Genomic DNA, 144,179 nt, shown 5'->3' with positions numbered 1-144,179 from the left:
TACTTGTACATTGAGCGGAGAGGTACTGGTACATGGAGCGGAGATGTACTTGTACATTGAGCGGAGAGGTACTTGTACATGGAGTGGAGATGTACTTGTACATTGAGCGGAGAGGTACTGGTACATGGAGCGGAGATGTACTTGTACATTGAGCGGAGAGGTACTTGTACATGGAGTGGAGATGTACTTGTACATGGAGCGGAGATGTACTTGTACATTGAGCGGAGAGGTACTTGTACATGGAGCGGAGATGTACTTGTACATGGAGCGGAGAGGTACTTGTACATGGAGCGGAGATGTACTTGTACATTGAGCGGAGAGGTACTTGTACATGGAGCGGAGAGGTACTTGTACATGGAGCGGAGATGTACTTGTACATGGAGCGGAGAGGTACTTGTACATGGAGCGGAGATGTACTTGTACATTGAGCGGAGAGGTACTTGTACATGGAGCAGAGATGTACTTGTACATGGAGCGGAGAGGTACTTGTACATGGAGCGGAGAGGTACTTGTACATGGAGCGGAGAGGTACTGGTACATGGAGCGGAGATGTACTTGTACATTGAGCGGAGAGGTACTTGTACATGGAGTGGAGATGTACTTGTACATTGAGCGGAGAGGTACTGGTACATGGAGCGGAGATGTACTTGTACATTGAGCGGAGAGGTACTTGTACATGGAGTGGAGATGTACTTGTACATTGAGCGGAGAGGTACTGGTACATGGAGCGGAGATGTACTTGTACATTGAGCGGAGAGGTACTTGTACATGGAGTGGAGATGTACTTGTACATGGAGCGGAGATGTACTTGTACATTGAGCGGAGAGGTACTTGTACATGGAGCGGAGATGTACTTGTACATGGAGCGGAGAGGTACTTGTACATGGAGCGGAGATGTACTTGTACATTGAGCGGAGAGGTACTTGTACATGGAGCGGAGAGGTACTTGTACATGGAGCGGAGATGTACTTGTACATGGAGCGGAGAGGTACTTGTACATGGAGCGGAGATGTACTTGTACATTGAGCGGAGAGGTACTTGTACATGGAGCAGAGATGTACTTGTACATGGAGCGGAGAGGTACTTGTACATGGAGCGGAGAGGTACTTGTACATGGAGCGGAGAGGTACTTGTACATGGAGCGGAGAGGTACTTGTACATTGAGCGGAGAGGTACTTGTACATTGAGCGGAGAGGTACTTGTACATGGAGCTAGGGCTGGGTATCGAGTTTCGATACTTACTTGGCACCGAAATGGAAACATCGATACTAAGGGGTATCGAAGCCTCCCTTGTCAATCGATACCAATTTTCGATACCAAAACAAAACAGCGTCATTGAGCCTATAAGCATGCGACATGCTTGCACGCCGCGCTCTAATACGGCTGGTGATTGGCTGTCATGTAGAGGCATGCAGGAAACGTTACGCCCACTTTAGCCGGTGTGTTTGTTGTGACTGTGAGCCAGGCGTGCGGTGCGGATAGTATACAAGAAGTTAGCCACTCAAGCTACTCCTATCCTGGATTACCATATGGCGAAGATGATGAAAAGCAGGAAAAGAAACAGAAACAACACGGACTGGTTTCCACAGACAAGAGAAATAATTGAGAGGTGGGTCAGCTCAGCTTACCGCAAGTTAGCGGTTATCAGATCCCTCAGTCTGACAAATCCATGCATCTGGCTGTGAGTTGTAGCATTAGATCGTTTAATTAATTGCCGCCGTAACGTTATGCGCAAGCGGGCATTGTGTATTTTTAGCAACTCGTTAACAAACGCTGATGTCATGATAGTTTGTTGAATGTAAATGCGATTCATTTATATTGATTGGCTAGTCAGTGAAGTTGAGCTGTCTCGTCAGATTTGACAAGAATGACGTTCTGTTGCAGCAGTGAGCACACTGATCTGCAACGCTAGCGTTAATGTTTAATTAATTAGCGTTATGTGCAAGCGGGCAGTTATCGCCCATGTATTTTTAGCAACTCGTTAACAAACGCTGATGTCATGATAGTTTGTTGAATATAAATGCGATTCACTTTGTGGCATATAAGGCTATATTGATAGGCTAGTCAATGCTCAACTAGTCTTCCATGCATGAAGTGGAGCCATCTCATCAGTTTGTACAAGAATAGAGTTCTGTTGCATCAGTGAGCATTAAACCCTGATTTGCAACTCTCTGTTTTGCACTGAAAACTATTCCACTGATTTATTTGTTTTAGCTACATTTCTTTCCTTTGTAGTACTCCAATATTTTTTGTAGGGACGGCAATACGTTTAGAGAACTTAAAGTTATGTTAAATACAGTAGGTTTTATTTTTTTCTGCTGTAAAACTTAAGATGGGGGGAAACTAAAGATTTGTAAAATAATTTCAATGTGTAATGCAGTTTTATTTTTGTTAAAATGGATTTTTCTAAAAATTGGTATCGAAAAAAGTATCGTTCAGGAACCGGTATCGAAATCCAAGTATCAAAACGGTATCGATATCGAAAAATTTTGAACGATACCCAGCCCTACATGGAGCGCAGATGTACTTGTACATTGAGCGGAGAGGTACTGGTACATGGAGCGGAGATGTACTTGTACATTGAGCGGAGAGGTACTTGTACATTGAACGGAGAGGTACTTGTACATGGAGCGGAGATGTACTTGTACATTGAGCGGAGAGGTACTGGTACATGGAGCGGAGATGTACTTGTACATTGAGCGGAGAGGTACTTGTACATGGAGTGGAGATGTACTTGTACATTGAGCGGAGAGGTACTGGTACATGGAGCGGAGATGTACTTGTACATTGAGCGGAGAGGTACTTGTACATGGAGTGGAGATGTACTTGTACATTGAGCGGAGAGGTACTGGTACATGGAGCGGAGATGTACTTGTACATTGAGCGGAGAGGTACTTGTACATGGAGTGGAGATGTACTTGTACATGGAGCGGAGATGTACTTGTACATTGAGCGGAGAGGTACTTGTACATGGAGCGGAGATGTACTTGTACATGGAGCGGAGAGGTACTTGTACATGGAGCGGAGATGTACTTGTACATTGAGCGGAGAGGTACTTGTACATGGAGCGGAGAGGTACTTGTACATGGAGCGGAGATGTACTTGTACATGGAGCAGAGAGGTACTTGTACATGGAGCGGAGATGTACTTGTACATTGAGCGGAGAGGTACTTGTACATGGAGCAGAGATGTACTTGTACATGGAGCGGAGAGGTACTTGTACATGGAGCGGAGAGGTACTTGTACATGGAGCGGAGAGGTACTTGTACATGGAGCGGAGAGGTACTTGTACATTGAGCGGAGAGGTACTTGTACATTGAGCGGAGAGGTACTTGTACATGGAGCTAGGGCTGGGTATCGAGTTTCGATACTTACTTGGCACCGAAATGGAAACATCGATACTAAGGGGTATCGAAGCCTCCCTTGTCAATCGATACCAATTTTCGATACCAAAACAAAACAGCGTCATTGAGCCTATAAGCATGCGACATGCTTGCACGCCGCGCTCTAATACGGCTGGTGATTGGCTGTCATGTAGAGGCATGCAGGAAACGTTACGCCCACTTTAGCCGGTGTGTTTGTTGTGACTGTGAGCCAGGCGTGCGGTGCGGATAGTATACAAGAAGTTAGCCACTCAAGCTACTCCTATCCTGGATTACCATATGGCGAAGATGATGAAAAGCAGGAAAAGAAACAGAAACAACACGGACTGGTTTCCACAGACAAGAGAAATAATTGAGAGGTGGGTCAGCTCAGCTTACCGCAAGTTAGCGGTTATCAGATCCCTCAGTCTGACAAATCCATGCATCTGGCTGTGAGTTGTAGCATTAGATCGTTTAATTAATTGCCGCCGTAACGTTATGCGCAAGCGGGCATTGTGTATTTTTAGCAACTCGTTAACAAACGCTGATGTCATGATAGTTTGTTGAATGTAAATGCGATTCATTTATATTGATTGGCTAGTCAGTGAAGTTGAGCTGTCTCGTCAGATTTGACAAGAATGACGTTCTGTTGCAGCAGTGAGCACACTGATCTGCAACGCTAGCGTTAATGTTTAATTAATTAGCGTTATGTGCAAGCGGGCAGTTATCGCCCATGTATTTTTAGCAACTCGTTAACAAACGCTGATGTCATGATAGTTTGTTGAATATAAATGCGATTCACTTTGTGGCATATAAGGCTATATTGATAGGCTAGTCAATGCTCAACTAGTCTTCCATGCATGAAGTGGAGCCATCTCATCAGTTTGTACAAGAATAGAGTTCTGTTGCATCAGTGAGCATTAAACCCTGATTTGCAACTCTCTGTTTTGCACTGAAAACTATTCCACTGATTTATTTGTTTTAGCTACATTTCTTTCCTTTGTAGTACTCCAATATTTTTTGTAGGGACGGCAATACGTTTAGAGAACTTAAAGTTATGTTAAATACAGTAGGTTTTATTTTTTTCTGCTGTAAAACTTAAGATGGGGGGAAACTAAAGATTTGTAAAATAATTTCAATGTGTAATGCAGTTTTATTTTTGTTAAAATGGATTTTTCTAAAAATTGGTATCGAAAAAAGTATCGTTCAGGAACCGGTATCGAAATCCAAGTATCGAAACGGTATCGATATCGAAAAATTTTGAACGATACCCAGCCCTACATGGAGCGCAGATGTACTTGTACATTGAGCGGAGAGGTACTGGTACATGGAGCGGAGATGTACTTGTACATTGAGCGGAGAGGTACTTGTACATTGAGCGGAGAGGTACTTGTACATGGAGCGGAGATGTACTTGTACATTGAGCGGAGAGGTACTGGTACATGGAGCGGAGATGTACTTGTACATTGAGCGGAGAGGTACTTGTACATGGAGTGGAGATGTACTTGTACATTGAGCGGAGAGGTACTGGTACATGGAGCGGAGATGTACTTGTACATTGAGCGGAGAGGTACTTGTACATGGAGTGGAGATGTACTTGTACATTGAGCGGAGAGGTACTGGTACATGGAGCGGAGATGTACTTGTACATTGAGCGGAGAGGTACTTGTACATGGAGTGGAGATGTACTTGTACATGGAGCGGAGATGTACTTGTACATTGAGCGGAGAGGTACTTGTACATGGAGCGGAGATGTACTTGTACATGGAGCGGAGAGGTACTTGTACATGGAGCGGAGAGGTACTTGTACATGGAGCGGAGATGTACTTGTACATGGAGCGGAGATGTACTTGTACATGGAGCGGAGAGGTACTTGTACATGGAGCGGAGAGGTACTTATACATTGAGCGGAGACGTACTTGTACATGGAGCGGAGATGTACTTGTACATTGAGCGGAGAGGTACTTGTACATTGAGCGGAGAGGTACTGGTACATGGAGCGGAGATGTACTTGTACATTGAGCGGAGAGGTACTTGTACATGGAGCGGAGAGGTACTTGTACATTGAGCGGAGAGGTACTTGTACATTGAGCGGAGACGTACTTGTACATTGAGCGGAGATGTACTTGTACATTGAGCGGAGATGTACTTGTACATTGAGCGGAGAGGTACTGGTACATGGAGCGGAGAGGTACTTGTACATGGAGCGGAGAGGTATTTGTACATGGAGCGGAGAGGTATTTGTACATGGAGCGGAGAGGTACTTGTACATTGAGCGGAGAGGTACTTGTACATGGAGCGGAGAGGTACTTGTACATGGAGCGGAGAGGTACTTGTACATGTAGCGGAGAGGTGCTTGTACATGGAGCGGAGAGGTACTTGTACATGGAGCGGAGAGGTATTTGTACATGGAGCGGAGAGGTACTTGTACATGGAGCGGAGAGGTACTTGTACATTCAGCGGAGAGGTACTTGTACATTGAGCGGAGAGGTACTTGTAGATGGAGCGGAGAGGTACTGTCGACACTTGTACATTGAGCGGAGAGGTACTTGTACATGGAGCGGAGAGGTACTTGTACATGGAGCGGAGAGGTACTGTCGACACTTGTACATTGAGCGGAGAGGTACTTGTACATGGAGCGGAGAGGTACTTGTACATGGAGCGGAGATGTACTTGTACAGGGAGCGGAGAGGTACTTGTACATTGAGCGGAGAGGTACTTGTACATGGAGCGGAGAGGTACTTGTACATGGAGCGGAGAGGTACTTGTACATGGAGCGGAGAGGTACTTGTACATTGAGCGGAGAGGTACTTGTACATGGAGCGGAGAGGTACTTGTACATGGAGCGGAGAGGTACTTGTACAAGGAGCGGAGAGGTACTTGTACATTGAGCGGAGAGGTACTTGTACATGGAGCGGAGAGGTACTTGTACATGGAGCGGAGAGGTACTTGTACATGGAGCGGAGAGGTACTTGTACATGGAGCGGAGAGGTACTTGTACATTGAGCGGAGATGTACTTGTACATGGAGCGGAGATGTACTTGTACATGGATCGGAGAGGTACTTGTACATGAGAGCGGAGAGGTACTGTCGACACTTGTACATTGAGCGTAGAGGTACTGTCGACACTTGTACATTGAGCGGAGAGGTACTTGTACATGGAGCGGAGAGGTACTGTCGACACTTGTACATTGAGCGGAGAGGTACTTGTACATTGAGCGGAGAGGTACTTGTACATGGAGCGCAGAGGTACTTGTACATTGAGCGGAGAGGTACTTGTACATGGAGCGGAGAGGTACTTGTACATGAGAGCGGAGAGGTACTTGTACATGGAGCGGAGAGGTACTTGTACATTGAGCGGAGAGGTACTGTCGACACTTGTACATTCAGCGGAGAGGTACTTGTACATGGAGCGGAGAGGTACTGTCGATACTTGACATTGAGCGGAGAGGTACTTGTACATGGAGCGGAGAGGTACTTGTACATGGAGCGGAGAGGTACTTGTACATGGAGCGGAGAGGTACTTGTACATTGAGCGGAGAGGTACTTGTACATGGAGCGGAGAGGTACTTGTACATTGAGCGGAGAGGTACTTGTACATGGAGCGGAGAGGTACTTGTACATGGAGCGGAGAGGTACTTGTACATGGAGTGGAGAGGTACTTGTACATGGAGCGGAGAGGTACTTGTACATTGAGCGGAGATGTACTTGTACATGGAGCGGAGATGTACTTGTACATGGATCGGAGAGGTACTTGTACATGAGAGCGGAGAGGTACTGTCGACACTTGTACATTGAGCGTAGAGGTACTGTCGACACTTGTACATTGAGCGGAGAGGTACTGGTACATGGAGCGGAGAGGTACTGTCGACACTTGTACATTGAGCGGAGAGGTACTTGTACATTGAGCGGAGAGGTACTTGTACATGGAGCGCAGAGGTACTTGTACATTGAGCGGAGAGGTACTTGTACATGGAGCGGAGAGGTACTTGTACATGAGAGCGGAGAGGTACTTGTACATGGAGCGGAGAGGTACTTGTACATTGAGCGGAGAGGTACTGTCGACACTTGTACATTCAGCGGAGAGGTACTTGTACATGGAGCGGAGATGTACTGTCGATACTTGACATTGAGCGGAGAGGTACTTGTACATGGAGCGGAGAGGTATTTGTACATTGAGCGGAGAGGTACTTGTACATTGAGCGGAGAGGTACTGTCGACACTTGTACATTCAGCGGAGAGCTACTTGTACATGGAGCGGAGAGGTATTTGTACATTGAGCGGAGAGGTACTTGTACATGGAGCGGAGAGGTACTTGTACATAGAGCGGAGAGGTACTTATACATGGAGCGGAGAGGTATTTGTACATTGAGCGGAGAGGTACTTGTACATGGAGCGGAGAGGTACTTGTACATGAGAGCGGAGAGGTATTTGTACATGGAGCGGAAAGGTACTGTCGACACTTGTACATTGAGCGGAGAGCTACTTGTACATGGAGCGGAGAGGTACTTGTACATGAGAGCGGAGAGGTACTTGTACATGGAGCGGAGAGGTATTTGTACATGGAGCGGAGAGGTACTGTCGACACTTGACATTGAGCGGAGAGGTACTTGTACATGGAGCGGAGAGGTACTTGTACATGAGAGCGGAGAGGTATTTGTACATGGAGCGGAGAGGTACTGTCGACACTTGACATTGAGCGGAGAGGTACTTGTACATGGAGCGGAGAGGTACTTGTACATGGAGAGGAGAGGTACTTGTACATGGACCGGAGAGGTACTTGTACATGGAGCGGAGAGGTACTTGTACATGGAGCGGAGATGTACTTGTACATTGAGCGGAGAGGTACTTGTACATGGAGCAGAGATGTACTTGTACATGGAGCGGAGATGTACTTGTACATTGAGCGGAGAGGTACTTGTACATGGAGCGGAGAGGTACTTGTACATGGAGCGGAGATGTACTTGTACATGGAGCGGAGAGGTACTTGTACATGGAGCGGAGATGTACTTGTACATTGAGCGGAGAGGTACTTGTACATGGAGCAGATATGTACTTGTACATGGAGCGGAGAGGTACTTGTACATGGAGCGGAGAGGTACTTGTACATGGAGCGGAGAGGTACTTGTACATGGAGCGGAGAGGTACTTGTACATTGAGCGGAGAGGTACTTGTACATTGAGCGGAGAGGTACTTGTACATGGAGCTAGGGCTGGGTATCGAGTTTCGATACTTACTTGGCACCGAAATGGAAACATCGATACTAAGGGGTATCGAAGCCTCCCTTGTCAATCGATACCAATTTTCGATACCAAAACAAAACAGCGTCATTGAGCCTATAAGCATGCGACATGCTTGCACGCCGCGCTCTAATACGGCTGGTGATTGGCTGTCATGTAGAGGCATGCAGGAAACGTTACGCCCACTTTAGCCGGTGTGTTTGTTGTGACTGTGAGCCAGGCGTGCGGTGCGGATAGTATACAAGAAGTTAGCCACTCAAGCTACTCCTATGCTGGATTACCATATGGCGAAGATGATGAAAAGCAGGAAAAGAAACAGAAACAACACGGACTGGTTTCCACAGACAAGAGAAATAATTGAGAGGTGGGTCAGCTCAGCTTACCGCAAGTTAGCGGTTATCAGATCCCTCAGTCTGACAAATCCATGCATCTGGCTGTGAGTTGTAGCATTAGATCGTTTAATTAATTGCCGCCGTAACGTTATGCGCAAGCGGGCATTGTGTATTTTTAGCAACTCGTTAACAAACGCTGATGTCATGATAGTTTGTTGAATGTAAATGCGATTCATTTATATTGATTGGCTAGTCAGTGAAGTTGAGCTGTCTCGTCAGATTTGACAAGAATGACGTTCTGTTGCAGCAGTGAGCACACTGATCTGCAACGCTAGCGTTAATGTTTAATTAATTAGCGTTATGTGCAAGCGGGCAGTTATCGCCCATGTATTTTTAGCAACTCGTTAACAAACGCTGATGTCATGATAGTTTGTTGAATATAAATGCGATTCACTTTGTGGCATATAAGGCTATATTGATAGGCTAGTCAATGCTCAACTAGTCTTCCATGCATGAAGTGGAGCCATCTCATCAGTTTGTACAAGAATAGAGTTCTGTTGCATCAGTGAGCATTAAACCCTGATTTGCAACTCTCTGTTTTGCACTGAAAACTATTCCACTGATTTATTTGTTTTAGCTACATTTCTTTCCTTTGTAGTACTCCAATATTTTTTGTAGGGACGGCAATACGTTTAGAGAACTTAAAGTTATGTTAAATACAGTAGGTTTTATTTTTTTCTGCTGTAAAACTTAAGATGGGGGGAAACTAAAGATTTGTAAAATAATTTCAATGTGTAATGCAGTTTTATTTTTGTTAAAATGGATTTTTCTAAAAATTGGTATCGAAAAAAGTATCGTTCAGGAACCGGTATCGAAATCCAAGTATCGAAACGGTATCGATATCGAAAAATTTTGAACTTTACCCAGCCCTACATGGAGCGCAGATGTACTTGTACATTGAGCGGAGAGGTACTGGTACATGGAGCGGAGATGTACTTGTACATTGAGCGGAGAGGTACTTGTACATTGAGCGGAGAGGTACTTGTACATGGAGCGGAGATGTACTTGTACATTGAGCGGAGAGGTACTGGTACATGGAGCGGAGATGTACTTGTACATTGAGCGGAGATGTACTTGTACATTGAGCGGAGAGGTACTGGTACATGGAGCGGAGAGGTACTTGTACATGGAGCGGAGAGGTATTTGTACATGGAGCGGAGAGGTATTTGTACATGGAGCGGAGAGGTACTTGTACATTGAGCGGAGAGGTACTTGTACATGGAGCGGAGAGGTACTTGTACATGGAGCGGAGAGGTACTTGTACATGTAGCGGAGAGGTGCTTGTACATGGAGCGGAGAGGTACTTGTACATGGAGCGGAGAGGTATTTGTACATGGAGCGGAGAGGTACTTGTACATGGAGCGGAGAGGTACTTGTACATTCAGCGGAGAGGTACTTGTACATTGAGCGGAGAGGTACTTGTAGATGGAGCGGAGAGGTACTGTCGACACTTGTACATTGAGCGGAGAGGTACTTGTACATGGAGCGGAGAGGTACTTGTACATGGAGCGGAGAGGTACTGTCGACACTTGTACATTGAGCGGAGAGGTACTTGTACATGGAGCAGAGAGGTACTTGTACATGGAGCGGAGATGTACTTGTACAGGGAGCGGAGAGGTACTTGTACATTGAGCGGAGAGGTACTTGTACATGGAGCGGAGAGGTACTTGTACATGGAGCGGAGAGGTACTTGTACATGGAGCGGAGAGGTACTTGTACATTGAGCGGAGAGGTACTTGTACATGGAGCGGAGAGGTACTTGTACATGGAGCGGAGAGGTACTTGTACATGGAGCGGAGAGGTACTTGTACATTGAGCGGAGAGGTACTTGTACATGGAGCGGAGAGGTACTTGTACATGGAGCGGAGAGGTACTTGTACATGGAGCGGAGAGGTACTTGTACATTGAGCGGAGAGGTACTTGTACATTGAGCGGAGAGGTACTTGTACATGGAGCTAGGGCTGGGTATCGAGTTTCGATACTTACTTGGCACCGAAATGGAAACATCGATACTAAGGGGTATCGAAGCCTCCCTTGTCAATCGATACCAATTTTCGATACCAAAACAAAACAGCGTCATTGAGCCTATAAGCATGCGACATGCTTGCACGCCGCGCTCTAATACGGCTGGTGATTGGCTGTCATGTAGAGGCATGCAGGAAACGTTACGCCCACTTTAGCCGGTGTGTTTGTTGTGACTGTGAGCCAGGCGTGCGGTGCGGATAGTATACAAGAAGTTAGCCACTCAAGCTACTCCTATGCTGGATTACCATATGGCGAAGATGATGAAAAGCAGGAAAAGAAACAGAAACAACACGGACTGGTTTCCACAGACAAGAGAAATAATTGAGAGGTGGGTCAGCTCAGCTTACCGCAAGTTAGCGGTTATCAGATCCCTCAGTCTGACAAATCCATGCATCTGGCTGTGAGTTGTAGCATTAGATCGTTTAATTAATTGCCGCCGTAACGTTATGCGCAAGCGGGCATTGTGTATTTTTAGCAACTCGTTAACAAACGCTGATGTCATGATAGTTTGTTGAATGTAAATGCGATTCATTTATATTGATTGGCTAGTCAGTGAAGTTGAGCTGTCTCGTCAGATTTGACAAGAATGACGTTCTGTTGCAGCAGTGAGCACACTGATCTGCAACGCTAGCGTTAATGTTTAATTAATTAGCGTTATGTGCAAGCGGGCAGTTATCGCCCATGTATTTTTAGCAACTCGTTAACAAACGCTGATGTCATGATAGTTTGTTGAATATAAATGCGATTCACTTTGTGGCATATAAGGCTATATTGATAGGCTAGTCAATGCTCAACTAGTCTTCCATGCATGAAGTGGAGCCATCTCATCAGTTTGTACAAGAATAGAGTTCTGTTGCATCAGTGAGCATTAAACCCTGATTTGCAACTCTCTGTTTTGCACTGAAAACTATTCCACTGATTTATTTGTTTTAGCTACATTTCTTTCCTTTGTAGTACTCCAATATTTTTTGTAGGGACGGCAATACGTTTAGAGAACTTAAAGTTATGTTAAATACAGTAGGTTTTATTTTTTTCTGCTGTAAAACTTAAGATGGGGGGAAACTAAAGATTTGTAAAATAATTTCAATGTGTAATGCAGTTTTATTTTTGTTAAAATGGATTTTTCTAAAAATTGGTATCGAAAAAAGTATCGTTCAGGAACCGGTATCGAAATCCAAGTATCGAAACGGTATCGATATCGAAAAATTTTGAACTTTACCCAGCCCTACATGGAGCGCAGATGTACTTGTACATTGAGCGGAGAGGTACTGGTACATGGAGCGGAGATGTACTTGTACATTGAGCGGAGAGGTACTTGTACATTGAGCGGAGAGGTACTTGTACATGGAGCGGAGATGTACTTGTACATTGAGCGGAGAGGTACTGGTACATGGAGCGGAGATGTACTTGTACATTGAGCGGAGATGTACTTGTACATTGAGCGGAGAGGTACTGGTACATGGAGCGGAGAGGTACTTGTACATGGAGCGGAGAGGTATTTGTACATGGAGCGGAGAGGTATTTGTACATGGAGCGGAGAGGTACTTGTACATTGAGCGGAGAGGTACTTGTACATGGAGCGGAGAGGTACTTGTACATGGAGCGGAGAGGTACTTGTACATGTAGCGGAGAGGTGCTTGTACATGGAGCGGAGAGGTACTTGTACATGGAGCGGAGAGGTATTTGTACATGGAGCGGAGAGGTACTTGTACATGGAGCGGAGAGGTACTTGTACATTCAGCGGAGAGGTACTTGTACATTGAGCGGAGAGGTACTTGTAGATGGAGCGGAGAGGTACTGTCGACACTTGTACATTGAGCGGAGAGGTACTTGTACATGGAGCGGAGAGGTACTTGTACATGGAGCGGAGAGGTACTGTCGACACTTGTACATTGAGCGGAGAGGTACTTGTACATGGAGCGGAGAGGTACTTGTACATGGAGCGGAGATGTACTTGTACAGGGAGCGGAGAGGTACTTGTACATTGAGCGGAGAGGTACTTGTACATGGAGCGGAGAGGTACTTGTACATGGAGCGGAGAGGTACTTGTACATGGAGCGGAGAGGTACTTGTACATTGAGCGGAGAGGTACTTGTACATGGAGCGGAGAGGTACTTGTACATGGAGCGGAGAGGTACTTGTACATGGAGCGGAGAGGTACTTGTACATTGAGCGGAGAGGTACTTGTACATGGAGCGGAGAGGTACTTGTACATGGAGCGGAGAGGTACTTGTACATGGAGCGGAGAGGTACTTGTACATTGAGCGGAGAGGTACTTGTACATTGAGCGGAGAGGTACTTGTACATGGAGCTAGGGCTGGGTATCGAGTTTCGATACTTACTTGGCACCGAAATGGAAACATCGATACTAAGGGGTATCGAAGCCTCCCTTGTCAATCGATACCAATTTTCGATACCAAAACAAAACAGCGTCATTGAGCCTATAAGCATGCGACATGCTTGCACGCCGCGCTCTAATACGGCTGGTGATTGGCTGTCATGTAGAGGCATGCAGGAAACGTTACGCCCACTTTAGCCGGTGTGTTTGTTGTGACTGTGAGCCAGGCGTGCGGTGCGGATAGTATACAAGAAGTTAGCCACTCAAGCTACTCCTATGCTGGATTACCATATGGCGAAGATGATGAAAAGCAGGAAAAGAAACAGAAACAACACGGACTGGTTTCCACAGACAAGAGAAATAATTGAGAGGTGGGTCAGCTCAGCTTACCGCAAGTTAGCGGTTATCAGATCCCTCAGTCTGACAAATCCATGCATCTGGCTGTGAGTTGTAGCATTAGATCGTTTAATTAATTGCCGCCGTAACGTTATGCGCAAGCGGGCATTGTGTATTTTTAGCAACTCGTTAACAAACGCTGATGTCATGATAGTTTGTTGAATGTAAATGCGATTCATTTATATTGATTGGCTAGTCAGTGAAGTTGAGCTGTCTCGTCAGATTTGACAAGAATGACGTTCTGTTGCAGCAGTGAGCACACTGATCTGCAACGCTAGCGTTAATGTTTAATTAATTAGCGTTATGTGCAAGCGGGCAGTTATCGCCCATGTATTTTTAGCAACTCGTTAACAAACGCTGATGTCATGATAGTTTGTTGAATATAAATGCGATTCACTTTGTGGCATATAAGGCTATATTGATAGGCTAGTCAATGCTCAACTAGTCTTCCATGCATGAAGTGGAGCCATCTCATCAGTTTGTACAAGAATAGAGTTCTGTTGCATCAGTGAGCATTAAACCCTGATTTGCAACTCTCTGTTTTGCACTGAAAACTATTCCACTGATTTATTTGTTTTAGCTACATTTCTTTCCTTTGTAGTACTCCAATATTTTTTGTAGGGACGGCAATACGTTTAGAGAACTTAAAGTTATGTTAAATACAGTAGGTTTTATTTTTTTCTGCTGTAAAACTTAAGATGGGGGGAAACTAAAGATTTGTAAAATAATTTCAATGTGTAATGCAGTTTTATTTTTGTTAAAATGGATTTTTCTAAAAATTGGTATCGAAAAAAGTATCGTTCAGGAACCGGTATCGAAATCCAAGTATCGAAACGGTATCGATATCGAAAAATTTTGAACTTTACCCAGCCCTACATGGAGCGCAGATGTACTTGTACATTGAGCGGAGAGGTACTGGTACATGGAGCGGAGATGTACTTGTACATTGAGCGGAGAGGTACTTGTACATTGAGCGGAGAGGTACTTGTACATGGAGCGGAGATGTACTTGTACATTGAGCGGAGAGGTACTGGTACATGGAGCGGAGATGTACTTGTACATTGAGCGGAGATGTACTTGTACATTGAGCGGAGAGGTACTGGTACATGGAGCGGAGAGGTACTTGTACATGGAGCGGAGAGGTATTTGTACATGGAGCGGAGAGGTATTTGTACATGGAGCGGAGAGGTACTTGTACATTGAGCGGAGAGGTACTTGTACATGGAGCGGAGAGGTACTTGTACATGGAGCGGAGAGGTACTTGTACATGTAGCGGAGAGGTGCTTGTACATGGAGCGGAGAGGTACTTGTACATGGAGCGGAGAGGTATTTGTACATGGAGCGGAGAGGTACTTGTACATGGAGCGGAGAGGTACTTGTACATTCAGCGGAGAGGTACTTGTACATTGAGCGGAGAGGTACTTGTAGATGGAGCGGAGAGGTACTGTCGACACTTGTACATTGAGCGGAGAGGTACTTGTACATGGAGCGGAGAGGTACTTGTACATGGAGCGGAGAGGTACTGTCGACACTTGTACATTGAGCGGAGAGGTACTTGTACATGGAGCGGAGAGGTACTTGTACATGGAGCGGAGATGTACTTGTACAGGGAGCGGAGAGGTACTTGTACATTGAGCGGAGAGGTACTTGTACATGGAGCGGAGAGGTACTTGTACATGGAGCGGAGAGGTACTTGTACATGGAGCGGAGAGGTACTTGTACATTGAGCGGAGAGGTACTTGTACATGGAGCGGAGAGGTACTTGTACATGGAGCGGAGAGGTACTTGTACATGGAGCGGAGAGGTACTTGTACATTGAGCGGAGAGGTACTTGTACATGGAGCGGAGAGGTACTTGTACATGGAGCGGAGAGGTACTTGTACATGGAGCGGAGAGGTACTTGTACATTGAGCGGAGAGGTACTTGTACATTGAGCGGAGAGGTACTTGTACATGGAGCTAGGGCTGGGTATCGAGTTTCGATACTTACTTGGCACCGAAATGGAAACATCGATACTAAGGGGTATCGAAGCCTCCCTTGTCAATCGATACCAATTTTCGATACCAAAACAAAACAGCGTCATTGAGCCTATAAGCATGCGACATGCTTGCACGCCGCGCTCTAATACGGCTGGTGATTGGCTGTCATGTAGAGGCATGCAGGAAACGTTACGCCCACTTTAGCCGGTGTGTTTGTTGTGACTGTGAGCCAGGCGTGCGGTGCGGATAGTATACAAGAAGTTAGCCACTCAAGCTACTCCTATGCTGGATTACCATATGGCGAAGATGATGAAAAGCAGGAAAAGAAACAGAAACAACACGGACTGGTTTCCACAGACAAGAGAAATAATTGAGAGGTGGGTCAGCTCAGCTTACCGCAAGTTAGCGGTTATCAGATCCCTCAGTCTGACAAATCCATGCATCTGGCTGTGAGTTGTAGCATTAGATCGTTTAATTAATTGCCGCCGTAACGTTATGCGCAAGCGGGCATTGTGTATTTTTAGCAACTCGTTAACAAACGCTGATGTCATGATAGTTTGTTGAATGTAAATGCGATTCATTTATATTGATTGGCTAGTCAGTGAAGTTGAGCTGTCTCGTCAGATTTGACAAGAATGACGTTCTGTTGCAGCAGTGAGCACACTGATCTGCAACGCTAGCGTTAATGTTTAATTAATTAGCGTTATGTGCAAGCGGGCAGTTATCGCCCATGTATTTTTAGCAACTCGTTAACAAACGCTGATGTCATGATAGTTTGTTGAATATAAATGCGATTCACTTTGTGGCATATAAGGCTATATTGATAGGCTAGTCAATGCTCAACTAGTCTTCCATGCATGAAGTGGAGCCATCTCATCAGTTTGTACAAGAATAGAGTTCTGTTGCATCAGTGAGCATTAAACCCTGATTTGCAACTCTCTGTTTTGCACTGAAAACTATTCCACTGATTTATTTGTTTTAGCTACATTTCTTTCCTTTGTAGTACTCCAATATTTTTTGTAGGGACGGCAATACGTTTAGAGAACTTAAAGTTATGTTAAATACAGTAGGTTTTATTTTTTTCTGCTGTAAAACTTAAGATGGGGGGAAACTAAAGATTTGTAAAATAATTTCAATGTGTAATGCAGTTTTATTTTTGTTAAAATGGATTTTTCTAAAAATTGGTATCGAAAAAAGTATCGTTCAGGAACCGGTATCGAAATCCAAGTATCGAAACGGTATCGATATCGAAAAATTTTGAACTTTACCCAGCCCTACATGGAGCGCAGATGTACTTGTACATTGAGCGGAGAGGTACTGGTACATGGAGCGGAGATGTACTTGTACATTGAGCGGAGAGGTACTTGTACATTGAGCGGAGAGGTACTTGTACATGGAGCGGAGATGTACTTGTACATTGAGCGGAGAGGTACTGGTACATGGAGCGGAGATGTACTTGTACATTGAGCGGAGATGTACTTGTACATTGAGCGGAGAGGTACTGGTACATGGAGCGGAGAGGTACTTGTACATGGAGCGGAGAGGTATTTGTACATGGAGCGGAGAGGTATTTGTACATGGAGCGGAGAGGTACTTGTACATTGAGCGGAGAGGTACTTGTACATGGAGCGGAGAGGTACTTGTACATGGAGCGGAGAGGTACTTGTACATGTAGCGGAGAGGTGCTTGTACATGGAGCGGAGAGGTACTTGTACATGGAGCGGAGAGGTATTTGTACATGGAGCGGAGAGGTACTTGTACATGGAGCGGAGAGGTACTTGTACATTCAGCGGAGAGGTACTTGTACATTGAGCGGAGAGGTACTTGTAGATGGAGCGGAGAGGTACTGTCGACACTTGTACATTGAGCGGAGAGGTACTTGTACATGGAGCGGAGAGGTACTTGTACATGGAGCGGAGAGGTACTGTCGACACTTGTACATTGAGCGGAGAGGTACTTGTACATGGAGCGGAGAGGTACTTGTACATGGAGCGGAGATGTACTTGTACAGGGAGCGGAGAGGTACTTGTACATTGAGCGGAGAGGTACTTGTACATGGAGCGGAGAGGTACTTGTACATGGAGCGGAGAGGTACTTGTACATGGAGCGGAGAGGTACTTGTACATTGAGCGGAGAGGTACTTGTACATGGAGCGGAGAGGTACTTGTACATGGAGCGGAGAGGTACTTGTACATGGAGCGGAGAGGTACTTGTACATTGAGCGGAGAGGTACTTGTACATGGAGCGGAGAGGTACTTGTACATGGAGCGGAGAGGTACTTGTACATGGAGCGGAGAGGTACTTGTACATTGAGCGGAGAGGTACTTGTACATTGAGCGGAGAGGTACTTGTACATGGAGCTAGGGCTGGGTATCGAGTTTCGATACTTACTTGGCACCGAAATGGAAACATCGATACTAAGGGGTATCGAAGCCTCCCTTGTCAATCGATACCAATTTTCGATACCAAAACAAAACAGCGTCATTGAGCCTATAAGCATGCGACATGCTTGCACGCCGCGCTCTAATACGGCTGGTGATTGGCTGTCATGTAGAGGCATGCAGGAAACGTTACGCCCACTTTAGCCGGTGTGTTTGTTGTGACTGTGAGCCAGGCGTGCGGTGCGGATAGTATACAAGAAGTTAGCCACTCAAGCTACTCCTATGCTGGATTACCATATGGCGAAGATGATGAAAAGCAGGAAAAGAAACAGAAACAACACGGACTGGTTTCCACAGACAAGAGAAATAATTGAGAGGTGGGTCAGCTCAGCTTACCGCAAGTTAGCGGTTATCAGATCCCTCAGTCTGACAAATCCATGCATCTGGCTGTGAGTTGTAGCATTAGATCGTTTAATTAATTGCCGCCGTAACGTTATGCGCAAGCGGGCATTGTGTATTTTTAGCAACTCGTTAACAAACGCTGATGTCATGATAGTTTGTTGAATGTAAATGCGATTCATTTATATTGATTGGCTAGTCAGTGAAGTTGAGCTGTCTCGTCAGATTTGACAAGAATGACGTTCTGTTGCAGCAGTGAGCACACTGATCTGCAACGCTAGCGTTAATGTTTAATTAATTAGCGTTATGTGCAAGCGGGCAGTTATCGCCCATGTATTTTTAGCAACTCGTTAACAAACGCTGATGTCATGATAGTTTGTTGAATATAAATGCGATTCACTTTGTGGCATATAAGGCTATATTGATAGGCTAGTCAATGCTCAACTAGTCTTCCATGCATGAAGTGGAGCCATCTCATCAGTTTGTACAAGAATAGAGTTCTGTTGCATCAGTGAGCATTAAACCCTGATTTGCAACTCTCTGTTTTGCACTGAAAACTATTCCACTGATTTATTTGTTTTAGCTACATTTCTTTCCTTTGTAGTACTCCAATATTTTTTGTAGGGACGGCAATACGTTTAGAGAACTTAAAGTTATGTTAAATACAGTAGGTTTTATTTTTTTCTGCTGTAAAACTTAAGATGGGGGGAAACTAAAGATTTGTAAAATAATTTCAATGTGTAATGCAGTTTTATTTTTGTTAAAATGGATTTTTCTAAAAATTGGTATCGAAAAAAGTATCGTTCAGGAACCGGTATCGAAATCCAAGTATCGAAACGGTATCGATATCGAAAAATTTTGAACTTTACCCAGCCCTACATGGAGCGCAGATGTACTTGTACATTGAGCGGAGAGGTACTGGTACATGGAGCGGAGATGTACTTGTACATTGAGCGGAGAGGTACTTGTACATTGAGCGGAGAGGTACTTGTACATGGAGCGGAGATGTACTTGTACATTGAGCGGAGAGGTACTGGTACATGGAGCGGAGATGTACTTGTACATTGAGCGGAGATGTACTTGTACATTGAGCGGAGAGGTACTGGTACATGGAGCGGAGAGGTACTTGTACATGGAGCGGAGAGGTATTTGTACATGGAGCGGAGAGGTATTTGTACATGGAGCGGAGAGGTACTTGTACATTGAGCGGAGAGGTACTTGTACATGGAGCGGAGAGGTACTTGTACATGGAGCGGAGAGGTACTTGTACATGTAGCGGAGAGGTGCTTGTACATGGAGCGGAGAGGTACTTGTACATGGAGCGGAGAGGTATTTGTACATGGAGCGGAGAGGTACTTGTACATGGAGCGGAGAGGTACTTGTACATTCAGCGGAGAGGTACTTGTACATTGAGCGGAGAGGTACTTGTAGATGGAGCGGAGAGGTACTGTCGACACTTGTACATTGAGCGGAGAGGTACTTGTACATGGAGCGGAGAGGTACTTGTACATGGAGCGGAGAGGTACTGTCGACACTTGTACATTGAGCGGAGAGGTACTTGTACATGGAGCGGAGAGGTACTTGTACATGGAGCGGAGATGTACTTGTACAGGGAGCGGAGAGGTACTTGTACATTGAGCGGAGAGGTACTTGTACATGGAGCGGAGAGGTACTTGTACATGGAGCGGAGAGGTACTTGTACATGGAGCGGAGAGGTACTTGTACATTGAGCGGAGAGGTACTTGTACATGGAGCGGAGAGGTACTTGTACATGGAGCGGAGAGGTACTTGTACATGGAGCGGAGAGGTACTTGTACATTGAGCGGAGAGGTACTTGTACATGGAGCGGAGAGGTACTTGTACATGGAGCGGAGAGGTACTTGTACATGGAGCGGAGAGGTACTTGTACATTGAGCGGAGAGGTACTTGTACATTGAGCGGAGAGGTACTTGTACATGGAGCTAGGGCTGGGTATCGAGTTTCGATACTTACTTGGCACCGAAATGGAAACATCGATACTAAGGGGTATCGAAGCCTCCCTTGTCAATCGATACCAATTTTCGATACCAAAACAAAACAGCGTCATTGAGCCTATAAGCATGCGACATGCTTGCACGCCGCGCTCTAATACGGCTGGTGATTGGCTGTCATGTAGAGGCATGCAGGAAACGTTACGCCCACTTTAGCCGGTGTGTTTGTTGTGACTGTGAGCCAGGCGTGCGGTGCGGATAGTATACAAGAAGTTAGCCACTCAAGCTACTCCTATGCTGGATTACCATATGGCGAAGATGATGAAAAGCAGGAAAAGAAACAGAAACAACACGGACTGGTTTCCACAGACAAGAGAAATAATTGAGAGGTGGGTCAGCTCAGCTTACCGCAAGTTAGCGGTTATCAGATCCCTCAGTCTGACAAATCCATGCATCTGGCTGTGAGTTGTAGCATTAGATCGTTTAATTAATTGCCGCCGTAACGTTATGCGCAAGCGGGCATTGTGTATTTTTAGCAACTCGTTAACAAACGCTGATGTCATGATAGTTTGTTGAATGTAAATGCGATTCATTTATATTGATTGGCTAGTCAGTGAAGTTGAGCTGTCTCGTCAGATTTGACAAGAATGACGTTCTGTTGCAGCAGTGAGCACACTGATCTGCAACGCTAGCGTTAATGTTTAATTAATTAGCGTTATGTGCAAGCGGGCAGTTATCGCCCATGTATTTTTAGCAACTCGTTAACAAACGCTGATGTCATGATAGTTTGTTGAATATAAATGCGATTCACTTTGTGGCATATAAGGCTATATTGATAGGCTAGTCAATGCTCAACTAGTCTTCCATGCATGAAGTGGAGCCATCTCATCAGTTTGTACAAGAATAGAGTTCTGTTGCATCAGTGAGCATTAAACCCTGATTTGCAACTCTCTGTTTTGCACTGAAAACTATTCCACTGATTTATTTGTTTTAGCTACATTTCTTTCCTTTGTAGTACTCCAATATTTTTTGTAGGGACGGCAATACGTTTAGAGAACTTAAAGTTATGTTAAATACAGTAGGTTTTATTTTTTTCTGCTGTAAAACTTAAGATGGGGGGAAACTAAAGATTTGTAAAATAATTTCAATGTGTAATGCAGTTTTATTTTTGTTAAAATGGATTTTTCTAAAAATTGGTATCGAAAAAAGTATCGTTCAGGAACCGGTATCGAAATCCAAGTATCGAAACGGTATCGATATCGAAAAATTTTGAACTTTACCCAGCCCTACATGGAGCGCAGATGTACTTGTACATTGAGCGGAGAGGTACTGGTACATGGAGCGGAGATGTACTTGTACATTGAGCGGAGAGGTACTTGTACATTGAGCGGAGAGGTACTTGTACATGGAGCGGAGATGTACTTGTACATTGAGCGGAGAGGTACTGGTACATGGAGCGGAGATGTACTTGTACATTGAGCGGAGATGTACTTGTACATTGAGCGGAGAGGTACTGGTACATGGAGCGGAGAGGTACTTGTACATGGAGCGGAGAGGTATTTGTACATGGAGCGGAGAGGTATTTGTACATGGAGCGGAGAGGTACTTGTACATTGAGCGGAGAGGTACTTGTACATGGAGCGGAGAGGTACTTGTACATGGAGCGGAGAGGTACTTGTACATGTAGCGGAGAGGTGCTTGTACATGGAGCGGAGAGGTACTTGTACATGGAGCGGAGAGGTATTTGTACATGGAGCGGAGAGGTACTTGTACATGGAGCGGAGAGGTACTTGTACATTCAGCGGAGAGGTACTTGTACATTGAGCGGAGAGGTACTTGTAGATGGAGCGGAGAGGTACTGTCGACACTTGTACATTGAGCGGAGAGGTACTTGTACATGGAGCGGAGAGGTACTTGTACATGGAGCGGAGAGGTACTGTCGACACTTGTACATTGAGCGGAGAGGTACTTGTACATGGAGCGGAGAGGTACTTGTACATGGAGCGGAGATGTACTTGTACAGGGAGCGGAGAGGTACTTGTACATTGAGCGGAGAGGTACTTGTACATGGAGCGGAGAGGTACTTGTACATGGAGCGGAGAGGTACTTGTACATGGAGCGGAGAGGTACTTGTACATTGAGCGGAGAGGTACTTGTACATGGAGCGGAGAGGTACTTGTACATGGAGCGGAGAGGTACTTGTACATGGAGCGGAGAGGTACTTGTACATTGAGCGGAGAGGTACTTGTACATGGAGCGGAGAGGTACTTGTACATGGAGCGGAGAGGTACTTGTACATGGAGCGGAGAGGTACTTGTACATTGAGCGGAGAGGTACTTGTACATTGAGCGGAGAGGTACTTGTACATGGAGCTAGGGCTGGGTATCGAGTTTCGATACTTACTTGGCACCGAAATGGAAACATCGATACTAAGGGGTATCGAAGCCTCCCTTGTCAATCGATACCAATTTTCGATACCAAAACAAAACAGCGTCATTGAGCCTATAAGCATGCGACATGCTTGCACGCCGCGCTCTAATACGGCTGGTGATTGGCTGTCATGTAGAGGCATGCAGGAAACGTTACGCCCACTTTAGCCGGTGTGTTTGTTGTGACTGTGAGCCAGGCGTGCGGTGCGGATAGTATACAAGAAGTTAGCCACTCAAGCTACTCCTATGCTGGATTACCATATGGCGAAGATGATGAAAAGCAGGAAAAGAAACAGAAACAACACGGACTGGTTTCCACAGACAAGAGAAATAATTGAGAGGTGGGTCAGCTCAGCTTACCGCAAGTTAGCGGTTATCAGATCCCTCAGTCTGACAAATCCATGCATCTGGCTGTGAGTTGTAGCATTAGATCGTTTAATTAATTGCCGCCGTAACGTTATGCGCAAGCGGGCATTGTGTATTTTTAGCAACTCGTTAACAAACGCTGATGTCATGATAGTTTGTTGAATGTAAATGCGATTCATTTATATTGATTGGCTAGTCAGTGAAGTTGAGCTGTCTCGTCAGATTTGACAAGAATGACGTTCTGTTGCAGCAGTGAGCACACTGATCTGCAACGCTAGCGTTAATGTTTAATTAATTAGCGTTATGTGCAAGCGGGCAGTTATCGCCCATGTATTTTTAGCAACTCGTTAACAAACGCTGATGTCATGATAGTTTGTTGAATATAAATGCGATTCACTTTGTGGCATATAAGGCTATATTGATAGGCTAGTCAATGCTCAACTAGTCTTCCATGCATGAAGTGGAGCCATCTCATCAGTTTGTACAAGAATAGAGTTCTGTTGCATCAGTGAGCATTAAACCCTGATTTGCAACTCTCTGTTTTGCACTGAAAACTATTCCACTGATTTATTTGTTTTAGCTACATTTCTTTCCTTTGTAGTACTCCAATATTTTTTGTAGGGACGGCAATACGTTTAGAGAACTTAAAGTTATGTTAAATACAGTAGGTTTTATTTTTTTCTGCTGTAAAACTTAAGATGGGGGGAAACTAAAGATTTGTAAAATAATTTCAATGTGTAATGCAGTTTTATTTTTGTTAAAATGGATTTTTCTAAAAATTGGTATCGAAAAAAGTATCGTTCAGGAACCGGTATCGAAATCCAAGTATCGAAACGGTATCGATATCGAAAAATTTTGAACTTTACCCAGCCCTACATGGAGCGCAGATGTACTTGTACATTGAGCGGAGAGGTACTGGTACATGGAGCGGAGATGTACTTGTACATTGAGCGGAGAGGTACTTGTACATTGAGCGGAGAGGTACTTGTACATGGAGCGGAGATGTACTTGTACATTGAGCGGAGAGGTACTGGTACATGGAGCGGAGATGTACTTGTACATTGAGCGGAGATGTACTTGTACATTGAGCGGAGAGGTACTGGTACATGGAGCGGAGAGGTACTTGTACATGGAGCGGAGAGGTATTTGTACATGGAGCGGAGAGGTATTTGTACATGGAGCGGAGAGGTACTTGTACATTGAGCGGAGAGGTACTTGTACATGGAGCGGAGAGGTACTTGTACATGGAGCGGAGAGGTACTTGTACATGTAGCGGAGAGGTGCTTGTACATGGAGCGGAGAGGTACTTGTACATGGAGCGGAGAGGTATTTGTACATGGAGCGGAGAGGTACTTGTACATGGAGCGGAGAGGTACTTGTACATTCAGCGGAGAGGTACTTGTACATTGAGCGGAGAGGTACTTGTAGATGGAGCGGAGAGGTACTGTCGACACTTGTACATTGAGCGGAGAGGTACTTGTACATGGAGCGGAGAGGTACTTGTACATGGAGCGGAGAGGTACTGTCGACACTTGTACATTGAGCGGAGAGGTACTTGTACATGGAGCGGAGAGGTACTTGTACATGGAGCGGAGATGTACTTGTACAGGGAGCGGAGAGGTACTTGTACATTGAGCGGAGAGGTACTTGTACATGGAGCGGAGAGGTACTTGTACATGGAGCGGAGAGGTACTTGTACATGGAGCGGAGAGGTACTTGTACATTGAGCGGAGAGGTACTTGTACATGGAGCGGAGAGGTACTTGTACATGGAGCGGAGAGGTACTTGTACATGGAGCGGAGAGGTACTTGTACATTGAGCGGAGAGGTACTTGTACATGGAGCGGAGAGGTACTTGTACATGGAGCGGAGAGGTACTTGTACATGGAGCGGAGAGGTACTTGTACATTGAGCGGAGAGGTACTTGTACATTGAGCGGAGAGGTACTTGTACATGGAGCTAGGGCTGGGTATCGAGTTTCGATACTTACTTGGCACCGAAATGGAAACATCGATACTAAGGGGTATCGAAGCCTCCCTTGTCAATCGATACCAATTTTCGATACCAAAACAAAACAGCGTCATTGAGCCTATAAGCATGCGACATGCTTGCACGCCGCGCTCTAATACGGCTGGTGATTGGCTGTCATGTAGAGGCATGCAGGAAACGTTACGCCCACTTTAGCCGGTGTGTTTGTTGTGACTGTGAGCCAGGCGTGCGGTGCGGATAGTATACAAGAAGTTAGCCACTCAAGCTACTCCTATGCTGGATTACCATATGGCGAAGATGATGAAAAGCAGGAAAAGAAACAGAAACAACACGGACTGGTTTCCACAGACAAGAGAAATAATTGAGAGGTGGGACAGCTCAGCTTACCGCAAGTTAGCGGTTATCAGATCCCTCAGTCTGACAAATCCATGCATCTGGCTGTGAGTTGTAGCATTAGATCGTTTAATTAATTGCCGCCGTAACGTTATGTGCAAGCGGGCATTGTGTATTTTTAGCAACTCGTTAACAAACGCTGATGTCATGATAGTTTGTTGAATGTAAATGCGATTCATTTATATTGATTGGCTAGTCAGTGAAGTTGAGCTGTCTCGTCAGATTTGACAAGAATGACGTTCTGTTGCAGCAGTGAGCACACTGATCTGCAACGCTAGCGTTAATGTTTAATTAATTAGCGTTATGTGCAAGCGGGCAGTTATCGCCCATGTATTTTTAGCAACTCGTTAACAAACGCTGATGTCATGATAGTTTGTTGAATATAAATGCGATTCACTTTGTGGCATATAAGGCTATATTGATAGGCTAGTCAATGCTCAACTAGTCTTCCATGCATGAAGTGGAGCCATCTCATCAGTTTGTACAAGAATAGAGTTCTGTTGCATCAGTGAGCATTAAACCCTGATTTGCAACTCTCTGTTTTGCACTGAAAACTATTCCACTGATTTATTTGTTTTAGCTACATTTCTTTCCTTTGTAGTACTCCAATATTTTTTGTAGGGACGGCAATACGTTTAGAGAACTTAAAGTTATGTTAAATACAGTAGGTTTTATTTTTTTCTGCTGTAAAACTTAAGATGGGGGGAAACTAAAGATTTGTAAAATAATTTCAATGTGTAATGCAGTTTTATTTTTGTTAAAATGGATTTTTCTAAAAATTGGTATCGAAAAAAGTATCGTTCAGGAACCGGTATCGAAATCCAAGTATCGAAACGGTATCGATATCGAAAATTTTTGAACGATACCCAGCCCTACATGGAGCGCAGATGTACTTGTACATTGAGCGGAGAGGTACTTGTACATGGAGTGGAGATGTACTTGTACATTGAGCGGAGAGGTACTGGTACATGGAGCGGAGATGTACTTGTACATTGAGCGGAGAGGTACTTGTACATGGAGTGGAGATGTACTTGTACATTGAGCGGAGAGGTACTGGTACATGGAGCAGAGATGTACTTGTACATTGAGTGGAGAGGTACTTGTACATGGAGTGGAGATGTACTTGTACATGGAGCGGAGATGTACTTGTACATTGAGCGGAGAGGTACTTGTACATGGAGCGGAGATGTACTTGTACATGGAGCGGAGAGGTACTTGTACATGGAGCGGAGATGTACTTGTACATTGAGCGGAGAGGTACTTGTACATGGAGCGGAGAGGTACTTGTACATGGAGCGGAGATGTACTTGTACATGGAGCGGAGAGGTACTTGTACATGGAGCGGAGATGTACTTGTACATTGAGCGGAGAGGTACTTGTACATGGAGCAGAGATGTACTTGTACATGGAGCGGAGAGGTACTTGTACATGGAGCGGAGAGGTACTTGTACATGGAGCGGAGAGGTACTGGTACATGGAGCGGAGATGTACTTGTACATTGAGCGGAGAGGTACTTGTACATGGAGTGGAGATGTACTTGTACATTGAGCGGAGAGGTACTGGTACATGGAGCGGAGATGTACTTGTACATTGAGCGGAGAGGTACTTGTACATGGAGTGGAGATGTACTTGTACATTGAGCGGAGAGGTACTGGTACATGGAGCGGAGATGTACTTGTACATTGAGCGGAGAGGTACTTGTACATGGAGTGGAGATGTACTTGTACATGGAGCGGAGAGGTACTTGTACATGTAGCGGAGAGGTGCTTGTACATGGAGCGGAGAGGTACTTGTACATGGAGCGGAGAGGTATTTGTACATGGAGCGGAGAGGTACTTGTACATGGAGCGGAGAGGTACTTGTACATTCAGCGGAGAGGTACTTGTACATTGAGCGGAGAGGTACTTGTAGATGGAGCGGAGAGGTACTGTCGACACTTGTACATTGAGCGGAGAGGTACTTGTACATGGAGCGGAGAGGTACTTGTACATGGAGCGGAGAGGTACTGTCGACACTTGTACATTGAGCGGAGAGGTACTTGTACATGGAGCGGAGAGGTACTTGTACATGGAGCGGAGATGTACTTGTACAGGGAGCGGAGAGGTACTTGTACATTGAGCGGAGAGGTACTTGTACATGGAGCGGAGAGGTACTTGTACATGGAGCGGAGAGGTACTTGTACATGGAGCGGAGAGGTACTTGTACATTGAGCGGAGAGGTACTTGTACATGGAGCGGAGAGGTACTTGTACATGGAGCGGAGAGGTACTTGTACATGGAGCGGAGAGGTACTTGTACATTGAGCGGAGAGGTACTTGTACATGGAGCGGAGAGGTACTTGTACATGGAGCGGAGAGGTACTTGTACATGGAGCGGAGAGGTACTTGTACATTGAGCGGAGAGGTACTTGTACATTGAGCGGAGAGGTACTTGTACATGGAGCTAGGGCTGGGTATCGAGTTTCGATACTTACTTGGCACCGAAATGGAAACATCGATACTAAGGGGTATCGAAGCCTCCCTTGTCAATCGATACCAATTTTCGATACCAAAACAAAACAGCGTCATTGAGCCTATAAGCATGCGACATGCTTGCACGCCGCGCTCTAATACGGCTGGTGATTGGCTGTCATGTAGAGGCATGCAGGAAACGTTACGCCCACTTTAGCCGGTGTGTTTGTTGTGACTGTGAGCCAGGCGTGCGGTGCGGATAGTATACAAGAAGTTAGCCACTCAAGCTACTCCTATGCTGGATTACCATATGGCGAAGATGATGAAAAGCAGGAAAAGAAACAGAAACAACACGGACTGGTTTCCACAGACAAGAGAAATAATTGAGAGGTGGGTCAGCTCAGCTTACCGCAAGTTAGCGGTTATCAGATCCCTCAGTCTGACAAATCCATGCATCTGGCTGTGAGTTGTAGCATTAGATCGTTTAATTAATTGCCGCCGTAACGTTATGCGCAAGCGGGCATTGTGTATTTTTAGCAACTCGTTAACAAACGCTGATGTCATGATAGTTTGTTGAATGTAAATGCGATTCATTTATATTGATTGGCTAGTCAGTGAAGTTGAGCTGTCTCGTCAGATTTGACAAGAATGACGTTCTGTTGCAGCAGTGAGCACACTGATATGCAACGCTAGCGTTAATGTTTAATTAATTAGCGTTATGTGCAAGCGGGCAGTTATCGCCCATGTATTTTTAGCAACTCGTTAACAAACGCTGATGTCATGATAGTTTGTTGAATATAAATGCGATTCACTTTGTGGCATATAAGGCTATATTGATAGGCTAGTCAATGCTCAACTAGTCTTCCATGCATGAAGTGGAGCCATCTCATCAGTTTGTACAAGAATAGAGTTCTGTTGCATCAGTGAGCATTAAACCCTGATTTGCAACTCTCTGTTTTGCACTGAAAACTATTCCACTGATTTATTTGTTTTAGCTACATTTCTTTCCTTTGTAGTACTCCAATATTTTTTGTAGGGACGGCAATACGTTTAGAGAACTTAAAGTTATGTTAAATACAGTAGGTTTTATTTTTTTCTGCTGTAAAACTTAAGATGGGGGGAAACTAAAGATTTGTAAAATAATTTCAATGTGTAATGCAGTTTTATTTTTGTTAAAATGGATTTTTCTAAAAATTGGTATCGAAAAAAGTATCGTTCAGGAACCGGTATCGAAATCCAAGTATCGAAACGGTATCGATATCGAAAAATTTTGAACTTTACCCAGCCCTACATGGAGCGCAGATGTACTTGTACATTGAGCGGAGAGGTACTGGTACATGGAGCGGAGATGTACTTGTACATTGAGCGGAGAGGTACTTGTACATTGAGCGGATAGGTACTTGTACATGGAGCGGAGATGTACTTGTACATTGAGCGGAGAGGTACTGGTACATGGAGCGGAGATGTACTTGTACATTGAGCGGAGATGTACTTGTACATTGAGCGGAGAGGTACTGGTACATGGAGCGGAGAGGTACTTGTACATGGAGCGGAGAGGTATTTGTACATGGAGCGGAGAGGTATTTGTACATGGAGCGGAGAGGTACTTGTACATTGAGCGGAGAGGTACTTGTACATGGAGCGGAGAGGTACTTGTACATGGAGCGGAGAGGTACTTGTACATGTAGCGGAGAGGTGCTTGTACATGGAGCGGAGAGGTACTTGTACATGGAGCGGAGAGGTATTTGTAGATGGAGCGGAGAGGTACTTGTACATGGAGCGGAGAGGTACTTGTACATTCAGCGGAGAGGTACTTGTACATTGAGCGGAGAGGTACTTGTAGATGGAGCGGAGAGGTACTGTCGACACTTGTACATTGAGCGGAGAGGTACTTGTACATGGAGCGGAGAGGTACTTGTACATGGAGCGGAGAGGTACTGTCGACACTTGTACATTGAGCGGAGAGGTACTTGTACATGGAGCGGAGAGGTACTTGTAAATGGAGCGGAGATGTACTTGTACAGGGAGCGGAGAGGTACTTGTACATTGAGCGGAGAGGTACTTGTACATGGAGCGGAGAGGTACTTGTACATGGAGCGGAGAGGTACTTGTACATGGAGCGGAGAGGTACTTGTACATTGAGCGGAGAGGTACTTGTACATGGAGCGGAGAGGTACTTGTACATGGAGCGGAGAGGTACTTGTACATGGAGCGGAGAGGTACTTGTACATTGAGCGGAGAGGTACTTGTACATGGAGCGGAGAGGTACTTGTACATGGAGCGGAGAGGTACTTGTACATGGAGCGGAGAGGTACTTGTACATTGAGCGGAGAGGTACTTGTACATTGAGCGGAGAGGTACTTGTACATGGAGCTAGGGCTGGGTATCGAGTTTCGATACTTACTTGGCACCGAAATGGAAACATCGATACTAAGGGGTATCGAAGCCTCCCTTGTCAATCGATACCAATTTTCGATACCAAAACAAAACAGCGTCATTGAGCCTATAAGCATGCGACATGCTTGCACGCCGCGCTCTAATACGGCTGGTGATTGGCTGTCATGTAGAGGCATGCAGGAAACGTTACGGCCACTTTAGCCGGTGTGTTTGTTGTGACTGTGAGCCAGGCGTGCGGTGCGGATAGTATACAAGAAGTTAGCCACTCAAGCTACTCCTATGCTGGATTACCATATGGCGAAGATGATGAAAAGCAGGAAAAGAAACAGAAACAACACGGACTGGTTTCCACAGACAAGAGAAATAATTGAGAGGTGGGTCAGCTCAGCTTACCGCAAGTTAGCGGTTATCAGATCCCTCAGTCTGACAAATCCATGCATCTGGCTGTGAGTTGTAGCATTAGATCGTTTAATTAATTGCCGCCGTAACGTTATGCGCAAGCGGGCATTGTGTATTTTTAGCAACTCGTTAACAAACGCTGATGTCATGATAGTTTGTTGAATGTAAATGCGATTCATTTATATTGATTGGCTAGTCAGTGAAGTTGAGCTGTCTCGTCAGATTTGACAAGAATGACGTTCTGTTGCAGCAGTGAGCACACTGATCTGCAACGCTAGCGTTAATGTTTAATTAATTAGCGTTATGTGCAAGCGGGCAGTTATCGCCCATGTATTTTTAGCAACTCGTTAACAAACGCTGATGTCATGATAGTTTGTTGAATATAAATGCGATTCACTTTGTGGCATATAAGGCTATATTGATAGGCTAGTCAATGCTCAACTAGTCTTCCATGCATGAAGTGGAGCCATCTCATCAGTTTGTACAAGAATAGAGTTCTGTTGCATCAGTGAGCATTAAACCCTGATTTGCAACTCTCTGTTTTGCACTGAAAACTATTCCACTGATTTATTTGTTTTAGCTACATTTCTTTCCTTTGTAGTACTCCAATATTTTTTGTAGGGACGGCAATACGTTTAGAGAACTTAAAGTTATGTTAAATACAGTAGGTTTTATTTTTTTCTGCTGTAAAACTTAAGATGGGGGGAAACTAAAGATTTGTAAAATAATTTCAATGTGTAATGCAGTTTTATTTTTGTTAAAATGGATTTTTCTAAAAATTGGTATCGAAAAAAGTATCGTTCAGGAACCGGTATCGAAATCCAAGTATCGAAACGGTATCGATATCGAAAAATTTTGAACTTTACCCAGCCCTACATGGAGCGCAGATGTACTTGTACATTGAGCGGAGAGGTACTGGTACATGGAGCGGAGATGTACTTGTACATTGAGCGGAGAGGTACTTGTACATTGAGCGGAGAGGTACTTGTACATGGAGCGGAGATGTACTTGTACATTGAGCGGAGAGGTACTGGTACATGGAGCGGAGATGTACTTGTACATTGAGCGGAGATGTACTTGTACATTGAGCGGAGAGGTACTGGTACATGGAGCGGAGAGGTACTTGTACATGGAGCGGAGAGGTATTTGTACATGGAGCGGAGAGGTATTTGTACATGGAGCGGAGAGGTACTTGTACATTGAGCGGAGAGGTACTTGTACATGGAGCGGAGAGGTACTTGTACATGGAGCGGAGAGGTACTTGTACATGTAGCGGAGAGGTGCTTGTACATGGAGCGGAGAGGTACTTGTACATGGAGCGGAGAGGTATTTGTACATGGAGCGGAGAGGTACTTGTACATGGAGCGGAGAGGTACTTGTACATTCAGCGGAGAGGTACTTGTACATTGAGCGGAGAGGTACTTGTAGATGGAGCGGAGAGGTACTGTCGACACTTGTACATTGAGCGGAGAGGTACTTGTACATGGAGCGGAGAGGTACTTGTACATGGAGCGGAGAGGTACTGTCGACACTTGTACATTGAGCGGAGAGGTACTTGTACATGGAGCGGAGAGGTACTTGTACATGGAGCGGAGATGTACTTGTACAGGGAGCGGAGAGGTACTTGTACATTGAGCGGAGAGGTACTTGTACATGGAGCGGAGAGGTACTTGTACATGGAGCGGAGAGGTACTTGTACATGGAGCGGAGAGGTACTTGTACATTGAGCGGAGAGGTACTTGTACATGGAGCGGAGAGGTACTTGTACATGGAGCGGAGAGGTACTTGTACATGGAGCGGAGAGGTACTTGTACATTGAGCGGAGAGGTACTTGTACATGGAGCGGAGAGGTACTTGTACATGGAGCGGAGAGGTACTTGTACATGGAGCGGAGAGGTACTTGTACATTGAGCGGAGAGGTACTTGTACATTGAGCGGAGAGGTACTTGTACATGGAGCTAGGGCTGGGTATCGAGTTTCGATACTTACTTGGCACCGAAATGGAAACATCGATACTAAGGGGTATCGAAGCCTCCCTTGTCAATCGATACCAATTTTCGATACCAAAACAAAACAGCGTCATTGAGCCTATAAGCATGCGACATGCTTGCACGCCGCGCTCTAATACGGCTGGTGATTGGCTGTCATGTAGAGGCATGCAGGAAACGTTACGCCCACTTTAGCCGGTGTGTTTGTTGTGACTGTGAGCCAGGCGTGCGGTGCGGATAGTATACAAGAAGTTAGCCACTCAAGCTACTCCTATGCTGGATTACCATATGGCGAAGATGATGAAAAGCAGGAAAAGAAACAGAAACAACACGGACTGGTTTCCACAGACAAGAGAAATAATTGAGAGGTGGGACAGCTCAGCTTACCGCAAGTTAGCGGTTATCAGATCCCTCAGTCTGACAAATCCATGCATCTGGCTGTGAGTTGTAGCATTAGATCGTTTAATTAATTGCCGCCGTAACGTTATGCGCAAGCGGGCATTGTGTATTTTTAGCAACTCGTTAACAAACGCTGATGTCATGATAGTTTGTTGAATGTAAATGCGATTCATTTATATTGATTGGCTAGTCAGTGAAGTTGAGCTGTCTCGTCAGATTTGACAAGAATGACGTTCTGTTGCAGCAGTGAGCACACTGATCTGCAACGCTAGCGTTAATGTTTAATTAATTAGCGTTATGTGCAAGCGGGCAGTTATCGCCCATGTATTTTTAGCAACTCGTTAACAAACGCTGATGTCATGATAGTTTGTTGAATATAAATGCGATTCACTTTGTGGCATATAAGGCTATATTGATAGGCTAGTCAATGCTCAACTAGTCTTCCATGCATGAAGTGGAGCCATCTCATCAGTTTGTACAAGAATAGAGTTCTGTTGCATCAGTGAGCATTAAACCCTGATTTGCAACTCTCTGTTTTGCACTGAAAACTATTCCACTGATTTATTTGTTTTAGCTACATTTCTTTCCTTTGTAGTACTCCAATATTTTTTGTAGGGACGGCAATACGTTTAGAGAACTTAAAGTTATGTTAAATACAGTAGGTTTTATTTTTTTCTGCTGTAAAACTTAAGATGGGGGGAAACTAAAGATTTGTAAAATAATTTCAATGTGTAATGCAGTTTTATTTTTGTTAAAATGGATTTTTCTAAAAATTGGTATCGAAAAAAGTATCGTTCAGGAACCGGTATCGAAATCCAAGTATCGAAACGGTATCGATATCGAAAAATTTTGAACGATACCCAGCCCTACATGGAGCGCAGATGTACTTGTACATTGAGCGGAGAGGTACTTGTACATGGAGTGGAGATGTACTTGTACATTGAGCGGAGAGGTACTGGTACATGGAGCGGAGATGTACTTGTACATTGAGCGGAGAGGTACTTGTACATGGAGTGGAGATGTACTTGTACATTGAGCGGAGAGGTACTGGTACATGGAGCGGAGATGTACTTGTACATTGAGCGGAGAGGTACTTGTACATGGAGTGGAGATGTACTTGTACATGGAGCGGAGATGTACTTGTACATTGAGCGGAGAGGTACTTGTACATGGAGCGGAGATGTACTTGTACATGGAGCGGAGAGGTACTTGTACATGGAGCGGAGATGTACTTGTACATTGAGCGGAGAGGTACTTGTACATGGAGCGGAGAGGTACTTGTACATGGAGCGGAGATGTACTTGTACATGGAGCGGAGAGGTACTTGTACATGGAGCGGAGATGTACTTGTACATTGAGCGGAGAGGTACTTGTACATGGAGCAGAGATGTACTTGTACATGGAGCGGAGAGGTACTTGTACATGGAGCGGAGAGGTACTTGTACATGGAGCGGAGAGGTACTGGTACATGGAGCGGAGATGTACTTGTACATTGAGCGGAGAGGTACTTGTACATGGAGTGGAGATGTACTTGTACATTGAGCGGAGAGGTACTGGTACATGGAGCGGAGATGTACTTGTACATTGAGCGGAGAGGTACTTGTACATGGAGTGGAGATGTACTTGTACATTGAGCGGAGAGGTACTGGTACATGGAGCGGAGATGTACTTGTACATTGAGCGGAGAGGTACTTGTACATGGAGTGGAGATGTACTTGTACATGGAGCGGAGATGTACTTGTACATTGAGCGGAGAGGTACTTGTACATGGAGCGGAGATGTACTTGTACATGGAGCGGAGAGGTACTTGTACATGGAGCGGAGATGTACTTGTACATTGAGCGGAGAGGTACTTGTACATGGAGCGGAGAGGTACTTGTACATGGAGCGGAGATGTACTTGTACATGGAGCGGAGAGGTACTTGTACATGGAGCGGAGATGTACTTGTACATTGAGCGGAGAGGTACTTGTACATGGAGCAGAGATGTACTTGTACATGGAGCGGAGAGGTACTTGTACATGGAGCGGAGAGGTACTTGTACATGGAGCGGAGAGGTACTTGTACATGGAGCGGAGAGGTACTTGTACATTGAGCGGAGAGGTACTTGTACATTGAGCGGAGAGGTACTTGTACATGGAGCTAGGGCTGGGTATCGAGTTTCGATACTTACTTGGCACCGAAATGGAAACATCGATACTAAGGGGTATCGAAGCCTCCCTTGTCAATCGATACCAATTTTCGATACCAAAACAAAACAGCGTCATTGAGCCTATAAGCATGCGACATGCTTGCACGCCGCGCTCTAATACGGCTGGTGATTGGCTGTCATGTAGAGGCATGCAGGAAACGTTACGCCCACTTTAGCCGGTGTGTTTGTTGTGACTGTGAGCCAGGCGTGCGGTGCGGATAGTATACAAGAAGTTAGCCACTCAAGCTACTCCTATCCTGGATTACCATATGGCGAAGATGATGAAAAGCAGGAAAAGAAACAGAAACAACACGGACTGGTTTCCACAGACAAGAGAAATAATTGAGAGGTGGGTCAGCTCAGCTTACCGCAAGTTAGCGGTTATCAGATCCCTCAGTCTGACAAATCCATGCATCTGGCTGTGAGTTGTAGCATTAGATCGTTTAATTAATTGCCGCCGTAACGTTATGCGCAAGCGGGCATTGTGTATTTTTAGCAACTCGTTAACAAACGCTGATGTCATGATAGTTTGTTGAATGTAAATGCGATTCATTTATATTGATTGGCTAGTCAGTGAAGTTGAGCTGTCTCGTCAGATTTGACAAGAATGACGTTCTGTTGCAGCAGTGAGCACACTGATCTGCAACGCTAGCGTTAATGTTTAATTAATTAGCGTTATGTGCAAGCGGGCAGTTATCGCCCATGTATTTTTAGCAACTCGTTAACAAACGCTGATGTCATGATAGTTTGTTGAATATAAATGCGATTCACTTTGTGGCATATAAGGCTATATTGATAGGCTAGTCAATGCTCAACTAGTCTTCCATGCATGAAGTGGAGCCATCTCATCAGTTTGTACAAGAATAGAGTTCTGTTGCATCAGTGAGCATTAAACCCTGATTTGCAACTCTCTGTTTTGCACTGAAAACTATTCCACTGATTTATTTGTTTTAGCTACATTTCTTTCCTTTGTAGTACTCCAATATTTTTTGTAGGGACGGCAATACGTTTAGAGAACTTAAAGTTATGTTAAATACAGTAGGTTTTATTTTTTTCTGCTGTAAAACTTAAGATGGGGGGAAACTAAAGATTTGTAAAATAATTTCAATGTGTAATGCAGTTTTATTTTTGTTAAAATGGATTTTTCTAAAAATTGGTATCGAAAAAAGTATCGTTCAGGAACCGGTATCGAAATCCAAGTATCGAAACGGTATCGATATCGAAAAATTTTGAACGATACCCAGCCCTACATGGAGCGCAGATGTACTTGTACATTGAGCGGAGAGGTACTGGTACATGGAGCGGAGATGTACTTGTACATTGAGCGGAGAGGTACTTGTACATTGAGCGGAGAGGTACTTGTACATGGAGCGGAGATGTACTTGTACATTGAGCGGAGAGGTTCTGGTACATGGAGCGGAGATGTACTTGTACATTGAGCGGAGAGGTACTTGTACATGGAGTGGAGATGTACTTGTACATTGAGCGGAGAGGTACTGGTACATGGAGCGGAGATGTACTTGTACATTGAGCGGAGAGGTACTTGTACATGGAGTGGAGATGTACTTGTACATTGAGCGGAGAGGTACTGGTACATGGAGCGGAGATGTACTTGTACATTGAGCGGAGAGGTACTTGTACATGGAGTGGAGATGTACTTGTACATGGAGCGGAGATGTACTTGTACATTGAGCGGAGAGGTACTTGTACATGGAGCGGAGATGTACTTGTACATGGAGCGGAGAGGTACTTGTACATGGAGCGGAGATGTACTTGTACATTGAGCGGAGAGGTACTTGTACATGGAGCGGAGAGGTACTTGTACATGGAGCGGAGATGTACTTGTACATGGAGCAGAGAGGTACTTGTACATGGAGCGGAGATGTACTTGTACATTGAGCGGAGAGGTACTTGTACATGGAGCAGAGATGTACTTGTACATGGAGCGGAGAGGTACTTGTACATGGAGCGGAGAGGTACTTGTACATGGAGCGGAGAGGTACTTGTACATGGAGCGGAGAGGTACTTGTACATTGAGCGGAGAGGTACTTGTACATTGAGCGGAGAGGTACTTGTACATGGAGCTAGGGCTGGGTATCGAGTTTCGATACTTACTTGGCACCGAAATGGAAACATCGATACTAAGGGGTATCGAAGCCTCCCTTGTCAATCGATACCAATTTTCGATACCAAAACAAAACAGCGTCATTGAGCCTATAAGCATGCGACATGCTTGCACGCCGCGCTCTAATACGGCTGGTGATTGGCTGTCATGTAGAGGCATGCAGGAAACGTTACGCCCACTTTAGCCGGTGTGTTTGTTGTGACTGTGAGCCAGGCGTGCGGTGCGGATAGTATACAAGAAGTTAGCCACTCAAGCTACTCCTATCCTGGATTACCATATGGCGAAGATGATGAAAAGCAGGAAAAGAAACAGAAACAACACGGACTGGTTTCCACAGACAAGAGAAATAATTGAGAGGTGGGTCAGCTCAGCTTACCGCAAGTTAGCGGTTATCAGATCCCTCAGTCTGACAAATCCATGCATCTGGCTGTGAGTTGTAGCATTAGATCGTTTAATTAATTGCTGCCGTAACGTTATGCGCAAGCGGGCATTGTGTATTTTTAGCAACTCGTTAACAAACGCTGATGTCATGATAGTTTGTTGAATGTAAATGCGATTCATTTATATTGATTGGCTAGTCAGTGAAGTTGAGCTGTCTCGTCAGATTTGACAAGAATGACGTTCTGTTGCAGCAGTGAGCACACTGATCTGCAACGCTAGCGTTAATGTTTAATTAATTAGCGTTATGTGCAAGCGGGCAGTTATCGCCCATGTATTTTTAGCAACTCGTTAACAAACGCTGATGTCATGATAGTTTGTTGAATATAAATGCGATTCACTTTGTGGCATATAAGGCTATATTGATAGGCTAGTCAATGCTCAACTAGTCTTCCATGCATGAAGTGGAGCCATCTCATCAGTTTGTACAAGAATAGAGTTCTGTTGCATCAGTGAGCATTAAACCCTGATTTGCAACTCTCTGTTTTGCACTGAAAACTATTCCACTGATTTATTTGTTTTAGCTACATTTCTTTCCTTTGTAGTACTCCAATATTTTTTGTAGGGACGGCAATACGTTTAGAGAACTTAAAGTTATGTTAAATACAGTAGGTTTTATTTTTTTCTGCTGTAAAACTTAAGATGGGGGGAAACTAAAGATTTGTAAAATAATTTCAATGTGTAATGCAGTTTTATTTTTGTTAAAATGGATTTTTCTAAAAATTGGTATCGAAAAAAGTATCGTTCAGGAACCGGTATCGAAATCCAAGTATCGAAACGGTATCGATATCGAAAAATTTTGAACGATACCCAGCCCTACATGGAGCGCAGATGTACTTGTACATTGAGCGGAGAGGTACTGGTACATGGAGCGGAGATGTACTTGTACATTGAGCGGAGAGGTACTTGTACATTGAGCGGAGAGGTACTTGTACATGGAGCGGAGATGTACTTGTACATTGAGCGGAGAGGTACTGGTACATGGAGCGGAGATGTACTTGTACATTGAGCGGAGAGGTACTTGTACATGGAGTGGAGATGTACTTGTACATTGAGCGGAGAGGTACTGGTACATGGAGCGGAGATGTACTTGTACATTGAGCGGAGAGGTACTTGTACATGGAGTGGAGATGTACTTGTACATTGAGCGGAGAGGTACTGGTACATGGAGCGGAGATGTACTTGTACATTGAGCGGAGAGGTACTTGTACATGGAGTGGAGATGTACTTGTACATGGAGCGGAGATGTACTTGTACATTGAGCGGAGAGGTACTTGTACATGGAGCGGAGATGTACTTGTACATGGAGCGGAGAGGTACTTGTACATGGAGCGGAGAGGTACTTGTACATGGAGCGGAGATGTACTTGTACATGGAGCGGAGATGTACTTGTACATGGAGCGGAGAGGTACTTGTACATGGAGCGGAGAGGTACTTATACATTGAGCGGAGACGTACTTGTACATGGAGCGGAGATGTACTTGTACATTGAGCGGAGAGGTACTTGTACATTGAGCGGAGAGGTACTGGTACATGGAGCGGAGATGTACTTGTACATTGAGCGGAGAGGTACTTGTACATGGAGCGGAGAGGTACTTGTACATTGAGCGGAGAGGTACTTGTACATTGAGCGGAGACGTACTTGTACATTGAGCGGAGATGTACTTGTACATTGAGCGGAGATGTACTTGTACATTGAGCGGAGAGGTACTGGTACATGGAGCGGAGAGGTACTTGTACATGGAGCGGAGAGGTATTTGTACATGGAGCGGAGAGGTATTTGTACATGGAGCGGAGAGGTACTTGTACATTGAGCGGAGAGGTACTTGTACATGGAGCGGAGAGGTACTTGTACATGGAGCGGAGAGGTACTTGTACATGTAGCGGAGAGGTGCTTGTACATGGAGCGGAGAGGTACTTGTACATCGAGCGGAGAGGTATTTGTACATGGAGCGGAGAGGTACTTGTACATGGAGCGGAGAGGTACTTGTACATTCAGCGGAGAGGTACTTGTACATTGAGCGGAGAGGTACTTGTAGATGGAGCGGAGAGGTACTGTCGACACTTGTACATTGAGCGGAGAGGTACTTGTACATGGAGCGGAGAGGTACTTGTACATGGAGCGGAGAGGTACTGTCGACACTTGTACATTGAGCGGAGAGGTACTTGTACATGGAGCGGAGAGGTACTTGTACATGGAGCGGAGATGTACTTGTACAGGGAGCGGAGAGGTACTTGTACATTGAGCGGAGAGGTACTTGTACATGGAGCGGAGAGGTACTTGTACATGGAGCGGAGAGGTACTTGTACATGGAGCGGAGAGGTACTTGTACATTGAGCGGAGAGGTACTTGTACATGGAGCGGAGAGGTACTTGTACATGGAGCGGAGAGGTACTTGTACATGGAGCGGAGAGGTACTTGTACATTGAGCGGAGAGGTACTTGTACATGGAGCGGAGAGGTACTTGTACATGGAGCGGAGAGGTACTTGTACATGGAGCGGAGAGGTACTTGTACATGGAGCGGAGAGGTACTTGTACATTGAGCGGAGATGTACTTGTACATGGAGCGGAGATGTACTTGTACATGGATCGGAGAGGTACTTGTACATGAGAGCGGAGAGGTACTGTCGACACTTGTACATTGAGCGTAGAGGTACTGTCGACACTTGTACATTGAGCGGAGAGGTACTTGTACATGGAGCGGAGAGGTACTGTCGACACTTGTACATTGAGCGGAGAGGTACTTGTACATTGAGCGGAGAGGTACTTGTACATGGAGCGCAGAGGTACTTGTACATTGAGCGGAGAGGTACTTGTACATGGAGCGGAGAGGTACTTGTACATGAGAGCGGAGAGGTACTTGTACATGGAGCGGAGAGGTACTTGTACATTGAGCGGAGAGGTACTGTCGACACTTGTACATTCAGCGGAGAGGTACTTGTACATGGAGCGGAGAGGTACTGTCGATACTTGACATTGAGCGGAGAGGTACTTGTACATGGAGCGGAGAGGTACTTGTACATGGAGCGGAGAGGTACTTGTACATGGAGCGGAGAGGTACTTGTACATTGAGCGGAGAGGTACTTGTACATGGAGCGGAGAGGTACTTGTACATTGAGCGGAGAGGTACTTGTACATGGAGCGGAGAGGTACTTGTACATGGAGCGGAGAGGTACTTGTACATGGAGCGGAGAGGTACTTGTACATGGAGCGGAGAGGTACTTGTACATTGAGCGGAGATGTACTTGTACATGGAGCGGAGATGTACTTGTACATGGATCGGAGAGGTACTTGTACATGAGAGCGGAGAGGTACTGTCGACACTTGTACATTGAGCGTAGAGGTACTGTCGACACTTGTACATTGAGCGGAGAGGTACTTGTACATGGAGCGGAGAGGTACTGTCGACACTTGTACATTGAGCGGAGAGGTACTTGTACATTGAGCGGAGAGGTACTTGTACATGGAGCGCAGAGGTACTTGTACATTGAGCGGAGAGGTACTTGTACATGGAGCGGAGAGGTACTTGTACATGAGAGCGGAGAGGTACTTGTACATGGAGCGGAGAGGTACTTGTACATTGAGCGGAGAGGTACTGTCGACACTTGTACATTCAGCGGAGAGGTACTTGTACATGGAGCGGAGAGGTACTGTCGATACTTGACATTGAGCGGAGAGGTACTTGTACATGGAGCGGAGAGGTATTTGTACATTGAGCGGAGAGGTACTTGTACATTGAGCGGAGAGGTACTGTCGACACTTGTACATTCAGCGGAGAGCTACTTGTACATGGAGCGGAGAGGTATTTGTACATTGAGCGGAGAGGTACTTGTACATGGAGCGGAGAGGTACTTGTACATAGAGCGGAGAGGTACTTATACATGGAGCGGAGAGGTATTTGTACATTGAGCGGAGAGGTACTTGTACATGGAGCGGAGAGGTACTTGTACATGAGAGCGGAGAGGTATTTGTACATGGAGCGGAAAGGTACTGTCGACACTTGTACATTGAGCGGAGAGCTACTTGTACATGGAGCGGAGAGGTACTTGTACATGAGAGCGGAGAGGTACTTGTACATGGAGCGGAGAGGTATTTGTACATGGAGCGGAGAGGTACTGTCGACACTTGACATTGAGCGGAGAGGTACTTGTACATGGAGCGGAGAGGTACTTGTACATGAGAGCGGAGAGGTATTTGTACATGGAGCGGAGAGGTACTGTCGACACTTGACATGGAGCGGAGAGGTACTTGTACATGGAGCGGAGAGGTACTTGTACATGGAGCGGAGAGGTACTTGTACATGGACCGGAGAGGTACTTGTACATGGAGCGGAGAGGTACTTGTACATGGAGCGGAGATGTACTTGTACATTGAGCGGAGAGGTACTTGTACATGGAGCAGAGATGTACTTGTACATGGAGCGGAGATGTACTTGTACATTGAGCGGAGAGGTACTTGTACATGGAGCGGAGAGGTACTTGTACATGGAGCGGAGATGTACTTGTACATGGAGCGGAGAGGTACTTGTACATGGAGCGGAGATGTACTTGTACATTGAGCGGAGAGGTACTTGTACATGGAGCAGAGATGTACTTGTACATGGAGCGGAGAGGTACTTGTACATGGAGCGGAGAGGTACTTGTACATGGAGCGGAGAGGTACTTGTACATGGAGCGGAGAGGTACTTGTACATTGAGCGGAGAGGTACTTGTACATTGAGCGGAGAGGTACTTGTACATGGAGCTAGGGCTGGGTATCGAGTTTCGATACTTACTTGGCACCGAAATGGAAACATCGATACTAAGGGGTATCGAAGCCTCCCTTGTCAATCGATACCAATTTTCGATACCAAAACAAAACAGCGTCATTGAGCCTATAAGCATGCGACATGCTTGCACGCCGCGCTCTAATACGGCTGGTGATTGGCTGTCATGTAGAGGCATGCAGGAAACGTTACGCCCACTTTAGCCGGTGTGTTTGTTGTGACTGTGAGCCAGGCGTGCGGTGCGGATAGTATACAAGAAGTTAGCCACTCAAGCTACTCCTATGCTGGATTACCATATGGCGAAGATGATGAAAAGCAGGAAAAGAAACAGAAACAACACGGACTGGTTTCCACAGACAAGAGAAATAATTGAGAGGTGGGTCAGCTCAGCTTACCGCAAGTTAGCGGTTATCAGATCCCTCAGTCTGACAAATCCATGCATCTGGCTGTGAGTTGTAGCATTAGATCGTTTAATTAATTGCCGCCGTAACGTTATGCGCAAGCGGGCATTGTGTATTTTTAGCAACTCGTTAACAAACGCTGATGTCATGATAGTTTGTTGAATGTAAATGCGATTCATTTATATTGATTGGCTAGTCAGTGAAGTTGAGCTGTCTCGTCAGATTTGACAAGAATGACGTTCTGTTGCAGCAGTGAGCACACTGATCTGCAACGCTAGCGTTAATGTTTAATTAATTAGCGTTATGTGCAAGCGGGCAGTTATCGCCCATGTATTTTTAGCAACTCGTTAACAAACGCTGATGTCATGATAGTTTGTTGAATATAAATGCGATTCACTTTGTGGCATATAAGGCTATATTGATAGGCTAGTCAATGCTCAACTAGTCTTCCATGCATGAAGTGGAGCCATCTCATCAGTTTGTACAAGAATAGAGTTCTGTTGCATCAGTGAGCATTAAACCCTGATTTGCAACTCTCTGTTTTGCACTGAAAACTATTCCACTGATTTATTTGTTTTAGCTACATTTCTTTCCTTTGTAGTACTCCAATATTTTTTGTAGGGACGGCAATACGTTTAGAGAACTTAAAGTTATGTTAAATACAGTAGGTTTTATTTTTTTCTGCTGTAAAACTTAAGATGGGGGGAAACTAAAGATTTGTAAAATAATTTCAATGTGTAATGCAGTTTTATTTTTGTTAAAATGGATTTTTCTAAAAATTGGTATCGAAAAAAGTATCGTTCAGGAACCGGTATCGAAATCCAAGTATCGAAACGGTATCGATATCGAAAAATTTTGAACTTTACCCAGCCCTACATGGAGCGCAGATGTACTTGTACATTGAGCGGAGAGGTACTGGTACATGGAGCGGAGATGTACTTGTACATTGAGCGGAGAGGTACTTGTACATTGAGCGGAGAGGTACTTGTACATGGAGCGGAGATGTACTTGTACATTGAGCGGAGAGGTACTGGTACATGGAGCGGAGATGTACTTGTACATTGAGCGGAGATGTACTTGTACATTGAGCGGAGAGGTACTGGTACATGGAGCGGAGAGGTACTTGTACATGGAGCGGAGAGGTATTTGTACATGGAGCGGAGAGGTATTTGTACATGGAGCGGAGAGGTACTTGTACATTGAGCGGAGAGGTACTTGTACATGGAGCGGAGAGGTACTTGTACATGTAGCGGAGAGGTGCTTGTACATGGAGCGGAGAGGTACTTGTACATGGAGCGGAGAGGTATTTGTACATGGAGCGGAGAGGTACTTGTACATGGAGCGGAGAGGTACTTGTACATTCAGCGGAGAGGTACTTGTACATTGAGCGGAGAGGTACTTGTAGATGGAGCGGAGAGGTACTGTCGACACTTGTACATTGAGCGGAGAGGTACTTGTACATGGAGCGGAGAGGTACTTGTACATGGAGCGGAGAGGTACTGTCGACACTTGTACATTGAGCGGAGAGGTACTTGTACATTGAGCGGAGAGGTACTTGTACATGGAGCGCAGAGGTACTTGTACATTGAGCGGAGAGGTACTTGTACATGGAGCGGAGAGGTACTTGTACATGAGAGCGGAGAGGTACTTGTACATGGAGCGGAGAGGTACTTGTACATTGAGCGGAGAGGTACTGTCGACACTTGTACATTCAGCGGAGAGGTACTTGTACATGGAGCGGAGAGGTACTTGTACATTGAGCGGAGAGGTACTGGTACATGGAGCGGAGAGGTACTTGTACATGGAGCGGAGAGGTATTTGTACATGGAGCGGAGAGGTATTTGTACATGGAGCGGAGAGGTACTTGTACATTGAGCGGAGAGGTACTTGTACATGGAGCGGAGAGGTACTTGTACATGGAGCGGAGAGGTACTTGTACATGTAGCGGAGAGGTGCTTGTACATGGAGCGGAGAGGTACTTGTACATCGAGCGGAGAGGTATTTGTACATGGAGCGGAGAGGTACTTGTACATGGAGCGGAGAGGTACTTGTACATTCAGCGGAGAGGTACTTGTACATTGAGCGGAGAGGTACTTGTAGATGGAGCGGAGAGGTACTGTCGACACTTGTACATTGAGCGGAGAGGTACTTGTACATGGAGCGGAGAGGTACTTGTACATGGAGCGGAGAGGTACTGTCGACACTTGTACATTGAGCGGAGAGGTACTTGTACATGGAGCGGAGAGGTACTTGTACATGGAGCGGAGATGTACTTGTACAGGGAGCGGAGAGGTACTTGTACATTGAGCGGAGAGGTACTTGTACATGGAGCGGAGAGGTACTTGTACATGGAGCGGAGAGGTACTTGTACATGGAGCGGAGAGGTACTTGTACATTGAGCGGAGAGGTACTTGTACATGGAGCGGAGAGGTACTTGTACATGGAGCGGAGAGGTACTTGTACATGGAGCGGAGAGGTACTTGTACATTGAGCGGAGAGGTACTTGTACATGGAGCGGAGAGGTACTTGTACATGGAGCGGAGAGGTACTTGTACATGGAGCGGAGAGGTACTTGTACATGGAGCGGAGAGGTACTTGTACATTGAGCGGAGATGTACTTGTACATGGAGCGGAGATGTACTTGTACATGGATCGGAGAGGTACTTGTACATGAGAGCGGAGAGGTACTGTCGACACTTGTACATTGAGCGTAGAGGTACTGTCGACACTTGTACATTGAGCGGAGAGGTACTTGTACATGGAGCGGAGAGGTACTGTCGACACTTGTACATTGAGCGGAGAGGTACTTGTACATTGAGCGGAGAGGTACTTGTACATGGAGCGCAGAGGTACTTGTACATTGAGCGGAGAGGTACTTGTACATGGAGCGGAGAGGTACTTGTACATGAGAGCGGAGAGGTACTTGTACATGGAGCGGAGAGGTACTTGTACATTGAGCGGAGAGGTACTGTCGACACTTGTACATTCAGCGGAGAGGTACTTGTACATGGAGCGGAGAGGTACTGTCGATACTTGACATTGAGCGGAGAGGTACTTGTACATGGAGCGGAGAGGTACTTGTACATGGAGCGGAGAGGTACTTGTACATGGAGCGGAGAGGTACTTGTACATTGAGCGGAGAGGTACTTGTACATGGAGCGGAGAGGTACTTGTACATTGAGCGGAGAGGTACTTGTACATGGAGCGGAGAGGTACTTGTACATGGAGCGGAGAGGTACTTGTACATGGAGCGGAGAGGTACTTGTACATGGAGCGGAGAGGTACTTGTACATTGAGCGGAGATGTACTTGTACATGGAGCGGAGATGTACTTGTACATGGATCGGAGAGGTACTTGTACATGAGAGCGGAGAGGTACTGTCGACACTTGTACATTGAGCGTAGAGGTACTGTCGACACTTGTACATTGAGCGGAGAGGTACTTGTACATGGAGCGGAGAGGTACTGTCGACACTTGTACATTGAGCGGAGAGGTACTTGTACATTGAGCGGAGAGGTACTTGTACATGGAGCGCAGAGGTACTTGTACATTGAGCGGAGAGGTACTTGTACATGGAGCGGAGAGGTACTTGTACATGAGAGCGGAGAGGTACTTGTACATGGAGCGGAGAGGTACTTGTACATTGAGCGGAGAGGTACTGTCGACACTTGTACATTCAGCGGAGAGGTACTTGTACATGGAGCGGAGAGGTACTGTCGATACTTGACATTGAGCGGAGAGGTACTTGTACATGGAGCGGAGAGGTATTTGTACATTGAGCGGAGAGGTACTTGTACATTGAGCGGAGAGGTACTGTCGACACTTGTACATTCAGCGGAGAGCTACTTGTACATGGAGCGGAGAGGTATTTGTACATTGAGTGGAGAGGTACTTGTACATGGAGCGGAGAGGTACTTGTACATAGAGCGGAGAGGTACTTATACATGGAGCGGAGAGGTATTTGTACATTGAGCGGAGAGGTACTTGTACATGGAGCGGAGAGGTACTTGTACATGAGAGCGGAGAGGTATTTGTACATGGAGCGGAAAGGTACTGTCGACACTTGTACATTGAGCGGAGAGCTACTTGTACATGGAGCGGAGAGGTACTTGTACATGAGAGCGGAGAGGTACTTGTACATGGAGCGGAGAGGTATTTGTACATGGAGCGGAGAGGTACTGTCGACACTTGACATTGAGCGGAGAGGTACTTGTACATGGAGCGGAGAGGTACTTGTACATGAGAGCGGAGAGGTATTTGTACATGGAGCGGAGAGGTACTGTCGACACTTGACATGGAGCGGAGAGGTACTTGTACATGGAGCGGAGAGGTACTTGTACATGGAGCGGAGAGGTACTTGTACATGGACCGGAGAGGTACTTGTACATGGAGCGGAGAGGTACTTGTACATGGAGCGGAGATGTACTTGTACATTGAGCGGAGAGGTACTTGTACATGGAGCAGAGATGTACTTGTACATGGAGCGGAGATGTACTTGTACATTGAGCGGAGAGGTACTTGTACATGGAGCGGAGAGGTACTTGTACATGGAGCGGAGATGTACTTGTACATGGAGCGGAGAGGTACTTGTACATGGAGCGGAGATGTACTTGTACATTGAGCGGAGAGGTACTTGTACATGGAGCAGAGATGTACTTGTACATGGAGCGGAGAGGTACTTGTACATGGAGCGGAGAGGTACTTGTACATGGAGCGGAGAGGTACTTGTACATGGAGCGGAGAGGTACTTGTACATTGAGCGGAGAGGTACTTGTACATTGAGCGGAGAGGTACTTGTACATGGAGCTAGGGCTGGGTATCGAGTTTCGATACTTACTTGGCACCGAAATGGAAACATCGATACTAAGGGGTATCGAAGCCTCCCTTGTCAATCGATACCAATTTTCGATACCAAAACAAAACAGCGTCATTGAGCCTATAAGCATGCGACATGCTTGCACGCCGCGCTCTAATACGGCTGGTGATTGGCTGTCATGTAGAGGCATGCAGGAAACGTTACGCCCACTTTAGCCGGTGTGTTTGTTGTGACTGTGAGCCAGGCGTGCGGTGCGGATAGTATACAAGAAGTTAGCCACTCAAGCTACTCCTATGCTGGATTACCATATGGCGAAGATGATGAAAAGCAGGAAAAGAAACAGAAACAACACGGACTGGTTTCCACAGACAAGAGAAATAATTGAGAGGTGGGTCAGCTCAGCTTACCGCAAGTTAGCGGTTATCAGATCCCTCAGTCTGACAAATCCATGCATCTGGCTGTGAGTTGTAGCATTAGATCGTTTAATTAATTGCCGCCGTAACGTTATGCGCAAGCGGGCATTGTGTATTTTTAGCAACTCGTTAACAAACGCTGATGTCATGATAGTTTGTTGAATGTAAATGCGATTCATTTATATTGATTGGCTAGTCAGTGAAGTTGAGCTGTCTCGTCAGATTTGACAAGAATGACGTTCTGTTGCAGCAGTGAGCACACTGATCTGCAACGCTAGCGTTAATGTTTAATTAATTAGCGTTATGTGCAAGCGGGCAGTTATCGCCCATGTATTTTTAGCAACTCGTTAACAAACGCTGATGTCATGATAGTTTGTTGAATATAAATGCGATTCACTTTGTGGCATATAAGGCTATATTGATAGGCTAGTCAATGCTCAACTAGTCTTCCATGCATGAAGTGGAGCCATCTCATCAGTTTGTACAAGAATAGAGTTCTGTTGCATCAGTGAGCATTAAACCCTGATTTGCAACTCTCTGTTTTGCACTGAAAACTATTCCACTGATTTATTTGTTTTAGCTACATTTCTTTCCTTTGTAGTACTCCAATATTTTTTGTAGGGACGGCAATACGTTTAGAGAACTTAAAGTTATGTTAAATACAGTAGGTTTTATTTTTTTCTGCTGTAAAACTTAAGATGGGGGGAAACTAAAGATTTGTAAAATAATTTCAATGTGTAATGCAGTTTTATTTTTGTTAAAATGGATTTTTCTAAAAATTGGTATCGAAAAAAGTATCGTTCAGGAACCGGTATCGAAATCCAAGTATCGAAACGGTATCGATATCGAAAAATTTTGAACTTTACCCAGCCCTACATGGAGCGCAGATGTACTTGTACATTGAGCGGAGAGGTACTGGTACATGGAGCGGAGATGTACTTGTACATTGAGCGGAGAGGTACTTGTACATTGAGCGGAGAGGTACTTGTACATGGAGCGGAGATGTACTTGTACATTGAGCGGAGAGGTACTGGTACATGGAGCGGAGATGTACTTGTACATTGAGCGGAGATGTACTTGTACATTGAGCGGAGAGGTACTGGTACATGGAGCGGAGAGGTACTTGTACATGGAGCGGAGAGGTATTTGTACATGGAGCGGAGAGGTATTTGTACATGGAGCGGAGAGGTACTTGTACATTGAGCGGAGAGGTACTTGTACATGGAGCGGAGAGGTACTTGTACATGTAGCGGAGAGGTGCTTGTACATGGAGCGGAGAGGTACTTGTACATGGAGCGGAGAGGTATTTGTACATGGAGCGGAGAGGTACTTGTACATGGAGCGGAGAGGTACTTGTACATTCAGCGGAGAGGTACTTGTACATTGAGCGGAGAGGTACTTGTAGATGGAGCGGAGAGGTACTGTCGACACTTGTACATTGAGCGGAGAGGTACTTGTACATGGAGCGGAGAGGTACTTGTACATGGAGCGGAGAGGTACTGTCGACACTTGTACATTGAGCGGAGAGGTACTTGTACATTGAGCGGAGAGGTACTTGTACATGGAGCGCAGAGGTACTTGTACATTGAGCGGAGAGGTACTTGTACATGGAGCGGAGAGGTACTTGTACATGAGAGCGGAGAGGTACTTGTACATGGAGCGGAGAGGTACTTGTACATTGAGCGGAGAGGTACTGTCGACACTTGTACATTCAGCGGAGAGGTACTTGTACATGGAGCGGAGAGGTACTTGTACATTGAGCGGAGAGGTACTTGTACATGGAGCGGAGAGGTACTTGTACATGGAGCGGAGAGGTACTTGTACATGGAGCGGAGAGGTACTTGTACATGGAGCGGAGAGGTACTTGTACATTGAGCGGAGATGTACTTGTACATGGAGCGGAGATGTACTTGTACATGGATCGGAGAGGTACTTGTACATGAGAGCGGAGAGGTACTGTCGACACTTGTACATTGAGCGTAGAGGTACTGTCGACACTTGTACATTGAGCGGAGAGGTACTTGTACATGGAGCGGAGAGGTACTGTCGACACTTGTACATTGAGCGGAGAGGTACTTGTACATTGAGCGGAGAGGTACTTGTACATGGAGCGCAGAGGTACTTGTACATGAGAGCGGAGAGGTACTTGTACATGGAGCGGAGAGGTACTTGTACATTGAGCGGAGAGGTACTGTCGACACTTGTACATTCAGCGGAGAGGTACTTGTACATGGAGCGGAGAGGTACTGTCGATACTTGACATTGAGCGGAGAGGTACTTGTACATGGAGCGGAGAGGTATTTGTACATTGAGCGGAGAGGTACTTGTACATTGAGCGGAGAGGTACTGTCGACACTTGTACATTCAGCGGAGAGCTACTTGTACATGGAGCGGAGAGGTATTTGTACATTGAGCGGAGAGGTACTTGTACATGGAGCGGAGAGGTACTTGTACATAGAGCGGAGAGGTACTTATACATGGAGCGGAGAGGTATTTGTACATTGAGCGGAGAGGTACTTGTACATGGAGCGGAGAGGTACTTGTACATGAGAGCGGAGAGGTATTTGTACATGGAGCGGAAAGGTACTGTCGACACTTGTACATTGAGCGGAGAGCTACTTGTACATGGAGCGGAGAGGTACTTGTACATGAGAGCGGAGAGGTACTTGTACATGGAGCGGAGAGGTATTTGTACATGGAGCGGAGAGGTACTGTCGACACTTGACATTGAGCGGAGAGGTACTTGTACATGGAGCGGAGAGGTACTTGTACATGAGAGCGGAGAGGTATTTGTACATGGAGCGGAGAGGTACTGTCGACACTTGACATTGAGCGGAGAGGTACTTGTACATGGAGCGGAGAGGTACTTGTACATGGAGCGGAGAGGTACTTGTACATGGACCGGAGAGGTACTTGTACATGGAGCGGAGAGGTACTTGTACATGGAGCGGAGATGTACTTGTACATTGAGCGGAGAGGTACTTGTACATGGAGCAGAGATGTACTTGTACATGGAGCGGAGAGGTACTTGTACATGGAGCGGAGAGGTACTTGTACATGGAGCGGAGAGGTACTTGTACATGGAGCGGAGAGGTACTTGTACATTGAGCGGAGAGGTACTTGTACATTGAGCGGAGAGGTACTTGTACATGGAGCTAGGGCTGGGTATCGAGTTTCGATACTTACTTGGCACCGAAATGGAAACATCGATACTAAGGGGTATCGAAGCCTCCCTTGTCAATCGATACCAATTTTCGATACCAAAACAAAACAGCGTCATTGAGCCTATAAGCATGCGACATGCTTGCACGCCGCGCTCTAATACGGCTGGTGATTGGCTGTCATGTAGAGGCATGCAGGAAACGTTACGCCCACTTTAGCCGGTGTGTTTGTTGTGACTGTGAGCCAGGCGTGCGGTGCGGATAGTATACAAGAAGTTAGCCACTCAAGCTACTCCTATGCTGGATTACCATATGGCGAAGATGATGAAAAGCAGGAAAAGAAACAGAAACAACACGGACTGGTTTCCACAGACAAGAGAAATAATTGAGAGGTGGGTCAGCTCAGCTTACCGCAAGTTAGCGGTTATCAGATCCCTCAGTCTGACAAATCCATGCATCTGGCTGTGAGTTGTAGCATTAGATCGTTTAATTAATTGCCGCCGTAACGTTATGCGCAAGCGGGCATTGTGTATTTTTAGCAACTCGTTAACAAACGCTGATGTCATGATAGTTTGTTGAATGTAAATGCGATTCATTTATATTGATTGGCTAGTCAGTGAAGTTGAGCTGTCTCGTCAGATTTGACAAGAATGACGTTCTGTTGCAGCAGTGAGCACACTGATCTGCAACGCTAGCGTTAATGTTTAATTAATTAGCGTTATGTGCAAGCGGGCAGTTATCGCCCATGTATTTTTAGCAACTCGTTAACAAACGCTGATGTCATGATAGTTTGTTGAATATAAATGCGATTCACTTTGTGGCATATAAGGCTATATTGATAGGCTAGTCAATGCTCAACTAGTCTTCCATGCATGAAGTGGAGCCATCTCATCAGTTTGTACAAGAATAGAGTTCTGTTGCATCAGTGAGCATTAAACCCTGATTTGCAACTCTCTGTTTTGCACTGAAAACTATTCCACTGATTTATTTGTTTTAGCTACATTTCTTTCCTTTGTAGTACTCCAATATTTTTTGTAGGGACGGCAATACGTTTAGAGAACTTAAAGTTATGTTAAATACAGTAGGTTTTATTTTTTTCTGCTGTAAAACTTAAGATGGGGGGAAACTAAAGATTTGTAAAATAATTTCAATGTGTAATGCAGTTTTATTTTTGTTAAAATGGATTTTTCTAAAAATTGGTATCGAAAAAAGTATCGTTCAGGAACCGGTATCGAAATCCAAGTATCGAAACGGTATCGATATCGAAAAATTTTGAACGATACCCAGCCCTACATGGAGCGCAGATGTACTTGTACATTGAGCGGAGAGGTACTGGTACATGGAGCGGAGATGTACTTGTACATTGAGCGGAGAGGTACTTGTACATTGAGCGGAGAGGTACTTGTACATGGAGCGGAGATGTACTTGTACATTGAGCGGAGAGGTACTGGTACATGGAGCGGAGATGTACTTGTACATTGAGCGGAGAGGTACTTGTACATGGAGTGGAGATGTACTTGTACATTGAGCGGAGAGGTACTGGTACATGGAGCGGAGATGTACTTGTACATTGAGCGGAGAGGTACTTGTACATGGAGTGGAGATGTACTTGTACATTGAGCGGAGAGGTACTGGTACATGGAGCGGAGATGTACTTGTACATTGAGCGGAGAGGTACTTGTACATGGAGTGGAGATGTACTTGTACATGGAGCGGAGATGTACTTGTACATTGAGCGGAGAGGTACTTGTACATGGAGCGGAGATGTACTTGTACATGGAGCGGAGAGGTACTTGTACATGGAGCGGAGAGGTACTTGTACATGGAGCGGAGATGTACTTGTACATGGAGCAGAGATGTACTTGTACATGGAGCGGAGAGGTACTTGTACATGGAGCGGAGAGGTACTTATACATTGAGCGGAGACGTACTTGTACATGGAGCGGAGATGTACTTGTACATTGAGCGGAGAGGTACTTGTACATGGAGTGGAGATGTACTTGTACATTGAGCGGAGAGGTACTCGTACATGGAGCGGAGATGTACTTGTACATTGAGCGGAGAGGTACTTGTACATGGAGCGGAGATGTACTTGTACATTGAGCGGAGAGGTACTGGTACATGGAGCGGAGATGTACTTGTACATTGAGCGGAGATGTACTTGTACATTGAGCGGAGAGGTACTGGTACATGGAGCGGAGAGGTACTTGTACATGGAGCGGAGAGGTATTTGTACATGGAGCGGAGAGGTATTTGTACATGGAGCGGAGAGGTACTTGTACATTGAGCAGAGAGGTACTTGTACATGGAGCGGAGAGGTACTTGTACATGGAGCGGAGAGGTACTTGTACATGTAGCGGAGAGGTGCTTGTACATGGAGCGGAGAGGTACTTGTACATGGAGCGGAGAGGTATTTGTACATGGAGCGGAGAGGTACTTGTACATGGAGCGGAGAGGTACTTGTACATTCAGCGGAGAGGTACTTGTACATTGAGCGGAGAGGTACTTGTAGATGGAGCGGAGAGGTACTGTCGACACTTGTACATTGAGCGGAGAGGTACTTGTACATGGAGCGGAGAGGTACTTGTACATGGAGCGGAGAGGTACTGTCGACACTTGTACATTGAGCGGAGAGGTACTTGTACATGGAGCGGAGAGGTACTTGTACATGAGAGCGGAGAGGTATTTGTACATGGAGCGGAGAGGTACTGTCGACACTTGACATTGAGCGGAGAGGTACTTGTACATGGAGCGGAGAGGTACTTGTACATGGAGCGGAGAGGTACTTGTACATGGACCGGAGAGGTACTTGTACATGGAGCGGAGAGGTACTTGTACATGGAGCGGAGATGTACTTGTACATTGAGCGGAGAGGTACTTGTACATGGAGCAGAGATGTACTTGTACATGGAGCGGAGATGTACTTGTACATTGAGCGGAGAGGTACTTGTACATGGAGCGGATAGGTACTTGTACATGGAGCGGAGATGTACTTGTACATGGAGCGGAGAGGTACTTGTACATGGAGCGGAGATGTACTTGTACATTGAGCGGAGAGGTACTTGTACATGGAGCAGAGATGTACTTGTACATGGAGCGGAGAGGTACTTGTACATGGAGCGGAGAGGTACTTGTACATGGAGCGGAGAGGTACTTGTACATGGAGCGGAGAGGTACTTGTACATTGAGCGGAGAGGTACTTGTACATTGAGCGGAGAGGTACTTGTACATGGAGCTAGGGCTGGGTATCGAGTTTCGATACTTACTTGGCACCGAAATGGAAACATCGATACTAAGGGGTATCGAAGCCTCCCTTGTCAATCGATACCAATTTTCGATACCAAAACAAAACAGCGTCATTGAGCCTATAAGCATGCGACATGCTTGCACGCCGCGCTCTAATACGGCTGGTGATTGGCTGTCATGTAGAGGCATGCAGGAAACGTTACGCCCACTTTAGCCGGTGTGTTTGTTGTGACTGTGAGCCAGGCGTGCGGTGCGGATAGTATACAAGAAGTTAGCCACTCAAGCTACTCCTATGCTGGATTACCATATGGCGAAGATGATGAAAAGCAGGAAAAGAAACAGAAACAACACGGACTGGTTTCCACAGACAAGAGAAATAATTGAGAGGTGGGTCAGCTCAGCTTACCGCAAGTTAGCGGTTATCAGATCCCTCAGTCTGACAAATCCATGCATCTGGCTGTGAGTTGTAGCATTAGATCGTTTAATTAATTGCCGCCGTAACGTTATGCGCAAGCGGGCATTGTGTATTTTTAGCAACTCGTTAACAAACGCTGATGTCATGATAGTTTGTTGAATGTAAATGCGATTCATTTATATTGATTGGCTAGTCAGTGAAGTTGAGCTGTCTCGTCAGATTTGACAAGAATGACGTTCTGTTGCAGCAGTGAGCACACTGATCTGCAACGCTAGCGTTAATGTTTAATTAATTAGCGTTATGTGCAAGCGGGCAGTTATCGCCCATGTATTTTTAGCAACTCGTTAACAAACGCTGATGTCATGATAGTTTGTTGAATATAAATGCGATTCACTTTGTGGCATATAAGGCTATATTGATAGGCTAGTCAATGCTCAACTAGTCTTCCATGCATGAAGTGGAGCCATCTCATCAGTTTGTACAAGAATAGAGTTCTGTTGCATCAGTGAGCATTAAACCCTGATTTGCAACTCTCTGTTTTGCACTGAAAACTATTCCACTGATTTATTTGTTTTAGCTACATTTCTTTCCTTTGTAGTACTCCAATATTTTTTGTAGGGACGGCAATACGTTTAGAGAACTTAAAGTTATGTTAAATACAGTAGGTTTTATTTTTTTCTGCTGTAAAACTTAAGATGGGGGGAAACTAAAGATTTGTAAAATAATTTCAATGTGTAATGCAGTTTTATTTTTGTTAAAATGGATTTTTCTAAAAATTGGTATCGAAAAAAGTATCGTTCAGGAACCGGTATCGAAATCCAAGTATCGAAACGGTATCGATATCGAAAAATTTTGAACGATACCCAGCCCTACATGGAGCGCAGATGTACTTGTACATTGAGCGGAGAGGTACTGGTACATGGAGCGGAGATGTACTTGTACATTGAGCGGAGAGGTACTTGTACATTGAGCGGAGAGGTACTTGTACATGGAGCGGAGATGTACTTGTACATTGAGCGGAGAGGTACTTGTACATGGAGCGGAGAGGTACTTGTACATGAGAGCGGAGAGGTACTTGTACATGGAGCGGAGAGGTATTTGTACATGGAGCGGAGAGGTACTGTCGACACTTGACATTGAGCGGAGAGGTACTTGTACATGGAGCGGAGAGGTACTTGTACATGAGAGCGGAGAGGTATTTGTACATGGAGCGGAGAGGTACTGTCGACACTTGACATTGAGCGGAGAGGTACTTGTACATGGAGCGGAGAGGTACTTGTACATGGAGCGGAGAGGTACTTGTACATGGACCGGAGAGGTACTTGTACATGGAGCGGAGAGGTACTTGTACATGGAGCGGAGATGTACTTGTACATTGAGCGGAGAGGTACTTGTACATGGAGCAGAGATGTACTTGTACATGGAGCGGAGATGTACTTGTACATTGAGCGGAGAGGTACTTGTACATGGAGCGGAGAGGTACTTGTACATGGAGCGGAGATGTACTTGTACATTGAGCGGAGAGGTACTTGTACATGGAGCAGAGATGTACTTGTACATTGAGCGGAGAGGTACTTGTACATGGAGTGGAGATGTACTTGTACATTGAGCGGAGAGGTACTGGTACATGGAGCGGAGATGTACTTGTACATTGAGCGGAGAGGTACTTGTACATGGAGTGGAGATGTACTTGTACATTGAGCGGAGAGGTACTGGTACATGGAGCGGAGATGTACTTGTACATTGAGCGGAGAGGTACTTGTACATGGAGTGGAGATGTACTTGTACATGGAGCGGAGATGTACTTGTACATTGAGCGGAGAGGTACTTGTACATGGAGCGGAGATGTACTTGTACATGGAGCGGAGAGGTACTTGTACATGGAGCGGAGAGGTACTTGTACATGGAGCGGAGATGTACTTGTACATTGAGCGGAGAGGTACTTGTACATGGAGCGGAGATGTACTTGTACATGGAGCGGAGAGGTACTTGTACATGGAGCGGAGAGGTACTTGTACATGGAGCGGAGATGTACTTGTACATGGAGCGGAGATGTACTTGTACATGGAGCGGAGAGGTACTTGTACATGGAGCGGAGAGGTACTTATACATTGAGCGGAGACGTACTTGTACATGGAGCGGAGATGTACTTGTACATTGAGCGGAGAGGTACTTGTACATGGAGTGGAGATGTACTTGTACATTGAGCGGAGAGGTACTGGTACATGGAGCGGAGATGTACTTGTACATTGAGCGGAGAGGTACTTGTACATGGAGCGGAGAGGTACTTGTACATTGAGCGGAGAGGTACTTGTACATGGAGCGGAGAGGTACTTGTACATGGAGCGGAGAGGTACTTGTACATGTAGCGGAGAGGTGCTTGTACATGGAGCGGAGAGGTACTTGTACATGGAGCGGAGAGGTATTTGTACATGGAGCGGAGAGGTACTTGTACATGGAGCGGAGAGGTACTTGTACATTCAGCGGAGAGGTACTTGTACATTGAGCGGAGAGGTACTTGTAGATGGAGCGGAGAGGTACTGTCGACACTTGTACATTGAGCGGAGAGGTACTTGTACATGGAGCGGAGAGGTACTTGTACATGGAGCGGAGAGGTACTGTCGACACTTGTACATTGAGCGGAGAGGTACTTGTACATGGAGCGGAGAGGTACTTGTACATGGAGCGGAGATGTACTTGTACATGGAGCGGAGAGGTACTTGTACATGGAGCGGAGATGTACTTGTACATTGAGCGGAGAGGTACTTGTACATGGAGCAGAGATGTACTTGTACATGGAGCGGAGAGGTACTTGTACATGGAGCGGAGAGGTACTTGTACATGGAGCGGAGAGGTACTTGTACATGGAGCGGAGAGGTACTTGTACATTGAGCGGAGAGGTACTTGTACATTGAGCGGAGAGGTACTTGTACATGGAGCTAGGGCTGGGTATCGAGTTTCGATACTTACTTGGCACCGAAATGGAAACATCGATACTAAGGGGTATCGAAGCCTCCCTTGTCAATCGATACCAATTTTCGATACCAAAACAAAACAGCGTCATTGAGCCTATAAGCATGCGACATGCTTGCACGCCGCGCTCTAATACGGCTGGTGATTGGCTGTCATGTAGAGGCATGCAGGAAACGTTACGCCCACTTTAGCCGGTGTGTTTGTTGTGACTGTGAGCCAGGCGTGCGGTGCGGATAGTATACAAGAAGTTAGCCACTCAAGCTACTCCTATGCTGGATTACCATATGGCGAAGATGATGAAAAGCAGGAAAAGAAACAGAAACAACACGGACTGGTTTCCACAGACAAGAGAAATAATTGAGAGGTGGGTCAGCTCAGCTTACCGCAAGTTAGCGGTTATCAGATCCCTCAGTCTGACAAATCCATGCATCTGGCTGTGAGTTGTAGCATTAGATCGTTTAATTAATTGCCGCCGTAACGTTATGCGCAAGCGGGCATTGTGTATTTTTAGCAACTCGTTAACAAACGCTGATGTCATGATAGTTTGTTGAATGTAAATGCGATTCATTTATATTGATTGGCTAGTCAGTGAAGTTGAGCTGTCTCGTCAGATTTGACAAGAATGACGTTCTGTTGCAGCAGTGAGCACACTGATCTGCAACGCTAGCGTTAATGTTTAATTAATTAGCGTTATGTGCAAGCGGGCAGTTATCGCCCATGTATTTTTAGCAACTCGTTAACAAACGCTGATGTCATGATAGTTTGTTGAATATAAATGCGATTCACTTTGTGGCATATAAGGCTATATTGATAGGCTAGTCAATGCTCAACTAGTCTTCCATGCATGAAGTGGAGCCATCTCATCAGTTTGTACAAGAATAGAGTTCTGTTGCATCAGTGAGCATTAAACCCTGATTTGCAACTCTCTGTTTGTACTTGTACATGGAGCGGAGATGTACTTGTACATTGAGCGGAGAGGTACTGGTACATGGAGCGGAGATGTACTTGTACATTGAGCGGAGATGTACTTGTACATTGAGCGGAGAGGTACTGGTACATGGAGCGGAGAGGTACTTGTACATGGAGCGGAGAGGTATTTGTACATGGAGCGGAGAGGTATTTGTACATGGAGCGGAGAGGTACTTGTACATTGAGCGGAGAGGTACTTGTACATGGAGCGGAGAGGTACTTGTACATGGAGCGGAGAGGTACTTGTACATGTAGCGGAGAGGTGCTTGTACATGGAGCGGAGAGGTACTTGTACATGGAGCGGAGAGGTATTTGTACATGGAGCGGAGAGGTACTTGTACATGGAGCGGAGAGGTACTTGTACATTCAGCGGAGAGGTACTTGTACATTGAGCGGAGAGGTACTTGTAGATGGAGCGGAGAGGTACTGTCGACACTTGTACATTGAGCGGAGAGGTACTTGTACATGGAGCGGAGAGGTACTTGTACATGGAGCGGAGAGGTACTGTCGACACTTGTACATGGAGCGGAGAGGTACTTGTACATGGAGCGGAGATGTACTTGTACAGGGAGCGGAGAGGTACTTGTACATCGAGCGGAGAGGTACTTGTACATGGAGCGGAGAGGTACTTGTACATGGAGCGGAGAGGTACTTGTACATGGAGCGGAGAGGTACTTGTACATTGAGCGGAGAGGTACTTGTACATGGAGCGGAGAGGTACTTGTACATGGAGCGGAGAGGTACTTGTACATGGAGCGGAGAGGTACTTGTACATTGAGCGGAGAGGTACTTGTACATGGAGCGGAGAGGTACTTGTACATGGAGCGGAGAGGTACTTGTACATGGAGCGGAGAGGTACTTGTACATGGAGCGGAGAGGTACTTGTACATTGAGCGGAGATGTACTTGTACATGGAGCGGAGATGTACTTGTACATGGATCGGAGAGGTACTTGTACATGAGAGCGGAGAGGTACTGTCGACACTTGTACATTGAGCGTAGAGGTACTGTCGACACTTGTACATTGAGCGGAGAGGTACTTGTACATGGAGCGGAGAGGTACTGTCGACACTTGTACATTGAGCGGAGAGGTACTTGTACATTGAGCGGAGAGGTACTTGTACATGGAGCGCAGAGGTACTTGTACATTGAGCGGAGAGGTACTTGTACATGGAGCGGAGAGGTACTTGTACATGAGAGCGGAGAGGTACTTGTACATGGAGCGGAGAGGTACTTGTACATTGAGCGGAGAGGTACTGTCAACACTTGTACATTCAGCGGAGAGGTACTTGTACATGGAGCGGAGAGGTACTTGTACATTGAGCGGAGAGGTACTTGTACATGGAGCGGAGAGGTACTTGTACATGGAGCGGAGAGGTACTTGTACATGGAGCGGAGAGGTACTTGTACATGGAGCGGAGAGGTACTTGTACATTGAGCGGAGATGTACTTGTACATGGAGCGGAGATGTACTTGTACATGGATCGGAGAGGTACTTGTACATGAGAGCGGAGAGGTACTGTCGACACTTGTACATTGAGCGTAGAGGTACTGTCGACACTTGTACATTGAGCGGAGAGGTACTTGTACATGGAGCGGAGAGGTACTGTCGACACTTGTACATTGAGCGGAGAGGTACTTGTACATTGAGCGGAGAGGTACTTGTACATGGAGCGCAGAGGTACTTGTACATGAGAGCGGAGAGGTACTTGTACATGGAGCGGAGAGGTACTTGTACATTGAGCGGAGAGGTACTGTCGACACTTGTACATTCAGCGGAGAGGTACTTGTACATGGAGCGGAGAGGTACTGTCGATACTTGACATTGAGCGGAGAGGTACTTGTACATGGAGCGGAGAGGTATTTGTACATTGAGCGGAGAGGTACTTGTACATTGAGCGGAGAGGTACTGTCGACACTTGTACATTCAGCGGAGAGCTACTTGTACATGGAGCGGAGAGGTATTTGTACATTGAGCGGAGAGGTACTTGTACATGGAGCGGAGAGGTACTTGTACATAGAGCGGAGAGGTACTTATACATGGAGCGGAGAGGTATTTGTACATTGAGCGGAGAGGTACTTGTACATGGAGCGGAGAGGTACTTGTACATGAGAGCGGAGAGGTATTTGTACATGGAGCGGAAAGGTACTGTCGACACTTGTACATTGAGCGGAGAGCTACTTGTACATGGAGCGGAGAGGTACTTGTACATGAGAGCGGAGAGGTACTTGTACATGGAGCGGAGAGGTATTTGTACATGGAGCGGAGAGGTACTGTCGACACTTGACATTGAGCGGAGAGGTACTTGTACATGGAGCGGAGAGGTACTTGTACATGAGAGCGGAGAGGTATTTGTACATGGAGCGGAGAGGTACTGTCGACACTTGACATTGAGCGGAGAGGTACTTGTACATGGAGCGGAGAGGTACTTGTACATGGAGCGGAGAGGTACTTGTACATGGACCGGAGAGGTACTTGTACATGGAGCGGAGAGGTACTTGTACATGGAGCGGAGATGTACTTGTACATTGAGCGGAGAGGTACTTGTACATGGAGCAGAGATGTACTTGTACATGGAGCGGAGATGTACTTGTACATTGAGCGGAGAGGTACTTGTACATGGAGCGGAGAGGTACTTGTACATGGAGCGGAGATGTACTTGTACATGGAGCGGAGAGGTACTTGTACATGGAGCGGAGATGTACTTGTACATTGAGCGGAGAGGTACTTGTACATGGAGCAGAGATGTACTTGTACATGGAGCGGAGAGGTACTTGTACATGGAGCAGAGAGGTACTTGTACATGGAGCGGAGAGGTACTTGTACATGGAGCGGAGAGGTACTTGTACATTGAGCGGAGAGGTACTTGTACATTGAGCGGAGAGGTACTTGTACATGGAGCTAGGGCTGGGTATCGAGTTTCGATACTTACTTGGCACCGAAATGGAAACATCGATACTAAGGGGTATCGAAGCCTCCCTTGTCAATCGATACCAATTTTCGATACCAAAACAAAACAGCGTCATTGAGCCTATAAGCATGCGACATGCTTGCACGCCGCGCTCTAATACGGCTGGTGATTGGCTGTCATGTAGAGGCATGCAGGAAACGTTACGCCCACTTTAGCCGGTGTGTTTGTTGTGACTGTGAGCCAGGCGTGCGGTGCGGATAGTATACAAGAAGTTAGCCACTCAAGCTACTCCTATGCTGGATTACCATATGGCGAAGATGATGAAAAGCAGGAAAAGAAACAGAAACAACACGGACTGGTTTCCACAGACAAGAGAAATAATTGAGAGGTGGGTCAGCTCAGCTTACCGCAAGTTAGCGGTTATCAGATCCCTCAGTCTGACAAATCCATGCATCTGGCTGTGAGTTGTAGCATTAGATCGTTTAATTAATTGCCGCCGTAACGTTATGCGCAAGCGGGCATTGTGTATTTTTAGCAACTCGTTAACAAACGCTGATGTCATGATAGTTTGTTGAATGTAAATGCGATTCATTTATATTGATTGGCTAGTCAGTGAAGTTGAGCTGTCTCGTCAGATTTGACAAGAATGACGTTCTGTTGCAGCAGTGAGCACACTGATCTGCAACGCTAGCGTTAATGTTTAATTAATTAGCGTTATGTGCAAGCGGGCAGTTATCGCCCATGTATTTTTAGCAACTCGTTAACAAACGCTGATGTCATGATAGTTTGTTGAATATAAATGCGATTCACTTTGTGGCATATAAGGCTATATTGATAGGCTAGTCAATGCTCAACTAGTCTTCCATGCATGAAGTGGAGCCATCTCATCAGTTTGTACAAGAATAGAGTTCTGTTGCATCAGTGAGCATTAAACCCTGATTTGCAACTCTCTGTTTGTACTTGTACATGGAGCGGAGATGTACTTGTACATTGAGCGGAGAGGTACTGGTACATGGAGCGGAGATGTACTTGTACATTGAGCGGAGATGTACTTGTACATTGAGCGGAGAGGTACTGGTACATGGAGCGGAGAGGTACTTGTACATGGAGCGGAGAGGTATTTGTACATGGAGCGGAGAGGTATTTGTACATGGAGCGGAGAGGTACTTGTACATTGAGCGGAGAGGTACTTGTACATGGAGCGGAGAGGTACTTGTACATGGAGCGGAGAGGTACTTGTACATGTAGCGGAGAGGTGCTTGTACATGGAGCGGAGAGGTACTTGTACATGGAGCGGAGAGGTATTTGTACATGGAGCGGAGAGGTACTTGTACATGGAGCGGAGAGGTACTTGTACATTCAGCGGAGAGGTACTTGTACATTGAGCGGAGAGGTACTTGTAGATGGAGCGGAGAGGTACTGTCGACACTTGTACATTGAGCGGAGAGGTACTTGTACATGGAGCGGAGAGGTACTTGTACATGGAGCGGAGAGGTACTGTCGACACTTGTACATGGAGCGGAGAGGTACTTGTACATGGAGCGGAGATGTACTTGTACAGGGAGCGGAGAGGTACTTGTACATCGAGCGGAGAGGTACTTGTACATGGAGCGGAGAGGTACTTGTACATGGAGCGGAGAGGTACTTGTACATGGAGCGGAGAGGTACTTGTACATTGAGCGGAGAGGTACTTGTACATGGAGCGGAGAGGTACTTGTACATGGAGCGGAGAGGTACTTGTACATGGAGCGGAGAGGTACTTGTACATTGAGCGGAGAGGTACTTGTACATGGAGCGGAGAGGTACTTGTACATGGAGCGGAGAGGTACTTGTACATGGAGCGGAGAGGTACTTGTACATGGAGCGGAGAGGTACTTGTACATTGAGCGGAGATGTACTTGTACATGGAGCGGAGATGTACTTGTACATGGATCGGAGAGGTACTTGTACATGAGAGCGGAGAGGTACTGTCGACACTTGTACATTGAGCGTAGAGGTACTGTCGACACTTGTACATTGAGCGGAGAGGTACTTGTACATGGAGCGGAGAGGTACTGTCGACACTTGTACATTGAGCGGAGAGGTACTTGTACATTGAGCGGAGAGGTACTTGTACATGGAGCGCAGAGGTACTTGTACATTGAGCGGAGAGGTACTTGTACATGGAGCGGAGAGGTACTTGTACATGAGAGCGGAGAGGTACTTGTACATGGAGCGGAGAGGTACTTGTACATTGAGCGGAGAGGTACTGTCAACACTTGTACATTCAGCGGAGAGGTACTTGTACATGGAGCGGAGAGGTACTTGTACATTGAGCGGAGAGGTACTTGTACATGGAGCGGAGAGGTACTTGTACATGGAGCGGAGAGGTACTTGTACATGGAGCGGAGAGGTACTTGTACATGGAGCGGAGAGGTACTTGTACATTGAGCGGAGATGTACTTGTACATGGAGCGGAGATGTACTTGTACATGGATCGGAGAGGTACTTGTACATGAGAGCGGAGAGGTACTGTCGACACTTGTACATTGAGCGTAGAGGTACTGTCGACACTTGTACATTGAGCGGAGAGGTACTTGTACATGGAGCGGAGAGGTACTGTCGACACTTGTACATTGAGCGGAGAGGTACTTGTACATTGAGCGGAGAGGTACTTGTACATGGAGCGCAGAGGTACTTGTACATGAGAGCGGAGAGGTACTTGTACATGGAGCGGAGAGGTACTTGTACATTGAGCGGAGAGGTACTGTCGACACTTGTACATTCAGCGGAGAGGTACTTGTACATGGAGCGGAGAGGTACTGTCGATACTTGACATTGAGCGGAGAGGTACTTGTACATGGAGCGGAGAGGTATTTGTACATTGAGCGGAGAGGTACTTGTACATTGAGCGGAGAGGTACTGTCGACACTTGTACATTCAGCGGAGAGCTACTTGTACATGGAGCGGAGAGGTATTTGTACATTGAGCGGAGAGGTACTTGTACATGGAGCGGAGAGGTACTTGTACATAGAGCGGAGAGGTACTTATACATGGAGCGGAGAGGTATTTGTACATTGAGCGGAGAGGTACTTGTACATGGAGCGGAGAGGTACTTGTACATGAGAGCGGAGAGGTATTTGTACATGGAGCGGAAAGGTACTGTCGACACTTGTACATTGAGCGGAGAGCTACTTGTACATGGAGCGGAGAGGTACTTGTACATGAGAGCGGAGAGGTACTTGTACATGGAGCGGAGAGGTATTTGTACATGGAGCGGAGAGGTACTGTCGACACTTGACATTGAGCGGAGAGGTACTTGTACATGGAGCGGAGAGGTACTTGTACATGAGAGCGGAGAGGTATTTGTACATGGAGCGGAGAGGTACTGTCGACACTTGACATTGAGCGGAGAGGTACTTGTACATGGAGCGGAGAGGTACTTGTACATGGAGCGGAGAGGTACTTGTACATGGACCGGAGAGGTACTTGTACATGGAGCGGAGAGGTACTTGTACATGGAGCGGAGATGTACTTGTACATTGAGCGGAGAGGTACTTGTACATGGAGCAGAGATGTACTTGTACATGGAGCGGAGATGTACTTGTACATTGAGCGGAGAGGTACTTGTACATGGAGCGGAGAGGTACTTGTACATGGAGCGGAGATGTACTTGTACATGGAGCGGAGAGGTACTTGTACATGGAGCGGAGATGTACTTGTACATTGAGCGGAGAGGTACTTGTACATGGAGCAGAGATGTACTTGTACATGGAGCGGAGAGGTACTTGTACATGGAGCAGAGAGGTACTTGTACATGGAGCGGAGAGGTACTTGTACATGGAGCGGAGAGGTACTTGTACATTGAGCGGAGAGGTACTTGTACATTGAGCGGAGAGGTACTTGTACATGGAGCTAGGGCTGGGTATCGAGTTTCGATACTTACTTGGCACCGAAATGGAAACATCGATACTAAGGGGTATCGAAGCCTCCCTTGTCAATCGATACCAATTTTCGATACCAAAACAAAACAGCGTCATTGAGCCTATAAGCATGCGACATGCTTGCACGCCGCGCTCTAATACGGCTGGTGATTGGCTGTCATGTAGAGGCATGCAGGAAACGTTACGCCCACTTTAGCCGGTGTGTTTGTTGTGACTGTGAGCCAGGCGTGCGGTGCGGATAGTATACAAGAAGTTAGCCACTCAAGCTACTCCTATGCTGGATTACCATATGGCGAAGATGATGAAAAGCAGGAAAAGAAACAGAAACAACACGGACTGGTTTCCACAGACAAGAGAAATAATTGAGAGGTGGGTCAGCTCAGCTTACCGCAAGTTAGCGGTTATCAGATCCCTCAGTCTGACAAATCCATGCATCTGGCTGTGAGTTGTAGCATTAGATCGTTTAATTAATTGCCGCCGTAACGTTATGCGCAAGCGGGCATTGTGTATTTTTAGCAACTCGTTAACAAACGCTGATGTCATGATAGTTTGTTGAATGTAAATGCGATTCATTTATATTGATTGGCTAGTCAGTGAAGTTGAGCTGTCTCGTCAGATTTGACAAGAATGACGTTCTGTTGCAGCAGTGAGCACACTGATCTGCAACGCTAGCGTTAATGTTTAATTAATTAGCGTTATGTGCAAGCGGGCAGTTATCGCCCATGTATTTTTAGCAACTCGTTAACAAACGCTGATGTCATGATAGTTTGTTGAATATAAATGCGATTCACTTTGTGGCATATAAGGCTATATTGATAGGCTAGTCAATGCTCAACTAGTCTTCCATGCATGAAGTGGAGCCATCTCATCAGTTTGTACAAGAATAGAGTTCTGTTGCATCAGTGAGCATTAAACCCTGATTTGCAACTCTCTGTTTTGCACTGAAAACTATTCCACTGATTTATTTGTTTTAGCTACATTTCTTTCCTTTGTAGTACTCCAATATTTTTTGTAGGGACGGCAATACGTTTAGAGAACTTAAAGTTATGTTAAATACAGTAGGTTTTATTTTTTTCTGCTGTAAAACTTAAGATGGGGGGAAACTAAAGATTTGTAAAATAATTTCAATGTGTAATGCAGTTTTATTTTTGTTAAAATGGATTTTTCTAAAAATTGGTATCGAAAAAAGTATCGTTCAGGAACCGGTATCGAAATCCAAGTATCGAAACGGTATCGATATCGAAAAATTTTGAACGATACCCAGCCCTACATGGAGCGCAGATGTACTTGTACATTGAGCGGAGAGGTACTGGTACATGGAGCGGAGATGTACTTGTACATTGAGCGGAGAGGTACTTGTACATTGAGCGGAGAGGTACTTGTACATGGAGCGGAGATGTACTTGTACATTGAGCGGAGAGGTACTGGTACATGGAGCGGAGATGTACTTGTACATTGAGCGGAGAGGTACTTGTACATGGAGTGGAGATGTACTTGTACATTGAGCGGAGAGGTACTGGTACATGGAGCGGAGATGTACTTGTACATTGAGCGGAGAGGTACTTGTACATGGAGTGGAGATGTACTTGTACATTGAGCGGAGAGGTACTGGTACATGGAGCGGAGATGTACTTGTACATTGAGCGGAGAGGTACTTGTACATGGAGTGGAGATGTACTTGTACATGGAGCGGAGATGTACTTGTACATTGAGCGGAGAGGTACTTGTACATGGAGCGGAGATGTACTTGTACATGGAGCGGAGAGGTACTTGTACATGGAGCGGAGAGGTACTTGTACATGGAGCGGAGATGTACTTGTACATGGAGCGGAGATGTACTTGTACATGGAGCGGAGAGGTACTTGTACATGGAGCGGAGAGGTACTTATACATTGAGCGGAGACGTACTTGTACATGGAGCGGAGATGTACTTGTACATTGAGCGGAGAGGTACTTGTACATTGAGCGGATAGGTACTGGTACATGGAGCGGAGATGTACTTGTACATTGAGCGGAGAGGTACTTGTACATGGAGCGGAGAGGTACTTGTACATGGAGCGGAGAGGTACTTGTACATGGAGCGGAGAGGTACTTGTACATGGAGCGGAGAGGTACTTGTACATTGAGCGGAGATGTACTTGTACATGGAGCGGAGATGTACTTGTACATGGATCGGAGAGGTACTTGTACATGAGAGCGGAGAGGTACTGTCGACACTTGTACATTGAGCGTAGAGGTACTGTCGACACTTGTACATTGAGCGGAGAGGTACTTGTACATGGAGCGGAGAGGTACTGTCGACACTTGTACATTGAGCGGAGAGGTACTTGTACATTGAGCGGAGAGGTACTTGTACATGGAGCGCAGAGGTACTTGTACATTGAGCGGAGAGGTACTTGTACATGGAGCGGAGAGGTACTTGTACATGAGAGCGGAGAGGTACTTGTACATGGAGCGGAGAGGTACTTGTACATTGAGCGGAGAGGTACTGTCGACACTTGTACATTCAGCGGAGAGGTACTTGTACATGGAGCGGAGAGGTACTTGTACATTGAGCGGAGAGGTACTTGTACATGGAGCGGAGAGGTACTTGTACATGGAGCGGAGAGGTACTTGTACATGGAGCGGAGAGGTACTTGTACATGGAGCGGAGAGGTACTTGTACATTGAGCGGAGATGTACTTGTACATGGAGCGGAGAGGTACTTGTACATGGAGCGGAGAGGTACTTATACATTGAGCGGAGACGTACTTGTACATGGAGCGGAGATGTACTTGTACATTGAGCGGAGAGGTACTTGTACATGGAGTGGAGATGTACTTGTACATTGAGCGGAGAGGTACTGGTACATGGAGCGGAGATGTACTTGTACATTGAGCGGAGGTACTTGTACATGGAGCGGAGATGTACTTGTACATTGAGCGGAGAGGTACTGGTACATGGAGCGGAGATGTACTTGTACATTGAGCGGAGATGTACTTGTACATTGAGCGGAGAGGTACTGGTACATGGAGCGGAGAGGTACTTGTACATGGAGCGGAGAGGTATTTGTACATGGAGCGGAGAGGTATTTGTACATGGAGCGGAGAGGTACTTGTACATTGAGCGGAGAGGTACTTGTACATGGAGCGGAGAGGTACTTGTACATGGAGCGGAGAGGTACTTGTACATGTAGCGGAGAGGTGCTTGTACATGGAGCGGAGAGGTACTTGTACATGGAGCGGAGAGGTATTTGTACATGGAGCGGAGAGGTACTTGTACATGAAGCGGAGAGGTACTTGTACATTCAGCGGAGAGGTACTTGTACATTGAGCGGAGAGGTACTTGTACATGGAGCGGAGATGTACTTGTACATGGATCGGAGAGGTACTTGTACATGAGAGCGGAGAGGTACTGTCGACACTTGTACATTGAGCGTAGAGGTACTGTCGACACTTGTACATTGAGCGGAGAGGTACTTGTACATGGAGCGGAGAGGTACTGTCGACACTTGTACATTGAGCGGAGAGGTACTTGTACATTGAGCGGAGAGGTACTTGTACATGGAGCGCAGAGGTACTTGTACATGAGAGCGGAGAGGTACTTGTACATGGAGCGGAGAGGTACTTGTACATTGAGCGGAGAGGTACTGTCGACACTTGTACATTCAGCGGAGAGGTACTTGTACATGGAGCGGAGAGGTACTGTCGATACTTGACATTGAGCGGAGAGGTACTTGTACATGGAGCGGAGAGGTATTTGTACATTGAGCGGAGAGGTACTTGTACATTGAGCGGAGAGGTACTGTCGACACTTGTACATTCAGCGGAGAGCTACTTGTACATGGAGCGGAGAGGTATTTGTACATTGAGCGGAGAGGTACTTGTACATGGAGCGGAGAGGTACTTGTACATAGAGCGGAGAGGTACTTATACATGGAGCGGAGAGGTATTTGTACATTGAGCGGAGAGGTACTTGTACATGGAGCGGAGAGGTACTTGTACATGAGAGCGGAGAGGTATTTGTACATGGAGCGGAAAGGTACTGTCGACACTTGTACATTGAGCGGAGAGCTACTTGTACATGAGAGCGGAGAGGTACTTGTACATGGAGCGGAGAGGTATTTGTACATGGAGCGGAGAGGTACTGTCGACACTTGACATTGAGCGGAGAGGTACTTGTACATGGAGCGGAGAGGTACTTGTACATGAGAGCGGAGAGGTATTTGTACATGGAGCGGAGAGGTACTGTCGACACTTGACATTGAGCGGAGAGGTACTTGTACATGGAGCGGAGAGGTACTTGTACATGGAGCGGAGAGGTACTTGTACATGGACCGGAGAGGTACTTGTACATGGAGCGGAGAGGTACTTGTACATGGAGCGGAGATGTACTTGTACATTGAGCGGAGAGGTACTTGTACATGGAGCAGAGATGTACTTGTACATGGAGCGGAGATGTACTTGTACATTGAGCGGAGAGGTACTTGTACATGGAGCGGAGAGGTACTTGTACATGGAGCGGAGATGTACTTGTACATGGAGCGGAGAGGTACTTGTACATGGAGCGGAGATGTACTTGTACATTGAGCGGAGAGGTACTTGTACATGGAGCAGAGATGTACTTGTACATGGAGCGGAGAGGTACTTGTACATGGAGCGGAGAGGTACTTGTACATGGAGCGGAGAGGTACTTGTACATGGAGCGGAGAGGTACTTGTACATTGAGCGGAGAGGTACTTGTACATTGAGCGGAGAGGTACTTGTACATGGAGCTAGGGCTGGGTATCGAGTTTCGATACTTACTTGGCACCGAAATGGAAACATCGATACTAAGGGGTATCGAAGCCTCCCTTGTCAATCGATACCAATTTTCGATACCAAAACAAAACAGCGTCATTGAGCCTATAAGCATGCGACATGCTTGCACGCCGCGCTCTAATACGGCTGGTGATTGGCTGTCATGTAGAGGCATGCAGGAAACGTTACGCCCACTTTAGCCGGTGTGTTTGTTGTGACTGTGAGCCAGGCGTGCGGTGCGGATAGTATACAAGAAGTTAGCCACTCAAGCTACTCCTATGCTGGATTACCATATGGCGAAGATGATGAAAAGCAGGAAAAGAAACAGAAACAACACGGACTGGTTTCCACAGACAAGAGAAATAATTGAGAGGTGGGTCAGCTCAGCTTACCGCAAGTTAGCGGTTATCAGATCCCTCAGTCTGACAAATCCATGCATCTGGCTGTGAGTTGTAGCATTAGATCGTTTAATTAATTGCCGCCGTAACGTTATGCGCAAGCGGGCATTGTGTATTTTTAGCAACTCGTTAACAAACGCTGATGTCATGATAGTTTGTTGAATGTAAATGCGATTCATTTATATTGATTGGCTAGTCAGTGAAGTTGAGCTGTCTCGTCAGATTTGACAAGAATGACGTTCTGTTGCAGCAGTGAGCACACTGATCTGCAACGCTAGCGTTAATGTTTAATTAATTAGCGTTATGTGCAAGCGGGCAGTTATCGCCCATGTATTTTTAGCAACTCGTTAACAAACGCTGATGTCATGATAGTTTGTTGAATATAAATGCGATTCACTTTGTGGCATATAAGGCTATATTGATAGGCTAGTCAATGCTCAACTAGTCTTCCATGCATGAAGTGGAGCCATCTCATCAGTTTGTACAAGAATAGAGTTCTGTTGCATCAGTGAGCATTAAACCCTGATTTGCAACTCTCTGTTTTGCACTGAAAACTATTCCACTGATTTATTTGTTTTAGCTACATTTCTTTCCTTTGTAGTACTCCAATATTTTTTGTAGGGACGGCAATACGTTTAGAGAACTTAAAGTTATGTTAAATACAGTAGGTTTTATTTTTTTCTGCTGTAAAACTTAAGATGGGGGGAAACTAAAGATTTGTAAAATAATTTCAATGTGTAATGCAGTTTTATTTTTGTTAAAATGGATTTTTCTAAAAATTGGTATCGAAAAAAGTATCGTTCAGGAACCGGTATCGAAATCCAAGTATCGAAACGGTATCGATATCGAAAAATTTTGAACGATACCCAGCCCTACATGGAGCGCAGATGTACTTGTACATTGAGCGGAGAGGTACTGGTACATGGAGCGGAGATGTACTTGTACATTGAGCGGAGAGGTACTTGTACATTGAGCGGAGAGGTACTTGTACATGGAGCGGAGATGTACTTGTACATTGAGCGGAGAGGTACTTGTACATGGAGCGGAGAGGTACTTGTACATGAGAGCGGAGAGGTACTTGTACATGGAGCGGAGAGGTATTTGTACATGGAGCGGAGAGGTACTGTCGACACTTGACATTGAGCGGAGAGGTACTTGTACATGGAGCGGAGAGGTACTTGTACATGAGAGCGGAGAGGTATTTGTACATGGAGCGGAGAGGTACTGTCGACACTTGACATTGAGCGGAGAGGTACTTGTACATGGAGCGGAGAGGTACTTGTACATGGAGCGGAGAGGTACTTGTACATGGACCGGAGAGGTACTTGTACATGGAGCGGAGAGGTACTTGTACATGGAGCGGAGATGTACTTGTACATTGAGCGGAGAGGTACTTGTACATGGAGCAGAGATGTACTTGTACATGGAGCGGAGATGTACTTGTACATTGAGCGGAGAGGTACTTGTACATGGAGCGGAGAGGTACTTGTACATGGAGCGGAGATGTACTTGTACATTGAGCGGAGAGGTACTTGTACATGGAGCAGAGATGTACTTGTACATTGAGCGGAGAGGTACTTGTACATGGAGTGGAGATGTACTTGTACATTGAGCGGAGAGGTACTGGTACATGGAGCGGAGATGTACTTGTACATTGAGCGGAGAGGTACTTGTACATGGAGTGGAGATGTACTTGTACATTGAGCGGAGAGGTACTGGTACATGGAGCGGAGATGTACTTGTACATTGAGCGGAGAGGTACTTGTACATGGAGTGGAGATGTACTTGTACATGGAGCGGAGATGTACTTGTACATTGAGCGGAGAGGTACTTGTACATGGAGCGGAGATGTACTTGTACATGGAGCGGAGAGGTACTTGTACATGGAGCGGAGAGGTACTTGTACATGGAGCGGAGATGTACTTGTACATTGAGCGGAGAGGTACTTGTACATGGAGCGGAGATGTACTTGTACATGGAGCGGAGAGGTACTTGTACATGGAGCGGAGAGGTACTTGTACATGGAGCGGAGATGTACTTGTACATGGAGCGGAGATGTACTTGTACATGGAGCGGAGAGGTACTTGTACATGGAGCGGAGAGGTACTTATACATTGAGCGGAGACGTACTTGTACATGGAGCGGAGATGTACTTGTACATTGAGCGGAGAGGTACTTGTACATGGAGTGGAGATGTACTTGTACATTGAGCGGAGAGGTACTGGTACATGGAGCGGAGATGTACTTGTACATTGAGCGGAGAGGTACTTGTACATGGAGCGGAGAGGTACTTGTACATTGAGCGGAGAGGTACTTGTACATGGAGCGGAGAGGTACTTGTACATGGAGCGGAGAGGTACTTGTACATGTAGCGGAGAGGTGCTTGTACATGGAGCGGAGAGGTACTTGTACATGGAGCGGAGAGGTATTTGTACATGGAGCGGAGAGGTACTTGTACATGGAGCGGAGAGGTACTTGTACATTCAGCGGAGAGGTACTTGTACATTGAGCGGAGAGGTACTTGTAGATGGAGCGGAGAGGTACTGTCGACACTTGTACATTGAGCGGAGAGGTACTTGTACATGGAGCGGAGAGGTACTTGTACATGGAGCGGAGAGGTACTGTCGACACTTGTACATTGAGCGGAGAGGTACTTGTACATGGAGCGGAGAGGTACTTGTACATGGAGCGGAGATGTACTTGTACATGGAGCGGAGAGGTACTTGTACATGGAGCGGAGATGTACTTGTACATTGAGCGGAGAGGTACTTGTACATGGAGCAGAGATGTACTTGTACATGGAGCGGAGAGGTACTTGTACATGGAGCGGAGAGGTACTTGTACATGGAGCGGAGAGGTACTTGTACATGGAGCGGAGAGGTACTTGTACATTGAGCGGAGAGGTACTTGTACATTGAGCGGAGAGGTACTTGTACATGGAGCTAGGGCTGGGTATCGAGTTTCGATACTTACTTGGCACCGAAATGGAAACATCGATACTAAGGGGTATCGAAGCCTCCCTTGTCAATCGATACCAATTTTCGATACCAAAACAAAACAGCGTCATTGAGCCTATAAGCATGCGACATGCTTGCACGCCGCGCTCTAATACGGCTGGTGATTGGCTGTCATGTAGAGGCATGCAGGAAACGTTACGCCCACTTTAGCCGGTGTGTTTGTTGTGACTGTGAGCCAGGCGTGCGGTGCGGATAGTATACAAGAAGTTAGCCACTCAAGCTACTCCTATGCTGGATTACCATATGGCGAAGATGATGAAAAGCAGGAAAAGAAACAGAAACAACACGGACTGGTTTCCACAGACAAGAGAAATAATTGAGAGGTGGGTCAGCTCAGCTTACCGCAAGTTAGCGGTTATCAGATCCCTCAGTCTGACAAATCCATGCATCTGGCTGTGAGTTGTAGCATTAGATCGTTTAATTAATTGCCGCCGTAACGTTATGCGCAAGCGGGCATTGTGTATTTTTAGCAACTCGTTAACAAACGCTGATGTCATGATAGTTTGTTGAATGTAAATGCGATTCATTTATATTGATTGGCTAGTCAGTGAAGTTGAGCTGTCTCGTCAGATTTGACAAGAATGACGTTCTGTTGCAGCAGTGAGCACACTGATCTGCAACGCTAGCGTTAATGTTTAATTAATTAGCGTTATGTGCAAGCGGGCAGTTATCGCCCATGTATTTTTAGCAACTCGTTAACAAACGCTGATGTCATGATAGTTTGTTGAATATAAATGTGATTCACTTTGTGGCATATAAGGCTATATTGATAGGCTAGTCAATGCTCAACTAGTCTTCCATGCATGAAGTGGAGCCATCTCATCAGTTTGTACAAGAATAGAGTTCTGTTGCATCAGTGAGCATTAAACCCTGATTTGCAACTCTCTGTTTGTACTTGTACATGGAGCGGAGATGTACTTGTACATTGAGCGGAGAGGTACTGGTACATGGAGCGGAGATGTACTTGTACATTGAGCGGAGATGTACTTGTACATTGAGCGGAGAGGTACTGGTACATGGAGCGGAGAGGTACTTGTACATGGAGCGGAGAGGTATTTGTACATGGAGCGGAGAGGTATTTGTACATGGAGCGGAGAGGTACTTGTACATTGAGCGGAGAGGTACTTGTACATGGAGCGGAGAGGTACTTGTACATGGAGCGGAGAGGTACTTGTACATGTAGCGGAGAGGTGCTTGTACATGGAGCGGAGAGGTACTTGTACATGGAGCGGAGAGGTATTTGTACATGGAGCGGAGAGGTACTTGTACATGGAGCGGAGAGGTACTTGTACATTCAGCGGAGAGGTACTTGTACATTGAGCGGAGAGGTACTTGTAGATGGAGCGGAGAGGTACTGTCGACACTTGTACATTGAGCGGAGAGGTACTTGTACATGGAGCGGAGAGGTACTTGTACATGGAGCGGAGAGGTACTGTCGACACTTGTACATTGAGCGGAGAGGTACTTGTACATGGAGCGGAGAGGTACTTGTACATGGAGCGGAGATGTACTTGTACAGGGAGCGGAGAGGTACTTGTACATTGAGCGGAGAGGTACTTGTACATGGAGCGGAGAGGTACTTGTACATGGAGCGGAGAGGTACTTGTACATGGAGCGGAGAGGTACTTGTACATTGAGCGGAGAGGTACTTGTACATGGAGCGGAGAGGTACTTGTACATGGAGCGGAGAGGTACTTGTACATGGAGCGGAGAGGTACTTGTACATTGAGCGGAGAGGTACTTGTACATGGAGCGGAGAGGTACTTGTACATGGAGCGGAGAGGTACTTGTACATGGAGCGGAGAGGTACTTGTACATGGAGCGGAGAGGTACTTGTACATTGAGCGGAGATGTACTTGTACATGGAGCGGAGATGTACTTGTACATGGATCGGAGAGGTACTTGTACATGAGAGCGGAGAGGTACTGTCGACACTTGTACATTGAGCGTAGAGGTACTGTCGACACTTGTACATTGAGCGGAGAGGTACTTGTACATGGAGCGGAGAGGTACTGTCGACACTTGTACATTGAGCGGAGAGGTACTTGTACATTGAGCGGAGAGGTACTTGTACATGGAGCGCAGAGGTACTTGTACATTGAGCGGAGAGGTACTTGTACATGGAGCGGAGAGGTACTTGTACATGAGAGCGGAGAGGTACTTGTACATGGAGCGGAGAGGTACTTGTACATTGAGCGGAGAGGTACTGTCGACACTTGTACATTCAGCGGAGAGGTACTTGTACATGGAGCGGAGAGGTACTTGTACATTGAGCGGAGAGGTACTTGTACATGGAGCGGAGAGGTACTTGTACATGGAGCGGAGAGGTACTTGTACATGGAGCGGAGAGGTACTTGTACATGGAGCGGAGAGGTACTTGTACATTGAGCGGAGATGTACTTGTACATGGAGCGGAGATGTACTTGTACATGGATCGGAGAGGTACTTGTACATGAGAGCGGAGAGGTACTGTCGACACTTGTACATTGAGCGTAGAGGTACTGTCGACACTTGTACATTGAGCGGAGAGGTACTTGTACATGGAGCGGAGAGGTACTGTCAACACTTGTACATTGAGCGGAGAGGTACTTGTACATTGAGCGGAGAGGTACTTGTACATGGAGCGCAGAGGTACTTGTACATGAGAGCGGAGAGGTACTTGTACATGGAGCGGAGAGGTACTTGTACATTGAGCGGAGAGGTACTGTCGACACTTGTACATTCAGCGGAGAGGTACTTGTACATGGAGCGGAGAGGTACTGTCGATACTTGACATTGAGCGGAGAGGTACTTGTACATGGAGCGGAGAGGTATTTGTACATTGAGCGGAGAGGTACTTGTACATTGAGCGGAGAGGTACTGTCGACACTTGTACATTCAGCGGAGAGCTACTTGTACATGGAGCGGAGAGGTATTTGTACATTGAGCGGAGAGGTACTTGTACATGGAGCGGAGAGGTACTTGTACATAGAGCGGAGAGGTACTTATACATGGAGCGGAGAGGTATTTGTACATTGAGCGGAGAGGTACTTGTACATGGAGCGGAGAGGTACTTGTACATGAGAGCGGAGAGGTATTTGTACATGGAGCGGAAAGGTACTGTCGACACTTGTACATTGAGCGGAGAGCTACTTGTACATGGAGCGGAGAGGTACTTGTACATGAGAGCGGAGAGGTACTTGTACATGGAGCGGAGAGGTATTTGTACATGGAGCGGAGAGGTACTGTCGACACTTGACATTGAGCGGAGAGGTACTTGTACATGGAGCGGAGAGGTACTTGTACATGAGAGCGGAGAGGTATTTGTACATGGAGCGGAGAGGTACTGTCGACACTTGACATTGAGCGGAGAGGTACTTGTACATGGAGCGGAGAGGTACTTGTACATGGAGCGGAGAGGTACTTGTACATGGACCGGAGAGGTACTTGTACATGGAGCGGAGAGGTACTTGTACATGGAGCGGAGATGTACTTGTACATTGAGCGGAGAGGTACTTGTACATGGAGCAGAGATGTACTTGTACATGGAGCGGAGATGTACTTGTACATTGAGCGGAGAGGTACTTGTACATGGAGCGGAGAGGTACTTGTACATGGAGCGGAGATGTACTTGTACATGGAGCGGAGAGGTACTTGTACATGGAGCGGAGATGTACTTGTACATTGAGCGGAGAGGTACTTGTACATGGAGCAGAGATGTACTTGTACATGGAGCGGAGAGGTACTTGTACATGGAGCAGAGAGGTACTTGTACATGGAGCGGAGAGGTACTTGTACATGGAGCGGAGAGGTACTTGTACATTGAGCGGAGAGGTACTTGTACATTGAGCGGAGAGGTACTTGTACATGGAGCTAGGGCTGGGTATCGAGTTTCGATACTTACTTGGCACCGAAATGGAAACATCGATACTAAGGGGTATCGAAGCCTCCCTTGTCAATCGATACCAATTTTCGATACCAAAACAAAACAGCGTCATTGAGCCTATAAGCATGCGACATGCTTGCACGCCGCGCTCTAATACGGCTGGTGATTGGCTGTCATGTAGAGGCATGCAGGAAACGTTACGCCCACTTTAGCCGGTGTGTTTGTTGTGACTGTGAGCCAGGCGTGCGGTGCGGATAGTATACAAGAAGTTAGCCACTCAAGCTACTCCTATGCTGGATTACCATATGGCGAAGATGATGAAAAGCAGGAAAAGAAACAGAAACAACACGGACTGGTTTCCACAGACAAGAGAAATAATTGAGAGGTGGGTCAGCTCAGCTTACCGCAAGTTAGCGGTTATCAGATCCCTCAGTCTGACAAATCCATGCATCTGGCTGTGAGTTGTAGCATTAGATCGTTTAATTAATTGCCGCCGTAACGTTATGCGCAAGCGGGCATTGTGTATTTTTAGCAACTCGTTAACAAACGCTGATGTCATGATAGTTTGTTGAATGTAAATGCGATTCATTTATATTGATTGGCTAGTCAGTGAAGTTGAGCTGTCTCGTCAGATTTGACAAGAATGACGTTCTGTTGCAGCAGTGAGCACACTGATCTGCAACGCTAGCGTTAATGTTTAATTAATTAGCGTTATGTGCAAGCGGGCAGTTATCGCCCATGTATTTTTAGCAACTCGTTAACAAACGCTGATGTCATGATAGTTTGTTGAATATAAATGCGATTCACTTTGTGGCATATAAGGCTATATTGATAGGCTAGTCAATGCTCAACTAGTCTTCCATGCATGAAGTGGAGCCATCTCATCAGTTTGTACAAGAATAGAGTTCTGTTGCATCAGTGAGCATTAAACCCTGATTTGCAACTCTCTGTTTTGCACTGAAAACTATTCCACTGATTTATTTGTTTTAGCTACATTTCTTTCCTTTGTAGTACTCCAATATTTTTTGTAGGGACGGCAATACGTTTAGAGAACTTAAAGTTATGTTAAATACAGTAGGTTTTATTTTTTTCTGCTGTAAAACTTAAGATGGGGGGAAACTAAAGATTTGTAAAATAATTTCAATGTGTAATGCAGTTTTATTTTTGTTAAAATGGATTTTTCTAAAAATTGGTATCGAAAAAAGTATCGTTCAGGAACCGGTATCGAAATCCAAGTATCGAAACGGTATCGATATCGAAAAATTTTGAACGATACCCAGCCCTACATGGAGCGCAGATGTACTTGTACATTGAGCGGAGAGGTACTGGTACATGGAGCGGAGATGTACTTGTACATTGAGCGGAGAGGTACTTGTACATTGAGCGGAGAGGTACTTGTACATGGAGCGGAGATGTACTTGTACATTGAGCGGAGAGGTACTGGTACATGGAGCGGAGATGTACTTGTACATTGAGCGGAGAGGTACTTGTACATGGAGTGGAGATGTACTTGTACATTGAGCGGAGAGGTACTGGTACATGGAGCGGAGATGTACTTGTACATTGAGCGGAGAGGTACTTGTACATGGAGTGGAGATGTACTTGTACATTGAGCGGAGAGGTACTGGTACATGGAGCGGAGATGTACTTGTACATTGAGCGGAGAGGTACTTGTACATGGAGTGGAGATGTACTTGTACATGGAGCGGAGATGTACTTGTACATTGAGCGGAGAGGTACTTGTACATGGAGCGGAGATGTACTTGTACATGGAGCGGAGAGGTACTTGTACATGGAGCGGAGAGGTACTTGTACATGGAGCGGAGATGTACTTGTACATGGAGCGGAGATGTACTTGTACATGGAGCGGAGAGGTACTTGTACATGGAGCGGAGAGGTACTTATACATTGAGCGGAGACGTACTTGTACATGGAGCGGAGATGTACTTGTACATTGAGCGGAGAGGTACTTGTACATTGAGCGGATAGGTACTGGTACATGGAGCGGAGATGTACTTGTACATTGAGCGGAGAGGTACTTGTACATGGAGCGGAGAGGTACTTGTACATGGAGCGGAGAGGTACTTGTACATGGAGCGGAGAGGTACTTGTACATGGAGCGGAGAGGTACTTGTACATTGAGCGGAGATGTACTTGTACATGGAGCGGAGATGTACTTGTACATGGATCGGAGAGGTACTTGTACATGAGAGCGGAGAGGTACTGTCGACACTTGTACATTGAGCGTAGAGGTACTGTCGACACTTGTACATTGAGCGGAGAGGTACTTGTACATGGAGCGGAGAGGTACTGTCGACACTTGTACATTGAGCGGAGAGGTACTTGTACATTGAGCGGAGAGGTACTTGTACATGGAGCGCAGAGGTACTTGTACATTGAGCGGAGAGGTACTTGTACATGGAGCGGAGAGGTACTTGTACATGAGAGCGGAGAGGTACTTGTACATGGAGCGGAGAGGTACTTGTACATTGAGCGGAGAGGTACTGTCGACACTTGTACATTCAGCGGAGAGGTACTTGTACATGGAGCGGAGAGGTACTTGTACATTGAGCGGAGAGGTACTTGTACATGGAGCGGAGAGGTACTTGTACATGGAGCGGAGAGGTACTTGTACATGGAGCGGAGAGGTACTTGTACATGGAGCGGAGAGGTACTTGTACATTGAGCGGAGATGTACTTGTACATGGAGCGGAGATGTACTTGTACATGGATCGGAGAGGTACTTGTACATGAGAGCGGAGAGGTACTGTCGACACTTGTACATTGAGCGTAGAGGTACTGTCGACACTTGTACATTGAGCGGAGAGGTACTTGTACATGGAGCGGAGAGGTACTGTCGACACTTGTACATTGAGCGGAGAGGTACTTGTACATTGAGCGGAGAGGTACTTGTACATGGAGCGCAGAGGTACTTGTACATGAGAGCGGAGAGGTACTTGTACATGGAGCGGAGAGGTACTTGTACATTGAGCGGAGAGGTACTGTCGACACTTGTACATTCAGCGGAGAGGTACTTGTACATGGAGCGGAGAGGTACTGTCGATACTTGACATTGAGCGGAGAGGTACTTGTACATGGAGCGGAGAGGTATTTGTACATTGAGCGGAGAGGTACTTGTACATTGAGCGGAGAGGTACTGTCGACACTTGTACATTCAGCGGAGAGCTACTTGTACATGGAGCGGAGAGGTATTTGTACATTGAGCGGAGAGGTACTTGTACATGGAGCGGAGAGGTACTTGTACATAGAGCGGAGAGGTACTTATACATGGAGCGGAGAGGTATTTGTACATTGAGCGGAGAGGTACTTGTACATGGAGCGGAGAGGTACTTGTACATGAGAGCGGAGAGGTATTTGTACATGGAGCGGAAAGGTACTGTCGACACTTGTACATTGAGCGGAGAGCTACTTGTACATGGAGCGGAGAGGTACTTGTACATGAGAGCGGAGAGGTACTTGTACATGGAGCGGAGAGGTATTTGTACATGGAGCGGAGAGGTACTGTCGACACTTGACATTGAGCGGAGAGGTACTTGTACATGGAGCGGAGAGGTACTTGTACATGAGAGCGGAGAGGTATTTGTACATGGAGCGGAGAGGTACTGTCGACACTTGACATTGAGCGGAGAGGTACTTGTACATGGAGCGGAGAGGTACTTGTACATGGAGCGGAGAGGTACTTGTACATGGACCGGAGAGGTACTTGTACATGGAGCGGAGAGGTACTTGTACATGGAGCGGAGATGTACTTGTACATTGAGCGGAGAGGTACTTGTACATGGAGCAGAGATGTACTTGTACATGGAGCGGAGATGTACTTGTACATTGAGCGGAGAGGTACTTGTACATGGAGCGGAGAGGTACTTGTACATGGAGCGGAGATGTACTTGTACATGGAGCGGAGAGGTACTTGTACATGGAGCGGAGATGTACTTGTACATTGAGCGGAGAGGTACTTGTACATGGAGCAGAGATGTACTTGTACATGGAGCGGAGAGGTACTTGTACATGGAGCAGAGAGGTACTTGTACATGGAGCGGAGAGGTACTTGTACATGGAGCGGAGAGGTACTTGTACATTGAGCGGAGAGGTACTTGTACATTGAGCGGAGAGGTACTTGTACATGGAGCTAGGGCTGGGTATCGAGTTTCGATACTTACTTGGCACCGAAATGGAAACATCGATACTAAGGGGTATCGAAGCCTCCCTTGTCAATCGATACCAATTTTCGATACCAAAACAAAACAGCGTCATTGAGCCTATAAGCATGCGACATGCTTGCACGCCGCGCTCTAATACGGCTGGTGATTGGCTGTCATGTAGAGGCATGCAGGAAACGTTACGCCCACTTTAGCCGGTGTGTTTGTTGTGACTGTGAGCCAGGCGTGCGGTGCGGATAGTATACAAGAAGTTAGCCACTCAAGCTACTCCTATGCTGGATTACCATATGGCGAAGATGATGAAAAGCAGGAAAAGAAACAGAAACAACACGGACTGGTTTCCACAGACAAGAGAAATAATTGAGAGGTGGGTCAGCTCAGCTTACCGCAAGTTAGCGGTTATCAGATCCCTCAGTCTGACAAATCCATGCATCTGGCTGTGAGTTGTAGCATTAGATCGTTTAATTAATTGCCGCCGTAACGTTATGCGCAAGCGGGCATTGTGTATTTTTAGCAACTCGTTAACAAACGCTGATGTCATGATAGTTTGTTGAATGTAAATGCGATTCATTTATATTGATTGGCTAGTCAGTGAAGTTGAGCTGTCTCGTCAGATTTGACAAGAATGACGTTCTGTTGCAGCAGTGAGCACACTGATCTGCAACGCTAGCGTTAATGTTTAATTAATTAGCGTTATGTGCAAGCGGGCAGTTATCGCCCATGTATTTTTAGCAACTCGTTAACAAACGCTGATGTCATGATAGTTTGTTGAATATAAATGCGATTCACTTTGTGGCATATAAGGCTATATTGATAGGCTAGTCAATGCTCAACTAGTCTTCCATGCATGAAGTGGAGCCATCTCATCAGTTTGTACAAGAATAGAGTTCTGTTGCATCAGTGAGCATTAAACCCTGATTTGCAACTCTCTGTTTTGCACTGAAAACTATTCCACTGATTTATTTGTTTTAGCTACATTTCTTTCCTTTGTAGTACTCCAATATTTTTTGTAGGGACGGCAATACGTTTAGAGAACTTAAAGTTATGTTAAATACAGTAGGTTTTATTTTTTTCTGCTGTAAAACTTAAGATGGGGGGAAACTAAAGATTTGTAAAATAATTTCAATGTGTAATGCAGTTTTATTTTTGTTAAAATGGATTTTTCTAAAAATTGGTATCGAAAAAAGTATCGTTCAGGAACCGGTATCGAAATCCAAGTATCGAAACGGTATCGATATCGAAAAATTTTGAACGATACCCAGCCCTACATGGAGCGCAGATGTACTTGTACATTGAGCGGAGAGGTACTGGTACATGGAGCGGAGATGTACTTGTACATTGAGCGGAGAGGTACTTGTACATTGAGCGGAGAGGTACTTGTACATGGAGCGGAGATGTACTTGTACATTGAGCGGAGAGGTACTGGTACATGGAGCGGAGATGTACTTGTACATTGAGCGGAGAGGTACTTGTACATGGAGTGGAGATGTACTTGTACATTGAGCGGAGAGGTACTGGTACATGGAGCGGAGATGTACTTGTACATTGAGCGGAGAGGTACTTGTACATGGAGTGGAGATGTACTTGTACATTGAGCGGAGAGGTACTGGTACATGGAGCGGAGATGTACTTGTACATTGAGCGGAGAGGTACTTGTACATGGAGTGGAGATGTACTTGTACATGGAGCGGAGATGTACTTGTACATTGAGCGGAGAGGTACTTGTACATGGAGCGGAGATGTACTTGTACATGGAGCGGAGAGGTACTTGTACATGGAGCGGAGAGGTACTTGTACATGGAGCGGAGATGTACTTGTACATGGAGCGGAGATGTACTTGTACATGGAGCGGAGAGGTACTTGTACATGGAGCGGAGAGGTACTTATACATTGAGCGGAGACGTACTTGTACATGGAGCGGAGATGTACTTGTACATTGAGCGGAGAGGTACTTGTACATTGAGCGGATAGGTACTGGTACATGGAGCGGAGATGTACTTGTACATTGAGCGGAGAGGTACTTGTACATGGAGCGGAGAGGTACTTGTACATTGAGCGGAGAGGTACTTGTACATTGAGCGGAGACGTACTTGTACATTGAGCGGAGATGTACTTGTACATTGAGCGGAGATGTACTTGTACATTGAGCGGAGAGGTACTGGTACATGGAGCGGAGAGGTACTTGTACATGGAGCGGAGAGGTATTTGTACATGGAGCGGAGAGGTATTTGTACATGGAGCGGAGAGGTACTTGTACATTGAGCGGAGAGGTACTTGTACATGGAGCGGAGAGGTACTTGTACATGGAGCGGAGAGGTACTTGTACATGTAGCGGAGAGGTGCTTGTACATGGAGCGGAGAGGTACTTGTACATGGAGCGGAGAGGTATTTGTACATGGAGCGGAGAGGTACTTGTACATGGAGCGGAGAGGTACTTGTACATTCAGCGGAGAGGTACTTGTACATTGAGCGGAGAGGTACTTGTAGATGGAGCGGAGAGGTACTGTCGACACTTGTACATTGAGCGGAGAGGTACTTGTACATGGAGCGGAGAGGTACTTGTACATGGAGCGGAGAGGTACTGTCGACACTTGTACATTGAGCGGAGAGGTACTTGTACATGGAGCGGAGAGGTACTTGTACATGGAGCGGAGATGTACTTGTACAGGGAGCGGAGAGGTACTTGTACATTGAGCGGAGAGGTACTTGTACATGGAGCGGAGAGGTACTTGTACATGGAGCGGAGAGGTACTTGTACATGGAGCGGAGAGGTACTTGTACATTGAGCGGAGAGGTACTTGTACATGGAGCGGAGAGGTACTTGTACATGGAGCGGAGAGGTACTTGTACATGGAGCGGAGAGGTACTTGTACATTGAGCGGAGAGGTACTTGTACATGGAGCGGAGAGGTACTTGTACATGGAGCGGAGAGGTACTTGTACATGGAGCGGAGAGGTACTTGTACATGGAGCGGAGAGGTACTTGTACATTGAGCGGAGATGTACTTGTACATGGAGCGGAGATGTACTTGTACATGGATCGGAGAGGTACTTGTACATGAGAGCGGAGAGGTACTGTCGACACTTGTACATTGAGCGTAGAGGTACTGTCGACACTTGTACATTGAGCGGAGAGGTACTTGTACATGGAGCGGAGAGGTACTGTCGACACTTGTACATTGAGCGGAGAGGTACTTGTACATTGAGCGGAGAGGTACTTGTACATGGAGCGCAGAGGTACTTGTACATTGAGCGGAGAGGTACTTGTACATGGAGCGGAGAGGTACTTGTACATGAGAGCGGAGAGGTACTTGTACATGGAGCGGAGAGGTACTTGTACATTGAGCGGAGAGGTACTGTCGACACTTGTACATTCAGCGGAGAGGTACTTGTACATGGAGCGGAGAGGTACTGTCGATACTTGACATTGAGCGGAGAGGTACTTGTACATGGAGCGGAGAGGTACTTGTACATGGAGCGGAGAGGTACTTGTACATGGAGCGGAGAGGTACTTGTACATTGAGCGGAGAGGTACTTGTACATGGAGCGGAGAGGTACTTGTACATTGAGCGGAGAGGTACTTGTACATGGAGCGGAGAGGTACTTGTACATGGAGCGGAGAGGTACTTGTACATGGAGCGGAGAGGTACTTGTACATTGAGCGGAGATGTACTTGTACATGGAGCGGAGATGTACTTGTACATGGATCGGAGAGGTACTTGTACATGAGAGCGGAGAGGTACTGTCGACACTTGTACATTGAGCGTAGAGGTACTGTCGACACTTGTACATTGAGCGGAGAGGTACTTGTACATGGAGCGGAGAGGTACTGTCGACACTTGTACATTGAGCGGAGAGGTACTTGTACATTGAGCGGAGAGGTACTTGTACATGGAGCGCAGAGGTACTTGTACATTGAGCGGAGAGGTACTTGTACATGGAGCGGAGAGGTACTTGTACATGAGAGCGGAGAGGTACTTGTACATGGAGCGGAGAGGTACTTGTACATTGAGCGGAGAGGTACTGTCGACACTTGTACATTCAGCGGAGAGGTACTTGTACATGGAGCGGAGAGGTACTGTCGATACTTGACATTGAGCGGAGAGGTACTTGTACATGGAGCGGAGAGGTATTTGTACATTGAGCGGAGAGGTACTTGTACATTGAGCGGAGAGGTACTGTCGACACTTGTACATTCAGCGGAGAGCTACTTGTACATGGAGCGGAGAGGTATTTGTACATTGAGCGGAGAGGTACTTGTACATGGAGCGGAGAGGTACTTGTACATAGAGCGGAGAGGTACTTATACATGGAGCGGAGAGGTATTTGTACATTGAGCGGAGAGGTACTTGTACATGGAGCGGAGAGGTACTTGTACATGAGAGCGGAGAGGTATTTGTACATGGAGCGGAAAGGTACTGTCGACACTTGTACATTGAGCGGAGAGCTACTTGTACATGGAGCGGAGAGGTACTTGTACATGAGAGCGGAGAGGTACTTGTACATGGAGCGGAGAGGTATTTGTACATGGAGCGGAGAGGTACTGTCGACACTTGACATTGAGCGGAGAGGTACTTGTACATGGAGCGGAGAGGTACTTGTACATGAGAGCGGAGAGGTATTTGTACATGGAGCGGAGAGGTACTGTCGACACTTGACATTGAGCGGAGAGGTACTTGTACATGGAGCGGAGAGGTACTTGTACATGGAGCGGAGAGGTACTTGTACATGGAGCGGAGAGGTACTTGTACATGGAGCGGAGAGGTACTTGTACATTGAGCGGAGATGTACTTGTACATGGAGCGGAGTTGCCCCTTTCGGAACTGCTAACATAGCTCACGCTACTACGCAGTCCCTTATTAGTACACCGCCGACGTAGCCTAAACAGGTCGCTCCGTCTGCAAAATTGTTCTAACTACTCGATAAAGTTTCGCAAATGAAATTTCAAATGTACTTACGTGCAGAAAAGGGTTGTGTGAACCTGCGCGGATGATGTAGAAACACTAACGCCACTAATAAACATGTTTAATCCCTCACTGAACCCCAGGTCTAATTTCTTCAAAATGAATCAGCTAGAAACACTCGTCTTCTTCTGCGCTGCTGTCATGGGTGGTGCGCAAAGCAACCATAGCGCTCGCTATCACTTCCGGCCCCTGGCGGCCGGAAGTGGCACTTTTGTAGTCTTTTGTAGTTTTTTGTAAGATGCGCGCAGAAGAGTTTTGGAAGCGCAGGCAGGCTTCGTGTTCGCGATGTCGGAGCATACATGCAGCAATTGCAAAGAACAAATTCAATTTAAAACGAAAGGATTCAACAGAACATCGCTTAAATCATTATCCAGTCCGGCCACAGCTAGATTGGTTTTTCCAAATGTGTCTCCAGCAGAAGCCTACATATGTCCTAATTGTGTAAGGATTCTCGTAAGTAAAACAAAGAAAAAAGGAGTGAAAAGGACATTTTGTAGAACACCAACAAAAGCCCTGGGAGGATCACCAGCAGCCAAAAAAAGGACAGCAACACCCAGAAAGACTCCTCAAACCCCACAACGGTTGTCATCCCTCAGAGGATCACCAGCAGCAGCCAAACAAAGGACAGCAACACCAAGAAAGACTCCTGAAACCCCTCGACTGTCGCCATTTTTAAACACACCAAGACGCAGCAAGTTTATTGGGAGGTCTGGCCCATTGTCCAGAGTAATCAATGCCTTGCATACAAGAAATTATGTCAAAGCAATTAGAGAACTGATGTTGATGACCAGTGGAAAAGCTGCAATTTACAAATGTGTCACTGAGGTGATAAAGGCAGAGGTAAGTGTTAGAAAGAGGATTTATTTATATTATTATTAATATTATTTATTCTATATTAGCAGGGGTGGAAAGTAACTACTAATGCTACTTTATTCCTTCAAAGATGTAGTGTAAAAACTGAGATACTGTAAGTAGCTTTGGATAAAAGCATCTGCCAAATGAAGTAATGTAACTAATTACATTTACTCCATTTACTGTAATTGAGTAGTTTTTTTGTGTACTTGTACTTATTTGAGTAGTTTTTAAAATCAGTAATTTAACTATTACTTAAGTACATTTAGTTTGAAGTAATGTACTTTGTTCCATTTGAAATAGCCTCAGAGTACAGAGTAAAGAACTTCCAAAGTTTCACCAAGTTTTCTGTGAACTGTGTACCAAAAACTGTCCAATCTGTTGACCCTCACTAACTGCCAGTGTTGCCAACTAGTCTCCAAGGACAGTAACTGTTGGCTGCTCAAAAAGTCACTATAGGATCTGACCGATGACATCATCGTAAGGGAGGGAGGGGGGCTATGCTGTGTGTGGGAAGCGCTATGATCAGATATTGCTACAATGACCAGTCGGAAGCAATGAGAATATGGCGCTTAATCAGAAAAAAGCAACTAAGTAACTTTTACTCTGAATACATTTTAATTGAGGTAATTTTTACTTTTACTTAAGTAGATTTTTAAACCGGTATTTTTAGTTCTACTTAAGTAAAATTTCATCCAAGTAACAGTACTTCTACTTAAGTACATTTTGTTGGTACTCTTTCCACCCCTGGTAGCATGGTGTTGTTACATTGATACAGGTAGTCCTATATGCATGACTGACTGAACAATGCATGATTTTCAGAAGACGCTGTTGCTGTCTGATTTGGATGGACCTTATTCCAAGAACCTGACCATGGATAACCTGCAAGAATTTTCTTGGGAAAAGTCAATGGACTGGGTTATGGAGAAGGCACCCTTTACCCTGACATGCATGCAGGCAATGTTTCCGCAGCCCCATAAAGTGAAAAATCTGCTCAGGGTTAATGATCTTGAAACCGGGTAGGACACAATAAGCCAACTGCTCGTCAATAATTGTTAAATATGTTAACCTACAATGCTACTATGATGACATCTCCACTATCCCATCACCTGCAACAGCATGGACTCACAACACCTGCAACACATCACTCCCCTCACAAATTGCTTCCATCACGCATGTACACACACACACACTCACTCACTCACTCACTCACTCACTCTCACACTCACACACACACACACACACACACACACACACACACACACACACACGTGCACAGCAGTATTGATTTGTTTTGGGTCTTAAAGTTTATAAAATGTACAATGTCTAAACTAATATTATACTGCTCTTCTTGTAGTGTCCTCCGAAAAATGACGACCGAGGAAGCTTCAACGATTCTGGACAAGAGGATTGGGATGGTTTTCTCCATTATCATCTTCACCTCCTCCATCAGGAAAAACTTTGTTCAGTCAGCTATAGGGCTGGACATGTGGAGACAAGGCTGCACAGAGAAGACATTCCTGACATTGAACAGCCTTGGTGTCTGCCAGTCCAAACAGTCTGCTAGAGGACATGTGGACAGAATGCGCCTTGAGCACGACAAAGAGCTGAAACTTTGGAAGAAGGAGGTGGAGGTGGAGGTATGTGATGTAAACAAGTAAACGTTTTAATTGAATAAGTGGACATTATCCATTTTCAAATAATAACAAAAAATGTAATACAATATCAATTACTGTTCTTTGTCAGAAAGCACCAGTTAAACGGAGGCTAAACACCAGCAGTGATTCCCAGCAGGCCAGGGCCAGTGCCTACTCACTGACTTTTGACAATGTTCAGGTACTTAATCGATAAATCGTACAGCCCTAATTTCAAGTACAAAAAAATCCTCAAAAATAAAAAGCTGATACTTTTAAAACATTTACAATTACAGATGCATGCTCATGCCAAACACCAGAGCAGTCTGCAAGGCAACAAGTTCTTGCTATGGGCAAACCAGTTTAGCACTCGCTACAGAGTGAATTTCAGCCAGCTAGCAGGTCCAGCGATGATGGCTGTAGACATTCCACCAGCAAACGTCCTTCCTTCTCAGCAGGTGGGTGAGATGGGTGCAGCCTGAAATAATAGGTCATAATTAATATAGTTTCCTAAACAGTATGTGTACCTGTATACTGTCATTGATGTCATGTTAATGATACTACTGTATATACTTTCTGTATGAACTGTTCAGACATACGAGTCTTTGCGCCAGCGAATGATAACAATTGCCATGCGCATCATCGCTGACAACGTACCAGCCCTGAGTGGCCCCAGATCCAGAGTGGTCAGGCACATCCAACACGCCTACACTAAAGAAATGCAGGAAAAGAGCTCTGTTGTAAGTTCACTTTGAATCCACTCACATTCTCTAATAATTGATTGTTCTCCCAGTGTATAAGCCCTCCTGTTTCTTTTGTTCCGTGTCGATTCATTGTCAATGTTTGGTGTTGCTCCCTGTGTTCCTGTGTTTTTTGGATTAAACACTCTACCTGTACTGCCTGCCTGCATTTAGGTCCTGCTCCCTCCACTCAACACAATGTTGTCTTTGTCAACAGGTCAGCCTGGGCGTGGTCTCAGAAAATCCAAGTTCAAACGACGGAGTCATCAATATCATGGATGGGCTGCACAAGTACGTGCCAACAGTGGCTGGGGGGCCATACCCAATTCTCTGCTGTGGAGATGCACTCACCATTGAGAGAATGCTAAACTGCCGTCGACTCAGGGCCAATGGTGCCACACCAGCTTACAGATTTGAAGGGCTTGTGGAAGCTCCCCAGGAGTTCCACAAGGAATTCATTTGCTTTCAGGTGGGTTCTTGTTTTAGAGAATGTAGACAACTTCTAATATTAACTATTAGTCTATTTGAGTTTAGTTTTTTACTCAGTTCAATAATGTTAATTTTGGAAACTTGGTCTAATAAAACGATATGATTCAATATTACAGGATATGATGGACCTGCTGATGACTAACAAAAGTGTGGAGGCACGAGGGACATTATCCCAAATCAAATACTTCTTCTCACACAAATCCCTCCGGAAAGAAGTAAAGGACAACATTCAACATGTCTGGGATTTTGTATTGGTAATATTACATTTTAAACAAATCTAGATCCATATGGGTCCATGTAGCTTCTTATATACATATTAATAGTTAATGAGATAGCTTCAATGTTATAACTCCAAAAATGTTCAATAATTAAACTGAATGACTTCAAATGTGTACCCAGTTTGTGGTAGGGGCGTACATCACACTGCTTGTCACCGACATGTCCAACATGAGAAGTGTGGACGACAGACCAGCTGACTACCCAGAGGACCCCGAGGCGCAGATGGACTGGCTCTACAAGACTGCGCAGAGAGTTGTGGACTTCTGCTGGATGCCGCCGTGTCTTGAAGACATCAAGACAGCAGCTACTGCAGCAGAAGAACCACAAAATGGGAACCATGAGATCTACCCATACTGTACTTGTGGAGAAGGTAAGTTCTTAAGAGAATTATCATGACTGACCGGTGTGGACCCTAAAAGGTCCGGGAGTCCTAGGGGAAAGAACCCGGGGATCATGGGAGCCAAAGGGGCTGGGATTGGATTAAAGACTGTTAGAAGTCTGGATAAAAGACGGTTAATAAATCAAATATTTGGCTGTAACAAAAGCATGCACCCCTCAGGCACTTGTAGGGTAGGACCATCCTCCCCTGGTATAATGTGTTTTTGTTTTTGTTACCTCAGAAAAGGTTGGAGAAACGATGATTCAGTGTTGCAGCAAACTCTGCGGGGGCGCTTGGTTCCACGAGAGCTGTGTTCAGCTGGCTGTTGCACCTAGCGCAGATGAGGACTGGTTCTGCAGTGAAGAGTGCCAAGAGGATGGCTCGTATGTGTACTGCGTCTGCAAAAAAAGGTCAGGTGGACAGATGTTTCAGTGTGCCCTCATGGACAAGTGTGAAAGGAGCGAGTGGTACCACGAAGAGTGCCTGACTACCTCAGAAAAGGCCAAAGCCAAGCAACGTAAGAATGTGGAAATCAGCGGTCATCAACTATTATATTACTCATATTTTTATTTAAATAATGATGTTTCCTTATGTTTGTGTGTTATAGCCACATGGTATTGCTCAGGTGACTGCATGAATGCATCACAGCCAAAGGACCACGTGCTGAATTACAGCAAAGCAGTTATCTGGGAGGGGCTGTACAACATCGCAAGACGAGATGCTGTGAGGGAGGGAGATGGAGAAGCCATTACTGACTTCTGGAAGACCGACGTGGTCCTGTTCTGGGGAAGACGGCACCCAAAGTATTTTATTATTGGGCATCAATTACTGACAGGTAACATTTTAATAATGTCTAATGTGTGGGTCGCCCCGGAGGCTCAGCGGCTAAGTCGCTAACCATGTTAACGCTAGTCCTTATCACAGCGACACAGGGTCGAATCCGGCCTGGGCACTGTGCTGCATGTCCTTCCATCTCTCTCTATCCCACATTTCCTGTCTTTATCTACTGTCCAGTCAATAAAAGCAAAATGCCATAAATGTATTTAAAAAAATGTATAATGTGCTTATTTAAAAGACTACCGTAGTTAATATTAGATTAATAGCAGTTTTTGTACATTAGGGATTGAGGGATTCTATCCCGAACGAGTCAGAGAAGACCTGAAGTGGAACCGTGTGGCCAATCTGAGTGGCCAACCGGGAGGGAACATCGGCTTAGACCTTGTTAATGAACTTCAGAACAATGAATTCAAAGGTAAGCATTTTTTTTTCTAACCTTTCATACAGATACTACACATTATGTACAATAAACACAAGGTTCATCAAGGTTACTAATAGGATGTTACAATGTAACAACTGAAATGTGATTCCCGAACTGTGACAATAGCTTAGCTGAGTAATAATGAATGTTGATGTTTTTCAGACATGGTCCTGCGATCGAGGGGAATGTATACCGACAAACAGATAGACCGATGTGCCCAAATGACAGGTTCATTTGGAAAAGAACTAGATCGTCTGTTCCAAAACTCTGGAATCGGACAGTCTGCCACGCACCATTCTGGCTCAGCCTCGTTCCCAAAAAAAATCACGGCCGACATTGCCAAATTCGTCCACGAGTATAAGAAGGACAAGCTGTTCACCTTCTTTCCTGGGAGGGTCCACAAGGGCTTTGAGAATTTCAGCTACCGCCAAAGCATCAAGGATCCAAGGAAGATGGGGAGAATGATAAGGAGCCTTGCTGAGCAGATGGATGACTGGCGGAGTCTGTCAATAGGATAAATACTGGTGAGATATTAGAATAGGAAACACCTTTGTCTCCATTTAAAATTAATATTCATGTAAAAGTAGGTTAAAACTCGTAAAGTACAGTCACAAACCTTTTACTGCACTGTAGAATCACACACACTGCAGCAAACATCTGTCCTGCATGCTGCTCCAAGTGTGTCCCTGCCCATTTCAGGTATGAAAAGGGACTCCAATGCCAGTCTCCTTATGCATTGATTCTGTTTGGCCTGGTCAATGAGCTTGATCATGCTGGAATCCACATATCTGGAGTTGCATGATCTGCTATATATGTACATGGTGGCTCTACCCTCTGCTCCATCACGGGAACACCGTCCTACCTCCTGCCAGTAGTTGAGGATATTCTTGGGTGGTCCCCAGTGTACAATCCTCCGGATATCCTCAACCTGCACACCCATTCCAAAGGCGATAGTGGCAATGACACATCTGATGTGGCTATCAATCTTTGGGAATGTGGAGAGTATCCTCTGCTGTGTAGTCGGATCAGTGTTCTTGACAAACATTTCTACCAGCTTATTCTCCACTTTGCGCTCCCCACCATTCCAAAAGCCATCTTGAAGCCCCTTATACAACTGCCGGTAAATTTTGCTGACTTCATTGGTGGTACTGTGTAGAATGGAGACATAAATTCATAGTACCAATTATCATTATTCGGTATAACAGTGTGACTACACACATTTACACAGTACATTAATTGGGGTGATTATTTTATTGTATGTATTTGATTGCTTTTGATTACTCAATTTCAAATAATAAATCACCAATTCCTATTCCATGCACCCTTATTATGAAGACTTACTTGCAGTAAATGATGCTTTTGGGTGCAACAAGTCCAAACTCTCTCAGATCGGAGATGAGCCAGTCCACTTCTTTGGAAAAATTGCCTGAACAGTTCACCATTGAAAGATGTATGTTTGGCCTGAAAAAAACAGGAGAAATTATTGAAAGATTGTTTTCATTTTGACAGTAATCATTTTTTATGCTTGATAGTGTACAGTATGTGCTTACATACCTGTCAGGTAGGGCAGCAATTATTTCCACTTTGTCCTTGGTTAGTTGGAATTCCTGAAGCACATCCTCCACCATGCTCTCTGTGACTGTTGCTGTTAACAGCAACAGCGGACATGCCAGAGCACAACAGACACGGGGTACCTTCAAATAAACCTCCCTGAATGTGTATCCCCTATAATGGACAATATGATTAGGACCAGAGAGTAATATTTTTAATTTGTTCAGAATACTTGTGTACTCATACTAACCATGCTGTTATGCAATGTGCTTCATCCACAGCAAGAAGACTGATTTTGTCTTTGGTGGACTTGATCCACGACCACCATGGCTCCTCGAAGAGGCATTCAGGAGATATAAATACAAGTGTCTCTTCTCCTTCCAGGACACCTGTCAAAAAGATCAGGGGATGAGCTCCTGTGATTGTTAAATCTTGTATATAGTTATATAGGTATTGCATATAATAAAAATGTGTCTAACATACTTCTCATTGTGTCACTGTCCATGCCCTTCATTACTGCAGCCGCAGACACACCTTTGGCCCTCCAATTATTCACCTGGTCCGTCATTAATGCCTTCAGGGGGCTAACAACAAGGACCAGATGTTTCATCCCAGGGCAGATCTATGAAAGACATGCATAAGTAATGCTAATGTGTCCTTTTCAACAATGGAGCTACAGAAAATTAGATATTGATAGAATTAGCTTTAAAGATAAACAATGGAAAATAGGGGACTGCTAGGGGACTGCCCCCTAGTCCGACACCTCACGAGACCGAGGAAAATAGGGGAAGCTATTAACAAAATTACTGTAATAATCACATGGCTGGCTGTATGTTACTTTTTTTTTATAGCTACATTATAGCTGAAAGATAAACAATGGAAAATAGGGGACTGCCCCCTAGTCCGACACCTCACGAGACCGACACCTCATGGTTTTTAAATAGGGGACTGCCCCCTAGTCCGACACCTCACGAGACCGAGGAAAATAGGGGAAGCTATTAACAAAATTACTGTAATAATCACATGGCTGGCTGTATGTTACTTTTTTTTTATAGCTACATTATAGCTGAAAGATAAACAATGGAAAATAGGGGACTGCCCCCTAGTCCGACACCTCACGAGACCGACACCTCATGGTTTTTAAATAGGGGACTGCCCCCTAGTCCGACACCTCACGAGACTGAGGAAAATAGGGGAAGCTATTAACAAAATGACTGTAATAATCACATGGCTGGCTGTATGTTACTTTTTTTTTATAGCTACATTATAGCTGAAAGATAAACAATGGAAAATAGGGGACTGCCCACGAGACCGACACCTCATGGTTTTTAAATAGGGGACTGCCCCCTAGTCCGACACCTCACGAGACCGAGGAAAATAGGGGAAGCTATTAACAAAATTACTGTAATAATCACATGGCTGGCTGTATGTTACTTTTTTTTTATAGCTACATTATAGCTGAAAGATAAACAATGGAAAATAGGGGACTGCCCCCTAGTCCGACACCTCACGAGACCGAGGAAAATAGGGGAAGCTATTAACAAAATTACTGTAATAATCACATGGCTGGCTGTATGTTACTTTTTTTTAATAGCTGAATTGGAGACATGTACTACCGGCCCCACAATATTTTTAAAAAACATTAATAGAAACACATGACATTAAAAACATTGGCAAAGTCATGACAGATTGTAGAGTTTAGTTACCGTACTTTACAACAATATTATTCAAGTAGTACTTCAAAGTAATCATCAGTAGGGAAATAGTAGTAAAAATCAGGCTTATTACCTTGTCCATTAAATTTCCAAAAAGACCAAAGCAGGCACTTTTCCCATATCCAGTTGGCAGGACAGCAAATACATTTTTGCGGTATACCAATGCTTTTAAAATTGCCTTTTGTTCCACTTTTAATGGAAAAGGTGACACCTCTTCAATCAACCTGTCGACATCCATCCTCACGTGGTGAGGGCTTCTGACTTCATGTGTAATGTGATTGATATAGCGGTTCCGACCGCCAGCGGCCGGAAGTGATAGCGAGCGCTATGTTTTTTTTTTTTTTTTTTTTTGTTTTTTTTTTTTTTTTTTTTAACCATTGACTTTTAATTTACAACTGTAAGGCAATCATCACAAGTGTATACAACTTCGACAAGCATGAACAGACACAAGGCAGCACATTCACACATAATACAGGACAGACAGGGGGAAACACGAAAAAAAAAAAGAAAAAAAACAATTTAAAATAAATAAAACATAAGATGGCTAGAGACTTGTTAAAGATAAATAGAGGTCTTTGGTAAAATTCGATTTAATAAATTTCAGGGACTTCATGTAGAGTTGGGTTTCATTAAAGTAGCAGGTAAAGATGGGTGGAGTTTTGATATATTTGCCCTTATGAATAAAGAATTTAGCTAAGATTAGTAACACATTGATCATTAGGTCCAATTTTTTGTCTTCTAATATTACACCAAAAACAATACTATTATAATCAAGAACAGGCATTACTGTGTTTTTTCCATTTAACCAATCGATGAATTGTTTCCAGAACAGTTGGCTGTGAGAACATGAAACAAAAAGATGCTCAGTTGTTTCAATATCACCTTTAAAGAATATACACTCATTGCTCTCAAATCCAAATCTTAATCTTCAAAATTCACTGGAAGGGTAGAAGTCATTCATTATTTTGTAGTGAATTTCTTTTGTTTTGGGTGGAACTGGATATTTGAAGAATTTTGTTCTCAATCTATATACTGCTGGTTTGTCAAAAATATTCAAAATATTATTTCTACAAGAACGGGCAGTGTATAAATCATTTGTTAGAATAGACCTTGTGAATTGGTTTGAGCACCTTTTATCAAGAAAATGTATTCCATTGATAAAAAGAGTGCTGAGATGAGAACACAACAGAATCTAGCTGTGGCCGGACTGGATAATGATTTAAGCGATGTTCTGTTGAATCCTTTCGTTTTAAATTGAATTTGTTCTTTGCAATTGCTGCATGTATGCTCCGACATCGCGAACACGAAGCCTGCCTGCGCTTCCAAAACTCTTCTGCGCGCATCTTACAAAAAACTACAAAAGACTACAAAAGTGCCACTTCCGGCCGCCAGGGGCCGGAAGTGATAGCGAGCGCTATGGTTGCTTTGCGCACCACCCATGACAGCAGCGCAGAAGAAGACGAGTGTTTCTAGCTGATTCATTTTGAAGAAATTAGACCTGGGGTTCAGTGAGGGATTAAACATGTTTATTAGTGGCGTTAGTGTTTCTACATCATCCGCGCAGGTTCACACAACCCTTTTCTGCACGTAAGTACATTTGAAATTTCATTTGCGAAACTTTATCGAGTAGTTAGAACAATTTTGCAGACGGAGCGACCTGTTTAGGCTACGTCGGCGGTGTACTAATAAGGGACTGCGTAGTAGCGTGAGCTATGTTAGCAGTTCCGAAAGGGGCAAGGAGCGGAGATGTACTTGTACATGGATCGGAGAGGTACTTGTACATGAGAGCGGAGAGGTACTGTCGACACTTGTACATTGAGCGTAGAGGTACTGTCGACACTTGTACATTGAGCGGAGAGGTACTTGTACATGGAGCGGAGAGGTACTGTCGACACTTGTACATTGAGCGGAGAGGTACTTGTACATTGAGCGGAGAGGTACTTGTACATGGAGCGCAGAGGTACTTGTACATTGAGCGGAGAGGTACTTGTACATGGAGCGGAGAGGTACTTGTACATGAGAGCGGAGAGGTACTTGTACATGGAGCGGAGAGGTACTTGTACATTGAGCGGAGAGGTACTGTCGACACTTGTACATTCAGCGGAGAGGTACTTGTACATGGAGCGGAGAGGTACTTGTACATTGAGCGGAGAGGTACTTGTACATGGAGCGGAGAGGTACTTGTACATGGAGCGGAGAGGTACTTGTACATGGAGCGGAGAGGTACTTGTACATGGAGCGGAGAGGTACTTGTACATTGAGCGGAGATGTACTTGTACATGGAGCGGAGATGTACTTGTACATGGATCGGAGAGGTACTTGTACATGAGAGCGGAGAGGTACTGTCGACACTTGTACATTGAGCGTAGAGGTACTGTCGACACTTGTACATTGAGCGGAGAGGTACTTGTACATGGAGCGGAGAGGTACTGTCGACACTTGTACATTGAGCGGAGAGGTACTTGTACATTGAGCGGAGAGGTACTTGTACATGGAGCGCAGAGGTACTTGTACATGAGAGCGGAGAGGTACTTGTACATGGAGCGGAGAGGTACTTGTACATTGAGCGGAGAGGTACTGTCGACACTTGTACATTCAGCGGAGAGGTACTTGTACATGGAGCGGAGAGGTACTGTCGATACTTGACATTGAGCGGAGAGGTACTTGTACATGGAGCGGAGAGGTATTTGTACATTGAGCGGAGAGGTACTTGTACATTGAGCGGAGAGGTACTGTCGACACTTGTACATTCAGCGGAGAGCTACTTGTACATGGAGCGGAGAGGTATTTGTACATTGAGCGGAGAGGTACTTGTACATGGAGCGGAGAGGTACTTGTACATAGAGCGGAGAGGTACTTATACATGGAGCGGAGAGGTATTTGTACATTGAGCGGAGAGGTACTTGTACATGGAGCGGAGAGGTACTTGTACATGAGAGCGGAGAGGTATTTGTACATGGAGCGGAAAGGTACTGTCGACACTTGTACATTGAGCGGAGAGCTACTTGTACATGGAGCGGAGAGGTACTTGTACATGAGAGCGGAGAGGTACTTGTACATGGAGCGGAGAGGTATTTGTACATGGAGCGGAGAGGTACTGTCGACACTTGACATTGAGCGGAGAGGTACTTGTACATGGAGCGGAGAGGTACTTGTACATGAGAGCGGAGAGGTATTTGTACATGGAGCGGACAGGTACTGTCGACACTTGACATTGAGCGGAGAGGTACTTGTACATGGAGCGGAGAGGTACTTGTACATGGAGCGGAGAGGTACTTGTACATGGACCGGAGAGGTACTTGTACATGGAGCGGAAAGGTACTTGTACATGGAGCGGAGATGTACTTGTACATTGAGCGGAGAGGTACTTGTACATGGAGCAGAGATGTACTTGTACATGGAGCGGAGATGTACTTGTACATTGAGCGGAGAGGTACTTGTACATGGAGCGGAGAGGTACTTGTACATGGAGCGGAGATGTACTTGTACATGGAGCGGAGAGGTACTTGTACATGGAGCGGAGATGTACTTGTACATTGAGCGGAGAGGTACTTGTACATGGAGCAGAGATGTACTTGTACATGGAGCGGAGAGGTACTTGTACATGGAGCGGAGAGGTACTTGTACATGGAGCGGAGAGGTACTTGTACATGGAGCGGAGAGGTACTTGTACATTGAGCGGAGAGGTACTTGTACATTGAGCGGAGAGGTACTTGTACATGGAGCTAGGGCTGGGTATCGAGTTTCGATACTTACTTGGCACCGAAATGGAAACATCGATACTAAGGGGTATCGAAGCCTCCCTTGTCAATCGATACCAATTTTCGATACCAAAACAAAACAGCGTCATTGAGCCTATAAGCATGCGACATGCTTGCACGCCGCGCTCTAATACGGCTGGTGATTGGCTGTCATGTAGAGGCATGCAGGAAACGTTACGCCCACTTTAGCCGGTGTGTTTGTTGTGACTGTGAGCCAGGCGTGCGGTGCGGATAGTATACAAGAAGTTAGCCACTCAAGCTACTCCTATGCTGGATTACCATATGGCGAAGATGATGAAAAGCAGGAAAAGAAACAGAAACAACACGGACTGGTTTCCACAGACAAGAGAAATAATTGAGAGGTGGGTCAGCTCAGCTTACCGCAAGTTAGCGGTTATCAGATCCCTCAGTCTGACAAATCCATGCATCTGGCTGTGAGTTGTAGCATTAGATCGTTTAATTAATTGCCGCCGTAACGTTATGCGCAAGCGGGCATTGTGTATTTTTAGCAACTCGTTAACAAACGCTGATGTCATGATAGTTTGTTGAATGTAAATGCGATTCATTTATATTGATTGGCTAGTCAGTGAAGTTGAGCTGTCTCGTCAGATTTGACAAGAATGACGTTCTGTTGCAGCAGTGAGCACACTGATCTGCAACGCTAGCGTTAATGTTTAATTAATTAGCGTTATGTGCAAGCGGGCAGTTATCGCCCATGTATTTTTAGCAACTCGTTAACAAACGCTGATGTCATGATAGTTTGTTGAATATAAATGCGATTCACTTTGTGGCATATAAGGCTATATTGATAGGCTAGTCAATGCTCAACTAGTCTTCCATGCATGAAGTGGAGCCATCTCATCAGTTTGTACAAGAATAGAGTTCTGTTGCATCAGTGAGCATTAAACCCTGATTTGCAACTCTCTGTTTTGCACTGAAAACTATTCCACTGATTTATTTGTTTTAGCTACATTTCTTTCCTTTGTAGTACTCCAATATTTTTTGTAGGGACGGCAATACGTTTAGAGAACTTAAAGTTATGTTAAATACAGTAGGTTTTATTTTTTTCTGCTGTAAAACTTAAGATGGGGGGAAACTAAAGATTTGTAAAATAATTTCAATGTGTAATGCAGTTTTATTTTTGTTAAAATGGATTTTTCTAAAAATTGGTATCGAAAAAAGTATCGTTCAGGAACCGGTATCGAAATCCAAGTATCGAAACGGTATCGATATCGAAAAATTTTGAACGATACCCAGCCCTACATGGAGCGCAGATGTACTTGTACATTGAGCGGAGAGGTACTGGTACATGGAGCGGAGATGTACTTGTACATTGAGCGGAGAGGTACTTGTACATTGAGCGGAGAGGTACTTGTACATGGAGCGGAGATGTACTTGTACATTGAGCGGAGAGGTACTGGTACATGGAGCGGAGATGTACTTGTACATTGAGCGGAGAGGTACTTGTACATGGAGTGGAGATGTACTTGTACATTGAGCGGAGAGGTACTGGTACATGGAGCGGAGATGTACTTGTACATTGAGCGGAGAGGTACTTGTACATGGAGTGGAGATGTACTTGTACATTGAGCGGAGAGGTACTGGTACATGGAGCGGAGATGTACTTGTACATTGAGCGGAGAGGTACTTGTACATGGAGTGGAGATGTACTTGTACATGGAGCGGAGATGTACTTGTACATTGAGCGGAGAGGTACTTGTACATGGAGCGGAGATGTACTTGTACATGGAGCGGAGAGGTACTTGTACATGGAGCGGAGAGGTACTTGTACATGGAGCGGAGATGTACTTGTACATGGAGCGGAGATGTACTTGTACATGGAGCGGAGAGGTACTTGTACATGGAGCGGAGAGGTACTTATACATTGAGCGGAGATGTACTTGTACATGGAGCGGAGATGTACTTGTACATTGAGCGGAGAGGTACTTGTACATTGAGCGGATAGGTACTGGTACATGGAGCGGAGATGTACTTGTACATTGAGCGGAGAGGTACTTGTACATGGAGCGGAGAGGTACTTGTACATTGAGCGGAGAGGTACTTGTACATTGAGCGGAGACGTACTTGTACATTGAGCGGAGATGTACTTGTACATTGAGCGGAGATGTACTTGTACATTGAGCGGAGAGGTACTGGTACATGGAGCGGAGAGGTACTTGTACATGGAGCGGAGAGGTATTTGTACATGGAGCGGAGAGGTATTTGTACATGGAGCGGAGAGGTACTTGTACATTGAGCGGAGAGGTACTTGTACATGGAGCGGAGAGGTACTTGTACATGGAGCGGAGAGGTACTTGTACATGTAGCGGAGAGGTGCTTGTACATGGAGCGGAGAGGTACTTGTACATGGAGCGGAGAGGTATTTGTACATGGAGCGGAGAGGTACTTGTACATGGAGCGGAGAGGTACTTGTACATTCAGCGGAGAGGTACTTGTACATTGAGCGGAGAGGTACTTGTAGATGGAGCGGAGAGGTACTGTCGACACTTGTACATTGAGCGGAGAGGTACTTGTACATGGAGCGGAGAGGTACTTGTACATGGAGCGGAGAGGTACTGTCGACACTTGTACATTGAGCGGAGAGGTACTTGTACATGGAGCGGAGAGGTACTTGTACATGGAGCGGAGATGTACTTGTACAGGGAGCGGAGAGGTACTTGTACATTGAGCGGAGAGGTACTTGTACATGGAGCGGAGAGGTACTTGTACATGGAGCGGAGAGGTACTTGTACATTGAGCGGAGAGGTACTTGTACATGGAGCGGAGAGGTACTTGTACATGGAGCGGAGAGGTACTTGTACATGGAGCGGAGAGGTACTTGTACATTGAGCGGAGAGGTACTTGTACATGGAGCGGAGAGGTACTTGTACATGGAGCGGAGAGGTACTTGTACATGGAGCGGAGAGGTACTTGTACATGGAGCGGAGAGGTACTTGTACATTGAGCGGAGATGTACTTGTACATGGAGCGGAGATGTACTTGTACATGGATCGGAGAGGTACTTGTACATGAGAGCGGAGAGGTACTGTCGACACTTGTACATTGAGCGTAGAGGTACTGTCGACACTTGTACATTGAGCGGAGAGGTACTTGTACATGGAGCGGAGAGGTACTGTCGACACTTGTACATTGAGCGGAGAGGTACTTGTACATTGAGCGGAGAGGTACTTGTACATGGAGCGCAGAGGTACTTGTACATTGAGCGGAGAGGTACTTGTACATGGAGCGGAGAGGTACTTGTACATGAGAGCGGAGAGGTACTTGTACATGGAGCGGAGAGGTACTTGTACATTGAGCGGAGAGGTACTGTCGACACTTGTACATTCAGCGGAGAGGTACTTGTACATGGAGCGGAAAGGTACTGTCGATACTTGACATTGAGCGGAGAGGTACTTGTACATGGAGCGGAGAGGTACTTGTACATGGAGCGGAGAGGTACTTGTACATGGAGCGGAGAGGTACTTGTACATTGAGCGGAGAGGTACTTGTACATGGAGCGGAGAGGTACTTGTACATTGAGCGGAGAGGTACTTGTACATGGAGCGGAGAGGTACTTGTACATGGAGCGGAGAGGTACTTGTACATGGAGCGGAGAGGTACTTGTACATTGAGCGGAGATGTACTTGTACATGGAGCGGAGATGTACTTGTACATGGATCGGAGAGGTACTTGTACATGAGAGCGGAGAGGTACTGTCGACACTTGTACATTGAGCGTAGAGGTACTGTCGACACTTGTACATTGAGCGGAGAGGTACTTGTACATGGAGCGGAGAGGTACTGTCGACACTTGTACATTGAGCGGAGAGGTACTTGTACATTGAGCGGAGAGGTACTTGTACATGGAGCGCAGAGGTACTTGTACATTGAGCGGAGAGGTACTTGTACATGGAGCGGAGAGGTACTTGTACATGAGAGCGGAGAGGTACTTGTACATGGAGCGGAGAGGTACTTGTACATTGAGCGGAGAGGTACTGTCGACACTTGTACATTCAGCGGAGAGGTACTTGTACATGGAGCGGAGAGGTACTGTCGATACTTGACATTGAGCGGAGAGGTACTTGTACATGGAGCGGAGAGGTATTTGTACATTGAGCGGAGAGGTACTTGTACATTGAGCGGAGAGGTACTGTCGACACTTGTACATTCAGCGGAGAGCTACTTGTACATGGAGCGGAGAGGTATTTGTACATTGAGCGGAGAGGTACTTGTACATGGAGCGGAGAGGTACTTGTACATAGAGCGGAGAGGTACTTATACATGGAGCGGAGAGGTATTTGTACATTGAGCGGAGAGGTACTTGTACATGGAGCGGAGAGGTACTTGTACATGAGAGCGGAGAGGTATTTGTACATGGAGCGGAAAGGTACTGTCGACACTTGTACATTGAGCGGAGAGCTACTTGTACATGGAGCGGAGAGGTACTTGTACATGAGAGCGGAGAGGTACTTGTACATGGAGCGGAGAGGTATTTGTACATGGAGCGGAGAGGTACTGTCGACACTTGACATTGAGCGGAGAGGTACTTGTACATGGAGCGGAGAGGTACTTGTACATGAGAGCGGAGAGGTATTTGTACATGGAGCGGAGAGGTACTGTCGACACTTGACATTGAGCGGAGAGGTACTTGTACATGGAGCGGAGAGGTACTTGTACATGGAGCGGAGAGGTACTTGTACATGGACCGGAGAGGTACTTGTACATGGAGCGGAGAGGTACTTGTACATGGAGCGGAGATGTACTTGTACATTGAGCGGAGAGGTACTTGTACATGGAGCAGAGATGTACTTGTACATGGAGCGGAGATGTACTTGTACATTGAGCGGAGAGGTACTTGTACATGGAGCGGAGAGGTACTTGTACATGGAGCGGAGATGTACTTGTACATGGAGCGGAGAGGTACTTGTACATGGAGCGGAGATGTACTTGTACATTGAGCGGAGAGGTACTTGTACATGGAGCAGAGATGTACTTGTACATGGAGCGGAGAGGTACTTGTACATGGAGCGGAGAGGTACTTGTACATGGAGCGGAGAGGTACTTGTACATGGAGCGGAGAGGTACTTGTACATTGAGCGGAGAGGTACTTGTACATGGAGCGGAGAGGTACTTGTACATTGAGCGGAGAGGTACTTGTACATGGAGCGGAGAGGTACTTGTACATGGAGCGGAGAGGTACTTGTACATTGAGCGGAGATGTACTTGTACATGGAGCGGAGATGTACTTGTACATGGATCGGAGAGGTACTTGTACATGAGAGCGGAGAGGTACTGTCGACACTTGTACATTGAGCGTAGAGGTACTGTCGACACTTGTACATTGAGCGGAGAGGTACTTGTACATGGAGCGGAGAGGTACTGTCGACACTTGTACATTGAGCGGAGAGGTACTTGTACATTGAGCGGAGAGGTACTTGTACATGGAGCGCAGAGGTACTTGTACATTGAGCGGAGAGGTACTTGTACATGGAGCGGAGAGGTACTTGTACATGAGAGCGGAGAGGTACTTGTACATGGAGCGGAGAGGTACTTGTACATTGAGCGGAGAGGTACTGTCGACACTTGTACATTCAGCGGAGAGGTACTTGTACATGGAGCGGAGAGGTACTGTCGATACTTGACATTGAGCGGAGAGGTACTTGTACATGGAGCGGAGAGGTATTTGTACATTGAGCGGAGAGGTACTTGTACATTGAGCGGAGAGGTACTGTCGACACTTGTACATTCAGCGGAGAGCTACTTGTACATGGAGCGGAGAGGTATTTGTACATTGAGCGGAGAGGTACTTGTACATGGAGCGGAGAGGTACTTGTACATAGAGCGGAGAGGTACTTATACATGGAGCGGAGAGGTATTTGTACATTGAGCGGAGAGGTACTTGTACATGGAGCGGAGAGGTACTTGTACATGAGAGCGGAGAGGTATTTGTACATGGAGCGGAAAGGTACTGTCGACACTTGTACATTGAGCGGAGAGCTACTTGTACATGGAGCGGAGAGGTACTTGTACATGAGAGCGGAGAGGTACTTGTACATGGAGCGGAGAGGTATTTGTACATGGAGCGGAGAGGTACTGTTGACACTTGACATTGAGCGGAGAGGTACTTGTACATGGAGCGGAGAGGTACTTGTACATGAGAGCGGAGAGGTATTTGTACATGGAGCGGAGAGGTACTGTCGACACTTGACATTGAGCGGAGAGGTACTTGTACATGGAGCGGAGAGGTACTTGTACATGGAGCTAGGGCTGGGTATCGAGTTTCGATACTTACTTGGCACCGAAATGGAAACATCGATACTAAGGGGTATCGAAGCCTCCCTTGTCAATCGATACCAATTTTCGATACCAAAACAAAACAGCGTCATTGAGCCTATAAGCATGCGACATGCTTGCACGCCGCGCTCTAATACGGCTGGTGATTGGCTGTCATGTAGAGGCATGCAGGAAACGTTACGCCCACTTTAGCCGGTGTGTTTGTTGTGACTGTGAGCCAGGCGTGCGGTGCGGATAGTATACAAGAAGTTAGCCACTCAAGCTACTCCTATGCTGGATTACCATATGGCGAAGATGATGAAAAGCAGGAAAAGAAACAGAAACAACACGGACTGGTTTCCACAGACAAGAGAAATAATTGAGAGGTGGGTCAGCTCAGCTTACCGCAAGTTAGCGGTTATCAGATCCCTCAGTCTGACAAATCCATGCATCTGGCTGTGAGTTGTAGCATTAGATCGTTTAATTAATTGCCGCCGTAACGTTATGCGCAAGCGGGCATTGTGTATTTTTAGCAACTCGTTAACAAACGCTGATGTCATGATAGTTTGTTGAATGTAAATGCGATTCATTTATATTGATTGGCTAGTCAGTGAAGTTGAGCTGTCTCGTCAGATTTGACAAGAATGACGTTCTGTTGCAGCAGTGAGCACACTGATCTGCAACGCTAGCGTTAATGTTTAATTAATTAGCGTTATGTGCAAGCGGGCAGTTATCGCCCATGTATTTTTAGCAACTCGTTAACAAACGCTGATGTCATGATAGTTTGTTGAATATAAATGCGATTCACTTTGTGGCATATAAGGCTATATTGATAGGCTAGTCAATGCTCAACTAGTCTTCCATGCATGAAGTGGAGCCATCTCATCAGTTTGTACAAGAATAGAGTTCTGTTGCATCAGTGAGCATTAAACCCTGATTTGCAACTCTCTGTTTTGCACTGAAAACTATTCCACTGATTTATTTGTTTTAGCTACATTTCTTTCCTTTGTAGTACTCCAATATTTTTTGTAGGGACGGCAATACGTTTAGAGAACTTAAAGTTATGTTAAATACAGTAGGTTTTATTTTTTTCTGCTGTAAAACTTAAGATGGGGGGAAACTAAAGATTTGTAAAATAATTTCAATGTGTAATGCAGTTTTATTTTTGTTAAAATGGATTTTTCTAAAAATTGGTATCGAAAAAAGTATCGTTCAGGAACCGGTATCGAAATCCAAGTATCGAAACGGTATCGATATCGAAAAATTTTGAACGATACCCAGCCCTACATGGAGCGCAGATGTACTTGTACATTGAGCGGAGAGGTACTGGTACATGGAGCGGAGATGTACTTGTACATTGAGCGGAGAGGTACTTGTACATTGAGCGGAGAGGTACTTGTACATGGAGCGGAGATGTACTTGTACATTGAGCGGAGAGGTACTGGTACATGGAGCGGAGATGTACTTGTACATTGAGCGGAGAGGTACTTGTACATGGAGTGGAGATGTACTTGTACATTGAGCGGAGAGGTACTGGTACATGGAGCGGAGATGTACTTGTACATTGAGCGGAGAGGTACTTGTACATGGAGTGGAGATGTACTTGTACATTGAGCGGAGAGGTACTGGTACATGGAGCGGAGATGTACTTGTACATTGAGCGGAGAGGTACTTGTACATGGAGTGGAGATGTACTTGTACATGGAGCGGAGATGTACTTGTACATTGAGCGGAGAGGTACTTGTACATGGAGCGGAGATGTACTTGTACATGGAGCGGAGAGGTACTTGTACATGGAGCGGAGAGGTACTTGTACATGGAGCGGAGATGTACTTGTACATGGAGCGGAGATGTACTTGTACATGGAGCGGAGAGGTACTTGTACATGGAGCGGAGAGGTACTTATACATTGAGCGGAGATGTACTTGTACATGGAGCGGAGATGTACTTGTACATTGAGCGGAGAGGTACTTGTACATTGAGCGGATAGGTACTGGTACATGGAGCGGAGATGTACTTGTACATTGAGCGGAGAGGTACTTGTACATGGAGCGGAGAGGTACTTGTACATTGAGCGGAGAGGTACTTGTACATTGAGCGGAGACGTACTTGTACATTGAGCGGAGATGTACTTGTACATTGAGCGGAGATGTACTTGTACATTGAGCGGAGAGGTACTGGTACATGGAGCGGAGAGGTACTTGTACATGGAGCGGAGAGGTATTTGTACATGGAGCGGAGAGGTATTTGTACATGGAGCGGAGAGGTACTTGTACATTGAGCGGAGAGGTACTTGTACATGGAGCGGAGAGGTACTTGTACATGGAGCGGAGAGGTACTTGTACATGTAGCGGAGAGGTGCTTGTACATGGAGCGGAGAGGTACTTGTACATGGAGCGGAGAGGTATTTGTACATGGAGCGGAGAGGTACTTGTACATGGAGCGGAGAGGTACTTGTACATTCAGCGGAGAGGTACTTGTACATTGAGCGGAGAGGTACTTGTAGATGGAGCGGAGAGGTACTGTCGACACTTGTACATTGAGCGGAGAGGTACTTGTACATGGAGCGGAGAGGTACTTGTACATGGAGCGGAGAGGTACTGTCGACACTTGTACATTGAGCGGAGAGGTACTTGTACATGGAGCGGAGAGGTACTTGTACATGGAGCGGAGATGTACTTGTACAGGGAGCGGAGAGGTACTTGTACATTGAGCGGAGAGGTACTTGTACATGGAGCGGAGAGGTACTTGTACATGGAGCGGAGAGGTACTTGTACATTGAGCGGAGAGGTACTTGTACATGGAGCGGAGAGGTACTTGTACATGGAGCGGAGAGGTACTTGTACATGGAGCGGAGAGGTACTTGTACATTGAGCGGAGAGGTACTTGTACATGGAGCGGAGAGGTACTTGTACATGGAGCGGAGAGGTACTTGTACATGGAGCGGAGAGGTACTTGTACATGGAGCGGAGAGGTACTTGTACATTGAGCGGAGATGTACTTGTACATGGAGCGGAGATGTACTTGTACATGGATCGGAGAGGTACTTGTACATGAGAGCGGAGAGGTACTGTCGACACTTGTACATTGAGCGTAGAGGTACTGTCGACACTTGTACATTGAGCGGAGAGGTACTTGTACATGGAGCGGAGAGGTACTGTCGACACTTGTACATTGAGCGGAGAGGTACTTGTACATTGAGCGGAGAGGTACTTGTACATGGAGCGCAGAGGTACTTGTACATTGAGCGGAGAGGTACTTGTACATGGAGCGGAGAGGTACTTGTACATGAGAGCGGAGAGGTACTTGTACATGGAGCGGAGAGGTACTTGTACATTGAGCGGAGAGGTACTGTCGACACTTGTACATTCAGCGGAGAGGTACTTGTACATGGAGCGGAAAGGTACTGTCGATACTTGACATTGAGCGGAGAGGTACTTGTACATGGAGCGGAGAGGTACTTGTACATGGAGCGGAGAGGTACTTGTACATGGAGCGGAGAGGTACTTGTACATTGAGCGGAGAGGTACTTGTACATGGAGCGGAGAGGTACTTGTACATTGAGCGGAGAGGTACTTGTACATGGAGCGGAGAGGTACTTGTACATGGAGCGGAGAGGTACTTGTACATGGAGCGGAGAGGTACTTGTACATTGAGCGGAGATGTACTTGTACATGGAGCGGAGATGTACTTGTACATGGATCGGAGAGGTACTTGTACATGAGAGCGGAGAGGTACTGTCGACACTTGTACATTGAGCGTAGAGGTACTGTCGACACTTGTACATTGAGCGGAGAGGTACTTGTACATGGAGCGGAGAGGTACTGTCGACACTTGTACATTGAGCGGAGAGGTACTTGTACATTGAGCGGAGAGGTACTTGTACATGGAGCGCAGAGGTACTTGTACATTGAGCGGAGAGGTACTTGTACATGGAGCGGAGAGGTACTTGTACATGAGAGCGGAGAGGTACTTGTACATGGAGCGGAGAGGTACTTGTACATTGAGCGGAGAGGTACTGTCGACACTTGTACATTCAGCGGAGAGGTACTTGTACATGGAGCGGAGAGGTACTGTCGATACTTGACATTGAGCGGAGAGGTACTTGTACATGGAGCGGAGAGGTATTTGTACATTGAGCGGAGAGGTACTTGTACATTGAGCGGAGAGGTACTGTCGACACTTGTACATTCAGCGGAGAGCTACTTGTACATGGAGCGGAGAGGTATTTGTACATTGAGCGGAGAGGTACTTGTACATGGAGCGGAGAGGTACTTGTACATAGAGCGGAGAGGTACTTATACATGGAGCGGAGAGGTATTTGTACATTGAGCGGAGAGGTACTTGTACATGGAGCGGAGAGGTACTTGTACATGAGAGCGGAGAGGTATTTGTACATGGAGCGGAAAGGTACTGTCGACACTTGTACATTGAGCGGAGAGCTACTTGTACATGGAGCGGAGAGGTACTTGTACATGAGAGCGGAGAGGTACTTGTACATGGAGCGGAGAGGTATTTGTACATGGAGCGGAGAGGTACTGTCGACACTTGACATTGAGCGGAGAGGTACTTGTACATGGAGCGGAGAGGTACTTGTACATGAGAGCGGAGAGGTATTTGTACATGGAGCGGAGAGGTACTGTCGACACTTGACATTGAGCGGAGAGGTACTTGTACATGGAGCGGAGAGGTACTTGTACATGGAGCGGAGAGGTACTTGTACATGGACCGGAGAGGTACTTGTACATGGAGCGGAGAGGTACTTGTACATGGAGCGGAGATGTACTTGTACATTGAGCGGAGAGGTACTTGTACATGGAGCAGAGATGTACTTGTACATGGAGCGGAGATGTACTTGTACATTGAGCGGAGAGGTACTTGTACATGGAGCGGAGAGGTACTTGTACATGGAGCGGAGATGTACTTGTACATGGAGCGGAGAGGTACTTGTACATGGAGCGGAGATGTACTTGTACATTGAGCGGAGAGGTACTTGTACATGGAGCAGAGATGTACTTGTACATGGAGCGGAGAGGTACTTGTACATGGAGCGGAGAGGTACTTGTACATGGAGCGGAGAGGTACTTGTACATGGAGCGGAGAGGTACTTGTACATTGAGCGGAGAGGTACTTGTACATGGAGCGGAGAGGTACTTGTACATTGAGCGGAGAGGTACTTGTACATGGAGCGGAGAGGTACTTGTACATGGAGCGGAGAGGTACTTGTACATTGAGCGGAGATGTACTTGTACATGGAGCGGAGATGTACTTGTACATGGATCGGAGAGGTACTTGTACATGAGAGCGGAGAGGTACTGTCGACACTTGTACATTGAGCGTAGAGGTACTGTCGACACTTGTACATTGAGCGGAGAGGTACTTGTACATGGAGCGGAGAGGTACTGTCGACACTTGTACATTGAGCGGAGAGGTACTTGTACATTGAGCGGAGAGGTACTTGTACATGGAGCGCAGAGGTACTTGTACATTGAGCGGAGAGGTACTTGTACATGGAGCGGAGAGGTACTTGTACATGAGAGCGGAGAGGTACTTGTACATGGAGCGGAGAGGTACTTGTACATTGAGCGGAGAGGTACTGTCGACACTTGTACATTCAGCGGAGAGGTACTTGTACATGGAGCGGAGAGGTACTGTCGATACTTGACATTGAGCGGAGAGGTACTTGTACATGGAGCGGAGAGGTATTTGTACATTGAGCGGAGAGGTACTTGTACATTGAGCGGAGAGGTACTGTCGACACTTGTACATTCAGCGGAGAGCTACTTGTACATGGAGCGGAGAGGTATTTGTACATTGAGCGGAGAGGTACTTGTACATGGAGCGGAGAGGTACTTGTACATAGAGCGGAGAGGTACTTATACATGGAGCGGAGAGGTATTTGTACATTGAGCGGAGAGGTACTTGTACATGGAGCGGAGAGGTACTTGTACATGAGAGCGGAGAGGTATTTGTACATGGAGCGGAAAGGTACTGTCGACACTTGTACATTGAGCGGAGAGCTACTTGTACATGGAGCGGAGAGGTACTTGTACATGAGAGCGGAGAGGTACTTGTACATGGAGCGGAGAGGTATTTGTACATGGAGCGGAGAGGTACTGTTGACACTTGACATTGAGCGGAGAGGTACTTGTACATGGAGCGGAGAGGTACTTGTACATGAGAGCGGAGAGGTATTTGTACATGGAGCGGAGAGGTACTGTCGACACTTGACATTGAGCGGAGAGGTACTTGTACATGGAGCGGAGAGGTACTTGTACATGGAGCGGAGAGGTACTTGTACATGGACCGGAGAGGTACTTGTACATGGAGCGGAGAGGTACTTGTACATGGAGCGGAGATGTACTTGTACATTGAGCGGAGAGGTACTTGTACATGGAGCAGAGATGTACTTGTACATGGAGCGGAGATGTACTTGTACATTGAGCGGAGAGGTACTTGTACATGGAGCGGAGAGGTACTTGTACATGGAGCGGAGATGTACTTGTACATGGAGCGGAGAGGTACTTGTACATGGAGCGGAGATGTACTTGTACATTGAGCGGAGAGGTACTTGTACATGGAGCAGAGATGTACTTGTACATGGAGCGGAGAGGTACTTGTACATGGAGCGGAGAGGTACTTGTACATGGAGCGGAGAGGTACTTGTACATTGAGCGGAGAGGTACTTGTACATTGAGCGGAGAGGTACTTGTACATGGAGCTAGGGCTGGGTATCGAGTTTCGATACTTACTTGGCACCGAAATGAAAACATCGATACTAAGGGGTATCGAAGCCTCCCTTGTCAATCGATACCAATTTTCGATACCAAAACAAAACAGCGTCATTGAGCCTATAAGCATGCGACATGCTTGCACGCCGCGCTCTAATACGGCTGGTGATTGGCTGTCATGTAGAGGCATGCAGGAAACGTTACGCCCACTTTAGCCGGTGTGTTTGTTGTGACTGTGAGCCAGGCGTGCGGTGCGGATAGTATACAAGAAGTTAGCCACTCAAGCTACTCCTATCCTGGATTACCATATGGCAAAGATGATGAAAAGCAGGAAAAGAAACAGAAACAACACGGACTGGTTTCCACAGACAAGAGAAATAATTGAGAGGTGGGTCAGCTCAGCTTACCGCAAGTTAGCGGTTATCAGATCCCTCAGTCTGACAAATCCATGCATCTGGCTGTGAGTTGTAGCATTAGATCGTTTAATTAATTGCCGCCGTAACGTTATGCGCAAGCGGGCATTGTGTATTTTTAGCAACTCGTTAACAAACGCTGATGTCATGATAGTTTGTTGAATGTAAATGCGATTCATTTATATTGATTGGCTAGTCAGTGAAGTTGAGCTGTCTCGTCAGATTTGACAAGAATGACGTTCTGTTGCAGCAGTGAGCACACTGATCTGCAACGCTAGCGTTAATGTTTAATTAATTAGCGTTATGTGCAAGCGGGCAGTTATCGCCCATGTATTTTTAGCAACTCGTTAACAAACGCTGATGTCATGATAGTTTGTTGAATATAAATGCGATTCACTTTGTGGCATATAAGGCTATATTGATAGGCTAGTCAATGCTCAACTAGTCTTCCATGCATGAAGTGGAGCCATCTCATCAGTTTGTACAAGAATAGAGTTCTGTTGCATCAGTGAGCATTAAACCCTGATTTGCAACTCTTTGTTTTGCACTGAAAACTATTCCACTGATTTATTTGTTTTAGCTACATTTCTTTCCTTTGTAGTACTCCAATATTTTTTGTAGGGACGGCAATACGTTTAGAGAACTTAAAGTTATGTTAAATACAGTAGGTTTTATTTTTTTCTGCTGTAAAACTTAAGATGGGGGGAAACTAAAGATTTGTAAAATAATTTCAATGTGTAATGCAGTTTTATTTTTGTTAAAATGGATTTTTCTAAAAATTGGTATCGAAAAAAGTATCGTTCAGGAACCGGTATCGAAATCCAAGTATCGAAACGGTATCGATATCGAAAAATTTTGAACGATACCCAGCCCTACATGGAGCGCAGATGTACTTGTACATTGAGCGGAGAGGTACTGGTACATGGAGCGGAGATGTACTTGTACATTGAGCGGAGAGGTACTTGTACATTGAGCGGAGAGGTACTTGTACATGGAGCGGAGATGTACTTGTACATTGAGCGGAGAGGTACTGGTACATGGAGCGGAGATGTACTTGTACATTGAGCGGAGAGGTACTTGTACATGGAGTGGAGATGTACTTGTACATTGAGCGGAGAGGTACTGGTACATGGAGCGGAGATGTACTTGTACATTGAGCGGAGAGGTACTTGTACATGGAGTGGAGATGTACTTGTACATTGAGCGGAGAGGTACTGGTACATGGAGCGGAGATGTACTTGTACATTGAGCGGAGAGGTACTTGTACATGGAGTGGAGATGTACTTGTACATGGAGCGGAGATGTACTTGTACATTGAGCGGAGAGGTACTTGTACATGGAGCGGAGATGTACTTGTACATGGAGCGGAGAGGTACTTGTACATGGAGCGGAGAGGTACTTGTACATGGAGCGGAGATGTACTTGTACATGGAGCGGAGATGTACTTGTACATTGAGCGGAGAGGTACTTGTACATGGAGCGGAGAGGTACTTGTACATGAGAGCGGAGAGGTACTTGTACATGGAGCGGAGAGGTATTTGTACATGGAGCGGAGAGGTACTGTTGACACTTGACATTGAGCGGAGAGGTACTTGTACATGGAGCGGAGAGGTACTTGTACATGAGAGCGGAGAGGTATTTGTACATGGAGCGGAGAGGTACTGTCGACACTTGACATTGAGCGGAGAGGTACTTGTACATGGAGCGGAGAGGTATTTGTACATGGAGCGGAGAGGTACTGTTGACACTTGACATTGAGCGGAGAGGTACTTGTACATGGAGCGGAGAGGTACTTGTACATGAGAGCGGAGAGGTATTTGTACATGGAGCGGAGAGGTACTGTCGACACTTGACATTGAGCGGAGAGGTACTTGTACATGGAGCGGAGAGGTACTTGTACATGGAGCGGAGAGGTACTTGTACATGGACCGGAGAGGTACTTGTACATGGAGCGGAGAGGTACTTGTACATGGAGCGGAGATGTACTTGTACATTGAGCGGAGAGGTACTTGTACATGGAGCAGAGATGTACTTGTACATGGAGCGGAGATGTACTTGTACATTGAGCGGAGAGGTACTTGTACATGGAGCGGAGAGGTACTTGTACATGGAGCGGAGATGTACTTGTACATGGAGCGGAGAGGTACTTGTACATGGAGCGGAGATGTACTTGTACATTGAGCGGAGAGGTACTTGTACATGGAGCAGAGATGTACTTGTACATGGAGCGGAGAGGTACTTGTACATGGAGCGGAGAGGTACTTGTACATGGAGCGGAGAGGTACTTGTACATTGAGCGGAGAGGTACTTGTACATTGAGCGGAGAGGTACTTGTACATGGAGCTAGGGCTGGGTATCGAGTTTCGATACTTACTTGGCACCGAAATGAAAACATCGATACTAAGGGGTATCGAAGCCTCCCTTGTCAATCGATACCAATTTTCGATACCAAAACAAAACAGCGTCATTGAGCCTATAAGCATGCGACATGCTTGCACGCCGCGCTCTAATACGGCTGGTGATTGGCTGTCATGTAGAGGCATGCAGGAAACGTTACGCCCACTTTAGCCGGTGTGTTTGTTGTGACTGTGAGCCAGGCGTGCGGTGCGGATAGTATACAAGAAGTTAGCCACTCAAGCTACTCCTATCCTGGATTACCATATGGCGAAGATGATGAAAAGCAGGAAAAGAAACAGAAACAACACGGACTGGTTTCCACAGACAAGAGAAATAATTGAGAGGTGGGTCAGCTCAGCTTACCGCAAGTTAGCGGTTATCAGATCCCTCAGTCTGACAAATCCATGCATCTGGCTGTGAGTTGTAGCATTAGATCGTTTAATTAATTGCCGCCGTAACGTTATGCGCAAGCGGGCATTGTGTATTTTTAGCAACTCGTTAACAAACGCTGATGTCATGATAGTTTGTTGAATGTAAATGCGATTCATTTATATTGATTGGCTAGTCAGTGAAGTTGAGCTGTCTCGTCAGATTTGACAAGAATGACGTTCTGTTGCAGCAGTGAGCACACTGATCTGCAACGCTAGCGTTAATGTTTAATTAATTAGCGTTATGTGCAAGCGGGCAGTTATCGCCCATGTATTTTTAGCAACTCGTTAACAAACGCTGATGTCATGATAGTTTGTTGAATATAAATGCGATTCACTTTGTGGCATATAAGGCTATATTGATAGGCTAGTCAATGCTCAACTAGTCTTCCATGCATGAAGTGGAGCCATCTCATCAGTTTGTACAAGAATAGAGTTCTGTTGCATCAGTGAGCATTAAACCCTGATTTGCAACTCTTTGTTTTGCACTGAAAACTATTCCACTGATTTATTTGTTTTAGCTACATTTCTTTCCTTTGTAGTACTCCAATATTTTTTGTAGGGACGGCAATACGTTTAGAGAACTTAAAGTTATGTTAAATACAGTAGGTTTTATTTTTTTCTGCTGTAAAACTTAAGATGGGGGGAAACTAAAGATTTGTAAAATAATTTCAATGTGTAATGCAGTTTTATTTTTGTTAAAATGGATTTTTCTAAAAATTGGTATCGAAAAAAGTATCGTTCAGGAACCGGTATCGAAATCCAAGTATCGAAACGGTATCGATATCGAAAAATTTTGAACGATACCCAGCCCTACATGGAGCGCAGATGTACTTGTACATTGAGCGGAGAGGTACTGGTACATGGAGCGGAGATGTACTTGTACATTGAGCGGAGAGGTACTTGTACATTGAGCGGAGAGGTACTTGTACATGGAGCGGAGATGTACTTGTACATTGAGCGGAGAGGTACTGGTACATGGAGCGGAGATGTACTTGTACATTGAGCGGAGAGGTACTTGTACATGGAGTGGAGATGTACTTGTACATTGAGCGGAGAGGTACTGGTACATGGAGCGGAGATGTACTTGTACATTGAGCGGAGAGGTACTTGTACATGGAGTGGAGATGTACTTGTACATTGAGCGGAGAGGTACTGGTACATGGAGCGGAGATGTACTTGTACATTGAGCGGAGAGGTACTTGTACATGGAGTGGAGATGTACTTGTACATGGAGCGGAGATGTACTTGTACATTGAGCGGAGAGGTACTTGTACATGGAGCGGAGATGTACTTGTACATGGAGCGGAGAGGTACTTGTACATGGAGCGGAGAGGTACTTGTACATGGAGCGGAGATGTACTTGTACATGGAGCGGAGATGTACTTGTACATTGAGCGGAGAGGTACTTGTACATGGAGCGGAGAGGTACTTATACATTGAGCGGAGAGGTACTTGTACATGGAGCGGAGAGGTACTTGTACATGGAGCGGAGAGGTACTTGTACATGGAGCGGAGAGGTACTTGTACATGGAGCGGAGAGGTACTTGTACATTGAGCGGAGAGGTACTTGTACATGGAGCGGAGAGGTACTTGTACATGGAGCGGAGAGGTACTTGTACATGGAGCGGAGAGGTACTTGTACATGGAGCGGAGAGGTACTTGTACATTGAGCGGAGATGTACTTGTACATGGAGCGGAGATGTACTTGTACATGGATCGGAGAGGTACTTGTACATGAGAGCGGAGAGGTACTGTCGACACTTGTACATTGAGCGTAGAGGTACTGTCGACACTTGTACATTGAGCGGAGAGGTACTTGTACATGGAGCGGAGAGGTACTGTCGACACTTGTACATTGAGCGGAGAGGTACTTGTACATTGAGCGGAGAGGTACTTGTACATGGAGCGCAGAGGTACTTGTACATTGAGGGGAGAGGTACTTGTACATGGAGCGGAGAGGTACTTGTACATGAGAGCGGAGAGGTACTTGTACATGGAGCGGAGAGGTACTTGTACATTGAGCGGAGAGGTACTGTCGACACTTGTACATTCAGCGGAGAGGTACTTGTACATGGAGCGGAGAGGTACTGTCGATACTTGACATTGAGCGGAGAGGTACTTGTACATGGAGCGGAGAGGTATTTGTACATTGAGCGGAGAGGTACTTGTACATTGAGCGGAGAGGTACTGTCGACACTTGTACATTCAGCGGAGAGCTACTTGTACATGGAGCGGAGAGGTATTTGTACATTGAGCGGAGAGGTACTTGTACATGGAGCGGAGAGGTACTTGTACATAGAGCGGAGAGGTACTTATACATGGAGCGGAGAGGTATTTGTACATTGAGCGGAGAGGTACTTGTACATGGAGCGGAGAGGTACTTGTACATGAGAGCGGAGAGGTATTTGTACATGGAGCGGAAAGGTACTGTCGACACTTGTACATTGAGCGGAGAGCTACTTGTACATGGAGCGGAGAGGTACTTGTACATGAGAGCGGAGAGGTACTTGTACATGGAGCGGAGAGGTATTTGTACATGGAGCGGAGAGGTACTGTCGACACTTGACATTGAGCGGAGAGGTACTTGTACATGGAGCGGAGAGGTACTTGTACATGAGAGCGGAGAGGTATTTGTACATGGAGCGGAGAGGTACTGTCGACACTTGACATTGAGCGGAGAGGTACTTGTACATGGAGCGGAGAGGTACTTGTACATGGAGCGGAGAGGTACTTGTACATGGACCGGAGAGGTACTTGTACATGGAGCGGAGAGGTACTTGTACATGGAGCGGAGATGTACTTGTACATTGAGCGGAGAGGTACTTGTACATGGAGCAGAGATGTACTTGTACATGGAGCGGAGATGTACTTGTACATTGAGCGGAGAGGTACTTGTACATGGAGCGGAGAGGTACTTGTACATGGAGCGGAGATGTACTTGTACATGGAGCGGAGAGGTACTTGTACATGGAGCGGAGATGTACTTGTACATTGAGCGGAGAGGTACTTGTACATGGAGCAGAGATGTACTTGTACATGGAGCGGAGAGGTACTTGTACATGGAGCGGAGAGGTACTTGTACATGGAGCGGAGAGGTACTTGTACATGGAGCGGAGAGGTACTTGTACATTGAGCGGAGAGGTACTTGTACATGGAGCGGAGAGGTACTTGTACATTGAGCGGAGAGGTACTTGTACATGGAGCGGAGAGGTACTTGTACATGGAGCGGAGAGGTACTTGTACATTGAGCGGAGATGTACTTGTACATGGAGCGGAGATGTACTTGTACATGGATCGGAGAGGTACTTGTACATGAGAGCGGAGAGGTACTGTCGACACTTGTACATTGAGCGTAGAGGTACTGTCGACACTTGTACATTGAGCGGAGAGGTACTTGTACATGGAGCGGAGAGGTACTGTCGACACTTGTACATTGAGCGGAGAGGTACTTGTACATTGAGCGGAGAGGTACTTGTACATGGAGCGCAGAGGTACTTGTACATTGAGCGGAGAGGTACTTGTACATGGAGCGGAGAGGTACTTGTACATGAGAGCGGAGAGGTACTTGTACATGGAGCGGAGAGGTACTTGTACATTGAGCGGAGAGGTACTGTCGACACTTGTACATTCAGCGGAGAGGTACTTGTACATGGAGCGGAGAGGTACTGTCGATACTTGACATTGAGCGGAGAGGTACTTGTACATGGAGCGGAGAGGTATTTGTACATTGAGCGGAGAGGTACTTGTACATTGAGCGGAGAGGTACTGTCGACACTTGTACATTCAGCGGAGAGCTACTTGTACATGGAGCGGAGAGGTATTTGTACATTGAGCGGAGAGGTACTTGTACATGGAGCGGAGAGGTACTTGTACATAGAGCGGAGAGGTACTTATACATGGAGCGGAGAGGTATTTGTACATTGAGCGGAGAGGTACTTGTACATGGAGCGGAGAGGTACTTGTACATGAGAGCGGAGAGGTATTTGTACATGGAGCGGAAAGGTACTGTCGACACTTGTACATTGAGCGGAGAGCTACTTGTACATGGAGCGGAGAGGTACTTGTACATGAGAGCGGAGAGGTACTTGTACATGGAGCGGAGAGGTATTTGTACATGGAGCGGAGAGGTACTGTCGACACTTGACATTGAGCGGAGAGGTACTTGTACATGGAGCGGAGAGGTACTTGTACATGAGAGCGGAGAGGTATTTGTACATGGAGCGGAGAGGTACTGTCGACACTTGACATTGAGCGGAGAGGTACTTGTACATGGAGCGGAGAGGTACTTGTACATGGAGCGGAGAGGTACTTGTACATGGACCGGAGAGGTACTTGTACATGGAGCGGAGAGGTACTTGTACATGGAGCGGAGATGTACTTGTACATTGAGCGGAGAGGTACTTGTACATGGAGCAGAGATGTACTTGTACATGGAGCGGAGATGTACTTGTACATTGAGCGGAGAGGTACTTGTACATGGAGCGGAGAGGTACTTGTACATGGAGCGGAGATGTACTTGTACATGGAGCGGAGAGGTACTTGTACATGGAGCGGAGATGTACTTGTACATTGAGCGGAGAGGTACTTGTACATGGAGCAGAGATGTACTTGTACATGGAGCGGAGAGGTACTTGTACATGGAGCGGAGAGGTACTTGTACATGGAGCGGAGAGGTACTTGTACATTGAGCGGAGAGGTACTTGTACATTGAGCGGAGAGGTACTTGTACATGGAGCTAGGGCTGGGTATCGAGTTTCGATACTTACTTGGCACCGAAATGGAAACATCGATACTAAGGGGTATCGAAGCCTCCCTTGTCAATCGATACCAATTTTCGATACCAAAACAAAACAGCGTCATTGAGCCTATAAGCATGCGACATGCTTGCACGCCGCGCTCTAATACGGCTGGTGATTGGCTGTCATGTAGAGGCATGCAGGAAACGTTACGCCCACTTTAGCCGGTGTGTTTGTTGTGACTGTGAGCCAGGCGTGCGGTGCGGATAGTATACAAGAAGTTAGCCACTCAAGCTACTCCTATCCTGGATTACCATATGGCGAAGATGATGAAAAGCAGGAAAAGAAACAGAAACAACACGGACTGGTTTCCACAGACAAGAGAAATAATTGAGAGGTGGGTCAGCTCAGCTTACCGCAAGTTAGCGGTTATCAGATCCCTCAGTCTGACAAATCCATGCATCTGGCTGTGAGTTGTAGCATTAGATCGTTTAATTAATTGCCGCCGTAACGTTATGCGCAAGCGGGCATTGTGTATTTTTAGCAACTCGTTAACAAACGCTGATGTCATGATAGTTTGTTGAATGTAAATGCGATTCATTTATATTGATTGGCTAGTCAGTGAAGTTGAGCTGTCTCGTCAGATTTGACAAGAATGACGTTCTGTTGCAGCAGTGAGCACACTGATCTGCAACGCTAGCGTTAATGTTTAATTAATTAGCGTTATGTGCAAGCGGGCAGTTATCGCCCATGTATTTTTAGCAACTCGTTAACAAACGCTGATGTCATGATAGTTTGTTGAATATAAATGCGATTCACTTTGTGGCATATAAGGCTATATTGATAGGCTAGTCAATGCTCAACTAGTCTTCCATGCATGAAGTGGAGCCATCTCATCAGTTTGTACAAGAATAGAGTTCTGTTGCATCAGTGAGCATTAAACCCTGATTTGCAACTCTTTGTTTTGCACTGAAAACTATTCCACTGATTTATTTGTTTTAGCTACATTTCTTTCCTTTGTAGTACTCCAATATTTTTTGTAGGGACGGCAATACGTTTAGAGAACTTAAAGTTATGTTAAATACAGTAGGTTTTATTTTTTTCTGCTGTAAAACTTAAGATGGGGGGAAACTAAAGATTTGTAAAATAATTTCAATGTGTAATGCAGTTTTATTTTTGTTAAAATGGATTTTTCTAAAAATTGGTATCGAAAAAAGTATCGTTCAGGAACCGGTATCGAAATCCAAGTATCGAAATGGTATCGATATCGAAAAATTTTGAACGATACCCAGCCCTACATGGAGCGCAGATGTACTTGTACATTGAGCGGAGAGGTACTGGTACATGGAGCGGAGATGTACTTGTACATTGAGCGGAGAGGTACTTGTACATTGAGCGGAGATGTACTTGTACATGGAGCGGAGATGTACTTGTACATTGAGCGGAGAGGTACTGGTACATGGAGCGGAGATGTACTTGTACATTGAGCGGAGAGGTACTTGTACATGGAGTGGAGATGTACTTGTACATTGAGCGGAGAGGTACTGGTACATGGAGCGGAGATGTACTTGTACATTGAGCGGAGAGGTACTGGTACATGGAGCGGAGATGTACTTGTACATTGAGCGGAGAGGTACTGGTACATGGAGCGGAGATGTACTTGTACATTGAGCGGAGAGGTACTTGTACATGGAGTGGAGATGTACTTGTACATGGAGCGGAGATGTACTTGTACATTGAGCGGAGAGGTACTTGTACATGGAGCGGAGATGTACTTGTACATGGAGCGGAGAGGTACTTGTACATGGAGCGGAGAGGTACTTGTACATGGAGCGGAGATGTACTTGTACATGGAGCGGAGATGTACTTGTACATTGAGCGGAGAGGTACTTGTACATGGAGCGGAGAGGTACTTATACATTGAGCGGAGAGGTACTTGTACATGGAGCGGAGAGGTACTTGTACATGGAGCGGAGAGGTACTTGTACATGGAGCGGAGAGGTACTTGTACATGGAGCGGAGAGGTACTTGTACATTGAGCGGAGAGGTACTTGTACATGGAGCGGAGAGGTACTTGTACATGGAGCGGAGAGGTACTTGTACATGGAGCGGAGAGGTACTTGTACATGGAGCGGAGAGGTACTTGTACATTGAGTGGAGATGTACTTGTACATGGAGCGGAGATGTACTTGTACATGGATCGGAGAGGTACTTGTACATGAGAGCGGAGAGGTACTGTCGACACTTGTACATTGAGCGTAGAGGTACTGTCGACACTTGTACATTGAGCGGAGAGGTACTTGTACATGGAGCGGAGAGGTACTGTCGACACTTGTACATTGAGCGGAGAGGTACTTGTACATTGAGCGGAGAGGTACTTGTACATGGAGCGCAGAGGTACTTGTACATTGAGGGGAGAGGTACTTGTACATGGAGCGGAGAGGTACTTGTACATGAGAGCGGAGAGGTACTTGTACATGGAGCGGAGAGGTACTTGTACATTGAGCGGAGAGGTACTGTCGACACTTGTACATTCAGCGGAGAGGTACTTGTACATGGAGCGGAGAGGTACTGTCGATACTTGACATTGAGCGGAGAGGTACTTGTACATGGAGCGGAGAGGTATTTGTACATTGAGCGGAGAGGTACTTGTACATTGAGCGGAGAGGTACTGTCGACACTTGTACATTCAGCGGAGAGCTACTTGTACATGGAGCGGAGAGGTATTTGTACATTGAGCGGAGAGGTACTTGTACATGGAGCGGAGAGGTACTTGTACATAGAGCGGAGAGGTACTTATACATGGAGCGGAGAGGTATTTGTACATTGAGCGGAGAGGTACTTGTACATGGAGCGGAGAGGTACTTGTACATGAGAGCGGAGAGGTATTTGTACATGGAGCGGAAAGGTACTGTCGACACTTGTACATTGAGCGGAGAGCTACTTGTACATGGAGCGGAGAGGTACTTGTACATGAGAGCGGAGAGGTACTTGTACATGGAGCGGAGAGGTATTTGTACATGGAGCGGAGAGGTACTGTCGACACTTGACATTGAGCGGAGAGGTACTTGTACATGGAGCGGAGAGGTACTTGTACATGAGAGCGGAGAGGTATTTGTACATGGAGCGGAGAGGTACTGTCGACACTTGACATTGAGCGGAGAGGTACTTGTACATGGAGCGGAGAGGTACTTGTACATGGAGCGGAGAGGTACTTGTACATGGACCGGAGAGGTACTTGTACATGGAGCGGAGAGGTACTTGTACATGGAGCGGAGATGTACTTGTACATTGAGCGGAGAGGTACTTGTACATGGAGCAGAGATGTACTTGTACATGGAGCGGAGATGTACTTGTACATTGAGCGGAGAGGTACTTGTACATGGAGCGGAGAGGTACTTGTACATGGAGCGGAGAGGTACTTGTACATGGAGCGGAGATGTACTTGTACATTGAGCGGAGAGGTACTTGTACATGGAGCAGAGATGTACTTGTACATGGAGCGGAGAGGTACTTGTACATGGAGCGGAGAGGTACTTGTACATGGAGCGGAGAGGTACTTGTACATGGAGCGGAGAGGTACTTGTACATTGAGCGGAGAGGTACTTGTACATGGAGCGGAGAGGTACTTGTACATTGAGCGGAGAGGTACTTGTACATGGAGCGGAGAGGTACTTGTACATGGAGCGGAGAGGTACTTGTACATTGAGCGGAGATGTACTTGTACATGGAGCGGAGATGTACTTGTACATGGATCGGAGAGGTACTTGTACATGAGAGCGGAGAGGTACTGTCGACACTTGTACATTGAGCGTAGAGGTACTGTCGACACTTGTACATTGAGCGGAGAGGTACTTGTACATGGAGCGGAGAGGTACTGTCGACACTTGTACATTGAGCGGAGAGGTACTTGTACATTGAGCGGAGAGGTACTTGTACATGGAGCGCAGAGGTACTTGTACATTGAGCGGAGAGGTACTTGTACATGGAGCGGAGAGGTACTTGTACATGAGAGCGGAGAGGTACTTGTACATGGAGCGGAGAGGTACTTGTACATTGAGCGGAGAGGTACTGTCGACACTTGTACATTCAGCGGAGAGGTACTTGTACATGGAGCGGAGAGGTACTGTCGATACTTGACATTGAGCGGAGAGGTACTTGTACATGGAGCGGAGAGGTATTTGTACATTGAGCGGAGAGGTACTTGTACATTGAGCGGAGAGGTACTGTCGACACTTGTACATTCAGCGGAGAGCTACTTGTACATGGAGCGGAGAGGTATTTGTACATTGAGCGGAGAGGTACTTGTACATGGAGCGGAGAGGTACTTGTACATAGAGCGGAGAGGTACTTATACATGGAGCGGAGAGGTATTTGTACATTGAGCGGAGAGGTACTTGTACATGGAGCGGAGAGGTACTTGTACATGAGAGCGGAGAGGTATTTGTACATGGAGCGGAAAGGTACTGTCGACACTTGTACATTGAGCGGAGAGCTACTTGTACATGGAGCGGAGAGGTACTTGTACATGAGAGCGGAGAGGTACTTGTACATGGAGCGGAGAGGTATTTGTACATGGAGCGGAGAGGTACTGTCGACACTTGACATTGAGCGGAGAGGTACTTGTACATGGAGCGGAGAGGTACTTGTACATGAGAGCGGAGAGGTATTTGTACATGGAGCGGAGAGGTACTGTCGACACTTGACATTGAGCGGAGAGGTACTTGTACATGGAGCGGAGAGGTACTTGTACATGGAGCGGAGAGGTACTTGTACATGGAGCGGAGAGGTACTTGTACATGGAGCGGAGAGGTACTTGTACATGGAGCGGAGATGTACTTGTACATTGAGCGGAGAGGTACTTGTACATGGAGCAGAGATGTACTTGTACATGGAGCGGAGATGTACTTGTACATTGAGCGGAGAGGTACTTGTACATGGAGCGGAGAGGTACTTGTACATGGAGCGGAGATGTACTTGTACATGGAGCGGAGAGGTACTTGTACATGGAGCGGAGATGTACTTGTACATTGAGCGGAGAGGTACTTGTACATGGAGCAGAGATGTACTTGTACATGGAGCGGAGAGGTACTTGTACATGGAGCGGAGAGGTACTTGTACATGGAGCGGAGAGGTACTTGTACATTGAGCGGAGAGGTACTTGTACATTGAGCGGAGAGGTACTTGTACATGGAGCTAGGGCTGGGTATCGAGTTTCGATACTTACTTGGCACCGAAATGGAAACATCGATACTAAGGGGTATCGAAGCCTCCCTTGTCAATCGATACCAATTTTCGATACCAAAACAAAACAGCGTCATTGAGCCTATAAGCATGCGACATGCTTGCACGCCGCGCTCTAATACGGCTGGTGATTGGCTGTCATGTAGAGGCATGCAGGAAACGTTACGCCCACTTTAGCCGGTGTGTTTGTTGTGACTGTGAGCCAGGCGTGCGGTGCGGATAGTATACAAGAAGTTAGCCACTCAAGCTACTCCTATCCTGGATTACCATATGGCGAAGATGATGAAAAGCAGGAAAAGAAACAGAAACAACACGGACTGGTTTCCACAGACAAGAGAAATAATTGAGAGGTGGGTCAGCTCAGCTTACCGCAAGTTAGCGGTTATCAGATCCCTCAGTCTGACAAATCCATGCATCTGGCTGTGAGTTGTAGCATTAGATCGTTTAATTAATTGCCGCCGTAACGTTATGCGCAAGCGGGCATTGTGTATTTTTAGCAACTCGTTAACAAACGCTGATGTCATGATAGTTTGTTGAATGTAAATGCGATTCATTTATATTGATTGGCTAGTCAGTGAAGTTGAGCTGTCTCGTCAGATTTGACAAGAATGACGTTCTGTTGCAGCAGTGAGCACACTGATCTGCAACGCTAGCGTTAATGTTTAATTAATTAGCGTTATGTGCAAGCGGGCAGTTATCGCCCATGTATTTTTAGCAACTCGTTAACAAACGCTGATGTCATGATAGTTTGTTGAATATAAATGCGATTCACTTTGTGGCATATAAGGCTATATTGACTCAATGCTCAACTAGTCTTCCATGCATGAAGTGGAGCCATCTCATCAGTTTGTACAAGAATAGAGTTCTGTTGCATCAGTGAGCATTAAACCCTGATTTGCAACTCTCTGTTTTGCACTGAAAACTATTCCACTGATTTATTTGTTTTAGCTACATTTCTTTCCTTTGTAGTACTCCAATATTTTTTGTAGGGACGGCAATACGTTTAGAGAACTTAAAGTTATGTTAAATACAGTAGGTTTTATTTTTTTCTGCTGTAAAACTTAAGATGGGGGGAAACTAAAGATTTGTAAAATAATTTCAATGTGTAATGCAGTTTTATTTTTGTTAAAATGGATTTTTCTAAAAATTGGTATCGAAAAAAGTATCGTTCAGGAACCGGTATCGAAATCCAAGTATCGAAACGGTATCGATATCGAAAAATTTTGAACGATACCCAGCCCTACATGGAGCGCAGATGTACTTGTACATTGAGCGGAGAGGTACTGGTACATGGAGCGGAGATGTACTTGTACATTGAGCGGAGAGGTACTTGTACATTGAGCGGAGAGGTACTTGTACATGGAGCGGAGATGTACTTGTACATTGAGCGGAGAGGTACTGGTACATGGAGCGGAGATGTACTTGTACATTGAGCGGAGAGGTACTTGTACATGGAGTGGAGATGTACTTGTACATTGAGCGGAGAGGTACTGGTACATGGAGCGGAGATGTACTTGTACATTGAGCGGAGAGGTACTTGTACATGGAGTGGAGATGTACTTGTACATTGAGCGGAGAGGTACTGGTACATGGAGCGGAGATGTACTTGTACATTGAGCGGAGAGGTACTTGTACATGGAGTGGAGATGTACTTGTACATGGAGCGGAGATGTACTTGTACATTGAGCGGAGAGGTACTTGTACATGGAGTGGAGATGTACTTGTACATGGAGCGGAGACGTACTTGTACATGGAGCGGAGATGTACTTGTACATTGAGCGGAGAGGTACTTGTACATTGAGCGGAGAGGTACTGGTACATGGAGCGGAGATGTACTTGTACATTGAGCGGAGAGGTACTTGTACATGGAGCGGAGAGGTACTTGTACATTGAGCGGAGAGGTACTTGTACATTGAGCGGAGACGTACTTGTACATTGAGCGGAGATGTACTTGTACATTGAGCGGAGATGTACTTGTACATTGAGCGGAGAGGTACTGGTACATGGAGCGGAGAGGTACTTGTACATGGAGCGGAGAGGTATTTGTACATGGAGCGGAGAGGTATTTGTACATGGAGCGGAGAGGTACTTGTACATTGAGCGGAGAGGTACTTGTACATGGAGCGGAGAGGTACTTGTACATGGAGCGGAGAGGTACTTGTACATGTAGCGGAGAGGTGCTTGTACATGGAGCGGAGAGGTACTTGTACATGGAGCGGAGAGGTATTTGTACATGGAGCGGAGAGGTACTTGTACATGGAGCGGAGAGGTACTTGTACATTCAGCGGAGAGGTACTTGTACATTGAGCGGAGAGGTACTTGTAGATGGAGCGGAGAGGTACTGTCGACACTTGTACATTGAGCGGAGAGGTACTTGTACATGGAGCGGAGAGGTACTTGTACATGGAGCGGAGAGGTACTGTCGACACTTGTACATTGAGCGGAGAGGTACTTGTACATGGAGCGGAGAGGTACTTGTACATGGAGCGGAGATGTACTTGTACAGGGAGCGGAGAGGTACTTGTACATTGAGCGGAGAGGTACTTGTACATGGAGCGGAGAGGTACTTGTACATGGAGCGGAGAGGTACTTGTACATGGAGCGGAGAGGTACTTGTACATTGAGCGGAGAGGTACTTGTACATGGAGCGGAGAGGTACTTGTACATGGAGCGGAGAGGTACTTGTACATGGAGCGGAGAGGTACTTGTACATTGAGCGGAGAGGTACTTGTACATGGAGCGGAGAGGTACTTGTACATGGAGCGGAGAGGTACTTGTACATGGAGCGGAGAGGTACTTGTACATGGAGCGGAGAGGTACTTGTACATTGAGCGGAGATGTACTTGTACATGGAGCGGAGATGTACTTGTACATGGATCGGAGAGGTACTTGTACATGAGAGCGGAGAGGTACTGTCGACACTTGTACATTGAGCGTAGAGGTACTGTCGACACTTGTACATTGAGCGGAGAGGTACTTGTACATGGAGCGGAGAGGTACTGTCGACACTTGTACATTGAGCGGAGAGGTACTTGTACATTGAGCGGAGAGGTACTTGTACATGGAGCGCAGAGGTACTTGTACATTGAGCGGAGAGGTACTTGTACATGGAGCGGAGAGGTACTTGTACATGAGAGCGGAGAGGTACTTGTACATGGAGCGGAGAGGTACTTGTACATTGAGCGGAGAGGTACTGTCGACACTTGTACATTCAGCGGAGAGGTACTTGTACATGGAGCGGAGAGGTACTGTCGATACTTGACATTGAGCGGAGAGGTACTTGTACATGGAGCGGAGAGGTACTTGTACATGGAGCGGAGAGGTACTTGTACATGGAGCGGAGAGGTACTTGTACATTGAGCGGAGAGGTACTTGTACATGGAGCGGAGAGGTACTTGTACATTGAGCGGAGAGGTACTTGTACATGGAGCGGAGAGGTACTTGTACATGGAGCGGAGAGGTACTTGTACATGGAGCGGAGAGGTACTTGTACATGGAGCGGAGAGGTACTTGTACATTGAGCGGAGATGTACTTGTACATGGAGCGGAGATGTACTTGTACATGGATCGGAGAGGTACTTGTACATGAGAGCGGAGAGGTACTGTCGACACTTGTACATTGAGCGTAGAGGTACTGTCAACACTTGTACATTGAGCGGAGAGGTACTTGTACATGGAGCGGAGAGGTACTGTCGACACTTGTACATTGAGCGGAGAGGTACTTGTACATTGAGCGGAGAGGTACTTGTACATGGAGCGCAGAGGTACTTGTACATTGAGCGGAGAGGTACTTGTACATGGAGCGGAGAGGTACTTGTACATGAGAGCGGAGAGGTACTTGTACATGGAGCGGAGAGGTACTTGTACATTGAGCGGAGAGGTACTGTCGACACTTGTACATTCAGCGGAGAGGTACTTGTACATGGAGCGGAGAGGTACTGTCGATACTTGACATTGAGCGGAGAGGTACTTGTACATGGAGCGGAGAGGTATTTGTACATTGAGCGGAGAGGTACTTGTACATTGAGCGGAGAGGTACTGTCGACACTTGTACATTCAGCGGAGAGCTACTTGTACATGGAGCGGAGAGGTATTTGTACATTGAGCGGAGAGGTACTTGTACATGGAGCGGAGAGGTACTTGTACATAGAGCGGAGAGGTACTTATACATGGAGCGGAGAGGTATTTGTACATTGAGCGGAGAGGTACTTGTACATGGAGCGGAGAGGTACTTGTACATGAGAGCGGAGAGGTATTTGTACATGGAGCGGAAAGGTACTGTCGACACTTGTACATTGAGCGGAGAGCTACTTGTACATGGAGCGGAGAGGTACTTGTACATGAGAGCGGAGAGGTACTTGTACATGGAGCGGAGAGGTATTTGTACATGGAGCGGAGAGGTACTGTCGACACTTGACATTGAGCGGAGAGGTACTTGTACATGGAGCGGAGAGGTACTTGTACATGAGAGCGGAGAGGTATTTGTACATGGAGCGGAGAGGTACTGTCGACACTTGACATTGAGCGGAGAGGTACTTGTACATGGAGCGGAGAGGTACTTGTACATGGAGCGGAGAGGTACTTGTACATGGAGCGGAGAGGTACTTGTACATGGAGCGGAGAGGTACTTGTACATGGAGCGGAGATGTACTTGTACATTGAGCGGAGAGGTACTTGTACATGGAGCAGAGATGTACTTGTACATGGAGCGGAGATGTACTTGTACATTGAGCGGAGAGGTACTTGTACATGGAGCGGAGAGGTACTTGTACATGGAGCGGAGATGTACTTGTACATGGAGCGGAGAGGTACTTGTACATGGAGCGGAGATGTACTTGTACATTGAGCGGAGAGGTACTTGTACATGGAGCAGAGATGTACTTGTACATGGAGCGGAGAGGTACTTGTACATGGAGCGGAGAGGTACTTGTACATGGAGCGGAGAGGTACTTGTACATTGAGCGGAGAGGTACTTGTACATTGAGCGGAGAGGTACTTGTACATGGAGCTAGGGCTGGGTATCGAGTTTCGATACTTACTTGGCACCGAAATGGAAACATCGATACTAAGGGGTATCGAAGCCTCCCTTGTCAATCGATACCAATTTTCGATACCAAAACAAAACAGCGTCATTGAGCCTATAAGCATGCGACATGCTTGCACGCCGCGCTCTAATACGGCTGGTGATTGGCTGTCATGTAGAGGCATGCAGGAAACGTTACGCCCACTTTAGCCGGTGTGTTTGTTGTGACTGTGAGCCAGGCGTGCGGTGCGGATAGTATACAAGAAGTTAGCCACTCAAGCTACTCCTATCCTGGATTACCATATGGCGAAGATGATGAAAAGCAGGAAAAGAAACAGAAACAACACGGACTGGTTTCCACAGACAAGAGAAATAATTGAGAGGTGGGTCAGCTCAGCTTACCGCAAGTTAGCGGTTATCAGATCCCTCAGTCTGACAAATCCATGCATCTGGCTGTGAGTTGTAGCATTAGATCGTTTAATTAATTGCCGCCGTAACGTTATGCGCAAGCGGGCATTGTGTATTTTTAGCAACTCGTTAACAAACGCTGATGTCATGATAGTTTGTTGAATGTAAATGCGATTCATTTATATTGATTGGCTAGTCAGTGAAGTTGAGCTGTCTCGTCAGATTTGACAAGAATGACGTTCTGTTGCAGCAGTGAGCACACTGATCTGCAACGCTAGCGTTAATGTTTAATTAATTAGCGTTATGTGCAAGCGGGCAGTTATCGCCCATGTATTTTTAGCAACTCGTTAACAAACGCTGATGTCATGATAGTTTGTTGAATATAAATGCGATTCACTTTGTGGCATATAAGGCTATATTGATAGGCTAGTCAATGCTCAACTAGTCTTCCATGCATGAAGTGGAGCCATCTCATCAGTTTGTACAAGAATAGAGTTCTGTTGCATCAGTGAGCATTAAACCCTGATTTGCAACTCTCTGTTTTGCACTGAAAACTATTCCACTGATTTATTTGTTTTAGCTACATTTCTTTCCTTTGTAGTACTCCAATATTTTTTGTAGGGACGGCAATACGTTTAGAGAACTTAAAGTTATGTTAAATACAGTAGGTTTTATTTTTTTCTGCTGTAAAACTTAAGATGGGGGGAAACTAAAGATTTGTAAAATAATTTCAATGTGTAATGCAGTTTTATTTTTGTTAAAATGGATTTTTCTAAAAATTGGTATCGAAAAAAGTATCGTTCAGGAACCGGTATCGAAATCCAAGTATCGAAACGGTATCGATATCGAAAAATTTTGAACGATACCCAGCCCTACATGGAGCGCAGATGTACTTGTACATTGAGCGGAGAGGTACTTGTACATGGAGCGGAGAGGTACTTGTACATGGAGCGGAGAGGTACTTGTACATGGAGCGGAGAGGTACTTGTACATTGAGCGGAGAGGTACTTGTACATGGAGCGGAGAGGTACTTGTACATGGAGCGGAGAGGTACTTGTACATGGAGCGGAGAGGTACTTGTACATGGAGCGGAGAGGTACTTGTACATTGAGCGGAGATGTACTTGTACATGGAGCGGAGATGTACTTGTACATGGATCGGAGAGGTACTTGTACATGAGAGCGGAGAGGTACTGTCGACACTTGTACATTGAGCGTAGAGGTACTGTCGACACTTGTACATTGAGCGGAGAGGTACTTGTACATGGAGCGGAGAGGTACTGTCGACACTTGTACATTGAGCGGAGAGGTACTTGTACATTGAGCGGAGAGGTACTTGTACATGGAGCGCAGAGGTACTTGTACATTGAGCGGAGAGGTACTTGTACATGGAGCGGAGAGGTACTTGTACATGAGAGCGGAGAGGTACTTGTACATGGAGCGGAGAGGTACTTGTACATTGAGCGGAGAGGTACTGTCGACACTTGTACATTCAGCGGAGAGGTACTTGTACATGGAGCGGAGAGGTACTGTCGATACTTGACATTGAGCGGAGAGGTACTTGTACATGGAGCGGAGAGGTACTTGTACATGGAGCGGAGAGGTACTTGTACATGGAGCGGAGAGGTACTTGTACATTGAGCGGAGAGGTACTTGTACATGGAGCGGAGAGGTACTTGTACATTGAGCGGAGAGGTACTTGTACATGGAGCGGAGAGGTACTTGTACATGGAGCGGAGAGGTACTTGTACATGGAGCGGAGAGGTACTTGTACATGGAGCGGAGAGGTACTTGTACATTGAGCGGAGATGTACTTGTACATGGAGCGGAGATGTACTTGTACATGGATCGGAGAGGTACTTGTACATGAGAGCGGAGAGGTACTGTCGACACTTGTACATTGAGCGTAGAGGTACTGTCGACACTTGTACATTGAGCGGAGAGGTACTTGTACATGGAGCGGAGAGGTACTGTCGACACTTGTACATTGAGCGGAGAGGTACTTGTACATTGAGCGGAGAGGTACTTGTACATGGAGCGCAGAGGTACTTGTACATTGAGCGGAGAGGTACTTGTACATGGAGCGGAGAGGTACTTGTACATGAGAGCGGAGAGGTACTTGTACATGGAGCGGAGAGGTACTTGTACATTGAGCGGAGAGGTACTGTCGACACTTGTACATTCAGCGGAGAGGTACTTGTACATGGAGCGGAGAGGTACTGTCGATACTTGACATTGAGCGGAGAGGTACTTGTACATGGAGCGGAGAGGTATTTGTACATTGAGCGGAGAGGTACTTGTACATTGAGCGGAGAGGTACTGTCGACACTTGTACATTCAGCGGAGAGCTACTTGTACATGGAGCGGAGAGGTATTTGTACATTGAGCGGAGAGGTACTTGTACATGGAGCGGAGAGGTACTTGTACATAGAGCGGAGAGGTACTTATACATGGAGCGGAGAGGTATTTGTACATTGAGCGGAGAGGTACTTGTACATGGAGCGGAGAGGTACTTGTACATGAGAGCGGAGAGGTATTTGTACATGGAGCGGAAAGGTACTGTCGACACTTGTACATTGAGCGGAGAGCTACTTGTACATGGAGCGGAGAGGTACTTGTACATGAGAGCGGAGAGGTACTTGTACATGGAGCGGAGAGGTATTTGTACATGGAGCGGAGAGGTACTGTCGACACTTGACATTGAGCGGAGAGGTACTTGTACATGGAGCGGAGAGGTACTTGTACATGAGAGCGGAGAGGTATTTGTACATGGAGCGGAGAGGTACTGTCGACACTTGACATTGAGCGGAGAGGTACTTGTACATGGAGCGGAGAGGTACTTGTACATGGAGCGGAGAGGTACTTGTACATGGAGCGGAGAGGTACTTGTACATGGAGCGGAGAGGTACTTGTACATGGAGCGGAGATGTACTTGTACATTGAGCGGAGAGGTACTTGTACATGGAGCAGAGATGTACTTGTACATGGAGCGGAGATGTACTTGTACATTGAGCGGAGAGGTACTTGTACATGGAGCGGAGAGGTACTTGTACATGGAGCGGAGATGTACTTGTACATGGAGCGGAGAGGTACTTGTACATGGAGCGGAGATGTACTTGTACATTGAGCGGAGAGGTACTTGTACATGGAGCAGAGATGTACTTGTACATGGAGCGGAGAGGTACTTGTACATGGAGCGGAGAGGTACTTGTACATTGAGCGGAGAGGTACTTGTACATGGAGCTAGGGCTGGGTATCGAGTTTCGATACTTACTTGGCACCGAAATGGAAACATCGATACTAAGGGGTATCGAAGCCTCCCTTGTCAATCGATACCAATTTTCGATACCAAAACAAAACAGCGTCATTGAGCCTATAAGCATGCGACATGCTTGCACGCCGCGCTCTAATACGGCTGGTGATTGGCTGTCATGTAGAGGCATGCAGGAAACGTTACGCCCACTTTAGCCGGTGTGTTTGTTGTGACTGTGAGCCAGGCGTGCGGTGCGGATAGTATACAAGAAGTTAGCCACTCAAGCTACTCCTATCCTGGATTACCATATGGCGAAGATGATGAAAAGCAGGAAAAGAAACAGAAACAACACGGACTGGTTTCCACAGACAAGAGAAATAATTGAGAGGTGGGTCAGCTCAGCTTACCGCAAGTTAGCGGTTATCAGATCCCTCAGTCTGACAAATCCATGCATCTGGCTGTGAGTTGTAGCATTAGATCGTTTAATTAATTGCCGCCGTAACGTTATGCGCAAGCGGGCATTGTGTATTTTTAGCAACTCGTTAACAAACGCTGATGTCATGATAGTTTGTTGAATGTAAATGCGATTCATTTATATTGATTGGCTAGTCAGTGAAGTTGAGCTGTCTCGTCAGATTTGACAAGAATGACGTTCTGTTGCAGCAGTGAGCACACTGATCTGCAACGCTAGCGTTAATGTTTAATTAATTAGCGTTATGTGCAAGCGGGCAGTTATCGCCCATGTATTTTTAGCAACTCGTTAACAAACGCTGATGTCATGATAGTTTGTTGAATATAAATGCGATTCACTTTGTGGCATATAAGGCTATATTGATAGGCTAGTCAATGCTCAACTAGTCTTCCATGCATGAAGTGGAGCCATCTCATCAGTTTGTACAAGAATAGAGTTCTGTTGCATCAGTGAGCATTAAACCCTGATTTGCAACTCTCTGTTTTGCACTGAAAACTATTCCACTGATTTATTTGTTTTAGCTACATTTCTTTCCTTTGTAGTACTCCAATATTTTTTGTAGGGACGGCAATACGTTTAGAGAACTTAAAGTTATGTTAAATACAGTAGGTTTTATTTTTTTCTGCTGTAAAACTTAAGATGGGGGGAAACTAAAGATTTGTAAAATAATTTCAATGTGTAATGCAGTTTTATTTTTGTTAAAATGGATTTTTCTAAAAATTGGTATCGAAAAAAGTATCGTTCAGGAACCGGTATCGAAATCCAAGTATCGAAACGGTATCGATATCGAAAAATTTTGAACGATACCCAGCCCTACATGGAGCGCAGATGTACTTGTACATTGAGCGGAGAGGTACTTGTACATGGAGCGGAGAGGTACTTGTACATGGAGCGGAGAGGTACTTGTACATGGAGCGGAGAGGTACTTGTACATTGAGCGGAGAGGTACTTGTACATGGAGCGGAGAGGTACTTGTACATGGAGCGGAGAGGTACTTGTACATGGAGCGGAGAGGTACTTGTACATGGAGCGGAGAGGTACTTGTACATTGAGCGGAGATGTACTTGTACATGGAGCGGAGATGTACTTGTACATGGATCGGAGAGGTACTTGTACATGAGAGCGGAGAGGTACTGTCGACACTTGTACATTGAGCGTAGAGGTACTGTCGACACTTGTACATTGAGCGGAGAGGTACTTGTACATGGAGCGGAGAGGTACTGTCGACACTTGTACATTGAGCGGAGAGGTACTTGTACATTGAGCGGAGAGGTACTTGTACATGGAGCGCAGAGGTACTTGTACATTGAGCGGAGAGGTACTTGTACATGGAGCGGAGAGGTACTTGTACATGAGAGCGGAGAGGTACTTGTACATGGAGCGGAGAGGTACTTGTACATTGAGCGGAGAGGTACTGTCGACACTTGTACATTCAGCGGAGAGGTACTTGTACATGGAGCGGAGAGGTACTGTCGATACTTGACATTGAGCGGAGAGGTACTTGTACATGGAGCGGAGAGGTACTTGTACATGGAGCGGAGAGGTACTTGTACATGGAGCGGAGAGGTACTTGTACATTGAGCGGAGAGGTACTTGTACATGGAGCGGAGAGGTACTTGTACATTGAGCGGAGAGGTACTTGTACATGGAGCGGAGAGGTACTTGTACATGGAGCGGAGAGGTACTTGTACATGGAGCGGAGAGGTACTTGTACATGGAGCGGAGAGGTACTTGTACATTGAGCGGAGATGTACTTGTACATGGAGCGGAGATGTACTTGTACATGGATCGGAGAGGTACTTGTACATGAGAGCGGAGAGGTACTGTCGACACTTGTACATTGAGCGTAGAGGTACTGTCGACACTTGTACATTGAGCGGAGAGGTACTTGTACATGGAGCGGAGAGGTACTGTCGACACTTGTACATTGAGCGGAGAGGTACTTGTACATTGAGCGGAGAGGTACTTGTACATGGAGCGCAGAGGTACTTGTACATTGAGCGGAGAGGTACTTGTACATGGAGCGGAGAGGTACTTGTACATGAGAGCGGAGAGGTACTTGTACATGGAGCGGAGAGGTACTTGTACATTGAGCGGAGAGGTACTGTCGACACTTGTACATTCAGCGGAGAGGTACTTGTACATGGAGCGGAGAGGTACTGTCGATACTTGACATTGAGCGGAGAGGTACTTGTACATGGAGCGGAGAGGTATTTGTACATTGAGCGGAGAGGTACTTGTACATTGAGCGGAGAGGTACTGTCGACACTTGTACATTCAGCGGAGAGCTACTTGTACATGGAGCGGAGAGGTATTTGTACATTGAGCGGAGAGGTACTTGTACATGGAGCGGAGAGGTACTTGTACATAGAGCGGAGAGGTACTTATACATGGAGCGGAGAGGTATTTGTACATTGAGCGGAGAGGTACTTGTACATGGAGCGGAGAGGTACTTGTACATGAGAGCGGAGAGGTATTTGTACATGGAGCGGAAAGGTACTGTCGACACTTGTACATTGAGCGGAGAGCTACTTGTACATGGAGCGGAGAGGTACTTGTACATGAGAGCGGAGAGGTACTTGTACATGGAGCGGAGAGGTATTTGTACATGGAGCGGAGAGGTACTGTCGACACTTGACATTGAGCGGAGAGGTACTTGTACATGGAGCGGAGAGGTACTTGTACATGAGAGCGGAGAGGTATTTGTACATGGAGCGGAGAGGTACTGTCGACACTTGACATTGAGCGGAGAGGTACTTGTACATGGAGCGGAGAGGTACTTGTACATGGAGCGGAGAGGTACTTGTACATGGAGCGGAGAGGTACTTGTACATGGAGCGGAGAGGTACTTGTACATGGAGCGGAGATGTACTTGTACATTGAGCGGAGAGGTACTTGTACATGGAGCAGAGATGTACTTGTACATGGAGCGGAGATGTACTTGTACATTGAGCGGAGAGGTACTTGTACATGGAGCGGAGAGGTACTTGTACATGGAGCGGAGATGTACTTGTACATGGAGCGGAGAGGTACTTGTACATGGAGCGGAGATGTACTTGTACATTGAGCGGAGAGGTACTTGTACATGGAGCAGAGATGTACTTGTACATGGAGCGGAGAGGTACTTGTACATGGAGCGGAGAGGTACTTGTACATGGAGCGGAGAGGTACTTGTACATTGAGCGGAGAGGTACTTGTACATTGAGCGGAGAGGTACTTGTACATGGAGCTAGGGCTGGGTATCGAGTTTCGATACTTACTTGGCACCGAAATGGAAACATCGATACTAAGGGGTATCGAAGCCTCCCTTGTCAATCGATACCAATTTTCGATACCAAAACAAAACAGCGTCATTGAGCCTATAAGCATGCGACATGCTTGCACGCCGCGCTCTAATACGGCTGGTGATTGGCTGTCATGTAGAGGCATGCAGGAAACGTTACGCCCACTTTAGCCGGTGTGTTTGTTGTGACTGTGAGCCAGGCGTGCGGTGCGGATAGTATACAAGAAGTTAGCCACTCAAGCTACTCCTATCCTGGATTACCATATGGCGAAGATGATGAAAAGCAGGAAAAGAAACAGAAACAACACGGACTGGTTTCCACAGACAAGAGAAATAATTGAGAGGTGGGTCAGCTCAGCTTACCGCAAGTTAGCGGTTATCAGATCCCTCAGTCTGACAAATCCATGCATCTGGCTGTGAGTTGTAGCATTAGATCGTTTAATTAATTGCCGCCGTAACGTTATGCGCAAGCGGGCATTGTGTATTTTTAGCAACTCGTTAACAAACGCTGATGTCATGATAGTTTGTTGAATGTAAATGCGATTCATTTATATTGATTGGCTAGTCAGTGAAGTTGAGCTGTCTCGTCAGATTTGACAAGAATGACGTTCTGTTGCAGCAGTGAGCACACTGATCTGCAACGCTAGCGTTAATGTTTAATTAATTAGCGTTATGTGCAAGCGGGCAGTTATCGCCCATGTATTTTTAGCAACTCGTTAACAAACGCTGATGTCATGATAGTTTGTTGAATATAAATGCGATTCACTTTGTGGCATATAAGGCTATATTGATAGGCTAGTCAATGCTCAACTAGTCTTCCATGCATGAAGTGGAGCCATCTCATCAGTTTGTACAAGAATAGAGTTCTGTTGCATCAGTGAGCATTAAACCCTGATTTGCAACTCTCTGTTTTGCACTGAAAACTATTCCACTGATTTATTTGTTTTAGCTACATTTCTTTCCTTTGTAGTACTCCAATATTTTTTGTAGGGACGGCAATACGTTTAGAGAACTTAAAGTTATGTTAAATACAGTAGGTTTTATTTTTTTCTGCTGTAAAACTTAAGATGGGGGGAAACTAAAGATTTGTAAAATAATTTCAATGTGTAATGCAGTTTTATTTTTGTTAAAATGGATTTTTCTAAAAATTGGTATCGAAAAAAGTATCGTTCAGGAACCGGTATCGAAATCCAAGTATCGAAACGGTATCGATATCGAAAAATTTTGAACGATACCCAGCCCTACATGGAGCGCAGATGTACTTGTACATTGAGCGGAGAGGTACTGGTACATGGAGCGGAGATGTACTTGTACATTGAGCGGAGAGGTACTTGTACATTGAGCGGAGAGGTACTTGTACATGGAGCGGAGATGTACTTGTACATTGAGCGGAGAGGTACTGGTACATGGAGCGGAGATGTACTTGTACATTGAGCGGAGAGGTACTTGTACATGGAGTGGAGATGTACTTGTACATTGAGCGGAGAGGTACTGGTACATGGAGCGGAGATGTACTTGTACATTGAGCGGAGAGGTACTTGTACATGGAGTGGAGATGTACTTGTACATTGAGCGGAGAGGTACTGGTACATGGAGCGGAGATGTACTTGTACATTGAGCGGAGAGGTACTTGTACATGGAGTGGAGATGTACTTGTACATGGAGCGGAGATGTACTTGTACATTGAGCGGAGAGGTACTTGTACATGGAGCGGAGATGTACTTGTACATGGAGCGGAGAGGTACTTGTACATGGAGCGGAGATGTACTTGTACATTGAGCGGAGAGGTACTTGTACATGGAGCGGAGAGGTACTTGTACATGGAGCGGAGATGTACTTGTACATGGAGCGGAGAGGTACTTGTACATGGAGCGGAGATGTACTTGTACATTGAGCGGAGAGGTACTTGTACATGGAGCAGAGATGTACTTGTACATGGAGCGGAGAGGTACTTGTACATGGAGCGGAGAGGTACTTGTACATTGAGCGGAGATGTACTTGTACATGGAGCGGAGATGTACTTGTACATGGATCGGAGAGGTACTTGTACATGAGAGCGGAGAGGTACTGTCGACACTTGTACATTGAGCGTAGAGGTACTGTCGACACTTGTACATTGAGCGGAGAGGTACTTGTACATGGAGCGGAGAGGTACTGTCGACACTTGTACATTGAGCGGAGAGGTACTTGTACATTGAGCGGAGAGGTACTTGTACATGGAGCGCAGAGGTACTTGTACATTGAGCGGAGAGGTACTTGTACATGGAGCGGAGAGGTACTTGTACATGAGAGCGGAGAGGTACTTGTACATGGAGCGGAGAGGTACTTGTACATTGAGCGGAGAGGTACTGTCGACACTTGTACATTCAGCGGAGAGGTACTTGTACATGGAGCGGAGAGGTACTGTCGATACTTGACATTGAGCGGAGAGGTACTTGTACATGGAGCGGAGAGGTACTTGTACATGGAGCGGAGAGGTACTTGTACATGGAGCGGAGATGTACTTGTACATTGAGCGGAGAGGTACTTGTACATGGAGCGGAGAGGTACTTGTACATGGAGCGGAGATGTACTTGTACATGGAGCGGAGAGGTACTTGTACATGGAGCGGAGATGTACTTGTACATTGAGCGGAGAGGTACTTGTACATGGAGCAGAGATGTACTTGTACATGGAGCGGAGAGGTACTTGTACATGGAGCGGAGAGGTACTTGTACATTGAGCGGAGATGTACTTGTACATGGAGCGGAGATGTACTTGTACATGGATCGGAGAGGTACTTGTACATGAGAGCGGAGAGGTACTGTCGACACTTGTACATTGAGCGTAGAGGTACTGTCGACACTTGTACATTGAGCGGAGAGGTACTTGTACATGGAGCGGAGAGGTACTGTCGACACTTGTACATTGAGCGGAGAGGTACTTGTACATTGAGCGGAGAGGTACTTGTACATGGAGCGCAGAGGTACTTGTACATTGAGCGGAGAGGTACTTGTACATGGAGCGGAGAGGTACTTGTACATGAGAGCGGAGAGGTACTTGTACATGGAGCGGAGAGGTACTTGTACATTGAGCGGAGAGGTACTGTCGACACTTGTACATTCAGCGGAGAGGTACTTGTACATGGAGCGGAGAGGTACTGTCGATACTTGACATTGAGCGGAGAGGTACTTGTACATGGAGCGGAGAGGTACTTGTACATGGAGCGGAGAGGTACTTGTACATGGAGCGGAGAGGTACTTGTACATGGAGCGGAGAGGTACTTGTACATGGAGCGGAGAGGTACTTGTACATTGAGCGGAGAGGTACTTGTACATGGAGCGGAGAGGTACTTGTACATGGAGCGGAGAGGTACTTGTACATGGAGCGGAGAGGTACTTGTACATGGAGCGGAGAGGTACTTGTACATTGAGCGGAGATGTACTTGTACATGGAGCGGAGATGTACTTGTACATGGATCGGAGAGGTACTTGTACATGAGAGCGGAGAGGTACTGTCGACACTTGTACATTGAGCGTAGAGGTACTGTCGACACTTGTACATTGAGCGGAGAGGTACTTGTACATGGAGCGGAGAGGTACTGTCGACACTTGTACATTGAGCGGAGAGGTACTTGTACATTGAGCGGAGAGGTACTTGTACATGGAGCGCAGAGGTACTTGTACATTGAGCGGAGAGGTACTTGTACATGGAGCGGAGAGGTACTTGTACATGAGAGCGGAGAGGTACTTGTACATGGAGCGGAGAGGTACTTGTACATTGAGCGGAGAGGTACTGTCGACACTTGTACATTCAGCGGAGAGGTACTTGTACATGGAGCGGAGAGGTACTGTCGATACTTGACATTGAGCGGAGAGGTACTTGTACATGGAGCGGAGAGGTATTTGTACATTGAGCGGAGAGGTACTTGTACATTGAGCGGAGAGGTACTGTCGACACTTGTACATTCAGCGGAGAGCTACTTGTACATGGAGCGGAGAGGTATTTGTACATTGAGCGGAGAGGTACTTGTACATGGAGCGGAGAGGTACTTGTACATGGAGCGGAGAGGTACTTGTACATGGAGCGGAGAGGTACTTGTACATGGAGCGGAGATGTACTTGTACATTGAGCGGAGAGGTACTTGTACATGGAGCAGAGATGTACTTGTACATGGAGCGGAGATGTACTTGTACATTGAGCGGAGAGGTACTTGTACATGGAGCGGAGAGGTACTTGTACATGGAGCGGAGATGTACTTGTACATGGAGCGGAGAGGTACTTGTACATGGAGCGGAGATGTACTTGTACATTGAGCGGAGAGGTACTTGTACATGGAGCAGAGAGGTACTTGTACATGGAGCGGAGAGGTACTTGTACATGGAGCGGAGAGGTACTTGTACATGGAGCGGAGAGGTACTTGTACATTGAGCGGAGAGGTACTTGTACATTGAGCGGAGAGGTACTTGTACATGGAGCTAGGGCTGGGTATCGAGTTTCGATACTTACTTGGCACCGAAATGGAAACATCGATACTAAGGGGTATCGAAGCCTCCCTTGTCAATCGATACCAATTTTCGATACCAAAACAAAACAGCGTCATTGAGCCTATAAGCATGCGACATGCTTGCACGCCGCGCTCTAATACGGCTGGTGATTGGCTGTCATGTAGAGGCATGCAGGAAACGTTACGCCCACTTTAGCCGGTGTGTTTGTTGTGACTGTGAGCCAGGCGTGCGGTGCGGATAGTATACAAGAAGTTAGCCACTCAAGCTACTCCTATCCTGGATTACCATATGGCGAAGATGATGAAAAGCAGGAAAAGAAACAGAAACAACACGGACTGGTTTCCACAGACAAGAGAAATAATTGAGAGGTGGGTCAGCTCAGCTTACCGCAAGTTAGCGGTTATCAGATCCCTCAGTCTGACAAATCCATGCATCTGGCTGTGAGTTGTAGCATTAGATCGTTTAATTAATTGCCGCCGTAACGTTATGCGCAAGCGGGCATTGTGTATTTTTAGCAACTCGTTAACAAACGCTGATGTCATGATAGTTTGTTGAATGTAAATGCGATTCATTTATATTGATTGGCTAGTCAGTGAAGTTGAGCTGTCTCGTCAGATTTGACAAGAATGACGTTCTGTTGCAGCAGTGAGCACACTGATCTGCAACGCTAGCGTTAATGTTTAATTAATTAGCGTTATGTGCAAGCGGGCAGTTATCGCCCATGTATTTTTAGCAACTCGTTAACAAACGCTGATGTCATGATAGTTTGTTGAATATAAATGCGATTCACTTTGTGGCATATAAGGCTATATTGATAGGCTAGTCAATGCTCAACTAGTCTTCCATGCATGAAGTGGAGCCATCTCATCAGTTTGTACAAGAATAGAGTTCTGTTGCATCAGTGAGCATTAAACCCTGATTTGCAACTCTCTGTTTTGCACTGAAAACTATTCCACTGATTTATTTGTTTTAGCTACATTTCTTTCCTTTGTAGTACTCCAATATTTTTTGTAGGGACGGCAATACGTTTAGAGAACTTAAAGTTATGTTAAATACAGTAGGTTTTATTTTTTTCTGCTGTAAAACTTAAGATGGGGGGAAACTAAAGATTTGTAAAATAATTTCAATGTGT

This window comes from Poromitra crassiceps (genome assembly GCF_964638095.1).
Source record: "Poromitra crassiceps genome assembly, contig: HAP1_SCAFFOLD_64, whole genome shotgun sequence".
Taxonomy (NCBI): domain Eukaryota; kingdom Metazoa; phylum Chordata; class Actinopteri; order Beryciformes; family Melamphaidae; genus Poromitra; species Poromitra crassiceps.
This window is presented reverse-complemented; position numbering follows the sequence as displayed.